This window comes from Molothrus ater, chromosome 6 (genome assembly GCF_012460135.2).
Source record: "Molothrus ater isolate BHLD 08-10-18 breed brown headed cowbird chromosome 6, BPBGC_Mater_1.1, whole genome shotgun sequence".
In the NCBI taxonomy this organism is placed as follows: Eukaryota; Metazoa; Chordata; class Aves; order Passeriformes; family Icteridae; genus Molothrus; species Molothrus ater.
In genome coordinates, this window is record NC_050483.2 from 55,530,958 (window position 1) to 55,672,384 (window position 141,427).

Genomic DNA, 141,427 nt, shown 5'->3' on the forward strand with positions numbered 1-141,427 from the left:
CAAAGCAGATTCAGGTGCACTTTTTCCCCTGCAGAGTTGTGGTTTCCCTAAAGGTCTGCAGTGCTCCACTGCCCACCATTGCAGAGTCACACACACCACAGGGACATCACTCCATGGACCCCACCTGGGGACACCTGGGGTGGCATTTGGCCCTCGCATCCAGCACGGCTGCCCCAGGGTGTGGGGCACATTTCTGACACACAACACACAATTTTAGCTGTCCCTCTGCAGTTCAGCTTGAAAGAAATATGGAGTAAATGTGTATTTCTCCTTTACTCCATTAACATGATGTAAGAATTTGTCCTGCAGTTGATGCTTGGGTAAAAAAAATACTGGACTGAATTTACTTGGAACTTCTGTATTTATCAAGGCCTAAAGCTGCATAGTTTGAAACCAAACATCATTATTTTACCTTCCAGATTCAAGGGTGTTAGTATCAGCCTTTCAGTACCACACACCTCAAGACAATTTTATCCTCTGCAAGGAAGCAGTGTATAGAGTGCATGTCATAAATCTATGTTCAAGTTCTCAGACCAACAAAGTATCTGTAATGTAAATTCTGTGCATATTGGGCACTTTCCATCAGTCTTAAGCCTGCTTTTCCCCCAGATATTGTTTGTGTGTGAGTTATTTCAATAGAAGATCTCAAAGGCTGCCAGTGTAAGAAAGAAAAATGTGTATTTGTTCTTTTTTTGTCTTTCAGATTATGAATAACTAATGGGAAATTTGCTGAAGGAATCTGTTCTTTGCCAGTGAATCTGAAAAGACTGAGAAATCGAATGACACCAGACTTTAAATAGCACATTGCTTTGGGGGTTTTTAATAATATTCATGTAATTGTAGAATCTAAGTATCAGGAGAAAAGAAAACTTTGCTAAAAGATGGAATATACTATGCATACTCCTGATATTCTGAGAACTTTAAATAAACACCAGACAGACTGTTCAGGGAACACTGGACAAAACTACTAGTAACAGCATTTTACAGCATCTATGTATTTCTAAGAATTCCAAACAAAAATATCCCCTGGAAATAAATGAGGTCTATTACTCCTTTCTTAATTAACAAAAGAGACTTGCAAACCCTTAACTATTATTTGCAGGTCACCTTTAAAGCAAAATGACTCTTATTGCTGAAATCCCTCTGCCTACAAATTTAAACTGAGTGAAACTTTATGCTTTCCTGTGACTTTTTGCCAGGTACTATTCAGCCAGGCAGCCACAAGGCTCTCAGAGATTCTTACTCAATCTAATTTGGTAGTAGAGGCTGGATCTGGGACAACAGAATAATTTCAAGTCAGCAGCCCACAGCCCATGTGGTGGTTAGACCACAGAGATGAATATGAGGAAATCATGGCTCTAATCCTTTGACAAAAAGTGGTTATTTCAGCTTGCCTCTTCTAGTCTTCAGTTCCAGCTTTCTAATAGTGTTTTGCCACTCTTGGATGAAAAGGCCCACGCAAACGCTGCACCTTTATGTTACACAGAAGAGATTATGAGCCATGAAAGAAAAATAGAAAAGGTGGTAATCCAGTACAGCAAGACCTACCAGCACACCACAGGAAGGAGAAAATTCCACCCCTGTGTCTTCAAAATGCATCCCAGCCACTTCTCACTGATGCAAATGGCTGAATGACTGTCCCAGCCACTGTGCTGGGGCAGCAGGACAGGTCCTGCCCACCCGTGGGACCTCCTGTGGCCCCTGGGATCTGCTGCAGAGGCAAACACAAACAGCACCAACAGGATGGAGCTGGGAGGGCTCACAGATGGCACAGTGCTGCCAGGACACCGTCAGGAGGGAAGGGGTGACCATCTGCTGTCCCCTAGGAACTGCAGATCCCAGCACAGACCCTCCCCTGCAGCCTGCTCTGGCCACCAGGACTCATGGCCAACATGCTTTGCTCCTCCCAGCTCTGCTAAGCAGCTTCCCTGGGTAACATTTTAGTCCAAACAGGGAAAGGAGTTTTTTCATTTGAAAACATCTCCATAGCCATTTATTTATGCTCACTATGGCATTGTTGGTCAGGAGCTGCAGAGATTTTCCTGGTTTTCCCAGGACTGGCAGCAGTGAGGGCAGCTGGTCCTGGTCCTTCTGTTATGGGTAGTGACAGTGTTCTAAATGTTGAACACACTTCAGCTTTGGGCTTTACAAGATTTCAAACTATATCAGGTCACAAATATGAGGCACAACCTAGGTCCTCATGTGAGCAATAAGCTCAAGATTTGGAAGCTGCACCTGGAAATAATTCCCATATACTAAGGCAGGTCACTTTAGGGCATGATTTTGAGGTTTAGAATCTTTGGGATATTGTGAAACATTTGGTTTTTCAAGCAGAGAATCTCTCACACATCATTCACAGCGGGTCAGTGTTGTGTATAACTGGTATTGCTTAGTTCACACCCAAAATTGGTACAAGTTATGCTGACAAAAGCACTTTTTGCCAATAGAAGTCAAGTCTCCATCAAGGGTGAGGTTTCACATTACAGCTAAACCAGCCTAAGAGCCAGTTGTTAATGGAAGAAGCATTCTTGATCCCATCAAAATTTTCCCATCATTTACCTGTGTGATGATTCTTTATCTTTGACCCCACAGCAAGGCGGCTCCCTAAACTGTCAAAAGTAGTCATCCAGCAAAAATAAATGAGAAGCTTTCTGTTTAGTTAGCATTTTCTATCAGTTCATGGTGGAGTCAGACAGGGGCCAGTGGAGATACAGATAAACACAAGGGGACAAGGGAAGGATCACACCTTGCAGCAGACCAGGTCAGCTACAACCTAAGAAAATGTTGCTGCACTACTGTATACTTTGAAGGACTAAAATACTTAACCTAGGACAGGTCAAGTCAGTAAGACAGAAGGAACATTTCCTGTGCTTCCATCTCTTAAAAATGGCATCAACAATTTTTGCAGTAGTTGCTAATTAGGGAAGATAGTCCTGAAAGTATCACAGGTGTTCATAACCATGTGGAAGAACAAATGGACAACACAATGTGGGGAAAGAAAATTTCCATAAAGCAACCTGTCCCTAACTTCCTTATTTCCAAAGCCTTCCAAACACTGCATCTTTTCTCTTGTGGGTACTATTTGGAGGCATATCCATGCAAACAGAATGAGTCATGGATAGGTAAGCAAAGATCTCAAAACAGCCTGAAAATGAAAATTGCTCTCTGGCTCTGCTCTCTGCAGCCATCTCTTTCCAGTTTTTTATATAATTGCATTGTGTATGTTGTGTTTCCAGTTGCTATTGCTGGCTGCCAAGTGCATATCTATGACTTGGCAGCCAAGTTACATATTTAAGAGGATGAGAGAAGCAGGTTTGGGAACAGCCTCAGATCTCATCCATGGCGGCCAGGCAGCATTCAGTGGAAAAGAGAATGGATGGAACTGATGGTCATTGGCTCATTTTTAGAGAGCAGGGCTGTCATCAGCCTCAGGAGACCACTGGCTCATCTTGACTTCAGTAAAAGCTGTGCTAAAAGCATTGGCAAAAGTAAAGGATGTGTTGCAGAGACCCAGGGCTACCTGTGTTAGTGTCTGAAGTGCAGGAGGAAGGGGAGAGAAACCTTCCTCTGTAATGGAAATCTGCTTTGAACAGTCCACAAAAAGCATAACACTAAGCTTGCTGAAAAAACTTGGCATTTCCAGTGGAAGATGCCATAATAGACACATGGCATTTGGATTTTGCTGATTTATCACCTTCTTTCTTGTGGGAATTATACACATCTGAGGGTTAAAAACTAAATAGATAATGTGAAGCAATCAAGATGTGATGGTGATGAGTTCCACAGGCAGCGTCCTAAGCAACAATTCTTCTTCAGAGCTAAATAAGGTGTATGTTGAATCAGAAACTACTACCTTCTTAGAGCTTACACTGCCCATTGTGTGCACTGGCTGAGGCAGGTGCCCTGCAGAAGAAAAAAAAAATTAAAAAACCTGTTAGTGCATAATTAAAAACTGGGTTATGAGGCATAAGCCCAAAGAAAGCAAGCAACAGGCTTGCTCCAATTGTCATAATTCTGAACAACTGACCTTGAACCCTTAATAGGCTTCTTTTAGTGTTGTTTCTTGTGGTGTTTGTGTGTCCATGAGCATCCCAGTAGCTGAGAACACTCAACAATATGTATATGTACCCATTCTTTAGGTATATCTAATGTTTAATTTGGATATCACACCCAGAAAGTAAACAAATGCATAAACTCAACAAAAATATCACTGACTCACCATCCAGTCATCCACCTCTTCTCTGCCTCTTTATTCTTGCTGTGTCAAGCCTCTGTCTCCCATACCCACTGTATTAATTTCCTCCTCTTTTCCCAGGGGCTGTTAAATGTCAGCCCTGGTTTCTCTGGGAACACTGGACTCCATGTGTGCATTACTGTTTGTATTGGACACACAAGCACAGATTTCAATTTCACAGTAGCTAATACTGTCCATGACTACACCATTTACCTGCCAAGTGCTCTGCCTGCTCATTAAAAACAGGATCATGCTGTGTGAATGGAATAAATACTGTCCCTTGGGCAAGATACCAGGAACATTGGTGCAGGTTTTCACTTCAGTTTTGTGCACATGGAAGCTCCTAATTCCCTGTTTTCAGCAATTTGAACAGTGGATAACACAAAGCAAAGGGCAGTTTGGTAGCTGCAGTGTAACTTCTGGAGGGGAACCAGAAGTTGTGTCCACTTCACATTATGCCCACCTCACACCCAGCACCAGCCTGCCCCAGAACCAGAGCCCTCAGAGCCACATCCACAGCTCCAGCCTGCCTGAAGGTGCTGACAGGCAGAGGCAGAACCAGGTCCTGAGTCCACACCAAAGGTCTGAGGGACACCCAGCAGTTCCCCTTAGTTGCAGTTTCATTTTGGAAAGCCAGAAAAACCAGCTGCACATTCTTCTAGTGAACTCCTCGTGCCATTACTCCCCCTGCATGGTTTTATCAGATGAAGTTATTGAACACAAGTAGTTGTCAGCCCTTTTCACACAGCCTTGCCCCCCAACAATCAACCTTTTGTTATAAAGTACCTCTGACAGAAAGGAAGAAGTATTAAAAGGTACCTCACACTCAAAAGCTATTTTCAAAATTTTGATTTTGATTCTGTATTCTGAGGTGGTCAGAAATCTACAAACTTTACCCAAAAATGCCATAGCCTAATTTCTAGTTCTTCTCAGGATGTAATAACCATCTCCCTGCTCCAGAAATGGGGGGGGGAAAGGTGAAAACTTAATATAGAAATGCTATAGACAAGATCTTCTCTATTCAATTCTGTGAGCTTTGAAGAAAACTTGAAGGAAATTATGGCAGACAACCTGGCTTTTAGGGGTTTTTTTTGTGGATTACAGAGACTTTTTATATTATCAGAATTTTAAAATTAGTTATCTCCCACCTGTAGTGCTGGGGGTAGGACTAAGGACTAGCTACCATCAAATGTCTTTAACCAGGCTGTGCTGGAACATTTGCAAACACAAATGCAAATGAATGAGGTCTTCAGCAGGGAAATAAGGAGTCTTCCAATTGAGCAATGTGGTTTTGAAAGAAATATGTGTACATTTTTACATACAGCCTGGCAAAAAGAAATTCTGCTTTTATCCATGACATGTGATTGCCAGACTGTCAGTGCAACTGTGCAGCAGCTCTTACAAGGATTGACAGAAAGTATTTCATGGTGCTTGGCAGTGAACATAGAAAGGCAACCAAGACCTCCTAAACCCATAGAAGTTTCTAGAGTGCTGCCAAAGTACACAGCATCACCACTTCTGCAAGTGATTTTGTCTCCTTAATCTAGCCAACATAGATTTTTAACTGCTGACCTGCAAATAAATTTGGAGCAGTTGCATTTTTAACTGCTCCAGCAGGTAAGGTACAGGTGCTGCCAACTGGCTACCTAAGCATGGGCAAGAACAACCTCACACTGCTTGGTCCAGGATGCAACAGAAATCTGTCAACTTTTGCAAAGGCCAATACAAAAAAAAAACAATTCCTGAATGGTGGAAGAGAATATCTTCAGCAGTGGAAAAGGGGCAAAAATTTCCTGTGCTCTCAGTTTTCTTTAAGACTACAAAAAAAGTGTTGGCTCTTAGAGGGAAATTTCTCCCCTCTCTGAAATTCCTGGCTGGTGCTGTTACTGGGATGACAAGGTGAGCCAGCTTGTCTCTGTCTCCACCCTCTCGATGCAGGAGAGAGTAAAGGCAAATGGGTCATGCAAGGGTGGATCAGGGGGTTTTAATACTGCCATTTCATATGTGGAAGTGAAATATGTTGTTGCATCTGGAAATGCTGGCCTGCCCAACTCTATAATCACCACGCTGCTGCAAGCAAGATCTGCTCCAGAGGCAGGTCTGTGCTATAGGCTCCTGCCTGCATAAATACACGGAGGAGAGCAGCAGAGAGATGTGATACCTGACCCACATAGGTGTGCTAAAGAGGCTTTACTAGCATAACTTGTTTCGCTGTGGGGTAGGGAGGGGTGATAACTTTCCTGTGATGAACAACTAGAGAAGGTAATTTTGCTGCTGTAAGAGCATCCACATGCTTTGCTGCTTTAACATCCCAGGACTCCCGAGTGCCAAGGCGCAGCAGCAGAGATCAGACCACCATGTGCTTCCTGAAGGGACACAGTAAGGGAAACTCATGCCAGGCACAGGGCCAAGGAGGAGAAACAAGGAATACCTTTGAGATAAGTCGAGTTCAAAGTGCTGTTACCCTGCACTGCACTAACAAGACTGAAAAAAAGGAGCTTTAAGTTTGCGTGCTGGGTGTAAGGCCATGTTTTTTTATGTGATGCCTCGCATTTAATGTGAGTGCCAAGACTGGAAATGTGAATTTCCTGAATATTTTTTCTCTTTCTTCCTGTTCCTCATATGTATCTATACAAGTGCCTCACGATGGGGAAGACAGAATTTATGGTGCAGTCCTGAGATCCTTCGTGTCCTACCTTGGCTGCACCAAACCTTCAAGGCGAACCTAAATGACAGGCAGCTCCCAAGAGAAATGCTCCGCAGCCTGCAGGGCTGCACACAGCGCCTGCCGAGAGATAAAAGGCAGGCTGCTGGGATGTATTCATTCCTGCCTTGAAGATGGTATCACAAGGGATGAGCAGGGCTGCAGCCTGTCTGTGCGCACAACTTCAAACAGACGCTCCGGAGCGGCGGGGCCGGGCTGACTCACCCGGCCGGCTGGGTGGACACCGCCTGTCCGAGCACGTCCCGGCTCCCATGGGCTGCCCTCACACCCCTCTCCTGTCCTCAGCTCCTTCCGAGGGCTCTCACACTGCACGGGATTTTAGCAATGCTTTTGGCTTGGTCTTTTTTTTTTTTGGCTCTTTCCCCTGCCAAGTTATGGTAGGGAATTGCAGCGTGACACGGCTTGGCTGGAGGGGTTTAATTTGGGTGATTAAATTCTCCAGTGTTAATGCCACGGGTGTTCCTCTATTTGAAATAACACCATCCAAACTCAATCAGAAAAACTTATGGAGCCATCAAAAGTTAATACAGGCGTTGCACAAGTGCTAGGACTTCCAAGCACTTTACATTCTCCCTTATGGGCTTTGTCTTTCTTGCACAGCCTTGTTGGAGCTTGGCAAAGTTCAGAAAGCCAGCCCAGGATTTTGACAGGAGCAGCTGGCTTTCCTGTGAGTCAGGACCATGCACAGGATGAGAGACGCTGAGAGCAAATGCAATGAAACTGCAGATTTTAAACAAGATTACTTTCCTGACTTTGCCAAATACATTTGAAATGCGCAACTGCTCCCCAGAAGGACATGGACACATCAAATGCACCGATCTGCAAATGAGGAGCAGCATTTGGGAAATTGACTTTATTTCTTTAAGAAACTGGGGAGGGGAGGGGGGAATAGAGACCCACTGGAGTCAGTGGCAAGTTTCCATTAATAGGATCAGAGTTCACTCTACAGTTAGTACAACATAATGAAAATCAACGTGAAGTTTTTTCTCTGTTTTATAAACTAAGTGAATGAATGCAAGGAATCTAGCTCTGAGCTCTTCAAGTTTTCTTCTTCTTGCATTTCTGGGGGTTTGTTTGTTCACATATTTGAAAGGCTACTTTGTGCCTCAAGACTATAAATCTTTTCCCAAGCACGTAAGTCAGCACAAGTTTCCAGTCCTTTACATACCCCACACATAGCCTTAGGTATATCACCCCAAAAAATCACCTCTTTTGTAGGAAAAACAAAATACAACTCTCCCAGTGTTAACCTGTTGTTGTCCTCAGCCACTTTCACCATTTAGATGGAGACCCCACATCCCTGCTCTCTTTTCTGTGACTGCCTCACTGCTGGAACAGGCACAAAGCAGCAGTGGCCGAGGTGAGAGGAAGGACAGAAAACAGCACAGGCGTGGGACAAACTGTCTGCTGTGTGCATTTAGCTCCATTAGCTCTGCAAGACACTTAAATAACAAAAAATTGTGTTTAATAACTGGGAAGCGACGCTGAGGAATGCAAACCAAGGGCTGAAAAGTAAAGGAAACTATGTGGCAAGGGCAATTACCAGTTGGTTAATAGAAAAAAAAAATAGTTCAACCTGCATTTACAATGAAAATGAGTGCTACCTATTCCTCACTGTCATCCCATAGTAGTGGGATTTTGGTTAAGAAGAGTTTATGTGACAAAGTATTACAGTTTACAGCAACAACTTTTCATTTACAGAAAATCTAGTGCCATTCATAAACATATTACCTATTCATTCCTAGGGGAAAAATAAAATTAAAAGTCACAGTACCTTCTCATTCCCAGGGGCCCTCTCTATGTCACAGCCTGGAAATCAAGAGGCAGTGTACCTGGAAACAGGCAGCAAAGTGCTGTGTACCTGAACACCAGGAGCCTGACTGCTGCCTTTGGAGATCTCACTGAAGCCCTCAGCAGGTGCTGAAGTTGCTGCAATCGACTTCTTCAATCTCACAGTGATGGCACTGACATTTACCTGCGAGCTGCTCCATAAACCTGAAGTGTTTTTGAGTCATTTGCAACAACAGCTATCAAACAAGCTTTTTACAAGCCTCACATTCTCCCCTGTGATGACTGCAGTCCTTTTCTGCAGCCATAAAGAGAAAGCCACAGTCAGTGAGTGCCCTGGGAAGCTGAGAGAAATCCATGTAGTAAACCAGAGTGTTATATCTCTGCTGGTTATTAAATACTAAACAATTTTATTGTTGCCTCCCTTCTTGACACAAAGAACTAACTATAGATTTTTGTTTTAAATATACATCACCTACAAGCTTAAGCAATCAGAGTCCTAAAAGCTGTTTGCAGTGGGGAGAGCTGGCAGGGCAGCACCCACCACGGTTCCCAAGACACCAACGCTGCTGATATCCAAACAAGCAACAAACCAAAACACGGCAGCCGATTCCCTTCAGCTGCCCACTGCTCTGCAGTTTTTTCCCTTAAAGGACAAGCCAGTCCGAAATGTGCGTGCCACCAGGCTGCTGCAGGAGAGCTCATTAACTCGCAGCGCCTCGGACTCCCAAGCTGCCTGCCAGGTTTTTTGCTTTCTTATACAAATGAAGAGCTCTGCAGACAGTTTGCAGCAAAGCCAGACGAGTTTAACTACTATGCATTTTGCCTATTCTATTAAGTTCAGCATACCAGCTCCTTACTCAGCACTCCCAGCTCTACTTTTGATTGTCTAAAGAGGAGAAAAACACACAGTAAAGTATTGAAAACTCAGCGAGCACACAAGCAACCCAAGAATAGCTCAGCACTTTACAGCTGCCCACAAGCCGGTCTCTATTTTACCGAGCCCCACCACCTGCCAAGGAGGACTATTTCTGTTGTCCTCATTTCCCCGCTGTTCTCTCCCAGCCGCACGCACACGATGCATTCCCAAGCTGGGAACTGCAGCCCCAGACACTGGTTGCGGGTAGGAGCAGGTCCTGCCCCAAAACAGCACCGGCACACAACTCCGGGGAATTTTCCCTTGCTGTGAAAATCCCAGGAGCCGCACTCCCACTGCCTCTGCCAGGAAACCGGGGGGCTGCAACACCAGGACACCCCCTCCCCAGCACCCATCCCAAGCTGGGCTCGCCTCAGGGACCCCCATGCTCTCTCCCATTGCCACTCCAGGGCATCAGCCACCCCTCCGGAGCCCAACGCCCCCTGCTCCACTGCTGTCACCCCCCAGAGCCACAGACACCAGCAGAAAGGTCTTCCTTACCCCCACCCCCCCCACCCCACTACTGCCCCTCACAGAGAGGAGAAAGAGGACAGATTTATGCTTTTAAAACATTTTATTTATTACCAAAATTTCCAGAAGCCAAATTTGGCAAATTTTTTTTTCATCTTTTGTAAAGGTTTTCATGCATAACTTGAAACTTGTCAACTGCAACAGTCAAGTGGTTACTTTAGAAGAGACAGAGACAAACATCCAGAACACAAACAGCTGTATCTGAATTAACAACATTTGTCTATTACTAACCTTATAAAGCAGGACGTGCCTTCCCTCTTATCAAAACCAAGCTGACAGATCTGCCTTTATACACACCCAACAGAATAAACTCTGTTATCGGCAAGGACGTTTTCCTTAAACGTTAGAAAAAAAAAAAACAAAGCAAAGAATGGAGTGACTGTCCATAAACCAGTCTTTACTTCAGTCCTCTTTAATCTACTTCTTCGATGGTGGGGCCACCAGAGCCACCACCGGCCCCTCCATCTCCCCGGTACAATTTTGTGACAATCGGGTTGCAGAGTTTCTCCAGCTCTTTCTGCTTGTGCTCATATTCTTCCTTCTCAGCCATCTGGTTGCGGTCGAGCCAAGACACCACCTCCTTGCACTTGTCGAGCACTTTCTGCTTGTCCTGGTCACTGATCTTTCCCTTCAGTTTATCATCCTCCACTGTCTGCTTCATGTTGTAAGTGTAGGACTCGAGGGAGTTCTTAGCTGCCACCCGATCCCGGTTAGCTTCATCCTCTGCTTTGTACTTCTCTGCTTCTTGCACCATGCGGTCAATGTCATCCTTGCTGAGGCGACCCTTGTCATTGGTGATGGTGATCTTGTTCTCCTTACCCGTGCTCTTGTCCACGGCGCTGACGTTCAGGATACCATTGGCATCGATGTCAAAAGTGACCTCGATCTGGGGGACTCCCCTGGGTGCTGGGGGGATGCCTGTTAGGTCAAACTTGCCCAGCAAGTTGTTATCCCTTGTCATAGCCCTCTCACCCTCGTACACCTGGACCAGGACGCTGCTCTGGTTGTCTGAGTAGGTGGTGAAGGTCTGAGTTTGTTTGGTGGGGATGGTGGTGTTGCGCTTGATGAGAGCAGTCATCACTCCTCCAGCCGTCTCGATGCCCAGGGACAGAGGGGTGACATCCAGCAGCAGCAGATCCTGCACATTCTCAGACTTGTCTCCCATGAGGATAGCTGCTTGTACGGCAGCACCGTAAGCCACAGCCTCATCGGGGTTGATGCTCTTGTTCAGCTCTTTGCCATTGAAGAAATCCTGTAGCAGCTTCTGGATCTTGGGGATCCGGGTAGAGCCACCCACCAGCACGATCTCCTGGATCTGGCCCTTGTCGAGCTTGGCATCACGCAGAGCCTTCTCCACCGGCTCCAGGGTGCCACGGAAAAGGTCAGCATTGAGCTCCTCAAAACGGGCACGAGTGATGGAGGTGTAGAAGTCAATGCCCTCAAACAGAGAGTCAATCTCAATGCTAGCCTGTGTGGAGGAGCTGAGGGTGCGCTTTGCCCTCTCACAAGCCGTGCGCAGCCGCCTCACCGCTCGCTTGTTGCCAGCAATGTCACGCTTGTGCTTGCGCTTGAATTCTTCCACAAAGTGGTTCACCATGCGGTTGTCAAAGTCCTCCCCACCCAAATGGGTGTCACCAGCTGTGGACTTTACCTCAAAAATCCCATCCTCGATGGTAAGGATGGAGACATCGAAGGTGCCCCCTCCCAGGTCAAAGATGAGGACATTCTTCTCTCCAGCCCGGGTTCCTTTCTTGTCCAGGCCATATGCAATAGCAGCTGCGGTGGGCTCGTTGATGATACGCATCACATTGAGGCCTGTGATGGTGCCGGCATCCTTGGTGGCCTGGCGCTGGGAGTCATTGAAGTACGCCGGCACTGTGATGACAGCATTCTGCACCTTGCACCCCAGATAGGCCTCAGCAATCTCCTTCATCTTGGTCAGCACCATGGAGCTGATCTCCTCTGGGAAGAAGGTCTTCATCTCCCCCTTGTACTCCACCTGCACCTTGGGCTTGCCTCCCTCATTCACCACACGGAAAGGCCAGTGCTTCATGTCTGACTGCACTGTGGGGTCGTCATACTTGCGGCCAATGAGGCGTTTGGCATCAAAGATGGTGTTGGTGGGGTTCATTGCTACCTGGTTCTTGGCAGCATCCCCGATGAGCCGCTCCGTATCGGTAAACGCCACATAGCTGGGTGTGGTGCGGTTCCCCTGATCGTTGGCGATGATCTCCACCTTGCCGTGCTGAAAGACACCCACGCAGGAGTACGTGGTGCCCAGGTCGATGCCGATCGCCGGCCCCTTGGCAGACATGGTGTCGGCTGTTTGTGGTGCTGCTCGCCCGTGTCCACCCCGCCCGCTCCAGCTGCCGCCGCGGCGCGATATGACCAGCTCGCGCCGCCGCCGCTCGTTTTATACCCGCCGCTGCCGCTTCTGGAACCTGCCAGAACCCTGACGGCCAATCCCGACGCCCCTCGAAAAGCCGTTTGGCCAATCGCCCCCGCGAGCCGCCGGGGAGTGCCCGCCCCCAAAGCTCTGGCCAATCAGAACCGCTAGCGCCTACCCGCCAGCCCGCCCCTCGGGGGCCGCGATTCTTCCGGGTTTTTCTCGTGCGCCGTCGCGCTCAGCCAATCCGCGGCCGTGCTGTCCCCTCGCCCCGCCCCCGGCGCGAACCTCAGCTAGAAAGTTCCAGCTGACATGACGTTATGCCGGGGATTGACAGCAGCGCTGTCCAATGGCAGGCGGGGGCGGGCCGGGGGGCGTGGGGCTGTGCGGTCGCTACGGGACGCCCCCGCGCTCCGCCCGAGCGGACCCGCGAGGTGGGGGGGGGGGTTGTGGGTTCGCAGCCGCTCGCGGCGTGCGGTGTTTGTAATTCCTGAGCGCTCAGCCCGGCACTGGGGAATTTGCCCTTATTTGGTCGCAGGGAGGCAGAAATGTCGCCCTCCCTCCCTGACATAGACACACACCTCCCTTCAGCCTCTCCCCCGATTGTCAGGGTGGAACGGCCGCCACCCCTCCCCCGCCGCGGCGACCCCCGCACTGTCATGGCGGAACGCCTCCCCTCAAACATCTCCGCGCCCTCCCGCTGAGGGAAAGTGCCTGAGGGAAAGTCCTGCCGAGCCCGTGTTTAGCCTTATTTCGCCCGAACTTGGCCGGCTGACAACACCCCCGCCCCGTGTCTGTCCCGGTACCCAAACTCGGGGAGCGACACCGGGTTGTCCCGTCCTGTCCCCCCTCGGAACTGAGGGAATGGCACCGGGCTGTCCCCTCGTGCCCCGGCACCAGAGCTCAGGGCATGGCTCCGGTCGGGGCTCTGGGGGCCCTGTTGCTGCGTGTTCCTGCGTGGTGACCATTCTTGAACCGCCTCCAAATTCTTCTCTGTTGTGCTAATGTGAAATGTCGTCACGCCTACGTTTAGCAAAAGCTATGGAGCTATTAACTCGGAGGTAGGAAAGTGCTTTGATGAAAATATATTAAACATGAAAATCCACTGTGGTTTCTCCAAATTATGCCTCCGTACTCTGAGACAAACACTTCAAAATATTCCAGTTCTAGTAAGGAGGGCAAAACATCCTGAGAATTTTTTTTTTTAATATGGAGTCTTAGTGAGTAGCTCCTTTTCAGCTCCTTTTAAAGTGTTGCTAAAAGTTTGCTATCCACAGACTTCAGGAGTTGTGTGAGAGAAGAATTAATGTCACTGTATATTTAAATCCTCTTTCATTACTTTTGTCCCCAGCCTTCAACAGTTTGCTGTCCCTGGCCTCATAGAAAACGTGTTACAGCTTTTCCCAGAGTGATTTGTAGTCACACAATTTTTACAGGCACTGTAACTCCTGTTCAAAAACATCCTTGTTTCCATTAGTGTATTTTTCAAAGTCTGTTTTACAAGACATGAGAGCTCCACCTCTTCTGTGCATTATGTATTTCATTTTGTGATGGAAGAGCCTGGATTTCTGACCATACATATTGTACATGCTTAAATAAATATTAGTCTTCCATAGATCCTGGTCTTTTTTTTTTCTTTTTTTTTTTTTTTTTCACATGGGTTCTGACCTTGGAGCAATCCAAAAGAAGTCACTGGAAAATGGGAACCATCAGCTGTCTCTGCCTACAGGAGCTGCTCTGTATATCCTGTGTGCATATTTCTTTGATGGGATGGGTGTCGGTTTCTCTTGTAGTTAGACCAGGGACTGATTCATCACTGAACCATCTCTTCCTGTAATTCACTGCCACTTCATTCAGTTGATTGTATTATGTGGGACAGGGAGAAATGCCAGGGCAATACAAAGAGAGGTGGATAATAAATTCTGTTTCAGCTGAAAAGTTGCTGTTGTTTATTATTTGTATCCTTGTGAGGACTGTCCCTTAGGAACACTAATAATGCACAAGAAACCTGTTTTAATAGCTGCAGCACAAACTCAGACCCTGTTATTCCAGAGTAAAAAGAAGACTCCTGCCTCAAAAACATATTTATAGAAACAGTAGATGGAGACAACAAGGGGAGTAGGAAATAACACGATATTGATTAACACAAGAAACAGTCTTCGCAGCAAAATTAATCTAATGTCTCATTTAACTATAGCTGTAACTGAACAAGGTTTATCCAATTTAGAAGTGACATTTCCTTTATTTGGCCCAAAGCTTTTAACCATATGTTTTATCAGCCCAAAAAATCAGGCACAAAATATATACAACAGCTTCAGACAAAACTTGTTTGGTGTTTCCTTGCCCAATAACTAGTGTGGCCCTGATATGGTTGTGCTGATACCACATGTGCTGGTAACCTGCTAAAGAGGTGTTTGCATTGCCTGGATTACTACTCACCCTGAGAGTACTCTCTCAGTCCTGTTTATTTCATCATGGGAGTTGTTTTGCTGTAGTAATTCTGGAGAAAAGATCTTGGAGGAACACATGAGCACACCATTTTAATGCTACTGGTGTAAAGAGACATCCTAAGGAAAAATCCAAAGGTCTCTGCACTGAGGCTGTTTAGCCTGTTGTTGCAGAAGTATTTCTTTTCCAGCTGGGCACACAGGTGCTGTTTTCTTCTGTGCAATGATATGTCTAGGTCTGCTTTTTAACTTTCATTCCTATTCAGTCAGAAGTTCACATGACGCTCTTGCCATCACCTCTTACTGATGTCCTCAGAGAAAGTCCAGTCTAACGAGAGGGAGCCATCCAAAACCTCATTAGACGTATTCTCTCTTCTCAGCAGAGCTATTACCAACCTGCTTTTTGTCAGCACTTTGGGAACCAACTCATGCATGTAGTCATCCTCTCATATGGGAAGAGCCACATGATTCCCTTTTATGTTGCTTCATATGCAATCATGGTACAGGTGAGCCAAACCAACTGGTTCAGAAATTAAAGAGTGAGCTTTATGGGGAGGACTTCAGCACAAGTCTGATTTTCCCTTTAACAAAACATTGGCTGTTATTCCCTCATCCTGAATCTGTAAGCCATATTTTCACAGCAACTTCCAGAGCAGCAATTTGGTACCTCTGGCAGTGGCAGGCCTCTTTCTGATCCATTTATTTGTGTTTAGGATTGATTATGCACCCATGTTTCCTGTTTAGCAGTGTTATGTAATATGCTGTAGGCTATTCTCCATTACACCACCCAGCCAGAAATGAAGATGATATTTAGATTTCTTCAGTGAAGCAAGAGCTCAGTATCTGGAGCAGAACTGAGAACTCAACTCTTATCTTTATCATGATAAAAGGAAAATTGTTTTTTCCCCACGTGTTTCATAAGGCAATGGAGTATAAAAATAGGACTGAACCCAAATTAGAGTTCAATCAGACATCAACCACTTGGATCATTAAGATAAAGTTGAAATGCAATGAATGATTTTTTCAGGTTTGGCAGTCAGAAGACCTTAGATCTTAAATTCTGGTATCCATTTCCCTAATACTCATTTCCCTTGTAAAACTATCCCAAAAATTGCATAATCAGATTGTATCAGTGAGAATGGATTATTTCATAATACAGCAATCAGTTCAGAAAAGTCTAAGCAACTGCTATTCTAAGAACTAGTAATACTTTGTCACAATACCTTTTCCCCACTGAAATTCTTCCTCTTGTTTAGATTTGTTAATGTAAGTCTGGTACTTGGAATTCAGACAAGAACTAACAGCATATAAAATGACAAGATTCTTCTAACAAGGTGTTGCATTAAAAATCATAGTGTATGTGGGGGAACTATGTAACTTACTTTGTATTTATATACCTCCAGGTTTTGTGCACAGCTGCTCCTTGTTAATTTAAAGGGCAGCCACAAGACATCATCTTACTTATGTAAGTGCTTCTTTGTTTTTGTGACTAACAAATAAAAGTTCTGCAAATTTGTATAATGTGTTTTTTGGCAAATTACACAAATGTGTGATCAGTACTATGGAAATAGTCAGAACAGCAGAATACAGGGCACTGTAATTTCATACTGCCAAACCAGGAGTGCAAAACTCGTGAGTCAGATCTCCTAAAATTATAAACCTAGTGGCTTTATTTACCTTCTGGCTTTTTCATTTTTACCATATGTTCAGATTACACTTTTAGGATTTTCCATGTAATTGGCAGGTCTAATTTTTTTTTAATAAACAAAATAGCTCATTACACCATCTTATAACTGAAATCAGGCAGCCTTAGATTGATTAGACTCAATAAAATCATGGAAGTTGTCAACACTGATTAAACTAATGCTTGATGCTTCAAGGAATAATTATTTTATAATTAAGTGGTTTTTAAGCACATTTATTTACATAGACTTCTGCCAGTTTGCTAAGGCATGATTAAAAGCTGAAGTTAGTATCACTAGTGCTAACTAGATAAACTGGTGTGCTGTGCATTTTAGGCAGTGAGTTCTTTATTCCTTTAACTGCAGCCTCCTTTTCTTGCAGCCAGTACCAGCTCTACTGAGTCCTAAGCAAGTGACTTTAAAGCAAAATATTTTCCAGCAATCACAGAATCAGATCAGAAATGACCTCAACACATAATTTAGTCTCATTTTGTGTTTAACCAAGATTTCCTTTCTTGCAATTTAAGGCAATTATTTTTATTCATATTGACTTTGGATATGAGAAACAGTTGTGCCATTTTTCTTTGCAACCAGATTTTTATATGAAAATCATTGTGTTTTCTCTCCATCTCTTCTGTAAAATTACTTAAAATTACTCAACCTGTACTCAGAAGGCTTCTTGGTTTCCAGACATTCACTGCTTTCTCCTGGATTCTCTGCATGCACCTTGTCTCTTAGTTTTCAAGTGCTATGCTCAAAACTGGAGACATTACCAGCTCTTGCCTTGGTGGTTCTGAAGAAGCAGATGACACTCCAGTTTCTACATTTCAGTTTTTACCTTTATTTGCAACATCATGATGTTGCAAATTCTCAGAATATGATCCAAAATAATGCATTGATTTTTTTTCAATTGAAATTGAAAGAGTAAATTTAGTTTAGATATAAGGAAGAAATCCTTTACTGTGAGGATGAGTGAGGCCCTGGCACAGGTTTCCCAGAGCAGCTGTGGCTGCCCCTTCCCTGGGAGTGTTCAAGGACAGGTTGGATGGGGCTTTGAGCAACCTGGTCTGGTGAAAGGTGCCCCTGCCCTTGGCAGGACACTCGAATGAGATGGTCCTTAAGGTCCCTTCCTTAACCCAAACCATTCTAGGATTCTATGAAATTAAGCAGCTGTTCCTTTACTTGTATGGTTCCAGCTTGCACTTGTTCCTATTAAATAATATCTTTTCAGATCCCATCTGCACCTTGCCAGGATTATTCTGAATTCTGATCTTATCTGTTAATGTACCTGAACTCTGCTTGGTCTTGCTTGAAGATATTAAAAGGATACTCTATTTGGTCCAGGGGGTAAATAAATGAAAACAAAGAATTTTACCTAGAACTGCTGTGATGGGGTTAAACAATATACTGCAATTATTGGCAGTAAAGCTGGAAAATTATGCTAAGTCTTAAACAAGATAAATGGTGTAGTGTAAACACAGGCAAAGACCAATACTTCTTACTCAGAGATCAGTATGTGATTAATCTCTCAGATTTACTGATATGCTTAGTGTGAGCAGTTTTCATAATAATTGAATGGTAGCATGATATGAATTCCTCATTTTCTCATTTCTGTGATTATTTGATAATTATTCATCTCTGTTTTCCCTCTTGTCATTGGCAGGTGAAAGGGAAAAACACAGGAGCCGATGAAGCAGGTGGCACCTTCACCCTGCTGCCAAGACTGTTATCAACTCAGGTATAAGATGGAATTAAATCAGAATAATAAGCAGATTTGTAAGAGCATTTTATTAAAGATACTGTTGCAAAGCACAGAGTAAGCTTTAAAGATGATGATAACTAACCTGGAATGTCTTTACTGATACTCTACATAGACTGGAAGTAATTGCTAAGTTACAGAACAGTCACAGCCTGTTCTAGATGTCCTACACTTTGTATACCGTTGAAGGCAATGCTATAAATGTATTCCCTTCTCTGCTCTGCTTTGTGGTGGTCCTGCTCTTAAGGTCCTTCATGTTGTCTCTAGAAAGCACATCCCATTTGCTCTTAGGTATCTTGTGCCTTCTCCCTGCAGAGTCCCCAGTGGTATCCAGCTTTGCCCAGATATTCACCATCCTCCCCTTTGCTCCATACAGCCACTGGGACTGAAGTGTCAGCATCCCAGTGCTGCACTGGAGGCTTTTCAAATACCTGCAATAATGTTTGAGGTGTTATGTGTTAATAGAGCTGGTACCTTCAACCTCTATATGCTGAAACATTGGGGGCTACGTAATTAGATTAAGGAATCACATTCAAAGATATCTGAACATCTTTTCTTGCATTTGTATAGTAACTTTATAAACTCAAAAAGAGTAAAGCAAGCACAGACACATGCCCTATACAAGCTGCAATACAGACAATATTGTACACACTTTGTAACAACAGTAATGAAAATGATGCCAATTATAAATAAAATTATAGACAGACTCTTCTTGAGATAACAGTTATAGTGAACAATGAAACATCCTTTTATAATCATGAGTAGAATTAGTAAAATATGTAACTACAGTAGAATATAATCAGCATGTTTAGTCTGCTTACATGTCTTAATTTGATCCACTGTTGTCTGAGGGAAGCAAAAGAAATTGATATTTTTATAATTCATGCTTGCCCTAATTTGGAACACTTACTGCCTTATTGCTTTTTTAGTTAAGGTTTTTCCCTCCCCCATTAATTTAGCTGGAAACATTACTATTCCTAAAATGTTCAAATCTGAACATGAACATCTGATTCTCTTCTTCAAGCCAGCTTTTGCAAGGCTTAGCTCCAGAACAAGGTGCACCCTGTGCCCTGTGAAGATTATTTTACATTTACTCATCTCCTTGTTGGTAAAAAATTTTCACCATTCTGTTTAAAAGACCAGAGCACCATTTCTTTACTCTCCACATACAAGCACTGTGCTCCATGGAAGGTCCTCTTCAGCTTGCAAATGATGATCATGGCAGCAGGGGAAATCATGTCAGCTGGATCTCTCTCACCATCCTGTCCTTTCTCAGGGACCCTCTGTCCTCAGTTTTTAAGATTTTTTTTCACCTCTTACTCTTTTTTTTTTTTTTTCTTTTTTAACACTTGATAGTTTAGCATTGTGCATGAATATACACTTGTAATGTTTGAACTAAAAAATCTACACAGTTTTTGACAGCAACTCTAAGAAGCCATATTTCATAAAAGGAGCACTCCAGCGTGTGGATAGAAATTTTGCAAATTCATTTCAGTGCAGCCCTTAACACCTGGCATCTGCCTCTTTTGGCTGTTTGCTCCATGAAAGACTTTGAATTTGTTTCTTACAGCTGTAATAGTCACAAAGAAGTAAGATTTATGATACATAGAAGAGTCCAAAACAACTTTTACTGCATGTTCTAATTTGACTGTTTGGTGCCTTTTGCGACTGCTGCAGTTATGTCAAAAAAGCAAAGGTGGTGCCAATTCAGATCTGGCACACGAGGTTCTGAGTTTTTATGAAATCTTTTGCCGACCAGTTCTTCCTCATGTCTTCTCCAAATCTGGTTCTCTCAGTTGTTCAGAAGCTTAGAAGTCCCTATTTCACTACTGCCATGCAGAAAAGAAATGCAAGAAAAATATTAAAAGTCAGAAGCCCGCACTGCAGTACTGTATTTGCTAGCATGATGTGGTCCCTCCCACCTCACCATGTGTGGTTTTGCTCTAAATACCCATCCTTCAGTTATATTCAGAGCACCCACCACAGTCAGGAACTCTTTTAAAAAGCCATTCATTTCCTTCAACCCCTACCCCACCAGAACACAATCTTAAACAATGTTGTCATCTTGTTTCAGAAACTTTTGCTTCTTTTTCCTTTGCCTTCTGTTTTCAAAACAGCTACAGATTTGCTGAAGAAAAACTTCACTTCCCAAACCTCCCAGAAGCAAGTTTTCATACTGTATGTGTTACTTTCCAGCAGTGGTTTATGGCTTGGCTTAGTGGATGCTCAAAAAATTGCACAAGTATTATTTCCCCATAGCCACTCACAGCTTGGAACACCCCCACTCTGGAATACTTCTTACTGCTTCATATTTGACTGTATTTTTGGTTATGGTTTTTTTTTATCCTGCCAAACTCAGAGGTAACTGTTATGTATTTACTAAACACACACACCCTCACATACCCCCCAAATTCTTATTTTAGGTTAAATGCAGATAAATTATATAAATATTTACAATTTCTGGAAGTCTCTTTCAACCACACTAGTTCATGACAAATATGAGCAGCTTTGTGTCCAAGAGGAACAATCAAGAAACTGGAAATGTATGGTTGTAACTTTTGAGGACAATCCTCAGGGTTCTTGGGTTGGTTTGTTTTTTTTTTTGCACACTGACTTCTTTCTCTGGATATGTGAATCACATTGTACACAGTATATGATTGTGCCACTTCTGGACAACTTACACTTGGTGTTTCTATGCGACTGTGGCAGTCCTGGCCCAAGTGGTTGTGTCTACACTGCAGAGGCTGCACATGAAGCCAGGTTTAGCAGCTCTTTGCATTACTTACCTGCCAAAGCATCCTCGAGGCCAGCTCAGGGCTGAATTTCCTGGCACACCTTGGAGAGGAAAGCCTCGAGTGATGCTCCACACCTCGGTGTGCAGCGTGGCCAGGCCCTCACTCACTGCATGTGCCAGGCCCAGGCTTGTCTGGTATTTCATCTGCCCTCTGCGCTATGTCACATACTTAAGGTGGGCAAAAAGGCCAGCTGGGACAAAAGGCTTTTGTTTTGTGCCATGAGGGCAGTGTGAACAGGGGAAACATGTCTTGGGCAAACTGCTACCTTCAAAGTACTGCTGGTTCTGGCAGCAAGGCCACATTCTTAAAATCTTGGAGGGGAATTCACTGGACCAGTGCTGTTATTGCAAAGTAACTCTTACACGACTAGCTCAGAAGTCAGGAAGTACTCGTTTTTTTCTTTTTTTTTTTTTTTTGTAAACTAACAAAGGAGGGAAAAAAGATGTTCTAACTACAGTATGCATGTGAGCACTGTTTTTCCCCTGGACATCGGTGTTTGCCATTGTTGTTCATTACCATGTCAGCCAGCACTTTGCAGTCCAAAATCTCTGTCATTTACAAATCATGGACAACTCACACACACAACTGAACTTCATTCCACCACCTCCCTGAAATACATCGGCTGTGCTGTGTGGGACCACCTCTGAGTGCGGGAAGGTGGGCTGCCTGTGAATATTAAATCACATTTTTCCGATGAGACAGCAGAAACACTGCTAATCAGTGCCAACTGTGGTGGGGTGGGGTGTAGCACACACGGAGCCGCCGGCACTGCCGGGAGCCTGCAGCCCACAGGAAGGGAGATCAGAGATAAAACCTTGTGCCCTCCTCGCAGACTAAAACCGCTCAGCTGCCCTAAGCACAGAATTGTTTGGGGATGCACAGCCGCGGGAGGATCTGCTTCGCCCTCTCCCAGCAGACTGGAGCATTCCAGCGCTGGGAACAGGGACAGGCGCGGTCCCAGCGAGCCACGAGATGGCGCTGGAACCCCCATCCCTGCATCCTGAGCCGCTGCAGAATTCCAGCCCTTCCCAGCGCTTACAGAGGATGCGGCCCCTTCCACTTCATCAAAGTCAGAGGAAGTCTGTGATTAGCTGGATGTTTACAAATAAAAGGAGGATCTGGAGACAGATCAAAGATGGCTCTCCAGATTTGGCTCGATACCAGGCTCCTGCGCTAACAGCATCTGCATGGGTTTCGCTCCTAGGTTCAGTGGCTGAACTTGGTCTATCTCATCATGCATTAATAATGCTTTTTCAAGGCTTAGTGCATTTATTAGAAGTCTGAAGATTCAGCCAGCTAAGGACCTGAAGAAACAAAACAATAACATGCTCAGCCCACAAGAGTTTCCAGGCTCCATCTAAGAGAAGCACCCACTGGGTTCTTCTTCACCCTGCTTCCTGCAATGTAAAGGGAACCAAGAAGCAAAGATAAGCACTGTTCCAAAATCCAAAGGATGTAGTACTTCAGTCTTAGTAAACAGGAGCAGTAGCTCCCCTAACGCTCTCTAACAATCTGAGTAGCTTGGATGGTCCAATCACACCATATATGCTTTTCATGAGGAGACTGTAGTTCATCCAGGATCTCAGTGGCCTTGTCATAGCCCAAAGGACCAGGGAGAGAAGTAGATGGGAGATAAAAGATGTGGTGTTTGAAATACACTGAGTTAATGTATATGTGTTCTAAGGGACATCTTTGTTTTGACTCTGTGTAACAAACCAACATAGCTTGTGAGGTCTGGGAGGCCACAGACTATTCATTCCTTCTCTCATAGCAGTGCTCTGTTTGAAGTTGGTATTTCTATTTGGGGTCTAAGCCACACTGAACTTGATCAAATAAACATTCTCCAAAGGAAACTGCCTTTGAACTATTTAACTCTTTGCACAACAAACTAAAGCTGAAAGAACTGCAACAATTACTGTAAAATCTCTTGCGTCTTGACTGAGTTATTTTGCAGTTTTTAAGTTACTGTACATCAGGACCTCTGTCTTTTTCTGGCAGAACTGACTGTGTCAGCAGTGGCCAGTAAAATCTAAGTGAAACACAATCCATCTGAAAGCAGACTAGGTGGGGCTAACCCTCAGACTTCCAGGCACGCAGAGTATTAAGTGTCATATTTTACAGCATATGTAAGTGTACACAACTTCTATTTAATTCACCTGATAACAATGTAGCTCAGACATCTGAGCTCTCTCCTGGGCTGTGGGGCATACTAAGACAATTTCTTCATCAGTTCCAAGAGATCCTACCCTGTATTTCTTCCTCCTAAAACATTACTGTATCTTTTCTTTTCCCAAAGGAGGGATACTTTAGATTTTGTCTCTTAAAATGTTTCTGATTTATTCTAAGTAATTCAATAACCAATGGCTAGAAACTAGAACCTCAGTAATTTGGAAGCTGGGACTCGACCAGTAGGTACCAGTAGGAAACCCACAGGCAGGGAAGAAACCAGGGCACCATCTTTAGCATCCTAAATAAAAGCCCTAACAACGACTTGTGTAAGAGGAGCGTAACCAATACCAGAAGTCTGGTGTATCTGCTGCCAAAACCAAAAGCAATTTATGGTATTCAGCAAACTCTATTTTTAGCCAGCTTATCTGCATTTCCACAAACTTTCACGGTCTTTGGGGCTTTTGCCATGGAGAGAAGGACAATATGTTATTTTTCCCTTTCATTTTCTGGGGAGTCAGAAGCAGAAGTCCCTCTGGTGACCACCCGCAATGTAGTGGGATGGTTACCGAAAAAGGAGAGAACAGGTATTACTGAGTTGTGTAGGTTCAACTGAGCATGTGAGAACTATGAAAAAAAGCAATTTCTTAGCCCTAATCATTGCTTTAAAACAGGAAGAAAGCAAATCTTCCTTTTCAAAAACCAGAAGGTAAATAAAAGAGCTGAAAGGGTGCATTTCTAAAATAGCAACCTTGTCATCAGGGGAGATGAGGGAAAAGAGAGGGGGGAAGACTGATTTCTGCATCTTTTGTGTTGGCAACACAGCTGCTGCAGAGACCTTAGCAATTGCTGACACTGGTGGCACTTTGCCTGACAGACAAATTGAGAAACTAAGGATTTACAACAGTCCTGATTTCCAGTGGATTTCCTACAAACTACACAGCTTCCAGGATTTAGAGCCCTATAAGGGATGCACTCATTCCCTGTCAGGAGTCTGGGGATGTCTACAGAACTATAAGACATATTTATCTGAAGTCATGTCTTATTTGCAAACAAAAAAAAAAGTACACCCCAAAATCTCATTGATGCACATCACACATGAGTTTGAGTGAAAACAATAAATGCAGCAGAACTTTGTCAGAGAGGGAAGTTCTTGAACCATTTCTTTGGTTTTTTCTCCCACCGGAAATTCTACATGCAGCATTGTTTTTGTGGTTGTAGCTGCAGGAAGATTTACTACGGTTTTTAGTATGCCAGAAGGCACAGGAAAGGATTAAACCTTTTCATTTTCTTGCAAGAGAATCAAAGATCCTGACCACGTCTGCACTTGAGGTTTCTGGGGTGAGGTGTGCCATGCTGGCTACACAAAGAGACAGTCAAACCTGGCCTTGGACCATCTGAGGATTTTTCATCTCACAGTTCTGTTATCTTCCCTTTAATGTATTAATAAGAAACTTCAGAAATTTCTTATTATTTCCAGCCACTCTTACACAGGGAATCTGTGTGAATTACCGACAACCATTTCTCTAAAAGCACAATGCACAACGTTGTTTTCTTATGTCGTAATAAAAAAATCCCCACCCTTCAAGATATTTGAGGGTAAAAATAACCCAAATAAAGATCTGATAGCATTTCTCCTATGAAGCTGGCACTGGCCATTCAAGTACATGAAAAGGAACATGGGCTGTTTGTTTCAGGGCTGAATATTTATAGTCATGATGAAGTGATTCCTGAGTCATGAGCTCTACTGCCCTGTTACAAATTAAGATTTGTCTTTCTGCATTAAAAAAATAAAATCAGAATTAATTCCAGAATTGTGGAAGTGACTGTAAAAGTAGCAAAAGACACTTAATTTATAAAATGTGTCCTGATTTTTGGCATCTTTCCCCTACAAAATCTCAGCCTACTCAAATATCTCAAGAATACACCGCACAGCAATATTTTAGGAGTTTTTTGGAAGAAAATACAGAAAACTGGTTTATAGTTGAGAACTACAGAAATGTCAGCTTTTGAAAACATGTTCCTAATTTCTAGCTTTCAGCAGACTTTATAAAGTCAAATTAGTCATGCTTCATCTTGTAGGTCTTTAAGTCTGCGACAAGCATCAAACCAGCTGAGAATTAGGGAAGTCAGAAGATTTGATTTTTAACCCTCTGAGATTGAGAAGCACTTAAAAGTCAGAAGCACACAGGGATAGTAACAGATACTGCCAGCATCAGTTTAACTTACACAGAGAATTACCCCAAGCTTTCAGCATTAGACCAAAATGAGACAACTGTCTCCCCTTACTGAGAAAAGCAGCAAGGGGCACAGGGCAACAGAGGAGCTCCACAGCTGCATCTGGGCCCACAGCTGGAGGGCAGGAAGGCCAGATGAAGGTGGGAGCCATTCCTGGTGTTTGGCCAGACAAGGGGCCCAGCTCATTCCTGGCCTTGGGCCAGGCCAACCACACAAACCCAGTGGTGCAGAGCACTACCCAGTCTGCTTCAAGAAACACCAAGAAAGCTCCAGAGCATATTTGTGGGATGAGCTGAATGCAGGAAGGTTTCCAGTTCTCACGAAGAGGGCAGATAGCAGAGATGTGTCTCATTTGTAAGAGGTTGGGCTGCCTTTTTCCTTATCAGGAAATAGGAGATGAATGTAAGAGTTCAGCTTCCCTGAGGATGCTGGGGGGAGACAGAGACCGAGTTAAATTCAGGACATGCTCTGAGTTCTGGTACAGCTCATTTCAGCAAAGGAGCCCCCTCCCAGCCACTCATTCCTCCCCTTGTGCCACCCCTTCTATTGTGCTTGCACAAGATCTGACACAGAGATGGAGAGGGAATCACAGCAGGGAACTGATCCAGCCAAAAACCAGCCCCAAAGGGAATAGAAAAAAAGCCTGTTGTTTGATTCAGTGCATTGTGCAGCTCCATAGGTACGTGCTCTTTGACAATGGAGAGGGTGGCACACAGGGGAGACGAGAGCTGAAACCAATGGGGAGAAGTAAAGGGCTGCCAGGGCTCAAGGTGGCACAGCCTCCAGCAGCAAATTCGTGTCCTCACCAATAGCTCTGAGCCTCTTGATGGTTTAGCACTAGAGTATTCAAATACAATCGTGTAGTCAAACTATTCACTTTTATAACAATGTATTTTTAATACATTCTCCAGGACAATATATTTTCTGTCCACAGCTTTGAATAAAAAATACGCTGAATTATATGTTTTACACCAACTGAGAAAGTATTACATAGAGAAATCCCCTAATTAAAGCATAAATTCTTAGAATTCCATGATACTCTATTTATTGAAATCAAGACTTCTCCACAGACCTGTGGGCTACAAATATCATTATACACAAATGTAAATACTCTTTGAACTAATAAGTCAGCAGGAAACATTTACAAGTATATATATATATATTAACATTTTAAACATCTCCTCTGAAACTGAAAAAGAAGCTCAATAGCTTTTGTGATATTTTAAAGCTCATACCAGGTCTTCATGAATTCCCTCTTTTTAACTTTCAGTAAATCTTGAAAGCTAAGAGCTAGGCTGGCCACTTAAAAATTCTTAGGATTGCAGCCCATAGCACTCCCAAAATGGGAAAAACAACAGAATACAGAGAGGTCCTCCAAAAATAAGAATAGCAAATCACTTTAAAATATAACTTATGGCATCCAGCAAATCTTTTTCTTTCTGGCTACGCCTTGTGCAATGCTTACACCTCCAGTTTTAAAGATCCTTAAGTGTTTTTATATGCTAATATTCACTAAGGAGATGGAAAGGAACAATGTTATGGCAACAGAAAAGCACAAATTAGAGGAAAAGAACTCTTAAACAAAATATTTTTTGCTTCCCCTTCATGATTTTTCAAGTAACAGCAAAACTAGGATAACTGCTGTTGATTTTTTTTTTCATGTCTGTTTTTGTTCTGTCTCCACATTAAATCATTTTTGTATGGCAGAAGCACTGAAACACCATCATTTCACTCTCCTGCAGATGTTGTCCCATTCTGGGGAGAACATTCAGGAGTGGCCAGCCCCAGGCTGCCTCAGCACCCAGACCTTCTCCCCTTTCACAGCAGCCAAATTCCTCCTGTCACTCCAGGCCTTTTCTGTAACAGTCCCATGCTGTTCCCCTGCACGCTTTTACATTTCATCTCAAATACTCATCTATTTCAATACCCATCTACTTGCAAGCCAGGCTGACTTGTTTATGTTCTCCTATACTCCCCCTGATCACTTCTCAGGCTACTTCAGTCATTCTAATTTTTTCTGCCTACAAGTAAGTAGATCCACTTTTAAGCTTCCCTGCAGTGCAATTCATGCTCTTTGTGAGCCTTAGCATGGACTTTCATACATGTGAACTCCAAGGCACTGGGTTTTGTTTCCCTAGAACAGGAAAAAACATCAATTCAAGTTCAGTTGGAAAGGTTTAACAAACTTTACTTTGAAAGGCTACTACAACAACACAGCTTATAATTGAAAAACAGAGGTATTCAGGGTGTTTATAAAGTTAGATAGTACACATAAATACCATCATTCCCAGTTTCTCCGTTTAACTTCTGTAGTTGACAGGTCTACTTGCACTAGGAAGTCACATTTTTTAACATTTTTGGGTCAAGTTCAGACCAATAAACTCTAAACAAGGGCTCCTGATCCTGAGCAGGAGGCTCTATAAATCACCCTTAGCCCTTCACCGAATTCAGGACTGATCCCTTACATGGCAGAGGTCACCTCCTGCCTTTCAGCAAGGTCTTTAATCAGGGCTGTGCCGTGTCCCCGCAGCGCTGGGCCAGCGGGGCCGGCCGTGCTTGGTACGCAACCGGCGCTGGTTTGTGAGCTCATGGCTCAGGCCCACGGCTCCCCAGCCAAGCTGAGTCATCCTCACTCCGCTCTCACAGCCGGGACATTTCATCCACTCCTCTAGCCACCCCCTCCATGCCACCTTTGGGATTTGCTTCCCACTGCACAGCTCTAATCCTCCCTGACTGCCTTTGCCACTCCCTCCCATTCAGGATCTCTTCTCCCACTCAGTATTTCCACTCCTCCAGTGCCACGAGACCCTGCTGCCAGCTCCCCCAGCGCTCTCCAGTTCTCCTTCAGTTCCCTTGACTGCTCTTCCCAATCCAGCTGATACTGTGAGGGATAACGGGCATGTCAGAGAATCACTGTGTGCAGTGTATGAAGCCCCCAGCTCTGGAGTGCTGGAATATTCATGCATTCATGCCTGTGCTCTTTTGGCTCCAGTGCTGTCGAGGACTCGGTTGACTTCAGCATCGTACAAGAAAACAAAGGACTGAGCAGTTAAAGCAAAACACTAAAAGCCCACTAAACTGTGCCCAAAGCAGCTGGTGCCTTGGAGCAGCTGCTGGCTCAGCACCAAGGGCTGGTGGGGGAGCCTTCTCCATCACTGCAGAAATGCACACGTCTGCCAACCAAGAGAAATCCTAATGCACATTTGAAACTGAATAAATGCAAGGCAACTCACACTACTTTTTACAGTTGAAGTGGAGATTCTGAATTGTATATTCACTCCTCTGAATAGTCTAAAATTAAAACTCGATACCCTTCATAATCCCCAAGAAACTAGGAATGAAACTCAACTCTGACAGAAACAAGCACATGAAAGCCCTGGACTAGACCGTCAGCTCTTGGCTCCTATTCTCAACTCCACCACTGGCATATGAGGTGATAGAACATTTCAGCTGGAAGGGACCTGCAATGATCATCTAATCCAACTGCCTTAACTGCTGATCTAAATTACTTTCCTCCCTCCATAGCTCAGTGGGAAATAGCATTATCATCCTCTTTGATAAAGTGAGATCTGCTGGGAGAAAGTACAACTGGGTTTTATTTTTTGTTTTCTCCACAATTGCGTATTAGGATCCTTTCCTCCACCCCATCACAAATCACACACTTAACAAACGTTTAGACAGCTGGTGCCTAAGAGTCAAAGCCAGTTGCTCTCTCAAAGGCCAAAGTGCCTCACTGAATTGGTGTCAGCTGGTACTTAGTAGGATTTTTAAATTCAATTAAATTAAGAGACAAGCTGCACAGATTAGGGCTCTGCTAGAATCAGAAAGAAATCTTAAAAAGCATAAAATATCTTTACATTTATTAAGCAAACTCTGCAGTATTTTCTTGTTATATTCTTGTTGAAAAACAGAACATTCATAAAGTATCATGAAAACAAGAAGCAAAAAAACCTTAAGGTCCCAAGTAATGGGACTATCTCCACACTCACCCTGCTTTTAACTTTCCAACACAAGCAGCAAGACACAGTTCACAGCTAGGCTGAAAATGCAGTGTTCAGTGCACATGGCCATACTGCATTCCTAGCAACCCAACCCACCACGGCCACTCCTCCCTTGTATGTTAGGATAAGCAGGTTAAATATACCCTCAGAGGTACAGACAGTGAAAGAAAGGCCAACATCAGTTGAACAGCTCTGCTAGGACTTCCCGTCTGGAAAACGACCACTGTTCTGGAACCCCTTGGTTGTCCAAAGAGTCATTAATTCCCTTCCCCCTTGTGCACAGCAGGCCGAGCCTGCAAGGGTTAACTGAGCCTGTGTGCTCTCACCCCTGGGAAGCAGCTTCCAACAAAGCCAAGAAGCAGGGGACCAGGACAGCCAGCTCTGCCCCTGCAGGAGAGTCAGAGCCCAAAGGATTATTTCTTGGCATTGTTGGTTTGGGTTTGGCTTTTTTTTTTTTTTTTCATTTTGAAAATTGATTTGGGGATTACGAACAATTATGCTCTTGCACATTAATCGCTGGCATCTAAAATTTTCACATGAAGAAACAACACATGGAAATATTAAAGCACTCATCTTATGGACATGGATCCGAGAACTGTTTAATAGCAGTCAGTGAAGGGGTAACATTGTGCTTTTAATCTACAGTTTAAAAATAATGATTTGTATATCTACGTAGTAAAACAATAAAATTAAGAACAGAAACTGGTATTAGGAAACAGTGAAAATGTAATAATTAAACACATGATGCTTTTCAAAGCTTTATACTTAATGAGCCTAAATAGACACCTATGGTTAGGAGGGTCTTAAAAAATAATAAAAAAGAGACTTATTTTCAATTTTTTTTCCTTTTCAAATTTTTTTACTATACTTATGCTTTGCTTTGGTGTTCTCTCTGCTGCCAACTTAATGCTTTAACAGTATGTTTATGCTTATGTTCTTTTCAAATGCTTGGCATTATAGTGAGATCTCATATCTTTCCTCAAATTAAATTTTGCTCCACATACTCCACATGTATACAGATGAACATCCCTGTGCTGCTCCAGTTGCTCATTATTTGGGAATATCTGAAAGCAGACCTGGCATATAGTCTCTCCAGCTGATAAGTGAGATATCATATGCCGTACATGGTCATGTTTTCGGAAGTTTCCTTGATCACAAATGGAACAGACATACCTGGCCATGCCTTTGTGCATATCATTGTGGAGCCGCAACTGGCGCTCTCTTAAGAACTGCTTCCCACATGTCTGACAAACAAACTGTTTTTCCTTGGTATGAACGGTATAGTGTTCCCGCAAGTGGCAACGCTGATAAAATCCTTTCCCGCAAAGGTTGCAGAAATGCTTACGCCTGTGATCCCTCTCATTCTCTTCCAGCATGGAGTTCTTGAACAGATCTTGCTCCAGGCAGTTTGACATATGTTCAACCACTAGGTTTTCACTATCAAAACGCTGGCCGCAATTAGGGCATCGGAAAGGACAGGCAGAATGCTTGTATAACTGGTTTTTTTGAAGGCTGTTCATTTGGAAGTGACTGTCCCTGAAGTCCTCTAGCATCTCTGCAAACATCATGTCCCTTATTTCTGACTGCTCCTCGGGGTTTTCTTCCAAGTCCATTTTCTCCTCAGAATTTCTGATCCCATTCATGGTCAGATCCTGGGGTTCTCCACAGGTCTGTGCATGCTCCTGTAGCTGCTTGCCTTTGACCAGTATTTGACCACACTTGCCACAAGCACATATATTTTCTATGTGTTTGGATAAATAATGAGAGGACAGATCTTCCTCAGTGATTGTTAGCCCACAAAGTTCACAGGGAGCATTCTCCACATCTTCCTGCACTGAAGAAGCCTTGCTGTTAAGGTGCCGTGGACTTTTCAAACACTTTCTTTCATCCTCATCCATGGATAAGCGAGGCTTTAGAGTCTTCCGAGCATTTCTCTTCTCTCTCATCTCTTCCTCAACGTAGTATCTGTAAAGCGGCTCTTCCTGTTCATCATCTAGGTCATCATTGTCAGAAGACTCATTGCAGTCTTTATCTGCCACCTTGATAATATTAAAATCCTTCAGCTCATCCGTAGGATTGTCCTCTGGCTCCACCTTGATGATAATCCTCTTCCTCTCAGAGGCTCTACTTCCTTCTTCACCTGATGTCTCAGAGGCAACAGTGCTGCTTTTTCTGCTCGTGATGTTTGACACGGGAGACGATGAATCGTCCGCAGCATGGTTCGAGTCCCCCTTGTATTTTTCTGTTTGTGTGGAAATCATTTTAGAAGTAGAGTTCTTTTCACTAAAGTCTATTTTCTCAGCACTGTAGTACCTGGCACTTTGGTAGGAATGCCTGTTGGTGCATGTTAACACATGCTCATCCAGTAGCTTTTCACAGCTAAAGCTAAACCCACAGCTGTCGCAGGTGAAGCTCCTTCCAAACCGGCGCGAGTGGGACACGCGCTCTTTCGTGTGAGAGAATTTGGACGTGGTGCTTTTTTTGCAGACATCAAACAGTTGCTCGGGGAAGCTGTTGAGGTGCAAAGTTTCTTCCTCAGGCTCTTTGTTATGGGATGTATTTACCGTTGAACTTGGTGGCTCCATGCCCCACCTGTTTGTTTCACTGCCATTTCTAGCAAGTGCGTCTTCATACATTCTCACACCAAATATCATTTTATTAGTCTGCGTGCTAGAAGCAGGAGATGAACATTTTAAACTAGATGAGTCTGTGTCCTGTATATCTTCTAGACACTCAGGTACATTATACAGCTGTAAATAGTTCATGGCCACTTTAAATTGCTCGAAATTGGCAGGGGCTGTCATAATTTTTCCTAAATACATGAACTGTAAAATAAGATCAAAGCATTCAGCGCTAATCTTCATGTTGCTTAGATTCAGCTGGGCTGTAGTGTTTTGATGGTTCATAAAAAACATCCTAAAATAGGCACTGCAGGCAGCAAGGACTGCTTTATGTGCTTGAAAATAAATATCATCGATAGCGATGCAGCAGTCGCACAGAAAGCCCCACTCTCTTTGCTTGTTTAGCTGCTGAAGGACATAGTTGCTATGGCTGGTTTTTGCCATCTTGTACTTCGATTACAGCCCTGCATAAAGAAAAAGGTATCTGTTAAATCATGAGCACAAAACCCAAAGCCTACTTCAACGTAGGGAGGAACTGCCACCTCTTTTCTCTCTAGATCTTCCTATTCTGCCAGTCTGCAGCACAGCTTCCTGTCTGGAGATCTCTGCTGGTAACTACTTCTGAATATTGATGCCAGTGAAAGCATCCATAATTCCATGTGCTCACCACTAGACTTACAAGACTAGTAAACTAATAAACATAACCAGCACACATGTCAATCAGAGCTGCTAGAATATAAATTAGCAAATATATCTCCAAGTCCTACAGCCAAGGTTTTCAGATAGGAATTCTGAATGCAGAACTTCAAAAACTTCACAGGGTAGACTTCTGTAAGATGGCCCCAGGACAACACCTATACAAGGTTGTCAGAAACCACTCTTCAGTCTCAACTTGCCTTTTTACCTGTCAGTCCAACGGGCACATGATGCAACACACACTGGAAAGCAGGCCAGGCTCAAACTGGTCTTTCCCTCCCCATTAAAGGAAATTAAGAGACAACAGAGCACCCACACAAGCTACTCCACACATTTTGCTCTTTGTGGCAGCTGAGGGACCATCTCAACCTTCTCTGCAAGGCGTCCTGCAAACCAGGAACTGCAAACTCAAACGCCTTCTCAGAAGCAGAGGGCAGCCCAGCTGCGGTGGCACGTCCCACGTTCGAGCCCAGAGCTGCAGATGGTGACCAGGCGAGCTGCGTGACAGCCACAGGGACTGCAGAGGCAGGAAGTGGTGCACGCCGTGCCTCCAACTGCTCTCAAAACCACTCGTTCAGAGCGCTGAAATGTAACCAAAACACGTAGATGGGAAACCGGACAAAGAAAAACTCAGCAATGGAGAACTGAGAGAGCCAGAGGTGGAGCCACGGTGAAATGAAGCCTCGGCAAAGACTGGAGAGAAAGGTCTGCCAGTGCTGAGGGTTGCTCTGTGTGAAAGGACTAACTCATCCTCAAGAGAAAAGAGGAATAAAACATCATGGTTTATGTTAACAAAAATATCCAGAAGAAATGCAGTGTATACAGGAGATGTGAGTTTGATTAAAGTCAAACTTCACCAAGTGTGGCCAGCACCTAATCACGACTCACGTTAGAAAACCTTTACTGATACACATAAGCTGTTCTAACTGCACAGGCTGAGGGGGTAAGGAACACGAAGAGGGTATAGAGAACACCCTAATTGAAATGAAAAACATAAAGCAGTAATAGGATTCTTAACATTTTGAAAGGTTATTGCAAACAGTACAAATAACTGAATGAGGTTTGTGCAAATAAAGACCAGGCTAGCAAATAATATCTACTAAAGGGCATTTTATGACTCAATGAAATGCATGGATTGATTTGCAACCACTCTTTCAACTGCCCAAAATTTAAACACAACACACACACAAATGCTCCATTTTTCTTCTTATTTTCCTAACAGCTTATATCTCCTAGGGGGAAAAATGGGTAGAGAAATTAAATTCCACAATTAATGTTGAATTCGCAAGTCATAGGCGTTGCCTGGCTTGTTAAGCAGCAAACCTAGAATTAAGTCCCCATTCTTCATTCCACAAAGGACTGCCACTGCAGAAAGGCTCCCAAGATCTCGAGAAAAGAACATGCTCACCCCACCCAGCAATACTCCCTGCTGCAAACTCACACAGCAGTTCCTATGGATCACCCCCAGCATAAGATCTTGTCTGGCAACAGGATCCTTGAGATTTGGGTTGAACTACCCTGACAAAGAGCATCTGAATAGCAGCTGCTCCTCTCCTCTCAACCACACCCCCCACACCCAGAACTCCAGGCTAGCACCCTGCCATAATAATTCTCAGATTGGTTTGGCCCAGTGATGTCCACTGCAGAAATGCAACTCATTGCATGGAATTAATTTCTCTTTTTTTACTAACTTGCAAGGCAATGGCTTGGAAAGTAGGAGAACCTCTGAAGCAGCTCCACATCTTTTCTACAGAAACTGATTATCGTCTGTGTCACTGGGTGATTTCAGAAGTTTCTGTGAAGAACAGCAAAGCTCTTGACATCAAGTAATAATAAAAGTGCACTTCATATTCTTCCAAGTGGTAACGTGTTTTGGATTTGAGGCAATTCATTAGATGCTTAAATGTTACTCAATCTATTGTATTAAGAATGGCAGCTGCATAATGATAAAGAATTAACTTCAACTTCCACATTCTAAGAGTGAAAACCAACGAGAAAATGAGATGATCCCATTAAGGCACCACTGGCCTCTCGATGTGAGCTGCCAACACGACAAGAAAAGGCTCAGGACAGCTCATGTTAACTTCCCCATCCTCATAAAGAGGCAAGTTCAAAATGTTTTATTTAACTGTGGTTTTTTTACACTAGATACACTCCACTGTGCCCTCCAATAGAAAACCAGCAATACAAACAGCAAGCCTGTACAAAACAGGTGGTCACAAACTATCTGCGGGCACCTGCAGATGGGGTCGTTTCCAGATGGTGGGAACAACGAGTGACAGCACACAAACTGGCCTTTTTCAAGTCTTCTTCTTTGAAAATGGTAAAAGATATTTCACCTTTTGACAGATGAACTCCTGCAAACCTTTCAGCACGTGGATCCTGATGTGCAACAATGACCCACTGGCAATGCCATCGCTCAGGGAAAAATGGGTGGAGCATGAGGCAGCTTGAGCAGGATGGCAAGGTTTTGGATTTGACACGTCCTTGGTCTCTACCACAGTAATACTACATGTAGGTATTAAAACAGAGTGTATGAGGTGATTTATGCTAATAACAGTCCTGGCATCCTGCCTCTGGATGTTGTATTAACCTGCTGGATGTAACTTCCCACCACAAGAGTCTGTGTTGGGCTATTTAAAACTTTGACACATTTCAACCAGCAACAGCAAAACTTTCCTTCTGAAACCTTGGACTGATTACTTTTTTTCCCTCCTCCACAGAAAACCTCAGCCAAAAGGGTTCCAAAAATGAGGCTGAGAAAAAGCTTTCATGTATGCAGATTATTATTTTTTCATTTAGAAATTAAAAGTTTCTCTTCCAAAATCTTTGAGGAGATGCTTTATGTGGGAGAAAGCGTTATGACCTTAGATATGTTGTCACAATATAAAAATCTGCCAGAATTTGGCCAAACTACATGCTTCAGGGGGAGAAGATACAAATTATCAGTTTATTCACACTTAAGACTTTGTTAGTTATTGAAACTTCAGATTACAGCCTTGCTGAGAACACTTCATCTTCTTGCAGCTGCTTAGTAAACAAGGGCTTGCCTGAGCCATCCACAGTGAAATCCCCTTTTGCACAGAGCTCTGCCATGGTTTTAAACTACAAAAGGGTTGATTCAGATAGAAGAAATTTTTTATTATGAGGGTGTTGAGACACTGGCACAGGTTGCCCAGAGGGGTGGTGGATGCCCCAAACCTGGAAACACTCAAGGCCAGGCTGGATTGGGCTCTGAGCAGCCTGATTTTGTTGATATCCCTGCTCATTGCAGGGGGGTTAGACTAGATGGCATTTAAAGATCCCTTCCAACCCAAACCATTCCATGATTCTATGTGCCACGTCCACAATGTCACAGCTGACACCAAAGCCTCCTGGGGACTGCTCCACAGACAGCATGACTCGCCACGGGGTCTCAGCTTCCCTTGTGGCAGCTGATGGAGAAGATGCCCAGCTCTGGCTGAGGGAGAGCCAGAGCCAGGAGGGGATGTAGGGAAAACACAGAGAGATTGGGAAATGCGAGGAGGATGTGATGGAAACCCTCTGGAAATCTGGAGAGAAGAAAAGGGCAGGCTGGGAGCACAGTGCTGAGCAAGAGAAGGGCACTGGGATTAGGAAGGAGCAATGGGAATTAAAAATGGGTTCAATAAGTGTCTAAACAAGGGAAGAAGCCATTTGGGCAAGGGGCTGGGAAGAGCAAGGCTGCAGGGCCTAGGGCAACAGGGGTAAAAACCACAGACAGGCTCTTCCTGGGGGATGGGTGGAAAACAATTAGAGCATTCATGCCTTCAGAGCAGGAACTGCACCCCAAATTCCCAATCCTGACATCCCTTTGCCATCAACAAGCAGAACAGGCTTGCTGACAAACTCCTTCCCAACAAGAGCAAGCTCTCAGAAAATGGTAATTCATCATTACTTTGTTACTTTAATTGCTAAAATGGCAGTAATCTGCATTTATCCACTCATGTGGGTGGATCCATACTGCAAACTATTTTTGAAGTTTGCTTTAGAAAAAAAACCCCAGTTATTAGAATGAAAACAGGTCTTTTTACAGAAAATTCAAGGTATACACATATATTATGTATATACCAAAGTATATTCTTCCATCCCTCTTACCAAAATTTCCCTTACTCAGCACATGCTCTGGGTCTGTCCAGGCCTGGATCTGAGCAATACAAGACAAGATCCCTGCTCATTTGGCCAGCATTTGGAGCATGTGAACTAAATGAGAAGTGGGGGACAAAAAGGACAATCTCACAGCAATATCCACTGCTTGGAGAACATCATCCCATTGCTGTCAATGCCAGGACAAGTAATTTCAACCTTTTTGTTTTGTTTTTTTTTTTTTTTTTTTGTAATAAGCCTGGATTGCATTTTTTGGATGTCCAATTTATTCACACAGGCAAACACCACTGGTGGCAACTGAGGCCAGTGGGAGCTATCCTCTGTAGGTATTAAACACTGAGTATCTTAGAAAATTAAAAATTCATGCAGGTGAGTTTGTCAATCCAAATCTTTTAATTATTTCTGATCCTCTCTTTCAAAGAGAGGAGACTCACCAGCCACTTGCCCAGTGGACTAGCACACTTTGTGAAGTATCCAAATCCTGGAGGCACCAACCTCACAAGTCCACAAGGAACCCAAGTGACTCCATCTTCAGCAGTGATTGATTTGTGTGGTAAATGCAGCAAAGGCCACGTTGGAAGCAATCCTGAATGATACAGAGGTGTTCTGAAAAAATGTGCTAGAAAAGCATCTGATATGAAAATGAAAACTGAAGGTATTTGACTTGGGCATTTTCACTCTGATTTGCAAACTCCAAGTCTCCATATGCATTTTATTTCCCTAGTAAACATTTATTTTCACACAGCCAAGCTTTGATTCAAGCTACTTGTCTGCCACCAGACTTTTCTTTTGAAGCACCACTTAGATACTATTCAGATGTGACCATGAACAAGGTTAAGTTGCACTACTACACTAACCAATTATGTTGGTTTTAAGTCTGCTAACAAGAAAAAATAGGTATTTACTACAGCTCCATGCCGTCATTTCCTCACACTCAAAAGTTTTCTGAGACATTTTAAAACAAAAGAAGCTTAAAAAGTCCTCAAGCAAAGAAGTAGTGAAGTTCTTTTGCTAACTTCTCTGTCTTTAAAACAGGCATACCACAAGGTTCAGAATTCAGGAGCCTTTCGGCTCCTAAAATTAGTAGGTGGTTTTCAAAACCCAGCATTTCCACTGCTGAGCAGGCAAAAACATAGCACTTACATGCTCAGTTACTGGCTTCTTTTCTTTGGAAACCAAGAACAGGCTGGACAAAAGTGCAATAAATGAGTGGAGAATTTGGTGCTAATAGAAAATGAGACTGAAAAACCTCAAGCAAACAACGCCCAGTTATCAAAAAAACGAGTGCACAAGGATCAGAAAGCAAATCTCCCATCTGTCTGTCTCCATACCCCACCCTGGTGTGGCTTCCCAAGAACTCTTCCCCCTAATTTTGCCATTGTGGGCCAGATCTACCAAAAAGCCTGGATTCCTAAATGACAGCATTGACATGCTGCAGAAAATCCTACAGAACATGTACAAATTCTCCACACAACACGCAAGAAGTTTTTGTGTTCTGCTACTGCACTGACCACAGAGCTGTCAACAGGCTACACCTTTTACCTAGATATTCTCAGTAGGAAGCCATAGAGATTGCTCTGGGTCCCTCAGTTTACACAAACACTGAAAAAACAGCAAAGAACTTGGGGCCAGGTGACAACTGTCCACCTCAACAGCGAGTATGCATCAGTTTGCATTGCAAGCACAGCCTTGATCATAAATTAAAACAGCTGTGGGAATTCCATGTACTGCCAGGGAAAATGTAATTAAGCTCCATTATTCAGGCTCTGAAGGACTAAAGGTATAATTTATCCTCCTCTCCCAGCCCTTCCAATCGCCTGCCTTTCAGGCATGTCAGTTGGGAAGGTGATTCCAATGAGGCAGATATTCATCTTCAGACACATCCTGATGGCTGAATCAACTCATTTCAAACAGACTCCTGGACAATGTACAGGAACAAGTTTCATGGCATTTGGGCTAGATTTGAACCAGGGGAAGGGAAGATGCTCCAAAGCCTCCAGCATGAGCTGTCAGAGCTCCTGGATGCCCTGTTCTCCACTGCTCAGCCAGCAGTTCTCTGCCGATTCAGCAGCCATGCCCACAAATGAGAAACAGACATCAAATTTTAGCAAGTTATGCTTCTCAACTGCTAAATGAAAATTAGTTAAGATACATTACATGGTCTTAGGTCAGAACACTCCTCAAAAGACAAGGAATACAGCTTGACAGAAAAAAATAAGAAAACTGAGTTTGTGCTAAAGCCCCATCTCAACTTCAAACAACTTAGGTCAGACCTAGGGAGTAGAAATCCTAGAGAGACCTTATGCAGTCCTTTAAAGTAACTTGCTAGCCACAAAGGTTGACTCTAGAAAGTCACAGTTATCTTTTATCTGGCACCTTTACAGTTGTCAGGCAACACGGTAATGATATGTTTAAAAGAAACTATTAGTGGGGAAAAAACTATGACACCCAACTAATGCTTTGCAGCAGAAAGATGAGCCTTTTCAACTCAGCTCTCCAAGTTACACCAACTTTCAACTCCTGGAGGCATCTTGGTGGTTTAACCACATCTTGAGACCCTCAAATGAAGTCCCAGGTGCCTTCCAGGAAAGGATCCTTGGCTAAATGCAGATTGCACTTCGGTGTAACAAGTTGCTGGATGCACTCGAATGAAGCATGGTAACTTGTGACACACAGATCAGACTACAGGTTTTCTTGACTCTTCCTCATCTTAAATGTTCCACATTTTACTTTCAGCATACTAAAAATAAAAATAAAGCTACTAGAGTCTCCATCCAATGAAACAGGTCTAATATGGGGGAGAAAAAGCGACAGCCAGTGAATTCTGGAGTTTTGTGCACTGTGTGCACAAATTAAAAATTACCAGACCAATATGAGGATATAAATGGTCCTCATGCAAATTATGTCAGCTGCTGTGCCCACACACTGTGTCCGCAGCAGAACTCTTTGGGTGAGGGTGTTTACCATTCCCAAGCAAAAGCAGGGCTGAATAACCCAGCTGCTGGAGAACCACTGCCCAAACTGAAAAATGAACACATGGCTTCTCACTCTAGATGTGTGTAGGTCCAGGACAACTGTAGTGAGAGGCCCAGCTGTAACAACTAAGAGAAAGGACACCGGGCTTGTATCAGGGAACTTTCACTATCTCGTTTCTGAGCAGCTATTCTATTTCCATCCAGCAGGTAAATAGCTATTGCAGCTTTGTCCATCCTGGATTTTCAGGGCTTTCCACTGTCAGCAAGAACAGGAATCTGTGAAAGAAGCAGCCACTAACATTCAAGTAAGAAAGCATCTAAAAACCCAAATCCCTGGTTGGCATGAGCACTCTCAATGTAATCGCTGCTAATTCCTGTGCCAGTGACAACAGTGGTTGAGTCTCATGAAGGGAAAGACTTGTGCAAGCAGAGCTGAAGCATCTGTTAAGTCTGTGATCTTATTCCACACAAAACTTTCTGGCTACTAGGAAGAAGTGTCTTCTATTACTTCTCTGAGCTTCCCACACAGCACCAACCCACATCTTCATTACCTGCATCCAACCGCCCCAGTGGCTGCTGGTTCCCTGCTACCTCAAACATCAGCAGAGTGCAGCTAATACTACTTGTTACTCCTTAGGTTTTCTGGCCAGTCATCCAAAAATCTCTCCACAATCTTGTCAACTCGCTTTGCTGTTGCTGCCTAGGAAAATCTCTGCAACCGCTCGCGTTTGGCCGGTTTTCCCCACGGCCATATGGTCCCAACGCCTCTCCCGCCTCTCCTCCGCTCGCCATGAAAGCTTAACTTGTAATTCGGCAAAAACGAGAAGCCCGCATCCCCCTGCTCCCGGCTGCTCTGTGGGTTTTTCCAAGAGCTGTAATGAGGAATGTTAAACAAACACCTTTAATTAAAGGAATGTTTGTTTAGTGTAATTAAATGCCTAAGGAACACCGCACTGTTGCAACCCCGGATAGTTTTGCAGTGCGTGCTGTACCTTGCGATACTCGAGTGCGAGGGAAATAATGCAAGCAAGCGACAACCTGGCAGTAAACACCCAAATATTAAGCAGCGTCCAAGCCATGCTACCCGTTTACCAACGCCTACGTGTCAAGAGGAACCGGCACTCCTGTATCAGCTGAAACAGGGGGTAAACTTGAGAAACTGAGTTACAAAAAATCCCGAGAGAGGAATAAAAGCCCAGCCCCAAACTCACACCGCGTTTTCAGTCCCATTTCCTCTATTCTCTTCAACTACCTTTCTATCCGAGCAGAAAAGAGGAGTCCTTTGAAGAACGAGACTTTCGACACCGCTCCCAGAGCGGCACAGGGTTTGTTTTTTATGTGACAAAAGTATTCCCCTTCCTTTCCAGCCGCCTCCACGGCGATCCAGCGCACTGCCAGCCCCGAGTGAAACCCAAGTCTCCCGCCTGGCAGGGTGGAGCATTCCCTCCGGGCTGCAGCTCCGCTCCGTTTTTCGCTAAACTACCGCAACTCGCTCGAAGTTTTGGGGCGTTTATTTTGTGAAGACAAAAGGAAGAGAAGCGGCGGCACCCACGGCGGGGGCCAGGGCCAGGCGCGATAGCGGCACTCGAGATGTTTACCGCGACTTCGAGCCCCGAGCCACGCGGGCGGCGCGGTGCCCTTCCCTTCCCTTCCCCGCCTCTCGCCCCTGCACCTCCCTAGGCCGCTTCTCGCTCTCCAGCGCGGCATCCCCCGACCCCCGCCCCGCAGGTGGAGCGCGCCCGCCGCGACCCCCGGAGAGAAGGAGGGAGGGCAGGAGGGAGAGCAGGAGCGAGCCGTAGCCGGACCCGCCGCCGCGGCGCCGCCGCTCAGCCCCCGCGCGGTCCCCGCGGCGCCGCTCCGCTCCGCGCCGTGCCCTGCCCGGCCGCCGGGCGCAAGGTCACCGCTCCGGCCGCCGGCCAGGGACCGGCCGCGGCTGGAAAGCCCCTACCTGGCAGCGCCGCCGCCACTATGGCGGGCCGCGCCGGGCCACGCCGCCGCTCGGCACTTCCCACCTCCCGCCGCCGGCGGAGCTGCGGCCGCCTCCCGCCTCCTCCTCCCCGGGTCCCGGCGGCGGCCCCCGGGCCCCGCTTACCGCGGCTCGGGGAGAGGCGGCGGCCGCCGACGGGGAGCTGTGTCCGCGCCGCTCCCGCCGCTGCTGCTGCTGCCGCTGCCGCCGCGGCTGCAACAAAGGACTTCCGCCCCGCCGCGCTGCCGCTGCCGCAGCGCCGGCTCCGCCGCGACCGCACGGAGCCGGACCCCTCCCCTCGGCGGCCGCGGCTCCCGGCGCCGCCGCTGCCAGCGCTGCTGCGCCGCCGCCAATGCCGGGGCCCGGCGGGCGGCTCCCTGCCGCGCTCCGCTCTCCTCCCATGCCGCCGGGGACGCGGCGCGGCGCGGGCTGGCGCTGCCGGAGCCCCCTCAGCCCGGCTCCTCCCCGTCCTCCGGCGGAGCCCCCCGGACCCGCGGCGGGGCAGCGTTCGCCGGCGGGCGCCCACCGGGACCCCTCGCTGCTCTCCCGGCCCCCCGCAGTCCGCCCCTTCCCCGCGCACCCGGGCTCGCCGCAGGGAACGGGCAGTCTCTGCTTTGCCCCCGAAGCGGCCGTGGCCGGTGCTAACGGGGAGGCTCCGGTCACCCGTGTGGGTGTCCGGCGATGGAGTGTCGTACCGCAGCCCCACGGCCCCCGCGTGGGACAGTTCAACTGCGAGAAAACCACTGCGAGCTGCGTGAGCAAGTATTTCCTTCTCGCTGCAATTTCACACGTTAATACCTCCGCCCTCCCTCCTGGAGCTTCACGGTGATGCAGGAGCACAGGGCTGGCAGCCACCGCCACGCTCTGTCACAGATCCCGAGAACAGCGCTTTTTTTCATCCTTCCAGGAGCTGTTCCAGGCCCTCTTCCCACCAGTGTCTGGACCTCTCCTGTGTGACAACATCCAGCTTCTCCGGAACTATCCCATGTGAGTAAGTGGGATTTCCGGCCCCCCTGCCATCTGCCGCAGATCTGAGAGAAAACATAAGCCAGGTCAGGCTTTCCTCCAGGTCTTACCACTTGACTTTTCCACCCCCAAAGTGACATTTGTCCTTCAGCACAAGCATTGTAAGTGCTTAATCCGCACAGCTCCATCATTCAATTCTGGAGATACCGTTGTTTTTATGTTGCTGCAACTGAGATCCCTCTAAGTATCTGACAAGCCAAAGGGGCAAACTTAATATTAGCAAAACTAAGAGATTTTATTACAAATTTGAAAATGGCAAAAGTAACAAAAAAAGGCAACAAAATAAAATGCCACAATGTTAAAATGTACCGGCATCCATCCCTGCTTCCGTGACCCTGAAGGTTTTCCTGAGGCATCCCTCCTCTGTCTAAGCAAACAGGACAAACACAACTAACACAATCCTAGTTTCCAAATGGAGGATCAGCCCTTCCTCCTGGGTCTGTCTGGGGATTTTCTAACCACTACAGAATAAAAGCAGAGCTTTCAAAATATGTCTTTCAGAATGTGTCTAAAAAATCCCCGTTTCCCCTCTCACTCTCCTTCAGCCTTGCCTCAGGGATCTGTAGCAGTCCAAGGGAAAAAAACCTCTGTGGCTGTAAGACACCAACTCCCACAGAAGGTGGAGGGACCCCCACATTACAGCTGCTTTGTAGGTTTTCCTGTTTTATAGGAAGTTAAATAAACGGCCTTCACAAGCCAACATAGTCGTGGTTTTCAAATCACACTGAAAAGTTGCTTTTCTTATGGTTCAAGAGTCTTTTTCTCCCCACCTCTTTACACACCCCAGGGCAGCACAAGCCAAGAGCACCCATGAGGGGCTTGTGCAGCCTCTTGCTCTGTCCCATGTGCATCACACTGGGAGCTCCTGCCACCTCTGGTAAGGTGGGGCACAGGGCAGTCCCCCTTCCTCACCACCTCCGCTCTCTTACTGCCTTCCCACCACACTTACATTTGCAATTTACTTTTTCTTTAATTATTATTTTCTGACCACAGAGGAGGAGGGAGTAGAAACACGCATGGAGAGAGCTGTGATTATGTCCTGATGTCTTTCTGACCCACCAGCATAGGCTGTGTCGCTTTGTACTGGCTGTGAGTGATATCATTGCCTGTGTTTTACAGCAAAACACCAAATTCAATCCTCACCACCGCTTTCATCAGTTTGGCTCTGGTTTCTCTGGAGCTCTTCAAAGTCCTCTTTGGACCAGAGTCAACCTAAATAACATGTAAATAATTAATCATTTAAATAAATAACATGCCATCTGCAAATAGTGACTCGCTCCACACACAGGTTAATAAATATGTTAAATAACCCAAAACAGAGTACAAAACCTTGAGCCACCTACTGCCAACCTCTTTTGGGGTTGAAAAGTGGGTACTAATATTTATAGGAGCAGCAGGATTATAGCTCCATGGTCTCTCAATACTGCTGCTGTGCAAACACAGGAGGGAAAGATGGTCCCTGAGTCCTGTGAGCTTTATATTTAAAATAGAATAAATAAAACATAAGGCAATGGAAAATATAAAGCTGTGCTGGTCAGTGGGATAAGCAGCAAACACATGGATGAAAATGCTTTGGAGCCTACAGTCTGTCATCTCTCAGCCCATCTTCATCACCCACCCAGGCTCAGGATGCCTGGAAACAGCCCCATAAGCTGATGCATTCTGGTGGCCAGGAGCATTATTTGCCTTTAATATTCATGAATTGCATTTATAGGGATGCAAAAGGAAAATGGACTACAAACTATCAAGTGCTGAGAGGAAACCAAGAGGGCTGATCTGAGGCACTGAGTATCTTCTGCAGAGGCCCCGAGTCAGCAGAGATGGTATGGAGGAGGTGGGTGTGATAGATCTTGGAAACTGCACCAAAATCATGACAAAAGCACACAAATAGTGATTTTCACTGCCTTTTCCAGCTGGAAAAACAACGTGTGAACATCAAATGAACCTGGTGGCAGTGGGACACTGTATGGACTGGACGTTTGAACAGGTTCAGAACGCAATTCGGTAACATTCATCGGAAAGACACCTCAGAGGTGGTACTGAGTGCCGGAGCGGAGGGTGGGGCTGGCCGGGGCGCGCAGGGGCCGCGCTGGCGTTTCCCGGGAGAAGCCCATCCCTGCCCATCCCTGCCCGGGAGGGGCTGCTGGTGGCCGGGCAATCGCGGTCAAGGGTGGGAGTGCCGCCTGTGCCTCCTCCTCTGCCTGGCACCCCACCCGGCACAGCTGCTCTCGCCCAAAATAACCCCTGGTTGAACATCGGTGAGCGACCGGAGGGGGCCTGACAGAGAAACGCTGCGTCCTCGGGACTTGCGGTGCTTAAAGCAGCGCAGAGGCCGCAGACACTGGCGACGAAGCCAGATCGTATCTTCTCATCCATTCCCGGCCAGACCGGGGAAGCTCCTTTACTTTTTTTTTTTTTCTGTAAAAAACAAAACAAAACAAAAAAAAAAACAACCCAAAACCAAACAAAAAATCAACCCAACCCAAACAGCACGCCCTTTATGCCGAGAGCGGAGGCGCTCAGCAGACCACACTCCACCACCGGGCGATCAAGAAGCCGAGCCCCCCGCCCAGGCTGATGCCTTTGGCAACCCACGGGAAAACACGCACCCTCCCAGAAATCCCCCACGGGCGTGCACACGCTCCTTCCCTCCCTCGCTCCGGAGCCGCGGGCGAGCAGCGCGGGCAGTGCCGCCCGCAGCCGCGCAGGGGCCGCGCCCACCGCAGCGCCGAGGCCGCGCTCAGGGCCGCGCTCGCGTTTCCCGGGAGAAGCCCATCCCTGCTCGTCCCTGCCCGGCCCGGCGGGGCCCGGCCCGCCCGGCAGGAAGCGCGGGGGGGCAGCGCCCACCCCATCCGCCGGGCGGGCAGCGGGGGCGGGCGGTGGCGGCGCTTCCGCGGGTAAGCGGCTGCGCGGGCGCGGGGGAGCCGCGGGGCCGGGCCGGGAGGGAAGGAGGGCGCTGGGCCCGCGCCACGGGCAGGCTGCGCTCGCCGCCTCCTGATGAGCGTCGTGTTTCTCTCTCGCACCCCCCCCCCCCCCCCCCCCCCATAATTTTCTGCGGAAACAATAGCAAATATCAGCGTTTATTTGCGCAGGGGCCGCTGGCGGGGCGGGGCGAGGGCGGCTCAGCCCGCACAATGGGGGCTTTGTTGGGCGCACAGGGCTCCTCTGTGCCGCAGCCGCCGGGCTCAGCCCCGCTCCCCCGTGCCTCCGCCGCGGCTCCGGGGCAGCAGAAAGCACCGTCAGATCGCAGGGAAAACGCCAGCCAGGTTTAAAGTTAGCGCTGACACCCCGCAGAGCGTGGTTAATCAGCGGGAGAAGCGTCTCTGAGTGTAGCAGGCAGATGGGAAAGTCCCCGAGAGGTCTTGAGCTCACTGGTCGTGGGTTTGAGCATCAGCGGTGGTATCGGAAGGAGAAACTGTTAAATTGGGGTGCAGGGACTATCTGGAGGAGGGAAGAGGCTCCATGCCAGGCGTCCATCTCGTTTCGGTGGTGAGAAGTCAACATGTGAGCCTTTGGGAGCTCTCCGATTTCTTAATGAGATGAACATCTTGTTCCCTTGCTCCCAGGCACACCATGGATACCACCGGCCACAGCGTCCTCCTCCTCCAGCAGCTGAACATGCAGCGGGAGTTTGGCTTTCTGTGTGACTGCACAGTTGCCATTGGAGATGTTTACTTCAAAGCCCACAGAGCGGTGCTCGCTGCTTTTTCAAACTATTTTAAGATGATATTTATTCATCAGACGAGGTAAGAACACACAGCTCTCCTCCTATCCTTTTACCACCCTCAGCATTCTGCTTTTTCTTCTTTCTAAAGGTATAAAAGTCTAAGAGAGTATAAATAGGGACGTTAGGTGGCCTGAGATTATTTTCCTAACCCAGCACAGGCCTTGGCTCTCTAAACAATCCCAGACCAGAAAGCACTGCCCTTTAAAACCATTTTCTTAGTCAGCATATGGCAACATCAGACCCTGCATTTTGGAGATGAGGCATTTGTGTGACCGGATAAATAAAGCATATAAGTACCACCATGTTCCTGCAGTGAGAGGCTTGCAGATTTGGAATCCAGGGATATCCTGGTACCTCCTGCCCCTGTGAAATATGTCCAGTACTTTGCCTTAGGTAGTAGTCAAGCTTGCTGGTTGAGACTCATTTCTGGCAGGATCCACAGGCTTGAAACAATCAAGAAGCTGTGGCCTTATCACAGTGCTGTGCTTCAGACTCTTGGAGATAAGGGCCGAGACTGAGATCATCAATTCATTTCAAGCTGTTGTTCACATGCTTCTCCTGGCCAGGTCAGGAGTGGTTCTGCAGGTATAACAAGAGCAGTGCCAAGGTCTGGCCTCTGACCTGGGGCTGGCTGTTTGTGATGGATTAAATGTTCTTCATTCCCCTTCCTTTCTGAGGGTCGTGGCCTCCAGCACCTCTGCAAGATAATCTTTAGGATCAGCTGCATCGCCCCTTGGCTGGAAGTGAGATGAGTTAACTGCCCTTCCCTGTGGATGTTGTTTGCTGACACTTAAGTACAATACTCATAAAGATTACACAGTACTGGCAGCTGAGCTTATTACTCAGATAGATGGAGTGGCACACACTGGTGATGCACAGCTTGCATGGCATTGCTGCGGTGCCGTGTGGCTGCAGCTGACTCTGCATAGGAGGGATGGGGTGGCCAGGGCTGGTCACTTGCACCAGCCTCAGCTGCAGTTGTGCACGTGGCCTTCAGAATCACAGGGATAAACGCAGACGCAGGCACTTGGCTTTGCAAACAAAGCTTCTGCACTTCTGCAGGGTTTGGCAGGGAGTGCTGCTTGTAAAAGCGCTCTCACAGCAAATGGGCAGGTAATGGATCAGGATTTGGATCCCTATATGTACTTAATCATCTGTTTTGTTTCAGCGAGTGCATAAAAATTCAGCCTACAGACATCCAGCCTGACATATTTAGTTACTTGTTACATATCATGTACACTGGGAAAGGGCCAAAGCAGACTGTCAGCCAGAGCCGGCTGGAGGAGGGCATCCGCTTTCTGCACGCAGACCACCTGTCCCACATCGCCATCGAGATGAACCAGGCCTTCTCCCCAGAGCCTGTCCAGTCCTCCAACTTGTACGGGATCCAGATCTCCACGGCACACAAGCTGGCAAAGGAGCGCCTGGGAGCGAAGGAGAGCCTGCCCAAGGCGGGCAGGTCTGCGGCCCAGGGCGATCCCCCCCAGCTGCAGCTGTCCCTGGCCATCGGCCTGGACGAGGGTCCCCTGGACCAGCAGCCCGCCCGCCCCCCGGCCCAGCCCGCGGCTCTGGCCAAGCCGCCCGAGGAGCGCCCGAAGCTCTCGGTTTCCATAAAGCAAGAGCGGTGTGACTCGGAGCCCGTGGTGTCCCAGAGCTGCACCCCTCCTTCTCCGGGGGTAGCGAGCCCCATCCTGGCCAAGGGTGGCCTCAAGGTGCACCTGTGCCACTACTGCGGGGAGCGCTTCGACTCGCGCGAGGGGCTGCGGCAGCACCTGCACACCCACGTCTCGGGCTCGCTGCCCTTCGGAGTGCCCGCCTCCATCCTGGAGAGCGGCGACCTGGGCGAGGTGCAGCCCCTGGCTGAGGACAGGGAGCCCGGGGATGGCCATCGCCTCGGCGCCTTCCTCCTCAAGGAGGATGAGCATCAGCTGGAGCATCCGAGCTGCAGCGAGCTGGAGCCTCTGCAGATCGGGCAGCTCTCCCTCATCTCCAAGGACCACGAGCCGGTGGAGTTGAACTGTAACTTTTCTTTCTCGAGGAAGAGAAAGATCAGCTGCACCGTCTGCGGCCGCGCGTTCTTCCGGAAGAGCCAGCTGCTGGAGCACATGTACACGCACCGAGGGAAGCAGCACAAGTACGGCCGCTGCCAGCGGCTGGAGAGCCCCAGCACCCCCAGGTTTCACCCCTACTGTGACAGTGAGAGTGTGGGAAAGAGCTCCAGTTTGTCCCAAGAGCACTTGGATGAATGTATACTGGAGTCAGACCTCATCCAAGAAAGTGTCGATACGATCCTGGTCGAGTAATTCTCCCCCTTCAGATCTGAAATTGGATGTTTTGGCATTCTCCACCTAGGGAGTGGCTGCTCTGTGCAGCTGATTTTCTTGAGCCACCGTTCCCCTCACTGCTGAGATAACTGTGAAGGACTGTGTACTTTGACTTGTGTACTTGCTTTTTTTACTTCTCTAACTTTTAAACTTGAGTTAATTCCCATCTAAGTCCTTGGAAGCCTCCATGTAACTCAGTTATGCTTTTCCTGAATGTGAACTTACTCCTACTGTGCTTTACTGGAGTAAAGGCTGTATTGCTGGGTGTGAGGTTTAAACATTGTCTAGTACTCTGTGTGGTGCCTAGGACTGTTTGTATCCCATAGAATTGCTCTTCTGAAACCAGATGGATGGAAGTGTAGAGGGAAATACTTACTGTGTTTCCCAAACAGTTTGTTTTTAATGAAAATAAATATCTCAAGGAGATGAATCCTGAAGTTCATGTTGTTCATGTAACTGCAGTTAATAAATCTCTGCATAAATATTTGCAGGAGCCATAAGGCTGCTCTTTTCAAGGGAATTGGCAGTGTTGATGTAGGGGTGGCAACCTTCATTTTGACAAGCCCTGGAGTCCTCATCTGTCTTCTAAATTTACTTTTAAACTCTAGGGATTTGCATGTGTTTTTCCTCCTTCCTACTCCTCCCTCATTCACCACTACTGCATAAGCAAGGACAGATTTTGATGCTCCTCCAGGACCATGTTTCATTTTTGGACTGTCTTCTCTGCAGGGAGGAAGGAAAGCTGCAAAGGAGTGTTCTCTCTTCTTTGAGAGGAGACCTACCCTGGCTTAAGTCTTTACAGGATTAAATGCCAGACACGTATTTTCTGAGTGAAAATGATTTCTGACTTTATAAACAGCTTGGAGTAAACACATTTTTAAATATTACAATCTGTATATTTGCTCAGAGCAAATACACAGCGTGTTATTTTTTTCTCTGTTTGCAGAGCCAGTGTTAGATGATAACATGCAAGTTTTTTGCCTATCATATAATCATAGAATGGTTTGGTGTGGAAGGGACATTAAAGATGATCTAGTTGCAACCCCCCTACCACAGGCAGGGACACCTTCCACTAGATTGCTCAAAGCCCCATCCAGCTTTTCATTTATCATTACTTGTTATCTGAAGAGCAATATCCAAGAAGGGGTTAAAATTATACACATGCCTCTTGAATTCAGTTCGTCCCTCTCTAGTTCTCATCCCAGGCTGCAGCCCACCCCTCAGAGATGCTGTTACTCAGAAGGCCCCAGGGAGACTCACCGAGTTCTTAGAGAGCAGAGCTCTCTCCTGCAGCTCAGAGCAAAAGCCTCGTGAGCTGCTCCCGTAATCTCTTTACCCAGATTTTGAGAAGCTGGAGGCTTCCTGCCAGTCCTGGTGGAGCCTTTGGGAAGGGGGAGCCTGAACAATGGTGTGAGAACAGTTTGCTGTCAGAATGGCTGCTCCAAAGCTCGGGGCTCTTGGGCTGTCTTTGGTATTGTCCTGGAGCAAGAGCTGCAATTAAATCACTGCCGAATTAAAAGAACATCTGAGTTCTTTGTAAGGGCGATTGCCGCTTTTCCTGGGCAGGGAGCTGCTCACTCCAGGGGCAGGATTGGCCACTGAGAGCTGCCAAATTGTGTTTAAAGACAAAGGGGCAAAACAACCAGTCCCTGAGCCTGCCGAGAAGATGTTGCAAAATGCAGGCTGTGGTTTGGAGTGTGCTTCCCTGCAAGCCCCAGTGCTCCTTTTGCTGCTTGTACCCATTAAAGCTGCTCTGGTGTGAACACATTTGAACCCTGTTTAAAAAGCCCTTCTTTAGAACAAGCAAACAAACAGAGCCCAGCCGACACCCAGGCCTGTGAATGCTGCATCTGAGCACGGAGCCATTCACACAGAGCATTTCCTAGAAGAGAAATGCTTCTGCTTCTCTCCCAGCCTAATAGCATCAGCTAAATCACATCCAGCACAGGCTGCTCATAACTGGGCAAATGCCTTCCGGCTTCCATTGACCTCTATTTCTACATGATAGGTAAAAAAAAAAGAAAAAAAAAATAGGTATTTTATGGTCATTCCTTATTTGTACGTGACACTTTACTGAGTGGGCTGGCTTCTCTGGGTGCTGCTTGCTTCCCTCGGCTTCCTGCATTTAATTTAAAAACAGAGAGAAGCGTTTGCCGGGGTGGCTAGAGCTGTAGAAATGAGCTGTAGAGGGACTGAATATCAGCTATTCAGTCAGTAGATGAGCACCTCGGATTGTCAAATAGGTGCCTAACTTGCCTGAAGTAATTGGTATTGAAAGTCAAAGGGCTCTTGATGTCTCTGCAGAGGTAACAGGGTAGTGGTAATAGAGGTCAGCAGCAGGGACAGCAGCAGGGACAGCAAGCAGCACTGCCAAGGCATCTCTGGGACACGCTGCTCATCCTCAGGTGCGTGGGCTGGACTGTTTTGTTCTGTTCTTGCCCATTAGAAAGGGAGCTTTTATAAAAGCTATGATCTCGGGTGAAAGAGCCAAATGTCACTCAGCTGTGTGCGCTGTAGGAGTGACTCCATGGCACTGACTGCAAAGATACCAGCAAAGCTGAAATGAGACATAAACCAGGGCTGTGTCCCGTGTATCCTTGATGATACAACTGCAGAGAATTGTTTCTGTTATCCTCACACCCCCTTTTAAAGGTGTACTTTGGTTAACCTTTGTGGGACTGAACATCTGTGACATCAAACATCTGCCAAAGGCTTTTTTTTTTCATCATTTGCAATACAAAAAATGCATTTTCAGCAGTTTTCTACTGCAAGTGTTAAAGCACTGTTATAATTAAAGCAGCAGGAAAAGCTGGAGACAGAAGTCATCAGCTCCGAGTTATGTTAACATAAAAACATAATTCTCTCCAAGTCTTATGAATAGAAAATAATTTTACAGGGCAGTTACATTTGCTAAGCATGGGCAGCAGCTGCTCCTGGATAAATCATGAGAAGTTTTATTACTGTATGTGGAAGACACTTGAATTACTGAGTGCTTAACCTTTATGCCGGTGCATGCTTGGAAATCTGCCTGACTTGCACAGCTGGGTTTGACAAATACTCATTTCTTGTTGTGGTTTGATTTTTTTTTTTTAATAAAAACATTAAAAAAAAGTCACAGTCTGCAGAATAATTATACTAGAGATTCCTTCCAGATATCTGTGATTAGTTAATTGATGCACACGGGCTTGGGCAAAGAAAGCCCTGGGGTGGGAATACTTGAAGGCTGAAAGTCCCAAAACTCCAGGGGATCCTTGGAGATTTGCCATGTGCTCTGGAGAGGTCCCATCATTAGGGGTACTGAGCTGATGAACCACAGTCATTGAAGTGCCTTCTCTTTGGGCTCTGCAGCTCATATTTTATGTAAAGATGGGAAGACTGGGGCTCAGATCCCCCCTGCCAAAGCCCCTGAGCATGAGCAGACTTTTCAGCCAGCTCAAGTGAACCTCTGCAATGCCACAAAGTGCAGCAGTGGCTGTCATCATGTATCTGGGTGCTGGCCCCAAAATACTGACTGTACATTGGCTGGCTCAACCACCAGAGCATGAGAAACAATTTCAAGATAGGTAATTTGAAATATTTTGAGTGCTCTGATGCTGCTGGATCCAACAGGGTCTGTGATTCTCAGGCTTCTTAAGATGCACTAAAATGTGTGGACAAAAGTGTATTTATCTCCCCTTGCAGTGTGGGGTCTGGAGAATGTTGCTTTTTTGCCCACTAGGAAGGTTGAACAGGGAAATGAAATTTCCTGTTGGGATGTAAACCTGAAGCAGTGAGCATTACAGTTAAAAATAAGGCCATGAAATACTGCTATCATGAGATTTCATTTCTTCAGTGTAATGCTGATACTGAATAGTTTTCTGGTATTTTGGAGGCAGAAAATATTTATCCTGTGTAAGTGAAGCCTTCAGAACTGCAGTGAAAAGTGACCTCAGCATATGCAATTCAGCATCAGTGAAGGGGACCATGGGCTCTCAGTGGCCAAACTTCATGGCTTAAGGAAGGCCTCCCACAGCAATCAGCCAAGAGGTCATGCCATACCTCTGCCATGATCCTCAGATTCCCTGTTTAATAAAACTCAGTCTCTTCCCTTCTTGTCCAGGATTGCCAAAACAGCTGCAACAGAGTGGGCTTCCCAGCAGTCCAGCACTAAGAAAATATATTCTGAGCAATAAGAAATCATGAGGGAAAAGCTAATGAGGATGGATGTGCCCTAAATTACATGCTGTTTAAATATTTGCAACCAGAGCTGTGTCAAGACTGAGCTCCCTGAGATGCAATCGCGGCATCTACGGGATTTGCATGTTTCATTAAGAAAAAGTAATGACACAACTTCAAAAGCAGCCTAGGAGAGGAAATGTTCTCCACCAACTATTCTAAACCAGAGGCTGCACCCTCAGAACAAAGGCAGGACAAAGCTCTCAGCCTTCTCTGGGTTTCACCTGGGTGGAGGTGGCCCTGGGAAGCTTCGGGGGGTTCCAGCAGCCCGTGCCTCGGGGGTACCTCCCGGGATGCACAGGGCAGCGCAGCAATGTTTAGTCCGGGTGAATCCTCCTGTCACTGGCACAAACGCTGTAGGAAAACACTGTCTAAAGCCCTCTGTCCCTCCTGGCAATCACTGGGATTTGCAACCCATTGGTTTTAGGACCTATAGGCGCCAGGGCAGGGAGAGCAGGGCGGCGAGCCATGGAGGGGTGATGGATGCTGGAGAAGCACCTCGTGGCAGGCAGACAGTGGTGTCAGCCACCCAGACAGGATCCAGCGGTGGGCGTGAGCCTCGCCGAGCTCCGGCCCAAGCGGCGGCAGCGGCGGCCGATGCTCCGCGTCACTTCTGCCCGCAGCCATCCCTCCGGGAGGGACCCGCTCCCGCAGCGCTCGCCTCCGCCACCCGCAGCACCGCCGGAGCCAGCAGGGCGGGCGGCCCAGCCTGTCATTAGGGCCGAGCATCCCCCACCAGGCTGTTTTCCCCATTCGCTTACTCATCGCGCTAATGGCCGGGGTGCGGGCGCGCCTTCCTGTCGTGCCTGTTGCTCTGGCCCCAGCCGCCCGCTCCTTGCCCCACGCACGGCTGGGAGCTTCGGGCCTCCCAGTGCCTCGGCCTCCCGTGCCTTGCTCCAGCTGGGAAATGGAATGCAAATTGGGTTTCAGGCTGTCTGGGCTGCGCCTTGGTGCAGCGCAGTCTGGGAGCTTTGGCAGGCGGGGAGCGGCGGGGGCCGCCGGCGGCAGCGGGACCGGAGCCGCTCCCCCTTGCCGGGGATGCTCCGCAGGAGCCGCGGTCCCTGCCCTTCCCGCCCAGCTGCCATCTCAGCAGGCTCCCGTCACGCCGAGCTGTCACCCTGACACACCGCGGCCTCGAGTCTTCATTAACGTGGCAAATGGTGAGAGCAAATGTGACACGAGTGACGGGCGCTGGGGCGCAGAGATGACATCCATCCCTCTCCAGATGGAAATCTTCTCTCAGGGACAAGGGCAAAGCGGTGCTTGGTGTGTCCGTGCACCGATAAGGACCTGGCATTGGAAAGGCACCTCCCGAAAGGACAGCGGTGCCTGCAGAAGAGACCCTGCTGGAGCATCTTGATGGGGGGGGTGTCACCTCTTCCACATTAAAGAGGTTTGGAAGGCAGATCTCTGCGAGGTCTAACTTGAGGACTGACAGGGTGACTGCCAGCTCAAGATGCAGATGATACTTTCATCTGAACAATCTGAATTGCAAAACATGTTTTCTTACCGTCTCCCTCCCTTTTGTATCCAGCCTGTTTGTCAGTTTTTATATAACGAAACCTACTTTAAAATGCTGGGGTTGGGTATTTTTTGCTGAAATCCACTTTTTGGCTAAGTGGACTTTAACCCCACAGCAGAAAAATCCCATCATTTGGCACAGAACTGCACTCTTCACAATTCTCTGCAAAAAGAAAGACGTGAAAGCTGTGCCTCCTAAAAAACATTAACCTATATTTTATAAGAAATAACATCCTCTGATTAGGTGTTTTTTAAAGTCACATTTAATGTTAAGATTTTGTCCGTTTGCAAATGAAAAGTATTTCATTATTTTAGTACTACCCAACAAGAGCTGACAAGAACCATTTCTCTGGGAAATAAAACTGCAGAGGTAAAATCATATTAAAGCAATTATTTAAATCAATCTGTTTCCTTGGAGCAGTTCATTTTGAGTTACTCATGTTGAAAGGTTCTATCTATAACACAGGAAACATTAGGGCTTCAGTGCCTGTACATGTGGGTCTGGCTTCCATCCATCCATCCATCATCCATCCATCCATCCATCCATCCATCCATCCATCCATCCATCCACCCATCCATCCCAAGTGCAAACCAGGATTCCCGTGTATTTTGTGAATTTACTCAATTTCTTACATACATTTGTGAAAAAAACCAAAACCAAACAACCCAAACTCCACAAAAACAACAACAAACCCCCCCACAACTGCATCTTCACTTTTATACATGTTGCATATGAGAATATCCATGATTTGTGCAGGGATTTATGCAGGAATTGCACCTTGGATTCAACCACCAGACTCCTGGCTGCTGTAGAGTCAGTCCTTTGAAACCTATGGAGCTGCCATGACCTTCAGCAGCTGGAGATCTGCCCCTGTGCATTTCTAATCCATTTCTGGTGTCCCAGGGCAGGAAAGAAAATGCAGTATTTGTTTGTGCCATCATTGTCTACTGGCAGTTTCCACAAGGAACTTTTCAATGGATACACTTGTTTTCTGCCGGGCTCAGTGTTGACTTAACAGAAAAGCTTTCTATCCCCCTGGAAGCCTTTCTGGGTATGAGTTATACTATTTAAACACCCTTTTCTTTGCTGCTAACATAAAAAAGCTGTGGGAGATGAAAATATTCAAAATGACACAGCAAAGCAGGGACAGGGAACTTGTTGGATATATAACTGAATTGTCCCCACTGAGGAGAGCACAGGAAACATCTGGGACAAAAGCAGCAGCACAGGCTGTGGGGTGAGCAGAAGAACCACTTCCATAATTCAGAGGGCAGCAAGCAATGAATTTCTGGGTAAGGAGCCAGACAGCTCAGAAGCAAGCTGAATAGGGCCATAAAAATGATTGGCTATCAGGAAAAAATTCTTCCCTGAGAGGAGTGTCCAGCATTGGAACAGGCTGCCCAGGGCAGTGATGGAGTCACCATCCCTGGAGGGATTTAAAAAATATGTAGTTGTGGCACCTGGGGACACAGTTTAGTGGTGGCCTTGGCAGTGCTTGGTGATCTTAGAGGTCTTTTCCAACCTGAATGATCCTGGGATTTGATGATAATTCCAGATTATTTTAGCTGTTGGTGAGGATGATGGTCCTAAAGACAGGCCACCCTTTGGTGCTCTGGCACAGCCACGCAGCCACATCCTCACAGATTCCCTGGTTCCCTTTCACAATAGCAAATTTATCATTCCTTCTATGAAAGAATAAATGTTTTATTAATGTTCTACTCTCTAATCATAAGGAAGGAGTAGAGAGTCTTAATTAAGTCATTAGCAGTTGTTATGAGCCTATATTTTGTTCTGTAAACCTGAAAGGATAGTATTAATACTATTAAAAATTTATAACTCCTTTCCATTGTATTTTGTGTATGTTTTAAACTGTCTCAAGAAATTACATGAAGGACATTATGCAAAAAAAAACCCAAAACAATTAGAGTGTGGGACTGATTTGATCTGCCCCAGAAAGTGCCAAAGCACCAAATGTGCTACTCCCCTTCCCAAAATTCCAGCCCCAATCTGAACACTGTCAGCACCACCCTTGTCAGTCTGCAGAGCCTCAAACATTTTCCTCTGGTGCCACGGGGTATCTAACAGGGAATTTAACCATGGGGCAGCAGGATGGTTTTTCTTAGCTGCCAGAGATTTGTGATCCTTCACAAATTCCTTATAGCAGTCCCTGGGCAGCCAGGACTCCATAGTAGAAATGATTGACCGGCAACCAAAAGGAAATGTCATAGAAAGGGCAGAGGAGGAGCAAACCTCCAAAGAATTCGGATCTGCCACCAATATTAAGATTTCTCTCTGCTCAATGTATGACTGCCTGAAAAAGCTGGACACAATGGAGCACCCCTGTGAGTTAATCCTTTCACATCTAAAATCTCTCCATAGCTGCCCACTCAATCACAAGGCAAGAAAACAACAGGTACATTCAGCTTTAATGAAATAATCATCAGTTCTATGTACAGCTATAACAGAGGGAAAACCAGATACAAGAGAGGATGCAAACCCAACCCCTGATACGGAGCAAGTCACAGGGCAAGGGCTGGACTAGGCATTTTTGCCATTCTCCTCCCTTTTTGAAGACGTGTTTCACCTAAAAGGCAGTACTGAAATAACACCAAATCCTCCCAAAACAGCTGAGCAGGCTGACAGCCTGGCCCTGGGGGGTAGTTTTGTGTTTATGTACTAAAGCTTGGACATCCTCCTCTGCAGCTGACTCCAGTGGGACCCCACAGCAATGCTGCAGCCCTTTGCTCAGCACCAGCCTGCCACAGTGCCCCGTGTAATCCCGTGAGCCCCTCCCAGCATCGGGATGGCTTTTCCTGGGGTGAGCTGTGGCAGCTCCAAAGGTATGTCTAAAAGTCCTTTAAAAGTCCCTTTTTCAAAACTATGGCAAAATACCTGGAAGGACCAGTATGAAGTACAAAGCCATTAAAATTGTACACACTGAATTATCAATAGCTGATAACTTAATAAACAAATTCACAGGAAGAAAAAGACACTTTTTTCTTTACCACCCTCTGGGTTTTTTTAAGTTTTACTCGCACAGAGATGAGCTGTGGCTCTTGCTGCTCGCAGTCCTCTTGTGACATCAAGGAGATGTTTTATCAAGGTTTAAAACATGTTTGTGCACCAGATAGGAGGGACAGGTACAGCCCTTGTATTTTAGCAGGAATCCAAAGCCTGTGCTGGGCAGGGAAATCTCAGTGCACGGTCAGTGAGCAATCACCAAGCACAGCTGCTATTTCTGTGCCAGCTGAGGAACACGCAGGAGAATTTTCTCAGAGGAACACACTGCCTTGCCCACAGCTGGACACAAATCCCAGCCACGCAGATGCAATCCCATATTATTAAAAAGCCCCTTTCTTCTGGGGTGCTGGTAGCTGGAGGTGATGCTCACACACACACACACGGTGCAAACCCCTCGGACAGGGCAGTTCTGGGGTTTGACAGCAGTAGGCTTGTCCAGGCATTTTCCAGCCATGTCCTCATGTCAGGATTTTTTTTCCCTGAGGACTTGGGTAAGATTGCTCCAGCATTTCCCTGCATGTTTCAGAGCGAGCTCCATGGCGTGCCAGAGCCTGGTGGCAGCGAGCCGGGCACAACGCACGATTCCCAAGGGATGCCTGGGCTGGATGAAGGCGGGAGGGCTTTGAGGGGGGAGCGGTGCGGGACAGGCTCCGCCAGCAGCCGGGGATGCCAGCGGCACTCAGACCAAATCAAAGCAATCCCAGCGCCGGCAGCACATTGCAGCTTCCCAAACTCTGCTGACTGCTAACACGCATGCAGCTCACTGCTATTTATATCGCATGCCATGGATAAAAAAATATGCTACATCCGAGGAGAGCTTCAGCACGACACCGGGATGGGGACGGAGGAAGGCGAGGGAGGAGAGGGGCTGCCGGCGGCAGGGCTGCTCCTGCCCAGCCAAGCCCGTGATCCCGCAGGGATTTTGCCCGTCGAGTTCAATGGTGCGAGAAAGGCTCCCCCAGCAGATGAGGCGCTGTCGCTTTCAGCCCGGGGTCAGCAAGGCGAGGCTGATGCTGAGCTTTAGCGTGTCTGGAGATGCACAGGCTGCTCCTGACAGGGGGAGAGGCCGAGGGAAGGAAGGAGAGAGCTCGCTGCAACCCGCCGGCTTCGTGCCACAGCACTGACCGCGGCTCCTGGCGCCTGGGGCCGGTTCACAGCACAAAGCACAGCCTGGCATTGATGTTTTCTTGTGAATATTGCAGACACTTTGCTCTTCCTCGTCTGCAATAAAGGCCCAGCAAGGCTCCAGCTGTTTCAGCATGCCCCGAATCCAGCCCAGCAGCAGGTTGGGCACTCGCTGCCTCTCAGGGCCTTTCTTCCAACACATGGTATGTACAGATCTACAGCGTGGACAGCGGGGAAACAGGGCATGGGGGACAGCAGAAATGTGGCCATGACAGAAATGTGCCAATAAGTGAAAATACAGTCACTGTAACACCTTAATTTTTCCGCAGCTGTGGTCAGTGGTGCTGTCTGAAGGCCCAGGGGACACGCTGCCCTCAGCAGGGCCTGCCCACGTCCCGGGATCCGTTTCACATGGACACAACTGAACGGGCATGCAGAATTAACCACACCACGGCGGCCCCGGGAGCTCTCCCAGTTCTCCACACACCCTGCAGGCCAAATGGAGCTTGAAATCACTCCCTCTGCCCTTTCTCTCTGGGGCAAGGCTGCCATCACAGAAAGCTGTTGTGCTTATTCTGTTCCAGGGCCATTTCGTTGACCAGCTGCTCTATGGATGACTGAATGGCCGCCTTCACCAGGGAGGAGGCGGTTTCTATGAGGAGCAGCTCGTACTGCTCTCCAGTTCTGTGCCCCTGGTCACCCAGACCTTTCTCCTCTGCCTGGGGACCACCACCAGCCTCAGGGCCCTCTTTTTGACCAACATCAGTGTTCCTGTTAGACTTTTTATTCCCCTTTTGCTTTTTTTGGTGCAAAACTGGGGACGGCTCATAGGCCTGGTCAGAGTCGGTGTTGTCAGAGTCCTCAGCTTCGGTGATGGTGATGACGATGCTGACACCAGCGCCTGCATTTGCTTCTAGTATCTGACGGCTGGAGCATTCCTGCACACTTGCTGCCTCTTGCACACCTGCTGCATCCTCCACACTTGCTGCCTCTTGCACACCTGCTGCATCCTTCACGCTTGCTGCATCCTGGGCACTCGCTGTCTCCTGCACACTTGCTGCATCCTGCAGGCTTGCTGTATCTTGCACACTCTCTGCATCCTTCACACTCTCTGCCTCCTGCACACTCACTGCTTCCTGCACACTTGCTGCCTCCTGTGCACTCTCTGCATCCTGCACACTTGTGGCATCCTTCATGCTTGCTGCATCCTGCACATTTGCTGTGTCCTTCACCCTCTCTGCATCCTGCACACTTGCTGCATCCTGTACACTTGCTGCCTCCTGCACACTCACCGCATCCTTCACACTCACTGCATCCTTCACACTTACTGCCTCCTGCACATTTGCTGCCTCCTGCACATTTGCTGCCTCCTGCACATTTGCTGCCTCCTGCACACTCACTGCATCCTTCACACTCACTGCATCCTTCACACTTACTGCATCCTGCACACTTGCTGCCTCTTGCACATTTGCTGCCTCCTGCACATTTGCTGCCTCCTGCACACTCACTGCATCCTTCACACTCACTGCATCCTTCACACTTACTGCATCCTGCACACTTACTGCCTCCTGCACATTTGCTGCCTCCTGCACATTTGCTGCCTCCTGCACATTTGCTGCCTCCTGCACACTCACTGCATCCTTCACACTTACTGCATCCTGCACACTTGCTGCCTCTTGCACATTTGCTGCCTCCGGCACACTCACTGCATCCTTCACACTCACTGCATCCTTCACACTTACTGCCTCCTGCACACTTGCTGCCTCCTGCACACTCACTGCATCCTTCACACTTACTGCCTCCTGCACACTTGCTGCCTCTTGCACACTCGCTGCATCCTTCACACTTGTGGCATCCTGTACATTTGCTGCCTCTTGCACACTCGCTGCATCCTTCACACTTACTGCATCCTGCACATTTGCTGCCTCTTGCACACTCGCTGAATCCTGCACACTTGTGGCATCCTTCACACTTGCTGCATCCTGCACACTTGCTGCCTCCTGTACACTCGCTGCATCACCTCTGGATGCCAACTCACTGAAAGCAGTTACAGTCTCCTCAGCTTTGCACTCCTGAGAAAGATTTATGCTCTTTTCCAATTCATCCCTTTCAGGCATCTCTTTGCAGACACTGGGGATTTCCTGGCACTCTGTGATTTCAGGGGCAGTGTCAGGTTGATCTTTAGAAGCAGGCGCTTCGGGAGCAACTTCCCTGCCCTCCACATCGTCAGTGGTTGGGGGCAGACTCCCTTCCTGCAGTTTGTCATGGGCTGTTTCATCAAATGTCTCTGAACTGGTTATCTCCAGCTGAACAGTGCACTCTGAATGTTCTGCATCCCGTGTGGGCTCTGTCAAGGGCTCACTCTTCCCAACAGAGGTGTCGCTTTCCTTTGCTGTATGGTTGTCCTCTTTCACTGAATCCTGGTCCTTTTTTATTGTATCCTGGTCCTTCTTCCTTGTACCCTGGTCCTCCTTTATTCTATGCTGCTCCTGCTTCACTGTATCCTGCTCCTCCTGTGCAGAGACTGGGCTGAGGGATTCAGATTTGTCTGTCGGGGCCAAATCCTCTGGCTCTTCAATAGCCTTATTCACAACACCCATCACTTCATTTGCTTGAACACTGCCCTCTGACTCCTCCACTGCTTCTGAGGGGCTGGGTTTTTTCTTACCTCTGGAGAACCTCACACAGGGCATCTTCACCCCAGAGCTCGCCCGTTTCTTTGGGAGGTCTTGTGCACAGCTCTCCTCAGCATCCACCTCCAGCTGCACTTGGGAATCAGAGGGCACCTTCTTCCGTGAGGAGGACTTCTGCCTTCTCTGAGGCCTGGCGAGGTTTTTGATGGCTGCCCAGGTTCCTTTGGAGGATCGTGATGGATTGGAAGTTTTGGCCTCCTCTTGCTCAGTGCTGACACATTGGCTTTTCTCCTCTGAGGCTCCTTCACATGCATCCTTCACAGTCAGCCCCTTCTTACAAGACTTCTTCCGTTTCTTAAAACAGAGCATGGAGGGTTTTTTTGCTTGTTCCTCTGGTGGGGAACATGTGGCCCCTGTGCTGGGAGTCTCTGCCTCTCTTGGGTTCTCCATTTCAATTTCCTTGGCTGCCTTCACCATATTCTCTTCTCCTTTGCTGGCGCTGTGCTGCCGATTTTCCTGATCAATGCTTCAGACACAAGAACTGCAGAGATGCTCAAAGTGCATTTTTTTCCCCAAACAGATTTCCAAATAACGTTTGCTGCTTTGTAACGAGCCTATGTGGCAGTGAGAGAAGTTCTGCTGGAGCTGTCGCATCCACTTTGTAACTCCCACTTTGCCTTATTACTCACTTTATCACCTCTCCAAGGAATCCCGGGGAGATGTGCAGCTGAACAGGCTTCTCCTTGGCTTTGCTGGCCTCAGTCACTCTCATCTCTGGAGCAACCCACTTCAGTTGTGCTTGGTCTAACTGTATAATGGCCAGTCTGACATACCTTTTTTTTTCCCCCAAAGGATGACAAATCAAGCCAAGAATTAACAATTTTTATTCACCCCACGGACCTGGAAGGAACTTGCACTTTGTGAGCTCTCTGCAATTCCACATTGCCCAGGGAGCTTGATGGAAGCACCAGTGGAAGCAGCGGCTGTTTTCTGCCCCCCAGTGACAAGGTCAGATGCTGCTTTGCCTTGGCTTTGGTTTCTGCTTCAGTTCCCCTCGCGTGTTACATGAAATTTGCTGCAAAGCACGACCAAGGCTTTCATCTTTTTATCTGGAACACAATAAATGAGTGATAAGACCCGTAGAGAAATTTTTAAACAGTACTAAAAAGTTTTTTCTCCCTAAACATTTCATTTTGGGAGGCAGACCAGGGCTGGATGAACTATAGCGCATTTTTTTCACTAATTAGCATGAATACCCAAAGGCAAAATAAGGCCATAAGATGTCAACACAGTGATGTTCCATCACAGAAAGTACTATTTTGCTATTTTATGTGGTAAAAAAGGACTTTTTTTATATAACTGCCCATATCATGGCGAATACTTATTACACAGGCACACACATATTTCCTTCTCCTACGGTTTGCTAAATCCTTTCCCCACTGCTCCATATGCAGTTATAGTTCCAGCTAGGGAAATTACACCCTGAGACAGCAGATATTTTTATCTTTAATGCACCATATGACAATATGCAAAAACAGAGAATACAAAAAGGAGGCTTGAGGAATACAAAAGCGAAATCACATGGCAAGAAGGGAGCTTATTTATACTACGTGCATGCCTCCCATGGCAACCTCAATTAACACCGTGTGTGCTCATCAAAGACATGATGTTGTAAGATGTGTGTCAACCTTAGCAAAAAAAAAAAAAGAAAAAAAAAGGAAAAAAGCTCTGCCTCAAAATATCATCAGAACCTTTTGGATAGAACGATGCAAAAAGGCGTTACCACAAACAGACCAACTTCTGCAGGACGGGCTCGGGGGCTCCGGGCAGGGCTTTACGCGGCATTTCGTGCGCTGCTTTTCAGGAGTAGGGTGATTAAAAGGGGGTTCCGGGGCACGCTTCCCCCGCAGCACATCTGGGTTTTTAAAAAATTATTATGATTTTAATGAGGCTATTTTAAGGGGAACCGAGCGGAGCTGTCAGAGCCGCGCGGGCGCAGCAGCCGCTGCCCCGAGCGCATCCCGCATCCCGGCTCCGCCACCCCCGCGCCCGGGAAGTTTTGGGGGCGGTCGCGGGGGCGCAGCAGGACCCGCCCGGCAGCGCCGCTCCCCCGCCGGCCACGGGGAGCCCCCCACGGCCGGACCCCTCCGAGGCCACGCGGGGCTCCCAGGGCAGCGACCGCCGAGGCGGCCCCGGGACCCCGCTGCTGTCGCCGCCCCCGCGGGTCCCCCCGAGGCGGAGCCGCCCCCAGCCCCGGCCCCGCGCCCCCCGCGCCCTCACCTGCAGCACGGCCCGGCCCGGCCCCGCTCCGCTCCGCGCCGCTGCGCTGCCGCCGCCGCCTCCGCCGCAGCCGCGCCCCCCGGGCCGGCGGGGAGGGCGCTCCCGCAGCCCCCCGCCCCCCGCCAGCCCCCGGCCCGCCCCCCGCCCCGGCCGGCACCTGCTCGCCGCCTCCTGCCGCCGGGGGAAGCGTCGCTGCCTGCTCGCCGATCAGCGTCCCTTCCCCTGGCGGGGCAGCACCGCTCTCCTGGCGGGGCGGGATCCCTCGCCCGCTGGCAGAGGAACCTTCCGTCCTCTCCCAGGCTGTGCACAGCAGCTGCAGACCCGAAAACCACCGACTTCAGCTCGAGGGGAAGGTCCTCCCAGCAATCGGGCTGCGGTTTGTAGTTTGGATTCCAGCGGCAAGGGAGCCCGGAGCACACCCCGCGGGGAGGAGGGACCGCTGGGGGGCTCCTGGCTTGGTGGCAAGGGAAGGGGTCCTGCTCTTGGCAGCTGTTTTTTGTGTCCCACCTAAAATCTTCACAGCTTTCACCGCTCACTGTTGGAGGTGCTGCAAGAGCTACACCTTTGGAGGTGGAGATAAAGACAGCCAGCTCTTGGCTTCAAACTAATCCATGCCCAAAACACCAGAGAAAGTGCCTCTTTCATCGGAGCCTTTCTTCTCTCCAAAGCAGCTGAGATCTGACTTAAAAAAATCACGTCTCCAGCTGTGATGATTGATGGGCGATCCTCTAGAAAAAGGACTTCCCAGTGCAGCTGATGAACTACAGGAAACTGCAGTTGAGATGCCCGAACGTCCCCATTCATCTCCACGGGGAGCTGACGCCCACAAAGGCTTTACAGACATTAACTGCTTCGCAGCGTGTTTGCACACGAGAAACCGAGCAAAGCAGCACTCTGAACTTGCAAGTGGCTTCCAGTGTAGGCCAGGCTTAGAAAAACACACATGGCCACCCCCCTCCTCAGCTTCTTCATGGGAAAAAAGGTACAAAATGGATTAGTTGGGCTGAAACGCCAGCCAGGAGGGCTGAAAAAGTGCATTGAGCATCACAAGGAATTGCCTTTTTAAAAGCTCCCCTCTGAGATGTGTTTGCTCGCATTCACTCAGGATAATAAACTTCATTTGGAAACAGCTTCTCTCCTGAGGTGGGTGGTGGGTTCTAATTATGATCCACTGCTTTATTAAAGCCAAGTGAGGCCCTTCAATGCAAGGAGCTTTTCCCTCGTTGCAGTTGGAGGCAGGAGGGAGGGAAGCAGACAATGAGGATGGTAATGTGAGGCTGGGGAATGTGGTGGTGTGATGGAGGCAAGCTGCCATGAATCCCCTCGGGAGCACTTTGCATGGAATCCAATTATTGCTGACTCTCCAGGGGCAGATGGCAGCACCAATGGCTGTGGTGAAAGGGAAATAAAAGCCAAACAAAGCATCAGGTCAGAAGTTGGGTAAGCTGGACAAGAGATCCTGGCCCAGCTGGATCCTGTTTTCTTTCTGTGGTGCTGGTGACACACAACAAGCCAACCAAGCAACACCTTCTCCCCTTTCTTGTCCCCAGTACTACCCAAAACTATAAATCTGTGTTACTTCTTACAGGATGTGATGCAGTGCTCTCACAACAGCACAGCACGGGGATGGATGGCCATAACACCAGCTAAGGACCAGGCCCACAAATAGCCCACAGAGAAGAAATTTGTACATAATTAGTTTTTTCTCTAAGCAACAGGAGTAGAAGAGAACTGCTGAGTACTTAGCTAGGAGAAATTAGGTGTCCCCTGTGTCCTATATGATAGGACAAGACCTAGCTGGCACCCTTAGCTGCAAAGGAGAGTATTAAAAAAATAACCTATTTATGTATCCATCCTGCAAGAGAAAAGAGAGGTTGGAAGTGCAGGTTAGAAAACATTCCCCATTGATCTCTGGAGATGCTTGGGGCTGTTTTTTTGGCCCTTGTGCTTTGTTGTTGTGCAGCAAACCCTTCAAAAGCTCGTGCCTGATCCGGCGCTGTGCCTCACTGCAGGAGGGGGACTAGCAACCTCTTGAGCCATCTCTCTCAAGCACATGGCTATGATCTCATGCTAAACTAAAAGGAGGCTAATCTTAGCATAAATTTGCACTTATCCCATCTTTCATAAGCATAAAATGAAGGTGGAACACAGAGCACTTGCAGGAAAGCAGTGTAGCAGGGAAGATTAAATGTAGGAACTGACAGCAGACTTGGCAGCATCCGCTCTGGCACCCTGCTCCAGGGAAGGCAGGGCCCAGGAGCTGCAGGTACCCTCAGCCAGGCTGGGGGGCTGGGCAGCAGTGGGGGAGCCCCTCCTGACCCCCTGCAAGGGCACTGAGCCTGCTCTCCCGGCTGCCAGGAAATCCTTGGCTGGATAACATCAAAAGGAACATTTTAGGAGGCTGTGAATGCATCTCAAATGCTCTCATAACCATTTTAAGTGTTCTGTCTGCTTGTGTCACATCCAGGTAACTTTTATGTAATTATTCTCCCCTCCTGAATAACTGAGGAGATAGAGATCTTTCTCTCCATATCCATATATATATATATATACTCAAACACAGTATCTGTGTACTACAAATGCTCTCCTACGTTGGTGCACACCTACATCCTGATCCTCCCAGTTCTCACCAAATTTGGAATGTTTTTAGATTCAGTTCTGATACAAGCAGATGGGCCTCATGACTGTTAATTCAGATATTCTGCAGTCAGATGCAAGTATCTCACATTCACAGAATAATTCAGGTAGTTTATTTCCTACAGACAACATACATCATCTAGGGAAGGAAACCAGATTAAAACACACACACCCTGGTGCATTGCAGGCTACTTATTACTGCAATAATCACTCCTACTTGTCAATACAGTGATTGCTGTTGTGTGTAGTTAATCACAGAAATAAATCCTAATTCAGTAATCTCAGTGCATACATTAAAACCCAAAAAGCACTTGAAGTATTTGCCAGTTTATTTGTATTAGTTAAAAAATTGGCAGCAATGCTATCTTCATGTTACAAAATGATTTTTGGCCTGCTGACAAAACCTGCTACAAATCACTTGATCACTATTCACGTTGTCTCTATTGATCAATAAGGTAGCAGGTGAAACAAGGCCTGTCAATGGTGTAACTGCACTTATGGTTGAGCAGAAAATGGTTCAAAGGACACATTTGGTAGAAGCCACAGATATGGGCCATTCCCTCCAGATCTGCTCTGCAGAGCTTTCATTCCATGGACAGAAGAACACAGCAGTCACAGCTGGGCTTGGGCCATCTGAAGTGGTTCAGGTGCCTGCAGGAGAAACTCCCAGCAGAAGGCAGGGGAAGCACTTGTGGAGAGCTCTGGGAAGCAAAGGGGATCCTCCCTGCTCCTTTGAAATGACACTGGAGCAGTGCCAGGGCACAGCAGCTCTCCCGTGGTACGAGAAGGGGAACAGAGGATTCCACAAAGGGGAAACTGCAGCCAGCAAGACTTCTAAAGATAATACATGCTGCAAAACCCTGATGGTTAGGACAATTAAAGTCCCAAGATTGTTTCAAACAGCTCCAGCTTTAGGATTTTTAATTATTAAAATCATGTCTCTGAATCAAAAGAGGTCATTAAAGCCAAGCTTCTGTATTCTGCTTCAGCTACAATCATGAAGAGGGAGGTCTGCAGAGGAAGTTTGCTTTATATGGTCAGTGTCAACTAGCTTGGAAGGCAGGAGTTTAAAAATTATTACAGATTAAAAGTTACTGGTTGATTCTTCAGTACTTCTCCTTCCAGTCACTTCTTGCACTATATTCTCACTGATGTCTTATTCTGACTTTAAAAAAAGATCAGAGCACAGTTCCATTTACATGACTCATCAGGTGTTCTTCTGGGAGCTAAAAACAAAAATAAAATTTAATTACTATTATATAGTACTGCAGGCAACTTTCAGGCTGAATTATAATAAAATGTCATTTGGAAACATATGGCATAATATGGGATTGGCTTAACTCCATTATCTCAAGATCTTTGCAAAAATAAAGCCAGATATTGAAGGCTTTCAAGAAGGCACTAACCTTAATCATTCCTTTCAGAAGAGCCCGTTTACTTCTCCTGACACTGGGTCCAGGTCTATATCATAGAAGCAGGGTCTTGTAGGAAGCCCTGGCATAGTGCTCATCTGGACAACAAGAGACAGAATGTTAAAGTGGCAGGGGCAGCATTTTTGGGCACAAGATCCAACACTGAAGACTTGGATGGCAATAGCTCACTGAACACCAACAGACCAGAGAATGATGGTCATGGGACTGTTTTGAAGCACCCCATGAGAACCAGAAACTCCTGGCTCAGTAGACAGATATGAAGTTTTTGCTTTTTATGAGGATTAAATTTGGTTTCTGCAGCTGCAAGTAACTGAGCCCAAGATTTGGCAAACTACTTGGCTATGCAGCTGACCAGTTCACTGTTGGAGGAGTGTTTATGGACTTTGCTGTGATGAGACAATTACTTCTGAAGTTTTCTGAGTACTAAAGTGAAGATACAAATTTTAATACAACTTTGCCAGCTGTAAAGTCTCAGTTGATTACAATTCTTTGAGAATCTAGAACTAGACATGTTAAATAATTAGGAATAATTACTGGAGCACACTCAGAAGGGCTGTTCAGAGGCAGAACTGAAGCTCACAAAGCAGCTGCCAGCACTTCTGCCTCAGGCCAGTCCTCTGCACTTGTCCCACAGCTGAGTACCCAGTTTCAGGGATGCAGAACAAGGCTGGCAGGAACTACACCTGGCCTGATTTATCCTTGCAGCTGACAGCATTTCCCCTCCCCTAAGGCAGCATTTAGCCCAGCAGCACACACACAGGCTGAACATGGACTCTACAAAGGTCTGTGACCATGTTTGGTAGCTGGTGCCAGTGGTCATTAAGTGCTTTTATAAAAAGGGAGAACTTGAAAGGTCTCATTTTCTATCTGCATCACCCTGCCTCAGCTCTCACAGTCAGTATTGTTATGCCTGTCTCCATTAGATTAAACATCTCTTTGGCAACCTGGTATTTTCTCCCTGAGCAAGTATTTTGCACGCTAATCAAATTACCTCCCCATCTTCCTTTTGATAATAAGCTAAGCAGCAAGAAGGCAAAGCTCTGTTGGTGAGGTCTTTCCTTCAGCTCTCAAAACTGGTCAGGGAGCTTTTGGAGTCCCAGCCCATTTTCCTCAGCCATTTACAAGTGCTAAAACACCAGTCCCACATGTACTGTACCACTGCAAGTCTTTCATGGGTTATGCAAAGGTAAAAATCACTAAAGTCCCCTCTTTGTGATGAATTCTGGGGCTGCATTAGCTTTTGATGAGAGCCACTGCCTTCCCAGACAGAGAAGAGGAGGGTCACAGAGAGGACCCCCATTCCTAGTCTTTGTGCTCAGCTGTATAAATATTTTGCTCTCAAGAACATCTCACAGAAGTTTTAAGAGGTTCAAAGTGCCCAGAGGGGTTTTCCTGTTCTCAGCTCCTAGTCTCTGGCCATGAAGAGCAAGAAACTTCCTATTTATTTATGTACCACTGGAGAATCATGGAGCTTTGCAGATCTCCACCTCCAGATTCAGAGGGCCACAGCAGGAGCTCAGAGGGTGCCATTCAATAGAGTAGGAGGTGCTGAAAATGTGCCTGACTTTGCCATTTCTTGCACTTTCTATTTTGAAATGAACAGTCAATTTTTCCTCCTTTCCTATCCAGAGGGCAGCCCACAGTGGCTACTCTGTTATCTATTACTTTAAGGCAGTCTGCTTAAACCCCAAATTTCCATGCAGTGCAGAATAATTTCCATCCAGGCTACTAATTTTCTGTACAAGTGTCTACAATGCTTCATGCAGTTATTTTCAGAGCTGAAGGAATGAACTTTTTCTCATTTATCCTCCTCCCCTTTAAATACCACATGTGCTCAAAAAGAACACAGGGCAATTCACACTATTTACTTACAAGAAAAACTTAGACCACCTGGCTATAATCAAACCCCTTGCAAGATTTCAAATAAAACCAATACCAACCAAACATATATTTGTTGCTCTTGTGGATCTCTCAAAATAAATGCCATTTAGGATCTAAAAAACCAGAGCTGAATAACAGAATTGTTTTCAATTCAGCAGCAGCACCAGAAAGGAAACCAAATCAATCTGAGTCCAATGATTTATTTCATTTAAATCTAGATAACCTTTGAAATTATATTTCCTTAAAAATTTCACAGAATTTCATGGAGGTACAACAGTTTCAACTTTAAGCCAGAAAGGAAAATTCCAAACCTCAGAAGCTGAGAAAAAAATAAAGCATGATGTGCCTTTGTGATTAACTTCAGATAAAAAGAATAGGCACACACCAGTGATTAATTTCACCTCACATTTATCCTAAAAGCTTTTGCATAGAGCTACATATTTGTTGCATTTTCAGCTCACACTTCAATGGCTGCTGCTTAAAATTTATTCTGAGGCTAACACATCCCCGGCTGAATGGGTTTAAAATAGTGATCTGATTCAAAATGCCCCAGATTGTTTCTCAAAAGGACATCCATTCCCTGGGCTTTAGACACCACAGCAGAGTGATCACGTCCCAGCCAGAAGACTTATTGTTAACTGGCAGAATTAACACCATGATTTGCTACATAGCCAAGAAAACATCAGGAAATGGGTACAGGAGCAGAAAGGAAAAAGTCCAACTCCATAGAAACTGAAGACATCAGAAAAAGAGCCAAAATGTTAGTTTTAATGTCTGAAAACATCTCCCTCTTGTTTACTCATTAATGCAGTGTACCCTTTCCTTCTCCAATGCTTATGGAATAAATAATAAGATAAATCATTGTTTGGACTAAATCTTGGCTTGCAAAAAATGCCATTTATAACAGGAACAGACATGCTATCTTTCATTCTATCCCAAAACTCACATTAGTCTTTAGAACATGGATGAGCCAGACTTTAATCAGGGATGTGATTACCTTATTTATGCTGGATAATCTGGAAACCTTAACTACCTTTTTTTTGTTTAAAAAAAGAATTAAAATAAAAAGGCAGCAAATATTTGGCTCTAGCTAGCATTTGAAGGAGAGAGGATCCAACTCTTAAATCAGTAAACTTCATCAACTGAGTCATGCACCCCTAATGTTTCTGAAACTTTATGTATAACAAACATGTTGCCATGAAGACCTCAGGAAAAGGTTCAGGGCTAGTAAACATGAAGAAGAGCTGCTTGCTCCAACTGCCTCATGCCCTAAGGTAATCTAACTAGTTGCTCAACATTTGCCCAGAAGAGATTCCCCAGGTAAGATTTCCAGTGGATCCTTTCGTCCTAGTGTTGCTTCTACAGATGCAAAGCTGAATGTGGGTTCATTTTGCAGATAGCTTCTCTTTCTGCCAGGCAATTCACAACAAAGCTGCTCCAGGATCCTGTTTCCATTGTTGCTACTCTCTCCCCTCTCAGCTGACAATATGCCAATCATATCAAAGAACAGAAACTAAAAACTGAAGGGCACAGTGAAATGAGTTGTTGGAATTGTTGCAGGCTGAACAGCAAACAGATGGCCAGCAAAACCGCGAGAACCAAAGAGGAGGGGAGCCTGATAAATGATTGATAGCACAGCTCAGCTTTGCTTTGGAGGGGTCTCACCCAGAGACATCTGCTCTGTAAGCTTAGGAGGGGTTGCCTTGCTCTGCCCTGATCCACAGCTGTACACAGAGGTCACCTCCAAAATGCTTCACCAGGAATGCAAAGTCTCAACAGCAACCAGGTGGGCCAAGGATTTCTCCCTCTACCAGCCTGCTGTTCCTACAACTCACAAACTACAGAGCTCACCCTTTCCTCAAAATTAAGGAAAAGAGATGTGGGACCTGAGGAATACAGCAGGGGCTTGCTAATTATTCAAATGTGAAATGGTCTATTTCAGCCTCCCTCCTCCCTCTGAGAAAAACCCCTATTAAGGCATCTGATACACTGGACTGCTAAAACACCATCTGTAAATGACAAGGACTCTCCTAATTTAAGACACTGAACAGTAAGTGACTCCTGGAATGCACAAGAAGGTTTTTTCCTCACCCCACAGCTACCACATACCGTTCCCACCAGGGGATACAAGAACCCAGCCCCAACGCTGGCCCGAATGTCTCGGATTGGCAGAACAAAACCTGTAGGTGCTCCTTTTTGTTCAGGGTCATGAGACAATGACAAATGAGTTTTAGCCATGCAGATTGGCAGGTTTCCAAATCCCTGGGAAAAGAGAAAGAAAATGAATGACATAAGTGGAAAAACCAGTAATTTTTCCAGTACAAAAATCTAATTGCTCTATTGTGCCACTCTCTGCAGACATCAGGCATTTTATTCCCCAACAAGTGCTTCATCCTCAGCCTGTCAGATCCACTGATCATTCTACAGCCCCACTGCTTCTCTCTCAAATTCTCTCCCCACTCCCCATTAAGTACTAAAGAAAGAACCACCATGTCCCTTGGCACATCCAGCTGAGGAAAAAATTAATGGTATGGAAGTGTCTGATGTACAACCTTGACAGCCAACTCTCTTCAGCCTACTCTCTTCCCAAAATGTTGAGCAGCTCAGAGTTAAAGTTTTGTTCAGATGAAGTCAGTTAATTAGAAGTGTTTGATCAATACAATTGCAGGTTGTGAGGAAGTGGCAATTGCATGCCTTTGGGATTTTGAAGGAATATATAAGAAGCACAAAAGTGAAAAGCTCTATATGCCAGTAGTAAGTGGACTGCAAAAGGAAAATTGGTTACAGCACCCTGAAGCCAATGAATTGCCAGTCCTCACATTGCTTTTCTCTTCAAAGACCTTCAATAATGCAGAAGCAGGAAAATTGACAACAATTTCACATTTAAGAAGAGCAAAAGCAACACAGCAACCTGAAAACATTGAATTCAACAACCAGATGGCAGGTTCAAAACTTAAAAAACTTTCCACATTAAGTCTTGTATAACCCACAGAACTCTTTCCCCAGAGTAATTGTGACTGAGAAAAATCCACATGGACTCAAAAACTGATTAGTGGAGCTTGATCTCAATGGAACAAGACAGAAAAATAATCAGAAACTATTTAAAACCAGCGTAATTAGTTGTAATTCCCTAATTCTCTAAATACTATACTCTCCAATCTTTCAGCAAGGAAAGATTTCTAAATCCTCCTAGCCCTTCTCCCCAAAACTATCACAGATGGGTGGTACTGGGCCACATCAGTGAGTTCTGTCTTCTTCACTAGAAGACAAAGTCAGTTTCTCCTTTCCCACATCCTTTTCTTTGTCTGCCATAGCAGCCATTTAATGAGTCCTGGATAAGGACACAATTTGAGTGAGGATTCCCTTGCAATACAGCTTGAATACCCCTGTTCAGTATGATAATTTTGAATCAAAAGCACCACTGCTACCAGGTGGTGTGGAAAACTCACCTGCTTGGTGTACAGGGCAACTTTCTCCTGTGCTTCTGGAAGTAGCTCAATGTCTCTTGCCCCATAGACCTGCTGGGCAATAAGCCTGATCTTGTCTACAATAGGTAGCTAGAAAAACAAAAAAGACAGGCAAGTCAGCATGGCCAAGGCACAAAGCCCTGCAGCATCACAGCAGTTTCAGGTCCCCACATGTGTCATCAAGTGCGCTTCTACAGACATAAGGCTTAATTCCATTTGCTGTAGAACAAAATACAGAGTAATCTGAGAGCTTTCAAAACATGTTTCAGTATTTCAATGGGTAGCCAAAACAGTAAGAACTGACTAACTAGGTCTGTGAGACTTGTGGAATCAATGTTTCAATTCTAACACCACATTTCTTCTCAATTTCTCAGGCAGCCTTTTAGCCCTAAACAACTTAAGCTAGTGAAACCAACTGATACAAACAAAACATCTCTGTAATAGTGCAAGTTCCTACCTCCACATTATAGAGGAACCTGAAGTTGTTGGGTGCCTGGGATGCTCTCTGAACAGCTCGGGCCAGGGCCAGGGCCCCTTTCCCTCCCTCTGCCCAGTGAGTGCACTCCACAGCATCGAATGCTCCTGCCTCCTTTGCATGTTGTACTACCAGGGCCAGCTCAGCCTTTGTATCTGTCCTGCAAGGAGAAATTTGCATGTTTTTACCAGGATGCATACACAGTAAATTAATGTTTGTTCTTGACAAGATCCAAAATGTGTCCCAAGAAATCACAGCAGCAGAAAGCTGCTCAGGGGTTATCAACCACAGCCTCCTCCTTGGCTGGCTTCAGCTTCAACACCACAGCTCAAAGTACTTCTGCTGAATAAAAAGTCCACACAGTGGTTGTCTGCTGTGCAGTACAACATGCAGAGCCCAATTCATTCATTTTCCAACAATGCAAAACTGTGACCTTCTAGTATCTGAAGGGAGCTTAAAAGAGAGCTGGAGAAAAACTTCTTACAAGAGCATGTAGTAACAGGAACAAGGGGGAATGGTTTCAAACTGACAGAGTAGGTTTAGATTGGATACTAGGAAAAAATTCTTTACTGTGAGGGTGCTGAGGCACTGGAGCAGCTTGCCCAAGTGTTGAAATTGCTCCTGAAAGTGTTCAAGGCCAGGCTGGACGGGGCTCTGAGCAGCCTTCTCTTGTGAAAGGTATCCCTACTCATGCCAAGGGAGTGGAACTGGATGATCTTTAAGGTTCTTTCCAACCCAGGCCATCCTATGGTTTTATGACTCTATGGAAATGCTGCTAACAACACATCAACAGGACTGAGAACAAGAGTTTGTGTTAAACACAGTATTTGAAGTGGCACAGTGTTACACCCTGCACCTCCCCATGCCAGCTCACTCACTTGAAAGCATTGACAGCCACGACCACCGGGACACCAAACATCCGCGCGTTCTGGATTTGCTTGTTGAGGTTGCTGCAGCCTTTTGCCACCAGCTGAAGATTCTGCAGAGAAGGCAGCAGGCAGGAAGCATATTTTATCAAAGGCAGGGAAACTTTTTTTCCAAACCCACTAAACCAGAAGCTAACGGTAAAAATGTCAAAATGGGAATGAAACCACAAAGGCAAATCCCCAATGCTGCTTTTGGAACAGTCCAGACCACTGCAAACTCTTGGACAGGAGACAGGAAAATGAGTAACTACTTCTAATGATCACTGGTTTCAGCTCCCAAGTCAAGGTAAGAGAAACCATTTTTTATAACCTTTTGTTATGCTTAAAAAGTTAATACCTGTTCTCATTAACTCCCCACAGTAAAACCTCAGTTTCCTCTCTGACACATTTCTCTTTATATATTAAATATCACCAGCAGTGAATTTCATGAAATCCATTTGAAGTCTGTGGCAACAGCTTTTAGTTTACATATATTTACATTTTGCAGCATCAGAGACTATTCCTGGAAATTCAGACATTTCATCCCTTCCTATGCAAAGATAACATATACAGAAGCTCCATGAGTGAAAGAGCTGCAGCAATGTAAAGAGCCTGATCAATTATCCAAAGGGTACACAACCATTCAAGGCATAAGGATGGAAGGTGAGACTTTAGTTCACTTTCCTTGCTTGCAAATGAGGGGGGGATAAAAACAAAATCTGCTGCTAAGAAGAGAGTAATTAGAGAGGCACTCTAGATATTTTCAGTGACAATATTTCAGCTAAGCAATTACTCTGCATTGAGAGGGTTGGGGAAACAGAATAGATACTACTATGAAAAACCAAGCATACAGACAACTGCATGAGTTAAGGAGAAATAAAGGCTCTGAACACTGGCTAGGTCAAGGACGATAAATGTTTGAAAGAGCAGAGCCAAAGTAACATCATTTAAAAAAAAAAGGAACATTACAGCTTGCATGAAGAAGCCTTTCTGTGGCAGCTAAATAAGTGACACACTAGTAATCCAGGCATGCACTGCATGACACCATCATGTCATGACCACAGTTAGCTGGTCCACTGTCACAACAGCTTAAAGATTACCTCTTCTGTGTATTCCTTTGGCAAAGGTACCCCAGCAGTGACCTGTGGAAAAAGGGAAAGAAATGGAGTCCCATAAAACTTTTATCCATGACAGCAATCCCTGCTTGATTCTTATTAAACAGTAGCAAGATACAACATTCTATTCCATGCTGATCCTTTTTATTTCTAAGAAAAAAAAAATAAAAGGAAGGAAAAAAGACTGCATGATAAAATACATGACTCACTCTGGAACTGTTACAAGTGGCCCAGCATGCAGGCACTTCACTAGGGCAATAAAACAAGCAGGTATGAACCTGGAACATACTACAATGAAGCTGTTGACAAACAGGGAAATATCAGTTCCTTTTACAACTCTGAATTTCAAGACAACTTCAAGCTGCTCAAATGCTACAAGGCTGTAAGTGACTGGAACAGAACTACAGGAACAGCCCCTCAGACCCACTGAAAACCTTCCCCAGTACTTACTGCAGGTCCTCCCCCATGCATTTTCAGAGCTCGGACAGTAGCAACCAACACCACCACATGGGGCCGGAGACCAGAATAGCGGCACTTAATGTTGAAGAATTTCTCCATGCCTATGTCTGCACCAAATCCTGCTTCTGTAACTAGAGTAGGAAATAAAAGAAGTTTGTGAAAGATTTCTGGGTGCAGAAATAATATCCTGATTATATAAATCAGTAACTTCTTCCAAGAAAAAAAAAAAAATTAAAAAAGCCCAAAGACAGTCATGATAAAAAAAGACAGATCCCTCCAAAACAAAAAGCAAACAAAAATACCCCACACTCCACACACTTACCAACAAAACCGTCTTTACCCACAAGCTTCAATGCTATTTTGTCTGCCAACACAGAGGAATTCCCATGTGCAATATTGGCAAAAGGTCCAGCATGAACAAACACTGGTGTACCCTAGAACAAGGGGGATGCAGGAGGGAGAGAAAGAGGAAATCAGAAAGTGCAATTTTGCAAATATGCAGCATGTCAGGAGCTAAGTACTGTGGTATTTGAAAGCAAAGAAAAACACTTTTAGAAGACAGATCTTAAAGCCTTCTGATCAGACATTTGTTATCAGCAATAAGGACTACAGGGCAAACAGGATTATAATAATCTCCACAAGTGGAGGTATTAATCCGCTTAGGAAAAGGATGGCTAAACCCAGCAACTCTTTGTCATTCTCCTTCATCCACACCATTTAAATTCCCAAAACACTTCTTGACATTAAAGACAACAGACCAAAGACACAGCAAATTTTAGTGCATTTGCTCAGGGTCATCCCACATGCCAGTGGCAGACCTAGGAGGAACCCAGCCCTCTCCCCTAGCCTGAGCACAAAACCACAGTAAACCCCCAACTCTGAGCTGAGCAGAGCCACACTGACTGTGATGAATTAACTAAATCAGTTGCTCTAAGTGCCTTCTCAGAGCCAAGAACCAAATAACCTGTGCTCACCTCTAGTGTCTGCATGAGGTTTGGTTTAACAGTATCTTTCATCAAGACAGCCAGAGCTCCAGTTACTCCCTAAAAGAAAAAAGGACAATCAGTTTCCAGATGTACCAAGACCTTGAGATGGTTCCTATGCAGCGTAAAGGCTCCGATTTTGTCCTCGAGGGCTTTTGGTACCAGAAGTTGCTCAACATACAACTAACTCTAGTCAGGGCAAAGCAGAAAAATGACCTTTACAGTCCTGTAGGAGGGAGGAGCTGTGATTTCTGGTGGGAGCAGCCTCTTGGTTGTGACCTTGCTGGACCATCACTTTGTAGCAAAGGCATAAAGAACAATTAATTCATGTTTCAATGCTATGGCAGGGTTAGCAGCTAAGAGCAGCAAGGCAGTAACCTCTCAGTAAGTACAGTTTACTGCAGCCCATGCAGCAGCAGAAAGCAATATTCTTAGGTTTTGTAGGTCCTTTTATCCCAGATTTTTCCTCCTTCTTTTCAGCAACTTTGTCTACATACTGGCCCTTAAAATGTCATAACAACCTGCTACATCCTGCTCAAGTCTCTTGTGCAGTAATAACTTTTAAAGTGAACCTCTGTGCTGATGAGAACAACCAGACTGACATGAAAGCAAACACTGGAGCCCACATTTCCTCCCAGGTGCAGCCATGTACCCTGCTGAATTCTGCTTCCTGAGCAACAAAAGCTTATGATTTCATCCCTATATGCTTTGGGAAGAGAAGATGTGGGTTTGGCCATTTTTGTGACTGACAGTCCAGTGGAAACCAAACCAGCTGTTATCCAGCACTTGAAAAAGTAACTAAAATTGCTGTCATGAGTCCTGAGCCAAATGTTCACAGCAGTTATGAAAACCTTGACCCATAATCTCTTTCTTCCCTTTCAATTTCAACTGAATTGCAGCACTCACAGACATGAAAGACTATTTCTTTCTAAGACATTCACTGCTTTGTTTCATTAGTTTCAATCTTGCCACATGAAAGCCTATTTAACATTTAATGGAAAATCTTTAAACTTCACTCATCTCCACAATAATGAAAACTGCAGAGCAAGATTTCCATGGTGACATTTCAGACCCGTGTCGCTCAGCACACTTCCATACATCTCATCCCTAAAACCTGAAGTCAGTTTTTGATTCCTTCCCAGATTTTTTTTGCATTTCCTGGTAGCACACCCATGACATTGGTTGCATCACAGCAGCAGGACCCAGCCTGGTCTCTGCAATCACATTTCTGCCTGCATGAGGAGAAGGTAACACGGTCCTAACAACATCAGCCACTGGCTGCCATCAAGTGCAAACATAACAGACTGTTGGATGTCTGATACCATCCTCCATTCTGCAATTGGAATAGGCAGAATTAAATATAATTAGATTTTTTTAAAAGTTTAAAAAATTCAGATGAAAGACTTCTATCACCTGGACTCTACAGAAAAGTCAAAGAAACTCCCAAGTCAAGCACCATCTGCCTACAAGGCTGATGGGCAGTAAGAAACACTCCTGTTTTCCAGAAAAAGGGTTTAACTCAGTTACTTAAGTTAAACTGGCAGCATGCTAGGTGTAGGAATTAAAATCTCAAAGCTGCCTACAGAACTTTGGCTCATGCTCTTTCTCATTCCCAACAAATGTCTCACATAGGGATTTACAGATAAATTGTTCCAGCCAGGCAGTTTTCCTGCAAGGCCAGAGTCAGGCCATCAATCTACTGTTTCTTAGCCTTATCCTGGGAGGAAGTAAAACAAATAAACCACACTCCCACATCCCCCCAGCACATAAGGGAACAAAAAACCTGCAGCAAGATAGCAAGAGCTGAGTAAGCCTTAATGCCCTGTCCCACCTAGCTGGAAACACAGGCCAGGAAGAACTGCCTGGGACACAGGGCATTGCCCTGAAACCATGCTGAAGTACCATCTGGGAAAATGCTATTTGACACACTCCACAGACCTGCCAAGAACTAACAATTATTGGAGGGAGAGCTGCAAAGCAGTGCTGCAGCTTGCAACTGCTGCTTAGGGCTGCTTTACACACTGGTAACAGGCATCACCAGCACTATGACATTCAGCATTTCATGAAAGGAAATTAAACATTTGTGTCCCTCATCAAAGGCTGCCTTACAGAGAACACACCCTTTTTGCAAATGCTTTGGCTTTTATAGCATTCACAGACTCCCAGAAGAAGATATTTCATTGTCTCTAATTGAATTTCCAAACGCTTTGCTCCTGCTCAATGTTTTCCTCACTCCAGGGAGCCTAAGAAACAGGATGGCCAGCAGGATGCATTTTGAGTTCTGATTCATAAACATGCTTTTTACGTAGAAGCCACCACGTATTTCCCCTGTAACTCCTATGGTGCCAGCTGCAACTTGACACACAGCACATCCCAACGGACCCTTGTCCCTGCCCAGGTCACACACACACCCTCTCTGGATAAGGTGTGAAGGTGCCTCACTGAAGGAAAATAACTGCATTAACTGCATCATTAACTGCAGGGGCCAGGATTTTATCTTTACTCTTCTATGCGTTAATTTCTTTTTTTTCATACAACTGTCTCTCTGCTTTTTAATCCAAGGACTTTCAGAAATAATAGAGAAAAGCATTTAATGGCATTGACTCTTACAAGGTCATCAGCTGTAACTGGTTGTCCTTTTTTGCTGGAAGCTACCACCATTCTGCCAAATCGCTTTTTCATATCATCCAACCCATCAGCCAGGGCTAGGACTGCCATGATTTCACTGCTCACTGTGATGTCAAACTGAGCCTGCAAGAGATGAATGAAGGACGTGAACTCATTAAGATTCCCTCCCAGCAATTCTTGCCTCTGTTCAATTCTTGAAACAAGGCAAATCATCACCATTGTAATGAAGAAAAGAAAGAAAAAAGTACAGACACAGAATATACAAGAAATCCACAGCATTGCTCTCAGAACACTTCATTTATTTTGGCCATTCAAACTGGATTTTTTTCCTGCAAAATTAAACAAAACCTACTCATTCTGTTGCTATTACGTGTCTCTCCTGGCACGAACATTAGTGATTCATGTAAGAACACGTAACGCTAACAAATTATATTTTTCAAGACTGAGCTCACTAACTCATCTGATCATTGTTAAACAATACAGTAAAAGACAAAAAGCCCACCAGCAGAAAAACCAGATTCTATAGGAAATGTAGGGCAAAATTCATCTGACATAATGCAGACATTTCCACCTTAGAGAAGCAAAGCACCCTAAGGACATTTCAAGTCAAAAGAAAGAGGCTTTTCTGAGCACAATTCATTTGAACTATAAATTTGACAGTTACTTAAGGGATAAGGGGAGTCACAGCCCAATTTCCTCTTTCACTCTATTGATTATACAATAAATCGAGACAAGCTCAGATTCTGTGTCTAGTTTTGGCTGGATAAACCCCACCCAAAACATCTGCAGTGGTGAAGATGAACCACTGTCATGACCAGCTTTACAAAGGGCACTCCTGTACCACTGTTATGCCACACACATCCCAGTTTGGGAAGCCAATATTCAGGAGACAACAGGGAAGGAGGGACGAGACAATTGAAACTAAACACAGCCCTGGTAGCAAATTTCACTGCTCAGTTGAGAAGACTTTCTGCTTTCTATTTAACAAGATAATGGTCAAAGATGAAAATAACTGGAGCTACAGCTAAACTTCCTCCAGGAACACCTTTTTCAAAGTACTTTTTAAGACATGTGAGAAAAGGGAACAATTACCGTCCGTGAGAAGCCTTTCTCTGTTGCAGACTGTCCAATAGTGATTTTCCTAAGGAATCTGTCATTTGTATCCAGTACTGCAAGGAATGCAGAGAGGTGAGATGCCACACTGCCAAGTCATAAATTCACATCTTTGCCCTGTGACAAACACCCAGCCAGGTCACCAATGAAGAGAAGATGGCAGTTTGAGAAACCATCCTCTCCTGAAGAATGGCAAGTGCTTCTCAGCATGATTCTTACACAAAACTGCAATGAAATTAAGATACCCAGAGATACACCAGAGCCTGCACTACATTCAGAGGGAGTCTGCATCCCTTTGTGTGCATTAACGACCAGACCAAAGCTTCTCTGAAAAGCAGAACTGATAATATTATTCCAATTGATTTTTCACCATCATTAACCAATATGAATCCAGGAAACTACTGCAGTCAAAAAGAAATAAAATTAACACTTTATAAGTTAAGTGATAAAATGGTCAGATACTATCATTTACAGAGAATTGTTTTATATAGCTCCATTAAGTCAAATTACCTTGGAAACACAAACTATGAAACACTGGCTTAAATTTGCTGTTTCCTTCTATATGCTTGAAATATTCCAAGTGTTTTATGAAGTATTTCCCATGAGGCAGACTACTTTAGTCTCATTACAGGTTATGAAGCAAATTCTGGAGAATACATTTCATACTGTATTTCAAAAGAAAGAAGAAAAAGCAATACACTTGGAGCCTAACTCAGGATAAAAGTCATCTTTTACAATTCTTTTGATAGTGAAGTATTACATCTGCCAGACCAGAGAATGATTCTACCTTCAACTACCCTTAAAAACCTTTAAAAAAAAAAATCTTGTCTTCATTTGCTGTCAGTCCCCAACAGAGCAAGTGGGCAGATTAGAAAAGAGTTTAATTCCAGAGCAGAACCCTCTCCTTACTCACAGAGCAGAAAGGTAAAAAGGCTGTTGGCTACAGTTGCCAAATTCAACTCTCTCAGTGACTGACAAATCCAGAAACACAAACTGTCACCTATTAGCAGACTCAATGTTTGTGAATTCAGAGCAGACTCAAGCCCCTGTGTTAGACCCTTCAGAAATGGGATCCCAGCTGCAGGCAACTATCCCACCAAACTTAAGGAGGGAGGAACCAGCTCTGCCCTCTTTCCCATTTTCCCAGGAAACACAGTTTCAGCTGCAACTACAAATGTCTCTTTTGACATATTTTCTTTTATTTAATGTCTCTAGTACCTCTTTGCCATGTTATGGTGCCTGGGTCAATGTCCAGTCTCACAAATGCATTTACTTCTTCCTTTGTCAGAGCCATAGGATCCGTTTTGTTAATGCCCAGTTTCTATGGGAAGAAAAGACAAATTAGAGGTGTATAGTAAAAATATCCACAGGAATGAACCTTTTACTGCAGCATTGAGGATTTGGCATCAGCATTTGCACATTCAGAAATAAGGAGGAGCTGCCTTTTTGTGAGCCTTTCTTCCAGACCCCACAACAACATAAGATGATCCATATCAGCATATACTGGACAGAGCTTGCTGCTGCCCAGCTTGGAAAGGACAAGGCACACAAAGGAGCTCATTAGGGCAGGGTGTCACCAAGCTTTGTGCAAGGCACCTACAGAAGGAGTAAGAGACAGCTCTGCACTTCCTTCCACGCCTTGTCCTCATCATTAGCCTCACATGCTTACATCCATTTCTCCTTAGTTTGCCTGGGGTCACTGCACACAGCCACACGGATTAAAGCCACTGTTTTCAGCATGCTGGTTAAAGCAGCACAAAGGAGGAATTAAACAATTCAGTCACAAGGCTGTCAGCATCCCAGAAAGCTGATCTTGAACACACTGAGAGGATGGGCACTTTGCCAAGTTGCTTAATTGAGAGAAGAATTATCTCAAGAAGCCTGATAGAAGCACAAGCTTAGGCATGAGGGAAACGATACAGTTGATTTATGAACAAGCAAGGTTTTTTAATTAACCAGACAGTTAAGTCGTATTTTTCTTCTGAAGAACAGCAGGGAAGAAGAAAGTCTGTTCTTTTCCTCTTCAAGCATATCATTTAGAAAAGGAAATAAACAACAACAATGACAGAGATACCATCTTTCTGGAGTATTAGCATTCTGTTCACATCTTGACATTTAATAATCAGAAGAGTGGTTAGGGTAGAGTTCCTCAGCAGTCCATCAGGAACACCAAGCAGTATGACATCATTTCTTGCTCAGCAATGGAAGCAAACCACACATTCTCTAATGGTTTAAGACATTATAGCCAATTAATATGTCAGGGTTTTACCTTCCCAAGTAGTCCTGACTTCCAAATGGGCAACTGATCCAGCCTGAACACTCTAGAAAACAGGCTTGTACCTTGAATGAGCTCAGCAGGGCTCAGTGTGTCCTCCCTCCTAGCTGCAAGGTTCAAAAGCCCAGTGCAAAACTATTCATCTGCTAATCCTAATTTCTGCAGAAGCCAATGTGAAATTGCACATGCCCTTAAGTTTTGAGGATCAGAGGAGCTGTGGGCTGCTCAGGGACTGCCATTCAATGACAGGGCTACTTATCTAACCAGGAATTTTATTTTTTTTTTTCAGAGGAGAAATTTGCCAGGTAGGTAACAGGTATTTTTTTCATTTTTCTTTGTTTTCTGACTATGGGTAAAACAAAGAGAATTCTGTATGTTCTCTTTTTGCTGAATTTTATGAATTGTTTTTTTTTTTGTGCTGCTATTGACACAGCTGTCACATGGGAACCACTAATCTCTAGCTGTACTGTGTGTTAGGTAGAGACTGACTCTGGTCCTTTCTTAAACTGTATTAAGGACACCGAACTGACACCACTAACAAAGGACACTAAGCTCTATTTCTTCCCATTGTGTTAATCATGGAGTATTTGACAGAGTTATAGCAGTGATTCCTCCCCTTCCTACATCTGTTTTCTGTGCTGTATGAAGGGTTACCACACTTCTGCACACTTTGTGCAAAAAAACAAATGCCAGAAGAATGACCTAAGGGACAACACAGGGGTTTCTGTAACATAGCTCTGCCTACCTAAAGAATAAGTAAATGGAACAGAACCAGAAACCAAGGAGAAAGCAGCGAGCTCACCTGTAGCCTTCGGATCTGAATGTCTGAGAACTTCCTGACACCATTGACAGATGGCACCAAACGGTTGTAGAGAGCCTTGCAAAATAAAACAAGCATTGAATCAGCACTGATTAACAAGCACATCCAAAACAGCCTGGCCAAAGTGGGCTGGGGTCAGACACATGGTAAGGAAGGACTGTACCTGGTCAGACTGAGTCAGCTCGTGGAACATGCGTGCATCAATAGCGGCAGCGACCAGGTTGTTGGCTGCAGTGATGGCATGGATGTCACCAGTGAGGTGAAGGTTAAACTAGAGGACATGGAACATATCAGTTACCTCATCCTGCTGCAATTTTCATTTATTCCAACTCACCGTAGACAGATGGAAAGAGGAGTATTAATAGTAATGTTAAAGTGGGTGAGGGTGGAGGGGGAGAGATTGCTCAGTGCAGTATGTGGAAGAGAGGAAAGAATTTCTTTAAAACATAAAAATGCCTCCCCCACACTCATGTCATTTTACAAACTTCTAAAACAAAGCTCCCAAATAAAAGGTTGTTTGTTTTTTTCTTTTCCCCTCCACCAGAACACCTCTCACAGGGTCCTTGGCACTTAAAAGACCCCACTCAGAACACACTGTGTTCTGCATTGCTCCTCCTTCACCCTCCTACTGACCCCCTCATTTGCACAGCAGGTTTCACACATACATTAGCTGAAGTGGCTGCTGCTCCCACAGGGGAGTCTGAGCTAAACTGGAACGAGCAACCTTGTGCAGCACTAGCAGTGGAGCTCTGTGGTTGCACAGAGCTCTGCTTAAGGTAACCACCCAAACATAGAATCACAGGCAGAGCTTGTAGACCACGTACTACACAGTGACACTGCTAGTAGTTTTCTTAGTTCTATCTCATTAAAACATAGTTTGAGTGGGTTTGCCTACATGAGTTATCTGGCTGCACTGTAGCTGTGAAGCTGGTGAAGGATTTAGATTGGCTATGAGGGAAAATTTCTTCATGGAAAGGGTTGTCAAGCACGAGAACAGGCTGCCCAGGAAAGTGGTGGGGTCACCATTCCTGGAGGTACTTCAGAAATATGCAGTGGCACTTGAGGACATGATTTAGTGGTGGGCTTGGCAGTGCTGGAGGAATGGTTGGACTTGCTTAAAGGTCTTTTCCAACCTAAATGATCCAAAGGTTATGGCAGGTGAAGAAAGGTGTGGGTAAAACAATCCTCTTAATCTCTAGCCAAACAGCAAAGGCAGAAGATGAAAAGGGGATATTAGAAAAGGTGATATGACAGAATACCTTACAACACCATTTTACTGAAGTCTTGTTACCGTGGTCTCAAAACTCACAAAGCTAAAACAGAATGCAGCTAGTCACACACCAATTATAAATTCTAATTAGTAAATGATAATTGTTGTCTCATTCTGCATACGTGCAACAAGAAGCAACTATTATTACCTTTGTTCTGCAGTATGAACTCAAAAGTTTTTCACTTGCTATTTTTTTTCATAGGATGAAAACTGCATACAGAATTATTAAATGATGTATCAAGGTCATTATTTTAACTAGTGACTCCAGATACTTTTAATTTTACCAAACATGCATTGACTAAAACATCTCCACAAAACTCTATGTATTTGTATCACGTGGGTCATACTTAAGAAAAGTCATTCCAGCCAGTTTGGTTCCTAGAGTGTGGCTGTTTCCCACGGCAGCACACAGTCGGGTATTTTGGCTTGTCTTACTAACACTCCCAAAGAGGAGGAGGTTATTTTTCCTGTCACATTTATTCTTCACACATGCTCTTGGCACGTGACTAAATCAATATTCTGCCTCCTGAACATCTTTATCTTTTATGGACTTGCTGCATCAATTAGAACAAACAGCCCTTTTGATTGTTTTTACTTTTCTTCCTGAAATTGTCCTGTGTCAATCTACAATGCATGAGACAAAGGCAGAATTCTACAGGCAATTACTCTGAGAGCTGAGAGAGGCACGAGAGCACATGCTACACGTGCTTCTTAATTCCCTGCCTCCAAACACAGAATTTTACTTGTTGCCAAGTCACACCAGAAATATGCTCCAGTGCCAGCCCCCCACAGGCTGAGGTCTTGGCATTGCTGATTCCCAAATTCCTTTTTCCCTGTTCACGTTAGTAATCTAAAACACAAGTACTCCAAAATAGCTCACGGAAAGAGTCGGTGGTCACCAAAGCTGACAGAACTATGCAATATTCTTCCAAAATTCATTAAGCCATTATCATCTTCATTTCAGCACTGGAAAACGAGGCACAGGATGTACTTTGCTCCAGGGTACACAGCAATTCAAGGCAGAGAAGGGGAGGGAAGAGAGGAACTGGGAATTCCTAGCTCTATCAAGTTCCCTGACCATGAAGGCACACTTTTGAAACAACATAGGGATGGTTGTTTGCTAAAAAAACCCAGGCTTTACTGAAATCAAGCACCCAGTTCTATCAAGTGCTACACTAGGTCATAAACTCATACATTTGCTAAGTTATCTGACTGCAGTATCTCTTCAGGGTCTGTGAGCTGTGAGAGCAATGAGGCTTTGTATAAAGAATTACCTCTTCCATTGGGACAACTTGACAATAGCCACCACCTGCAGCTCCACCTGCAGAGAGACAACAGTCAGACCACACCAATCCAGGTGTCTCCAGCCCAGTGCTATTTCATCTGTTTGCTTAATGGCTCCAAGAGAGCAGCTACCACTGAGCAGCTGAGTTTAAGTCCCAACACAGTACCTTGAAGACAAAACTGAAGAACTTACCCAAAGCTATTTTTTTCTTAAAATAAATGCACTTGTAACTAGAAATAATGTAAAACTACACTGCAGAATAGTATTTCTGAATGCCATCTTTGTCCATTTAGGCCAGCTGCAAGCAACAGAACAATCATACCTTTTATGCCAAAAGTTGGCCCCTGAGAAGGCTGCCGAACACAGGCAAAGACATTCTGGTGAAGGTGTGCTCCTAAGGCTTGGACAAGGCCAACAGTGGTGGTGCTCTTCCCCTCTCCCAGGGGAGTGGGAGTTATTCTGCAGCAACAAAGCAGAAAAGACACAATTACACCCTTGCAGTGGGTGAGAATCAAATCCCAGGGATAAAACAGTCACCCAGTGATTGCAGTTAATGAGAATTCAAATTCTGAACTGGCTTATACTTCAGCTAATCTTCATCAATTCAAAACTGGAATGAATTGGCAAATCATCACATAACTGCTGACAACTTTGCTCTGAAACAATTTCTTAGTTCCTACTGAAGGCAGACTACTGGACCAGGGGAAGTTTGGCTAGGAACCAGTCTACCCTTCATAACCCTGACCTGTAGACCAAAACAATTCATCTGCTGGAGAGAAATGTTAAGCTACGTCCCCGCTGTTTGCCACATCCATCTACTTGCCCAACTACTACATTTTCACAGTGTGATTTACTAAAACCCAGAGCACCCCATACAGTCACCCCACCAAAAGACAATTCAACAACAAGCCACGCTAATAAAATTTCATCTTGTAAGTGATGTGTCAGTTCAGGAGGCACCTACCCAGTAACAACGACATATTTGCCATCTGGCTGGTTCTGCAGACGTTTCAGCACTGAGAGCTGAACCTTGGCTTTAGTTTGGCCATAGAGCTCCACCTCATCAGGAAAAAGGCCAACTTCTTTTGCAACTTGTTCAATGGGCTTGGGCATGTAGGACTTGGAGATTTCAATATCACTTAAAGAAAAAGAGCAAGATGAGTTTGTAAGTCAAAGACTCCCACAAGTTCCCTGCTTCTGGAGGGAATAAACCACAAACACTTAATCTATGTTTTAGAAGTCAATCTTTAAACCCCCCTAATTAAACTAATCAGATACATTACAACAGACACATTCTCAGAGTTGCCTTCCTAAAAATAAAAGCCAAACCCAAAACAAACAACCCCTTTCCTCAACCTCCCCACTTTCCTGAATGCCTTTTGTAGGCAATGTGTTATGATCCCATATGGTATTTTGCATATTTTCAGCTGCTCCTTGGGGATTTGAGCAACTCCTATTTGAAGATACTACTGTCTTGGCATGCCAGACTGAAAATTTTCCAAAATACAAGTTTTTCACTATTTCCTGAATCAGCAATCATCTAGCTGGCCTGAAGTCTGTGAAAGTCCAAGAAGACTTTAAGACACTTCAAGAGATATCACAGCACCACTGCAGCTTAGCTCTGCTTCCTCAGGAAGACCTTAGAGTGCCTTAATTTGACAGCATTACCTTGGAACAGGCGTCTTTAGGGTAAGCTGGTTGTATTGGATGGTCCATTTTCCAGGCTGGAACTTCTCCAGAAAACGCTGTGCACTCTCCACAGTGCTCTAAAACAAACAAGTGAATGCATTAAAGGAACCATCATTGCACAAACTGCACTGGTTAACAAAGAGACCAGAAAGGTTTGCCCCTCCTATCTGTCTCAGTTTGGGTTTAAACCAAAGTGCTTTTATTAAAGCATTTGCTAATAATCCAAAATGAGATTCTGCTTGTTGTTTTCTTAAAAAGAAAAAAATCGCACCATATCTATCTCTCTACTGATCTTCCAGTGTGCTGGATTTTTTGGGGTGCTCTGTGCCAGGAGGGTTTCTTAAGCAAAGCATGGAAACAGAGGGAGCTGGTTTATACTGTTACTCTCCTTTTTATCCAATCACCCTAAGGATGATTTCAGAATTACAGCCAGAGCATTATAAGACAGGCCCATTTCTTATGGTTTTGAGTGACCATGCTCAAAAACCCCTAAAAAACCTCCCAAAACTGACCAACCAGAAACCTCTGTTCTAACATTTCCTTGAAGTCCATCTTCTTTTTCAGTTAACTGTATCCACATTATCTGGACTAGAAACTGGAAATCCTAACTAGATTTTTCAAGAGCAAGAAGGGAGCACAGCAGCTTTGGCAGTGTGCTGATGGCCAGCAGCAACACCCCCCAAAGCAAACACAGAGGAGACGACCACAGTCTGCTCAGTACCTGCATTAACATGGCCACAGTCATGGGCCCAACACCACCAGGAACTGGGGTGATGAAGGAAGCCTTTTCCTTTGCTGAATTGTATGCCACATCTCCCACAACTCTTTTTCCACTGGCCTTTGTGCTGTCTGGGGATTTAAGAAGAAAAGTAAGTTACACATCACATTTCAGCACAACAGAGGAGACAGCACTGACTGAAGCTGAAGTCTTTAATTCTGCTGGAGCAAACAAAATAGAAGCTGAGTACCCAGAAAGCTGCAAAGAAAGATAAAACAGCTAAGACAACATCACAAGATGAAGCTGTTATCATCATACTTCACTTGCAGAGTGTCAACAGCTCATGCAACACATCCTCCCATTAAGCACCATTTATCCTCAGCCAGACAGATCTCCCTTTCCTGGAGGATGCAAGTCTTTTCTCAGTGGCTCATTGCCCACAGGGCAGTTTGAATGAGACATAAACCAACAGTCATGAAGAGGTGAGAGATGAAACATGGCTGACTTGTTCCAAAACCCCCAGGTTTACATTTGCTCTGTTCCATTTTGGAGGGCATCTGGGCCTTTCTACGGAATAAAATCACCTGGTTTTACAGAAACTGAAGGCAGAAAGTGCTGAGCTTTTCAGTTATCACTGCAAGTTTAATGATGGACCAGTAAATACTGCAGTTCACAGAGATCAGACTTGTCAAAACAAACTTCACAGGTGCCTTAAGAAAGCTTCAGTAGGATAATCTTTCTCTCAGGCAATGTATTTTGCTATATCCTGCTGCACTCTATGACCTGACAGCTCAGAAGCAGACATAGTCCTTTTTTCCAGTGGTGACCTTTAAACTCACCCAATAAAGAGAGGAAGAGACAAAATGAATTAGTAAACTAGCACAGTCACCTAAGGAAGCCACTGATTACAGCACATAAAACTAGGAAATTGAAGCTGCTCCTGGAATAGCAGATTCTCACTTCAGATAAAGGACTCTAGGGAGCTTCTAACCAGTGTGAAAATCTGAAAATAGATTCTAATGTTGTTGTATTGATATGTTATATTGCATACAATAAGTGTGTATTTGAACAGAACACAATCACTAACTTTCATATACATCTGGTGAGGGGGAGGAGTGGAGCAGAAACCAAACTCCCCAACAGCAGATTATGCTAAAACCAAGGAGAGAACAAAAGCCAACATTATTTTTTAGCTGCATTGTTACTGACAATTAGCAGCTTGGATGCTTTGCTGTGTGTTTTAAGCAACACTACTTCTCCCTAAAGCTCAAAGCCTGAACATCATCACAGCTGGTAACCAGTGTTTCTGCAGCCTGCTGTCACAGTTTGCTGCCTGAACTGCAGACCAGCCTGGCCTTCCCCCCTAGAGACCAATTTAATTAAGGCTGCAAACAGTAAATAATGTAATTTTATTTTCTTCCAAGGATGCCAAGCAGGCTCATCAGCCATCCTGGCCAGGAAGGCTCTCAGCCCAAGAACAAGGCAAACAAGCTGGCACTCCAAACTGCCTCATCTGTTCCACAGACAGAGATGAGCACAGGCCAAACAACCCCTCAGTCCCTGCTTCTGCATCTGCACCTCACTCCAGGCACTGCTGAGCACAGTCTAGGAGCTATTCAATTACCTGAAAATATTCTTTTGAGAGAAAGCTCACACACAATACTTGCCATCTCTCCCCATAATTTCACCTTTTCAATATTCATCATCCCACTCTTAAAAAATACAAACTAATTGCAGGGAGTATCAGTGACACTATAACCATGTTGCAAAAAAGCTGCTCTCATATTCCACTCTCATGGCTTCTTGTTAGCAAGTGTTGCAAAATCCCATAGCAGGCAACTTTGAGGAGAGTTACTTCCTCCCTCAGGACTCAGAGAGGGACATTCCAGGGACTGCCATTTCTGGGAATATCCTCTACCTGCACTGCTTTCCCTTTCTGTAGCAAAGCATATTCTACAGGCCTGGAACAAGGCATCCAGATATTTGCTGGATCAGCAGTGGGAAGAGACAAATACAACCCAGTTTGGAAAGTAAGAGGCACTTGCCTGCTCTAGTAGAGGTTTCAGGAGATTGATTGTTCCTCTCTGCCTACCTGAAGGCAATCCTGTTAACTGCAGCACACCAAACCAGATGTGGCTGAAGTGTCTCTTCCAGCCTCCAAACCAGCACCCTCCATTCAAAAGCACAACAGCTGCATTTGGATGGTGCTACATGGCTGTAACTTGTCCTAACTCCAGCTTGGCAAGACAGCATGAGGATACGTCCTGATATATCAAACAGTTTGGGATCTGCATGCATGGGGTACCCTGACTAGCAAACCAAAGGCATATGCAGAGATTGCCATGTCCTCCAGCTGCACCTGGGAGGCTCCCAGCTGGGTGCACTTACACCTGTGGTAAGATCCATGTGCTCTCACCACACCACATTCAAAGCACCATCACAGCCAGCAGCAATATTCTATCTGCACAGTGACTTAGCTGGAGAAGGCCACAGCTGGGCTGTTGTTCTTTCTGTAGCGCTGCAATTCCCACAATTCTGCTACTAATTTCCCAAAAGATTCATCTGAAAACCTTTTCACAACCTAACAGAGGGGAAAAAAGTCAGGAAAACTCAGCAGCTTCAGAAAACCACAGGGAAAAAAAAACCAAACCAGAGCCTATAATACCCATCATTTAAAAATGTGACAGTTTCCATGATACTCTATCAAGTCTCAATTATCAAATCTCAATGCCATTAAGTGTACTCCACGTGACACTGACTGGGCTGGGTGCACAAGAAGCTCAAGGCAGGCTAATTGCAAAGGAACAGGGATGTGTCCTCAGAGATGCAGTTCAAATAAAGCCTGAGAAAAGGTCATATCATCATATATCAGAAGCACAATGGGGGTTTTACTTGCAACATGTCAGCTGGGGAGACTCCAGCCCATTCTGTTTCATGCACATCAGCAGTGACCTTGTGGGTTTTGGCAAATGGCCTAAGTTTGGGTTGTTTGGAACAAAACCATCAAGCAACAAACAGAACAGCAGATGACTTTTTAGTTTTAATTAGATACAGGACTAATGTTTTTAAAAGCAGCCTAATGTCAACTTTGAGTAACAAGACCACTGAACAGAAATTTCTTTACATTCTGTTAAATAATGGCAACAAAATGACTGATTAATTATGAAAACTACCTTTTAAAAGCCTTGTGGGTGTAGCACAGTAAGAGTGACTAATTTTCCATATCATTCAATATCTGTAATTTGGATTTAAAATGAGATGAAAACAGAAATTGCCAGACTGTCGGTAGCATCTTTATAAGGAAGGTGCAGCTAAGTGAAACCCTACCCTAAAATCCATTATGTTAAAGCACTTTATTCTCTGCCCGAGCCATTGTCACCAATACTCTTGCACAATCTGCTTTGTTTCAAGACAACAGCCATTCAAGCCTAAGAAGTTAATGCTGTGATTCAACAAATCCACAGCTACTTTAAGAGACTGCTTGTCATTTCTGTACTTCAAAGGGAACTGCTTCAACAGATCCAAGCACGAAGTAATGACAGCAAAGCCCTGAGCTCCAGAGTGACAACAGTGACAAGACTTCACCATGTAGCTGGAGCAAATTAAATGGATATTCTGTTGCAATATTTCCAAGGCCTCCTCTTTCCTCTATTAATCATCAGCCTCGTTGAAGGCTGAATCAAAACTGCCACTGATCTGCTTTAGGAGAGTGCTTCAGACCAGTGGTCTCTTTACTCTGGCATTGTCAGAGGTTGTCATCACTACTTAAGACAGACTTACAGGAGAAAGAAGTCCATGTGGACCAGAGACACCAAGGAAACAGTAATCACGAGCTTAGCAACTGCATTTATACACAAACAAACACATCCCCACTTGTTATACATTGCCCACGCACCTGGCACATGGTTAATTCCACAATCTATTACGATTGCACCAGGCTTGATCCATTCACCTTTTACCATTTCAGCTCTCCCAGCTGCAACCACCAGGATGTCAGCTTTGCCAACCTATAAAGAAATTAAAAAACAACAAACAATCGTGTATCACACTGGCAGGGGAGAAAATGCAGAGCTGCTTCTGCAGCAAGTTAAATCAGCTTGAGCTGCAGTGAAACTGTGCTCACCCATTGCCATTGGAGGCATGGAAGGGCGCTCTCAGCATTTAAAGGTTGCTGCCAGTTCCTTGGCAAGGACAGATTCCTGCAGCTAGAAATAATGGCCTATTTTCACACTCCTACCCTGAACTATTGCTAGTCAACACTTCACAACCTCCTCTGAACTCCTCCATGATTCCCAAGTGGATCATACAGGCTACATTTAGATAAAATTAAAGCCTTCTGAATATTCTTCTCTTCCTTCAAATATCCCTGCACATTCAGTGCTAGAAATATACCCAGCACTCATCAGACAGCAAGAACTCATCTTGTTCAGCCAAGAACAACCCCTGCACAGAACTAAGCAGCACTTCACTGGTGACAGCACTGTCTTGTGCTTTTCATGTCCAGGACTGCATAACACACAACTCCAGCGGAAGCTGACTGTATTTCAGCACTAATATTCACTCAGGGACTATTCAGTAAATTTGACAGATCCAGTCATGAAGCTGGTGTTAAAGACTCCAACTAAAGCTCGTTGTCAGTTCCTGCACTGCTTCATTCACATTTGCTGAGAAAGCTGCTATCCCTTGATTTATTTTCCTTTAATCTTCAAGGGAGATAAACTATTTTTAAGATATCATTAAGTATGAGCACTTCAATTTTTAATCAACCTAATGATGGTCTTACTGAACAGCAACTTAACGGCGTGAAGCATTGCAGTGTTTCTGATCTACTTTGTGAGTTATATTCAAACACTCCTACTCCCTTTTTCAGCTTTAATACTTGCCTACAGAGCCTGGCAGTGCTGATGGCTCTACGAAATCCAAGTAGGTGGCAGCACAGCAAAACACTATTTCTGTCACTCTCACTGCTGAAGTGGAAAATGGTACCGACTCCCTGTCATAGAAAATCGACTGAAAAAAATAAACCAACTGAGAAATCATTTGGCCTAACGTTTCTCAGCCATTAGAGCAGAAGACCACCTGGTCTTTTTGGTAAAAAAACTAATCAAAACAACAAAAACATATGCTGTTTTGCTAACCCCTACATGGAGATTAGGAAGGGATGATTAAATTCTCAGCACTTGCTCAAAGACAACAAAAATAATAATTTTATTGTTATAATTAAACCCCTCTAATTAAGTGCCAAAAATAATCAAGATCCTATTCCAGCAGAAGTATTTACACAACCATGCAATGAGCAGGACCAGGAAACCAATTCAGATGAAAGACACCCCAGACCTAATGACTCACAGCAGCAGCACACTGAGCATGGAGCAGAGTGGCCTGGGACAAATAACTACAGCCTGCCCTTACCTCCTCAGCCAGGGTGGAGGTCTTGGAATGGCAGGTGGTGACTGTTGCGTTATTCCAGAGCAGCAGGTCGTGCATGGGAGCCCCCACGATCTTACTGCGGCCGATCACCACGGCTCTCTTGCCTGCCACCTGGACACCTGCACCACACAGAGTCACAGAGAGCACAAAAAGGTCACTGTGCAGCCTGGTACACACTAACTGAAGCTGCTCTGGAGTCTTGGTCAGTTTAACTCTGGTTCTGGTACTTCAGAATTCTGTTCTTCTTTGTTGTGTGGGGTAGGGAATTGCAGTTGGGAGAGAGGAAGGAAAGACCATTTTAACCTAGTTCTTTTACTATCTAGGGCAGCAGAGATGAAATGTGATATCTCAGCAAAAGCTGTGAAGCAGAGCCTCACAATATGTGTGATTTCTACACTTATTGAAGATTACTGCACTCATGAATAGTGTATGGAAACCTCCTTACCTGTCTGCCTGATAAGTTCCATGCATCCCTTTGGCGTACATGGAATAAAGCAGTCTCCAAGGTCCCCTCTAGAGAGTTTCCCAGCATTGATGCTACTTAAGCTGTATTTTGAAATAAAAAAGGCCAAGTAAGTTAACCCAGCCTCACTGTTGAAGAGAAAATAAAGAAAAAAATTTCTTTCTGGAGTAGCTGTCATGCTCTCCAGAGGTGAAGCCAGCTTACCCATCCACGTCCTTCTCAGGTGCAACAGCATTGGTTATTTTTTCTGTGTTGATGGGATTATCAGAGTCAAGTGGCAGCTGCACTATAAAGCCATGAACAGCTGGGTCTGCATTCAAAGAGGCAATGCACTTGAGCACCTACAACAGCAAACACCAAAAAACTAATGGCTGATGAACTGAAATACGACTGATGCAAAAGAAAAAACAATCTTATCTGGATTAAAATATACAAACTTTATGTTTAGTTTTTCCACCCACAAGTATAAACCAATTACATTCTTTATTTAAAAAAAAAGCTCCTAAAATCTCTAAATTTTACATTGTAATGTTTTAGTTTTCTTTAAAAAAACCACAAAAACACCTCACCAGGTTCCAATTCTTTTTTCATTAGTTAGTAGCAATAGGCAAGTAGTCCTTTTTATACAATGACAGAGCAAAGATATCTTCAGCACAACACTGAAGTTATGTATTTTTTCATCACTGGCTGTATTACTTACATCAGCTTCTGTTGCTGTGTTTGGCAATTTTATGTGATTGGCACTGATCCCAATCTGCAAATGAGAATAACAACAAATTATCTGATTTCTGAATTGACATCCAATTGATCTGGCTAATCTCTCTATCCAGCTAAATCACAGCTGCATTCTGTCACATTTCCCAAGTCTCTCTCCTGTTCCTGAGGCTCCAAGTCCTATGATTTAAAAATACCATCAAAGAAAGATTAGTGCTTTGCCTACTGAGTCTGTCCTTTAACTGTCCTATTCACCTTTTGACATGAACAACATCAGCTTTGCTTGACAGCACACTGCCTTAAAATACCAGCAGAAATGCCAGGTATCACTTAGGGAAAAATGCACTCATCTGTGTCCCTGCCCTGTTGTAGCATGTAATGTTCTACCTGTGACAAGCACAAAGCAACTGCAGGTACCTTGTTCTTATCTTCCTACAGGCAGGGAAGATAAGAACAACGCCATGGGTCAGGAAAGACACAGCACTTGAGAAAAATGTAATCTGTGATGATCACACATAAAGTGGCACCAAGGCACATTGCTGTGACCAGAGCACCCGACTTGGCTCTGAGGTTACACACCTACACCACATTCTTGTAACTGAGAACTCAGGCCAACACTGCTTTCTCTAATACAGGAAAAACTTAGACAAAACTATTGACTTGCATCTGGTTTTTCATATTCAGATCTGACCAACTGTAGGAAGGTAAAGAGTAGTCCTAAAAGTCCAGGATTACCTCAGCAGCAGCCTTCAGCTTCATGTGAATGTAGAGGTTTGAATCATCCCGATTTCCAACCTAAGGACGAAAAGACAATTGAATTACAGCACAGAATAGACCTAGACACAGGCTGAGATGGGCTTAACCCTCAGCTTCCTTGGATCTACATCAAGGAGACAGAGGTATTCCTGAATTACTGTAAAACACACTGATAGAGGATGTAAACAGCTGGAGCTAACAAGAAAGTTCTTTCAAGTACAAGGCAGTTAAAGACAAGTTGTCTGATCTTCTGCACAAACTATTTGCACCTGTTGAAAAACCTTAAAAACACAGTGGTCTCCAAAGCAGAAAATACTGCCTGCCATCTGATCTGAGAAAGTTAAATCCTTAGCTAATTAATATCAGCAGCAGGTGCTGATAACATTCAATTATCTGATTAAGGCTTTCAAAAACGTTGGGCCTCTTTGATATTCGGGAATCTTAATTTTATGTACATGTGTGCTTTGATAGAGACATTTCTTCCCTGCAGTTTTGGACCTTGGGAATTTTCCTGCCAAACAAAAACCAAAACAAGGACAAAGTGGTGCACAAAGAAAAAGCAGCAAGTGGAACAAATGCCTGCAGTTTTTGGCAGTACTAGATGCTCACAGTACAACTGCATTTCAGGAGACCACTTGCATCATCCAGTATGTTTTGTTAAAGGTAATATGCCTTCTAACCTTAAGAAAATAGGAGTGAAATAAGGAAAAGCTGATAAGCAAGCTCTTGAAATTCTGTTCCCTGGCACTTGGGAGCCATCCCTGGTTCTCACATGGACTACAAGCTGCAGGGGTGACCTGATCACCCAGAGCACATTGGTTCTTCCTCCTAGGTAAGATAAAGGGGCTGTCTCCCTGCAAAGTCTGCTGGATTTAGGAAAAGGTTTGCTTCTACAGGGCAGAGAAGCAGGAGATGTCAGCAAACATTATGTTTTGTGAATAAGGAATTACTGACTACAGGACAAAAAAATAAAGATTAACTGACTTATTCTTTGAGCTCAGAGGACACCAGATACCTCCCAAGAACAGAGCACATAATGTATGGTGTGCTGCAAATAAAAAACAGCTCATTGTCCTGAGTTCACTGAAAAACAGACAGCTGCAAATATCAATATTAGGAGATGAACTCCAAGACCAGATTGTTTGACAGCTTACAAAAGTCTCAGACAGCCAAAGAGCAAACAGGTTGTAAAGGACTCTGAGACAATCCAGGACTGAATACAAAGCCCACCAGGAAAACAACCCAATAGTGCCACAAGACAGCAATTTTTCAACACAGTTTATGAGGTGAACAGTTCAGCAGCTTTCATCAAAGCACTACTAAATGTTTACACCCTCCTTCCTTCCTTCTAAGCATCTGCAGACAAAGCTTCTGTAGAGACAATCTGCTTAAAGCTAATAGAAAGGAAAACCAGGGAAAAAAAAAAACCCAAAACAAAACACAAGCACAAATTTGTTCCTGGCATCGAAGAGGAGCATGGCCTTTGTGTGCTATGGTGGTATTAGCACTGTAATCTACAGACAGGCACCAAAGGCTCTGCAGGAGCTCAAAATACTGAATAAGGACACAAGTCACTGCTCTAAGCAGCCACTTACATTCCCTCTAGCTTTTGTGGACACACAGGTCCTTCCTGTAGCATGACACTTGCTACTGCTAGTCACCTTCTGACCTAAGCACAGTTTCCATCTTTTTATAGCTGCAAAGGAAAGGCAGCTAAGGAAAGGAAAAATTGATGCCAAACACAGGTCAAACCCCTGTACCTGTTATGTGCTTTTACCTCTGCAAGCCTTTTTCTGTAAGCTCTAAAACTTGCTCACTTCTGAGGGATATCCAATTCAGCAAAAGGATGCTGTTCCATCCCTTCTACTCAAAGTCATCTTGGCCAAAGGTAGTTTTAGTTTCATTTGGGTTCCCTTCCCTCCTCTACCCATCTTTTTTCTCTATGCTTTGACATAACAGCAGACCAGATCACTTAATAAACATCCCATTTGGAGGATTTCTGGTACAAACACATCTCTGAAAGCTGCCAAACTTCAGGGCTCACTCAAGTGCAGAGATTTCAAATGGAGTCTACAAGCACTGCTTGCTCTTAACAGGCAAACAGCTTGATTTTACCATTTCACAAAAACAATACTCCAACAGAGGACAGAGTCTGAAGAAAGAAATAAAACAACTTAACCCAAAAATTGTTGGGCTCTGATACTTGGCAAAAAGACATAACAGGACTGTGTCACCATTTCACAGAGAACACTGTTCCTAACAAAATGCTACCAACTACAAGGCAGCTTTGATGAAGCTCATCAGCTGTGCCCTTACCACTGCAAAGCAACTCATATTTTCTCTAGTTGGCATTAAAGAAAACAATACCTGTAAAATGGCAAGTCCTGGTCTGAAGCCTGGAAATTTCTCAGTCATCTCAATAACTTGCTGCTTTAGTCTCTCTCTCACTTGTCTGAAAAGGGGAAAAAATGAAGACAAATACAAGGCAGAAGTTAATCACAGGGCTGAATCCTGATACAGTGATGGAGTTGTTCTGATACAGTCAGGAGTTGTAAAAGTGACAGATGGGCAGACTGGCAAACATGCACTTATGCCTCGAGTACACAGCTCTCAGCAATCTCCAAATAAAACTGATGTCCACAAATTACTGAGACACTCTGGAACCAGGTTAATTCAAATTTATTTAAATAACTTTATTTTTTCGAAGTCCACATTGTGCTTCTTCACGCTGTCAGAGATACAAGGGTAAAAAAAAAAGGTTCAAAATTTGGCATGGAAACTCTCGGGATTTCAAACTCCTTTCTCAAAAGGAAATCCTCTTTCCACCTATGCTGTACTAAAATTACCTGAATCCCAGAGGCACCAGTTGTCACTGTCACACAAGCTGTCCTGGTAAGGGATTATGAATCTACAATGGTAAAATTCTGGGAAATAACTAAACAAGCAGGAGGTATCCAAAGATAAAGCAGGGAGGAGAATGGGAGGTGGACGGAGGTGAGGAAAAGTCACCAAACCCTGGTACACAGGTCAACTCTTCAGTAAAGGAAGGTTTAAGGACACAGTTGTAAAAAACCCACAACTTTGAAACTGAGCACTGATTGGTTGTTCTAGCTCAGATGTGAACTCACACCCCATTTACCATGGAACATTTTAATAATGAGTACCCAGCACTGAAATTAGCCACAGACAGCTCAGAAGTCACTGTTATCACCTCTTCACAGCACAGCACTCCTCTCTAATTTCTCAACCACCTTCTGGCCCCACAGGCATAATCCTTCACCAGGGAAGGTGGAGGCCCAACTGCTCCATCTCCTCACTAGAGGCAGTCAGGATTCTGAAAGAACTGATCAGTTCTGTCCATCTCATGGGCTCATGGCACTGCACTGCAAATTTAAGAGACACTCAGAAGCAAAAGCCAGGTAAGCAAAACCTCACAGGACATGAGGGGCTCAACAGGTCTGTCCATGTGAACGCCATCCTGTGTCCCATCCCCATTCTCAGAGATGAGAAGGTGCCACCACCACACTCAGCAAATCCACCCTGCACCAAACAGCCTTTTGTATAAAACACAGGTCTCCTTGTGCTCATTTAGCCTCAGATCAGTATCACCAGGTCTGCTACTGCCCAAGTGGGACCAGACTTCCCAGACTGGAGCAGGTGCTGTTGGTGCCAGTTCATTAAAAAGGTGAATGGCAAGGGTACAGGGACAGGGTACATAGCTGATGCCAGCTGGGAGACTGTGATTCCTGCATAGAGGAAAACTCCAGGAAAACAAATAACCAGGCCACTCTACCCTGCAACTGTGAGCTCCAAATTAGACCTGCCAGAGGCAGGAAGACAGGGAAATGGGAGCAGCACACAGCTCTCTCAACCCAGCAGCACTGATCCCAGGGGACAGTACAGCTGGCCCAGCTAGAAGCAGCCCTAAGGCTGTTTAAAGGCTCATCTCAGAGGGAGTCACAGCCTCCAGCTACATCCCAAATCATGCCTTTCTCCTGCTGCATCCTGAATCACACAGAGCTCTGCTGCACCTGAGGAGTGAGTTCAGAGTATGCACAGGTGCTTGCATCTGGCCAAGTAGTTCAAAGTCTCAGTGGAAGCAACTGTTTTCAGCCTTATTTAAGAAACCATAGTTCTGAGCCTTCCTTCAGCTGTCGCCTCAGTAGAACACTTGACATCAGGACACAGCAAACCTTATCCTAGCAATTCTTTGTGCTTAAGTGACAGAAATTCATCTGCTGGGCAGCAAAATCCCCAACTGCCTCTCCTTACACTGCAGCTGTAAGCCCCTAGGGAGCACCTGAGCTGGCTCATGAGCAGCTTCTAACAACACAACAATGTCAAGGAGCATCAGAAACCCCCTGCACATGGCCAGTGAGTGGGGGCTGTGGGCAACTCTCCAAGGGAACTATTTCTGAGGTCTCTGGTGTTCCAGTAAGTTCCAGCACTGGTTCGTGGCCAGCAAACAAAAAGAAATACAAACAAACATGAAATATTAGAAAGGGCCCCAGGTTTAGGTATTACTTTTATTGCAGTCTTCTCAGTTGAAATGAGCCCACCCAACTTCCTCCTGGAAGCAGGGCTGTGGTGTGCTTTCACCCCCAGCAGCCACAGCTGTTCACACATTGCATCGCTGTCATTCTCTGTAATTAGCTGCTAGGTCACCTCCCCTTCAGCTCCCGGAGAAAGGCAACACACACAAACACACAAACGTGGTGCTGTCAGTGTGATTTTCTTTAGGAGCCTTGAATCAAGAAATCACTTGTTAGACAGCCACCTAGCGTTGGGTACCACGGCTCTCCAGTGCTCACAAAAACCACATGGGCAAAGGTTTAAGAGAAAATTCAAGAAAAAAAGAAGAAATAATTGTTTTTACCCATAGACTTACAAAAGCCATAAAATAATCTTTGCAAACCAGCAGCTATTTAGTTATACAGTCTACAAAATTCTGTTGTGGACCTCAGGCCTTCCCAAAGATAAAAGTTCATATTGATAAATCAACACTACTTTTTACTAGCTGTATGAAGAGTCTTTTAAGTCTTCAAATAGAAAATTTGCAATTCTATGTGTCTGCTTCCCCAAAAGCCTTCTCTCTGACTCTAAGCCCCCTCCTGTGCCCACGTGCCCTTCCACAAACAAATTCATGCAGCAAACAAAAGTCCAGGGTCCACACAGGTCAAGGACAGCACATGGTTCTAAGCATACAATGCAACAGCCAGCTCCAAAGATTAAAGAACTTGCTGGCATTTCTTTCTGTGGACTGCAACAGCGAGCTGAATTTAAATTCATTAAGTGAATTTCCCAGAAATTCAGACAAAGGACAAACCACACTCCATTAGCTCTGCTGGAAATGGAGAGAACATGGTTCCCATGTTCTAGCAGAACCCCACACCCTCCCGTGGGATTATGGACTCAGTGCTCAGCTGGAGAGGACACACAGCACCATACTGAAGATGACACCAGGTTACCAGGTTGTGTTTCTGTCCCTCCTGTGAGTAACAGGGTCAAAAGTCTATGTAAAGAGTGCCAAACATAGGACTTGGCAAACACCTCCTCAGAGACAGTGATGCTCCAGAAGAAGCCTGTCCCCAAAGGGGAGGGTCTGGCTTTATTGCCTGGATCACAGATCCCTCAAGGGACTCATAAACATGCAGCAGAAATGCTCCTGCTGCAGCCCTGCAGAAACAGCTGCATGAGGCTGATGGTCCTCCCCAGGTCCTGCATCATCCTGGTCAGAGCTGTTGTCCCTGCAGCCATTCCTCCTTACAGCCTGCAGCACTGCCACTGCTCACCTCCTGCTGCTCCCATGAGCAACACCATAATGTGGAAAAACAAACTTTCCCATCTCCAAACCACCATGGCACCATGTCCAAGGTCAGGACAACTGCATTGTCTTAAAATGCTGTGAGGGGACTGCAGAGAAGAACGTCACAGAACATTCCACATGCACCCAAAGAAGGCACAGAGGAGTCTCTCCTCAGGGAAGTCACAGGTTGGCTCAATGAGTGGCACTGGGATAGGAAATACCTGGGAAAGACCACCTGAACACTGCTGGCAATTCAACAGCTGGCTCCAGCTGCAGGAAAACAACATTTAGAGCTGGAATGAGTTCACATGTCTCCACCCTTTTGTCTCATGCTCCACAACTGCATGCTCCTGGCACACTGTCATTATCTCCTAGGAAAAAAGCCTGCTACTTTCTACCACTTCCACACTCACAAGGTTTTTTAACCACCTTATTGGCTGTGTCAGCACAAATACACACATGAGCTCTCTTCAGACAGACCAGATAAACACACAAAGACATTAATTCTGATTTTTAGATGCTTTTTCATCATGTCCAAGGTGGGTCTGAGAGATGGGCAGCAATTGAGGTACTTTGCAAATGTGGATGACTGACAACAGAACAACAGAGTTTAACACAAAGCTGAGTCTTTATAACTTAGAAGAGTTTGTCCCATACCACTTTCCCATGCAGCAACACACATGCAGGCCTGCTTCCCAAAATGGGTACTGCATATAATACCCTACTATCAGGTGATTTAACCAGCAGAAAACACAAGAACAATAGGTAAGGACTTTGGACTGAGTGGCTGCCAGCACTTCAGACAATATTCTAGGCCTTATCTACAAAGGTTTGCCTTCTGAAGGAACAATACTGAGATTTCACTCATTCCACAAAGGGGGACACAGCAGTCCCCAGATGTTCTTTGCCCTCCCTGTAAGCTGGTGCTGATGTGCACAGATCACAGATCTGTGGCCCTGTTGTCCACCAGACAATGTTTTCTCCTCTCTTATGAACTCTTTAGAGCAGGGTCCCATTTTTTTAAACTGAGTCTGCACAGCACTGAACACAAGGGTTCTTGCTCATATTTGGGGCCACCCAATAGCACTGGCAGTTCACTTTAACTCAGCCCATCCACAGTGTGGGACCCTTCAGTGCAAGCCTGAAACACTGTGGGTAGGATCTGGTAAAAGAAAGATCAGGGATCAGGGAATTTTTTTCCACTTCAGACTAGATTTACCTGGAGTTACAGTAGGAACTAAAAAAATAAAAAAATTAGGCCCAGACTGAAAAGGCTGAGGAATTGTTTACTGCACTGTTACCCCCAGCTGTAAGTTCAGCCTGATAACCACTTAATTGAGCACTCTAAACCCAAAGCACTACCTGGCCCACCCCCAGGAGCTGTGAGGGGTGCTAAGTCTTCCCTGCCATCACAACTCATCAGCCACTCCTCCAGAGCAGAAATGTTGGTCCACTCCTGGTCCTACCAACCAATTTGGGCCAAGCCAGAGTTTTCCAAACTTGGGCTCTTTCAGATGGTAAAGCCTGAACTCACAGCTCACTGCAGGGCACATAAACTGTAAAGAAGAGCCACTACAATGTTTTGCACTGATTATCTCTTTAGACACAGAAACAGAGATTGTTTTTTCTTCTGGGAATACCAGCAATAAAAGGTGGAGAATACTGTATTTTTATTACCTTCAACCCACCATATCCTGCACACTTAAAGCACTGCTTTTCTTCCTCCCATCAGTCATTTGTTTACTGTGCTGTTATACAATAACTCATCTTTCGTAACTCATTTGCCAATGAGGCAAATTTAACTTGTAGCAAGATCTCAGACAGAATTACTGAACAGCCACTCAGAGAAGTAGAGCAAAACCATCCTGAGGTAACCAGCCAACTCAGATTGATGCAGAACCCATCCAATATTTAATATATTTCACAGACTGTGCAAGCTTCTTGTTTGTACTGACAGAAGCAGACTAGATGCATTTTGATGTTGATGCATTAAAATCAACACCAAAATCCTACAGAGAAAACAGTGCCTGCTGTGTTCTCCTTCTCATGCCCAGCCTAAACACATTTTCCATCCTCACAGGTAATACTCAAAGCCACTGAAAATGTCAATTTTCCTTCCTAACTCTTCTGAGCCTTCCAAAGGTGTGAACTACCTTTATCACTTCATTAAGTTTTCCTTATTTATAGAGGCAAGGAAACTCTCTCAAAGTACTTATTCTCTTTACATGTTTCACAAGAATAAGAATGCCAGTATCCACCTGATTTTTGTTTAAATAGCTGGCATGATTGTGAATTAGGTATTTTTTCATCTATTTTGAGGAAGGGGTGCTTGATGGCTGGAGGAGAAAGTTCACAATACTTACGAGCTTTGATTTAAAACACACACAGAAGCCCAGCATTACATAGCTGAACACTACTTGTTTGATTCAACTCATTTGTCAATATTTGACTGGCTTACAAATAAACATTTTTCTTGATTAAAGGGTAAAGTCACAAAATCCACCCCCTACAAGACAGTGAAAACGTTTTGCAGCTGATGTAAAGTCAGGGACATTCCCTTTCTACAACAGGCAGTTCAGTTGAAAATTCCTAGAAAAACCACATGCCTATCACTTCTGCTGCTGCCAGACTCTTGGTCTGGAGGTGAACTCTGAACAGTGAGAATCCCTTGGACCAGCACTTCTCCAGGGGTCTGGAAGAAAGGCACAGCTGTCTCCAGGCTGGACAGCCCAATTCCTCATGACTCCTTCAAGAACTCCACCAGAAAAAGGCAGAACTACCTAAGGCCCACAGGGAGCAGGTGATGCTTTTGCTATATTGAACATAAACACAGCATAAATAAAGGAACTGAAGGACAGCTGAACAACTGCAATTATTTTTCCATTTTGTGGTGTCTTCAGGTCAAGATTTGATGACTCTGGAAGAAGACTTCGGCCAAACACATTAAGAGATGTGCTGGAAGTTAATGAAACCTTTCTCCTGCATGTGCCTATTAAAAGTTCATGCCTCTGCCCAGGTATTTGCACATCATGAGTGTCCTCTGAGAATTGGCAGTTTATAGCTGCTACTATAACACAGGAAACAGAAATAAAAAATTTCACCCCTATATCTTTAAAATTAAGTAAATAATGCAACATGCCATGCCAAGGAAGCTAGAAGTTTTAATGTGAATTATCATTGTACCCCACCTAGCATCTTTCCAGGACCTATTGCACTTCAGGGTGACTTTCTATGACAGGAAAGAAACCTACAACAGGCAAATCATGAAGTCCCACCAGCAGCAAGCACAGGCATTACAGAGTGTGCTGGCCCCAGCACTGCCAAAAGGATCAGGTGGTATGAAGCATGTTAGTCTGAGAGACTGCAAAACACAGGTGGTACTGGCTCCAAAAATACCAGGTAAAAAACATGCAAGCAGCCTTTCCTCATGGATATTCAAATTCAAGGCACATTAGGCCTACTTTTCAGTACTGCTCCACTGTTGGTTAGATGTAGCTGTGTCATACACAGCAATACATAAGAGAAGGACTAACTGCTTTACTGAGATTACTTTATACCATTTCAAATGTAACCTTTCTATCTGAATTCCCTGATTATATCCACAGGAGATACCCAATGAACCTACCTAATCAAACCCTGTTTCCACAGGATATAACAGAACCACAGTACTGCATTTCCCCCAGGATGAGGGACATTTATTTGGCTTTTCTTACCAAATGTGTGTGTTGCGTGGCAGCAGGAAAAACAAGCAAAAGTTTTGTTTTGTTTTTTTTAAAGAAACAATGCAGGCTCACCTATACCCAGGGCTTGCCAGCTAAGTAAATCCTGAAAACTACAGGAACACTTTTTATTTCAAGGTTTCCCAAACCTTTTAAATAGCTTTGGCAGGACACCTGTGACCATTCAACTATGTGTTATCCAACATGTGGATTAACTTATTTTGCCTTAAAGAGGAACAGTCAATGCCTGTAGAGTATGAAAACAGAGCCCATACCTAAAGCACATGTTCCCAACTCCTGCTCGTAAAGCATCCCACCAACCCAGCCTGCAGGCACAGAAGCTGCAGGTCAGCCCGTGGCTTCACACCTGCCTGGGCTCTCATCTCATCCATGCTGAGCAGCACCAGGTGCGTTCTGGGGCACTTTGCACTCTCCTTGAGACCTTTAACACCGCACTTCGTCCAGTAACTCCCAGTTTACAGCCAGGAAGAAGACAGCTTTGGCTGCAACCTACTGAAAAAGCTGTAGAGTGTCTCCAAACCTGTTTCGTCCACAGTGCCAGAGTCAAGCCCCCCCAGCCCCAGCACACTGGGGGCCCCCTCAGCTCCCGGCGACTCCGAAGGGCAGAAGCCCCGCGGCTCCCGGACCTTCCCTGGCGAGGGGACGCGGCCGAGCTGCGGGCGGGCGGGTGGCCCCACTACGTACCCGGAGACAATCTTGCCGCTGAGGATCTCGGCGGGGGCCATGGCGAGGGCCGGAGGGCGGGCGAGCAGCGGGCCTGCAGAGGTGAGCGCGGCGGGGCTCCGGCGCACTCTGCGGGTCGCGCTGTGCCCGCCGCCGCCTCACTCCCGCCCCACGTGGCCCGAACTTCCCGCGGCCCCGCCGCGCAAGCGCTGCCCCCGTCCCGCCCCTCCGCGGCTCCCTCAGCGCGGGCAGCGGGGCCGGGGCCGCTCCGTGTCCCGCCCCTCAGCGAGGGCGCCGGGGCTGAGGCCGTTCCGTGTCCCGCCCGCGGCCCGGCTGCAGGGCGGGGGAGCGGCGCCGAGCGCCGCGGCGAAATGGCCGCCAAAGCGGCCTCCAGAACGGCTCCGAGGCAGCGCTCCCGGGCGTGCCCGGTGCTGCTCCGCGGAGAGCGGGAGGGAGAGGGCAGCCCCAGCTCCCAGAGGGAGCTGAACGTTTCAGGCTGAGCTGGGCTGTGCACAGCGAATAAATAGGAAAATCTCACATCGGTGTAAGAATAATCTGTGTCTCTTGTCCTCTTGTGGTTCTTGTAACAGGTCATGCCAAGAGTAGAAGTTAGGAGCAGAATTACAGGTTCACAGAGTGGTTTGGGTTGGAGGGGACTTAAAAGATCGTCCAGTTTCACCCCAAAGCCAGGGGCGCCTCCCACCAGACCCTGCCCAGCCTGGATGGGGCAGCCACAGCTGCTCTGGGCACCCTGTGCCAGGGCCTCAGCACCCTCACAGTAAAGAATTCCCAATATCTAAATCTACCCACTTTTTGCTTTGAAGCCATTCCCCCTTGTCCCATTGCTACATGCCCTTGTAAAGCATCCCTCATTCTTATTTGTATAAAAATAAGTAATTTTAATTTTCAGGATTTCAACACATTTGTCCAACATAGAGTTGCCAAACCAGTGGCTGACCAGAAGGAGGGCAATTAAAAGGAGGTTGGGATTGTGGCCTAAATTCATAAAAGTTTTCAAGAGTGAGAAACAGGTTCCTAACAGCGGCCTTCAAGGGATGTATTTACACTAAATAATCCCATTAGAACTGGTGAAGGTGGTATTTTCCTGTCAGATCCATGCAGTTGTCCACATGTACTGTTATTTGTATAACTAATGCTTTCCCTTACTCTGCAGACCAGTGCACCTGTTTTAGGACCTTTCTTAGAGAGCTGTTGTCAGTGGTTTTCTCACACATCTGGCAAATGAGTGATTAGCATCCAGCCAGAGCTGGGGATGGAAAAAGCAGTTGAATATCACTGAGACAGACTTGCCCAGGCAAGATAATGCTGTGACCCAGAGAACTGTTAAGGAACTCATCAGTGTTCCCTGCTAATCTCTAGCACACCAAGTTAGAGAACAGATCCATGACTCAAGAAACTGCTGATAAAGAGTTTTGGGGCAGAGAACTGGCTGATGGGGATTGCTGCTGGGCTGACCCCACAGTGTTAGATTGCTGTTGGGGAGTCGTAGCACATCCTGTGCCTCCAGTAAATCTGTGCTCTTTCTGTTTTGGGACCTAGCAACATCTGCCACATGTTGGCAGTACAGCAGAGAAATGGGATAATCTCACTGCAAATCATCAAGCTATGGAAAATCAGGACTGAATGCTAGAACAGCATTTAGTGTTCCTGCTGAGAATTTGAGGTTTAAAAGGCCTGTGTGAAGTGCTTTCACATAGACTTTTGCTTTACATAGAATGCTTAGGTTTGGAGAAACAAAGTATCTGTTCCAAAGAGTTTGCTGAGAAAACTTTCAATCCTGCTACTCCGAAATGTAATCAGCTTACAAAGGGATTTGGGGAGCTCTCGGATTTTGAGATGAGAGACATGCAGGTCTTGCAGCTTCCACCTAGGGCACAGAACTGTGAGGATAGAAATATACAGGCCCTTCTGTTTTAGAAGGTCAGTCAGAGGCTTTAAAGTTGCTTCTTCGGCATTCTAGGAGGGGAATATAAACCATATATAGTTCAAAACTCAACTAAGGATAAGTTACCTTTGTGTTTCTTTTAATACACTAAAAAGTGACATATTTTCTGGTTTTTTTCTGCTTTTTCTGCTTTTTTTTTTCTGTTGAGGGTATTAAATTACCTTATTAATATTGAGGTGGTTAAATTACCTTAAGTTAACAGCATGTTGTAATTGTAGGATAAAAGGTCAGAAATTTCTCCTTAGGAGGGACTTGGAAAAGAGAGAAAACATTGTGGTTTGAGGCTTTTATATGTTAAATAGAAATAAATACAAAAAGCTATAAGAAACTTCTTTTCCCCCTTCATTATGTATTCCCTGTATTTCCTGGAATGCAGCAACAGGCACTTGCAATATTATACAGTCAAAACTCAGATTACGCAATTGGTCAAGAGGAGTGATTTTTCTAGGCTGCTTAAAATTCTGTGCCTTGGTTGTTTCTTCTGTTGCCTTTATCTAAGGCCTGAACAAACTCTTGGAGAGCAAAATGACCCAATGTTAAGGAAAAAAAACCCACAAAACATGAGCTCCTTCAGCTAAGGACTGGATAAGCTCACAAAAACAACTTTTGTCAAAAATAGACCTAACACCCAGGATTACAGTGTAAAAATATCAGGCAGGGAAAGAAAAAAAAAAAAAAAAGAAAGCCTTTTTGTTCAAAATATTCAAGTGACCTTACTTGCAGAGTGAGCGAAGACACTGTTGCCATCAGGAGCTGGAGATTCCTACCCAGTAGTGCTAATTTGCATGATTTACATGTGTGTGAGCAATAATCCTCCCTTCTTGCTTTTCTTAATGCCCCAGCTTTTCAATAATACATATGCCATGATGGCAGATAAAACTTTGAATATTACCCAAATTTATTGCAGGAAAGGAACTAAGAATACTTCCAAACAATTTCTTCTATCACTTCTTTAGTTTTGATCCAGATTCTAATTTTCAGGAAGGGACAGACTCATGAATTCTAAATATACTTATGCCAGAAAATCAGACTAACCTTCTTTTGTCAGAGCAGGAAGTCCTTTTGTATTTCTAACTTGTCTGATGTGGCAGTCAAGCTGGGATTTTTCCTCAGAAGTTATGCACATCATGTCTCTAAGTAAGAATATGTTCTTTAACATTTATTCTTAATTTTCATCCTGAGATCAAAATGCTGGAAAAGGAGGGGGAAAAAATGGAAAAGGGATTATATGATGAGAAATGGCTGAGCAGACCTTTCTGCCCAGCTCAGAGCCACATCCAGCCCTGAAATGCAGTAAAAAGTTAAAGTTGCTATTCACATCTAGGAACTCTCAGAAAAACACAGTACAAAGGAGACAAACATTGTGAAAATGTTTACAAAGTGGACAGCAAAATCAATGTTTTATGCATTCAGTATCAAAGCAGGCTTACTACTTAATGGTTGTTATGATAGGGATAAGAACAGTTACTTTGGGATAGGCTGAAGCCTCAGTCTCTGCTCTGAGTGTTGCTCCAGCACAGTCCTTCTCCCTCCCTCACCTCCCTGCCAGGATCCCTGGGTTTGATTTGGCAATTCCCACAGTGTGACTGTTTACCTTTGCATCCACCCCCTCTTACCCAACATGTCAAAAGTTATGAAGCTTGCTCTTTAAAAAAGCCCTGAGGGCTGCAAAATACATGCCAGAAAGACTTTCAATGTTATTGGTGAGCTAACAGCTGTGCCTCTGATGACACAGGGCGCCAGAACCTGTGATTTGTCATAAGAAATTGATCCCAAACCATCAAAGTGAGGAAGAACTTTAAGCTTTGCTTTACCCATTAGGTGGGATGGCTAGGATAGGACATTGTCTCTAGTAAAGGGGTGGAACAGACAAGTTAGATTAATTTTATAAACCTTGGTCAGAAAAGGGATTTTGAGAAAACCTGTTTTCAGGAACACACCAGAAAACCAGTATTAGACTTTGATATTCAAGTGTTTATGGAGAACTTTTTGTGCTTAAAGATGCCCCACTGAACAATGAATGACATTACCCAAGAATGTCCCTTTATCTACCATGGTGAGGGACACAGCTTTGTCATGGGGTAACAGTGACACATTTAATCACATGCTATTGGTCCACTCTCCCTTTGATCAGAGCGTGACTGAACTTTGACTGTAAAGCTGGAGACTGATCTCAGTGTATGCTCTTTGGAACAGCCCTTACAGCTAAGCTGTGTTAATGAGATAGTAGATGGCCTGAGCTATGATTTGTTCCATCATAAAGTGTTTCCCAAGTGTAGTTGTCTCCTATTCTGTGTAGCCTTGTCATGTGTTCCATCACTGAAATAAGAAGGTGGTGACACGGCCAGCTGTTGGACAATCACTATGGAAGTGCTCTCCTGGGTTAGGGTGGTGTTTCCACTCTGGCTTCCTTGTGGTTCCTGGTCTGATGGCTGAACCAGCAGAACAGATACTTGGAGTGGTCTTTGTCCATTTCAGTGCAAAGGCAGACAAATTAACTGAATCACTTCCAAGCACAGATTTATCTCTAACAAACTGTTATTTTTGTAAAACCTGTGAAGGGTGCTTTCATCATAGGGATTTCTGGCAAGGAGGTAAAGCTGGTTGTGCCCCACAAAGTAGCAGTAACAAACAGATCTCTCAAATGCTCTCCTGACCCCTGTCTCCAGCTTGCTGATCACTTGCCTATCATGCAGGGGTTTTGTATAGACCATTGTTTATCTGTCACTCTAAAGACAGCAATAACAGTTCAGATTCTCTCTGAATTTCCACTTGTGTTACTATGCCAATGACACAAAGTTGTACGTGATTGAGTGAATTTTCCATTGGCTGTTTTTCTTGTTCTTCCAGCTAGCTTCCTTTAGCTACATCATCTTACCTTCACACAGAAAACCCAACAGTTCCCATTGACCTCTTATGGATCCTGCATAAGATCTTGGTGACAGTTTGAAGAATTTTGTGCCACACTTGATTCCACTGAGAACAGTGCCAGAGTGCTTGATAAATGTAGGCCCAAGGTTATCCCAACTCTTTGAGGGTAAGAGAGAATTCAGATCAAAGAGACTATTTTTTAAGTAGTTCCCTCTTTCACATAGTAACCATTCCTAATGCTGCTGCAGCATGCTGGGGCACTCCATGCAGTAAACAAAAGCCTAATTCACTGTCCCAACCTGCCTGTGAGTCATGTATTACCACATTTTTCAGATAAGATAGCTGAGAAAGAAGGGAATATTGATTGCCTAAAGCAGAATACAAACTGAAGCAATGGAGCTGTGATTAACTACCTTGACATTTCCACCTCCTCCTAATTTTCTTTGGCTTAAAATTTTTAATTAACAGTGTGTGGCTACAGAGGACTTCTCCCTTCTTTTGCCTAAGAGCTGAGTGATTTGTCTGGTAGTTACACCAAGAACTGCTCCACTAATAAATGGGGCAGAGCCTGGTGAGGCCCATTGTCCAGAGACACATTGCTAATGTTTGCCCTGAAGCTGTGGAGTGTGTCCCTTCCCTTGTGCTCAGCTGCATCAGGGAAGAAGCACAGTGATTCCAGTGACTTAATCTCACAAGTCTGCAGAGCTCTAGTGCCTGTCCTGCACATCTCTGGGAGAAAGATTTCTCAAAAGAACAGCAAGGCTTGCTCATGTGTGCTACTCTGAGCTCTCTCTGAGCTTCCTGATTCATAAACCAGCTGGAGATCTCATTAGGAAGTCTGTGCCATGAAATGGTCCATCCTTTCTTCTGTCTCCAAGACCTTTACATAATCCCGCAAGGCAGTGGTGATGTTTTGTCCTGTGTCAGCCATAGCTGGCAAGAAGCACAATAAGGACCTTTCTGGTCCTCTCTGTTGTTTTGAAGCTTTGGATTTTGACATCTGTAGCCTGGGCACCCTAGTGCAGATGCTTGTATATGTAGTAATTCTGCTCTGGAACCCCACTGTTTTGCAGATAAAAATGTGATGAGCCTGTGCTCCAAACTGTTCTGAAACAGAAACAGTGGTTGGTGCTGCCTAGGCCACAGGAAGATTCAGAGCCTGTAGACTTGCAGAGGAATGGAAATGTAGTGAGCTCAGCAGGGAGAAGTCTGCTTTGCCTGTGATTCCTCTTTATGGCCTAGAAGACAGGAGAAGAAAATGAATAATCCTTCCAAGAGGAGCTGTGCCAAGCTGGGATGTTGCTGGTGTCCCTTGTACCCACCAGAGCAGCACAGGATTGGCAGACAGGTTCTGGGAAGGAGAATTGGCCAATTTGTCCACTTGTCATTGGCCAAATGACATCTCTTGAAAGCCCTGGGAGGTTGGGAATGGAGAAGTCTGGTGGGCTGCTGGTGTCCTGCCAAACTGCACTGCAGGGAACACGTGGCAGAGCCTGTGCTGAGCATCTGGATGAGCTCAGGCTTTCTTTCTAACTGTCCCAAATATCACCATGACATAAACATGTGCTCCTGAGCTTGGACTGGAAACCAGGCAGCTTGACTGCAAGATGAATTTGGGCTTAAAGCTGAACAGACTGGCTTGGAGTGAGTGAACAGCATCACACAGGTGTAGTGGGTGGGCCAGTCTGAGTGCCATACACTACCAAATCCTGTCTCACTCCCCTCCACACCTGGACAGGGGAGAGAAAATACAATAATGAAGGTTCATGAGTTGAGGTAAGGACAGAGAGAGATCACTCACCAAATACTGTCACAAGCAAACTGGACTCCAGTTAGAGATATCAATTGAACTTATTGCTGACAAAATCTGAATAGGATGATCAGATGTAGTGTAAGACCTTAAAGACACCTTCCCCCAACCTTTTTTCCTTCCCAGCTCTAACTGCTCCCCACCAGCAGTGCAGACAGATGGGAATGGGGGTTATGGTCAGTACATCACACGTTGTTTCTGTCACTGCTCAGGGAGAGGAGTTCTTCCCCTGCTCCAGCATGGGGTCCTTCTCACAGGAGACAGTTCTCCATGAACTCCTCCAACATGAGATCATCCCATAGGCAACACTTCTCTTCAGACTGCTCCATAGTGGGTCTTTCTTCCATGTGGTCAGCCCTTCAAGGATGGGCTGCTCCAGCACGGTCCCCCACAGAGTCACAAGTCCTGCCAGGACACCTGCTCCACTTGAGCTCCTCTCTCCACAAGTCTGCAGGCTTCTGCCAAGACCCTGCTCCCACGGGGTCACAGCCTGCTCTCAGACATCCCCTTGCTCTGGTTTGGGTTTCCTCCAGGGGCTGCAGGTGGATCTCTGCATCCCTGTGCTCTTTCTTCCATGGGCTGCAGGGGCATATCTGCCTCAGCATGGTCTGCACAGGCTGCAAGGGAATCCCAGCTCTGGTGCCTGGAGCAGCTCCTGCCCCTCCTTCTCCACTGACCTTGGTGTCTGCAGAGCTGTTCCCATCACATATTCTCATCCTGCTCTTCTCTGGCTGCAGCTACATCTGCACAAGAGCTTATTTCTTCTTCTTAGTTATGTTATCACAGAGGTGTTATCACCATTCCTAATTGGCCCAGCCTTGGCCAGCAGCACGTCCAGCTTGGAGCTGCCAGGGATTGCTGGACAGCCAGCCCTGTACAGCCACCCTGCTGCCAAAACCAGGCCATTCAAACCTAATACAGCAGGTCCACACCAAACTTCCCAGCCCATGGTCTCTTGTGCTGATCACTGCAGTCCTCTGGGTTAATGGAAGATGTGAGGACAATTTGCTCTAACATCTGCCAGCTTTGGCACCGTGCCTTGTTTAATCTAGAATTTAAGTTGTTGGAAGCCTTGTTAGCAGGAGTACTTTCCAGGTTTTTATGGGAACAGTTCTTGCAGGTGCCTATTGCATGTTCTTAATCAGTCAGAATACTCTGGGCTGGAAGGGCAAATCTATGAACATGAGCCAGTGTTGTGTTTCTACAGTGCTCCCTATAGCCATACTATTGGAAGAGTCTGAAGGGGGGGGTCTCCTCATGTGTGAAGACATTAGAAGATGTGGGCATAGTTCAAGTGTCCATGCCTCCATGTTACTTTCTAAGGAAGACAGGAGCTTTTAGCACTTCTTATGCTAAAAGAATGGAGTTGAACTCTGGAGCTTTTAGCGCTTCATATGTAGAGTTGGCTGCTACACGTTAGGAATTTGATTGTATGAGTGGTCCCTTCAGAAATTATCTATTCCTCATTTTGGAGCATACAAGACATTCATGTCATAGTATCTTTATAAAAATGGTTCCTGGCCTTATTTTAGCAAGCTTTGGCAATGTCTTTCTCCCTTTCAGTCCTGATCTCTGGATCCAGCTGACCTCTCTGCTGTAGTGCCAGCTCAGGATGGAAGGGACCTCTTGAGAACTGCTGGTCAAACTTGCTCTACTCAAGCAGGGTCAGCAAGATCAGTCTGTCCAGAACTTTGAAGATGGTCAAGAATGCAGAGTCCATAACTTTTGTGGGCAACCTATTCCAGAGTCCAGCCACCCTCATGTCCCCTTTATTGTTGTTGCTTTTCCCTTTCTGTCTCAGCTATTGCTTCCTTGAACCACTTATCCTGGACTGTGCTCTCTGCTCTGGCCATCTCTAACACTTGCACCTCTCCCTCCTCAGCCCAGCTCATGCTAGGAAGCTCTGAGCCAAACCAGAAGGAAACAGAATTTATTTTATAAACCCAGAGCATTGCCTATCAATAAAGCCTTTCTGAGTCAGCCTTACAGAGGAGAAGGAGCAGTTAATTAGTACATGAAAAGGACAACATAACCTCCTATCAGTTGCTCTTTGTAAAACTTCATACTTTTTCAGCACTGTATTTTAAGAAGTGCAGAATGTTATTTTGTTTTCTTTTGTCATGTTTGTTACAACAAGGTTGCTATCGTGAAGAGGCTAAGATTCAAGTCAGCCTGATTACTTTTTAATCTAGAGTTTACTGAAGACTTTATACACTCACATTAAATGCCCAGTGAGAGCTAATGTTCTGATGGGAGGAAGAGGGATTTTCCTGAAGTTACAGGCAGAAAACACTGCTCATGACAATACTGAAGTCAAAAAATTATGTCCCACTCCCCATAATTCACAGATCTCAAATACTTTATTGTGGCAGGTTAAGAAATGAACAAACAGAGTTGAGTGATGTGAAGAGTACCCACACCAAACCCCATCCTTGGGCCAACCATTCAAGCCTTGACCAAGATAACAGGCTAAAAAGCCCCTTGTTTGGTTTTGAGTGTCACTCTGCTGTGGCAGGATCCTAGGACAGTGCTGTTCCTGCTGTGGTGTTGTGATGGAACACGCTGTGACATCCCAGCCCACTGAAGTGGGTGGCAACCTTGCCATTTGTCCTGTGGCTGTCAGTGACTTCTGTTATCACAGGTGATGCAACATCTGTGGTACAATGATACAAACGTCACAATGTAGGTGCTTGACCCAGTGGGAAAAAAAAGCAAACAAACAGTAACAGTAGCTGCCAGCCAAGGCAAATAAAACTCGGAGGAAGGTAAGTTGCTTAGGATTTTTTTTTAACTTTTACATGCACACAGAATTTCTATTCTTGTTAAATATCTCTGAAGAAGAATTAGTCATCTTTTCTGAAATAGTGAGAAACAATTTGGTTATACCACAAGTTCAAAGTAAATGCTCCTCACACAGCAAGAGCAGGAATCAGTGCTTCTTTCCTGGAGAAATATGAATTCTACAGAGAACTTTAATTTTACTCTGTGAGGTCTAGTTGGAGTTACATGTCAGCTGTGTCCATAGGCTATTCCCTGTGGGCTGAGCCCTTTGAAAGTTGAGAGGTCAGCTGAAAGCAATCACTTCAAATGTGGTTTTAGACTTTCTGGATATGTCCCTGACTGCACAGGTATGGCAGATACTGCACTTGGTAATGGTGAAGGTCAGCACAAGCTGAAAATCTGCACAGATCAGAAAGGACATTTTAAGCTGTGTAACAAATGTCACAAGCTCACTCTCTCTGTGCTTTTACACAAAACACCAGCAGCTGTGTTTAAACAATCCTGAAGGACTCTTTGGTAAAAGGCAGTGCTGTTTTTTCCAGTTCTGAAGGAGTGATGGAGATGAACTGAACCTTTCCCCACCCTCTCATGACAAGTGCAGTGACAGCACTTGCTGAACACATTCAGACAGTGGCAATATTCCCAGAGAAGCACATGCTCCCCTGAGCTTCAGGAGTGGAACTGGCTGGGCCAGAGAGAATTTTGCCCAAGGCTTTTCCATGCTCCCATTTCTACTTGGAGGGAGCTAGTTATTTATAGAAAGCACTGTGAGCTCTCCTGTATCAGTCTCTTCCTTGTAAACCATTGCTCTTCAAGAAATATTTTGGCAGTGCCATGTCCTGCAAGTGGTAATATTGTCAGGCATCTCTCTTGGAACAGTCCAGATATCCTATGGTTTATTTGGAGAGTCCTCTACACCATTCAGAAAAAAAAACAAAAACGCCCAAAAAAAAGGGAAACATGTTAGACTGAATTCAACAGCCTGTGAATTAATCACAACCTGCCACTCAAACCTGCATTATGAATATTTATAGTTTCCATTAACTTGAACAAGAACTTTGTGGATCTAACTGTTTATTTTGCCATTTGCCCTAGTACCAAAACTGTTTGTGGAGTTACTCTGGTAAAATTGAAAATGTCAAAAGGCAAAGTAGTTTCCCAATGCCTGGTGTGAGATCTTTAGACTGATAACTGACAATAGAGTGTTTTTTCTTGCCACGTGACCTTTGTTTTTTTCTTGCCAGGTGCTTTGGTTTTCTCCTCAGAACCCCTCCTATAGCTGTAAGAGGAAAATATGTTACACACTTTTCTAGCAGAGTGTTTCAGTACTGAGTTTACACTCCAACATGTAATAAATATGCTCCACTGCACACTGAGTGACCACATGGCCCTTGCATGCCAGAACCTGAGGGACTGGACCCGAGGTAGATGCTCAGTAAATTGTGCAGCTAAAGCTGTTACTCAGATGTTCGACACACAGGGGAGCTCTGGTAACAGAGAAGAGAAACTTGCCCTGCATCATCTGCAGACACAGAACGGGAAAGGATGGTGTGAGGCTGCTCCCAGCGTTAGTCTGGTCCTACGGCTTTATTTGCAAAACCTAAGTGCATTTATCTCATGTGCTAATAAAGAAGGGTTTTTTTTTTGTGCAGGCAGCTAAAGCCTCTACAGCTGGTGGGATAATCGCCTGTGTCTGCGTGCTATGGAGCTCCTGCCTGTCTGGCTGAAGACAAAGGATTTCTTTTTGTCTTTCTCATCTTTTAGGTTTAGCCCCAGTTCTGCTGTCTAGAAGTTAATTCAGTCCCTATGACTCCTTGGTTTGTGCTAAGTCTGAAAAACAGGGTACATACTTTATCAAGGTCCTGTTATAAATGATCTTGTATGTATTGCCCCGTTGTTTTTCACAAGGGAAAGAAAATAGTATCATTTAATTAATTAATTATTTTCTGTTTTCCTGTGGGCAGAATAAAGGCAGAAGGAAAGTTAAAAATTGCATAAATCTTTGGGTACTGCAAAATAATTGTCAGGGAGCAGAAAGGGCTGGTTGCTCCATAAGGGAAGGTGAGCCAGGAGCAGAGGATGACTCCAGCCTGGTGAGTGTCCTTACTGATGGCTGAACTTAGAATCATGGAATGGTTTGGGTTGAAGGGACCTTAAAGACAATCTTGTTCCAAACCCCCTGCCGTGGGCAGGGACATCTTTCTCTAGACCAGGTTGTTCAAAGCCCCATCCAATCTTTGAATCTGGGGACAGGGCATGCACAGCTTCTCTGGGCAGCCTGTTCCAATGTTTCACCACCCTCTGAGTAAAGAATTCCTTCCTAACATCTAATTTAAGTCTTCTCTTTTAGTTTAAAACCATTGCCCCTTATCCTATCACTATCTGCCTGTGTAAAAAGTCACTCTTCCTTATTTTTATTACCCCCTTTGGGTACTGGAATGTGCTCTAATTTCACCCTGGAGTCTTGTCTTCTCCAGGCTGGACAATCCCAGCTCTCTCAGCCTGTCTTCGTAAGAAGAATGTCTTCATGTCCTCTCTGAATGTGGTGGACAGAGATGGATGATGATAACAGAGTTCATCAACAGTACCAGACCAGGCAAGTAATGAACCAAATCCAGGGACCAAACTCAGATCTGGAGCAAATGGAGACAGAGTTATAGACAAGGCTGGTACATGGGTCCAAAGTCCATCCAGGATACAGGGACAAAGACAGGCTGGGGACAAGCTAAATGTGCATTCTTGGGATCCATCCACCTATGGCACAGCTCCATGGCCAGCCCAGGACTCTGGGCCTGAGACTGAACTGGGGACATGTTTGAGTATAGGTCAGCTTGGGCAGGGGCTGCAGCCCCTGCTGGGGCTGGTCAGGATTTTCAGGTGTGGTGCAGGGCCAGCAGCCTCCCCTTCCCTCAGAGCTGCCACGGGGGCAGGGTCCCCAGCACAGTGTGTAATGAGCAGCCTGGCTGGCAGCTGAAAGCACACTGCCTTCAGAGGGAGATCTGTAAAATAAATATTGATATGCTGCAGTGTGCATTACAGATCCTTCAGAGACTTGGTGAAATGGGGCGGGGGGAGCAGGAAAAATCATCATTTGGGTGTTCTGTAAAATTAGTTTAAGTCATGATAGTGAAAAATGAGTATTAATCATGGCTCTTCTGGATTTTTGTCATTGGGCTTTTAAAGCACTGCAATCTGCATTGCAGGCTTTCCCTAGCAGCAGCCTGAATACCAGAAATTGTTTCCTCATTTACACCCAAGTGGTAACTTGCTTAATACTTCTCATTCGTTTTTCACCCAAAGAGCACAATTCATGAGAAACAAACTCTTATGCTCTTTAAAGGAGTAGGACTTAGTTCTTTTACAGAACTAACTGCACACTTCCTGCAGCATCTGGAGGGGTTTGAGCAGGATATTAAGCAGTTTACCTCTAGGTATGGCAGATCATTTGTTGTGAACTTACACAGTTCTTGTTATCTTTTATATTATTGTACCTCAGTTAGCCCAGTAGCACTTCTCTCCTCTGACTGTCCAGCTTGTTTAAGGAAGGTACTGCTCAGTGTAAAGGTCTCACCAAAAGTTTTTATATGTGGAAGATGTTTCTAGAGCCTGTGATCAAAAGGATGTGGTGGTTTCTTGTTTATCTTCATCACTTCTAGGAGGTCTCTGACATTTTCCTGTGAGTTTCACAGTTCTCATATTTTGTCAGGTGGAACTGTGTGATTGGGCAGGTAGCAGCAGGTAGGGAGATAATGGTGTCCACATGAAAACCTGGTTAGTTCTTCTGGCAAATAAGAATTTACCTATGAATTAGGTTGCTTGTGTCCTCCCTGTTTTAGATATCCTGCATTTCCAATTACATACCTCTTATTTCTGATACTAAGCCATATTACTTGCTGCTGTTATATGGATTGCACCTGCTCACTTAGTAAATCAGATGCTTCATTTCACCTTATGATTTTAGGTTTCCTGCAATCTAATCACTCTCTTTGCAGGTATATAGCTGCATTAAGATTAGATAGACAATTTCACACCCACAATCTCCCAGATTAAACTTGTATATCATCACAGAAATCAGAATTTCACTGTTTTTCTTTCTGGCTAATTGTTTGTCTCCTCTGCTAGATGAGCTTATTGAAAAAGATCCCACAGAAAAGAACATTTGTTTTTGAAACTGGGCCAGTATTGCCTTTTGGGCCAAAAAAAAAAAAAAATGGATCATCTGCAGCTGCTTTTCTTTACACTGGCCAGTGGATATTACCAGACTGGCTGAGGCTGGTGGGACCCAGCCAGACCTGATCCAGATAGAAGTGACTTTTGGATACTCAGCAAGTGAGGAAAGCCAATCTATTATGGTATGACACTGGTGTCACTTCATCAAAAAAGCAGCAAGGAAATAACTAGGAGTGACTGATTGGATTTTGTGTTCAGTAATGTGCTAAAATAGATCTGAATTTCAAAACAATTGCAGTAGCACTAGCAGATTCATACCACATCAATTATATAAAGATATCGTAAGGACTTGTAATTTGTTACCTGGAGACTGTGCCAAGCACCTCAAACAAGCATGGATTTGAACTCATTAGCTCTCACTCCAATGAGTGCACCAAAAGTGTAGCAAATAATCAGTGGAGGGAAAACATCTATCAAAGATCATTCAAAAAAACCAGAAGAGGGGGGACACTCATACACAATTACAGTTTCTCATTTTTTTTACGTGAAACTGAGATTAGTTTAAAAGTACCTACTTCTGACACCTGTTTCCATGACAACAGGATCAGCAGCTAGAAATGGCATCCTTGGAGTTCTTGTTGGTTGCACTGGCACAGGAAACTGGAGATATCATATACAGGTATTGGGACCATTCAGCAGAGAGTTGTCAGGAGAAGAAAAAGGTTTCATGGTGTCTCAAAATCCCTTAACACACTTATAGGAACTCCCTACAGCTAATATTATGGTTATTCTTTAAAAAAATAAAATTTAAAGGTAATTTTCAATTTAAAACTAAAATTATCAATGAGAAGTACATTTTGCCTGGAAAAACTGCACCTCTCAAGCAGCTAATAACATGAGGCTTGGAAAATAAACATTTAATGGAACAACATTATTGTATTTTTCTGTGCCTCTAAAACTGCCTGATAGACACTTATTTGCCTTTTATCACATCCTTTCCTTAATGGTATTGCATTAGAATCAATTTCAATATGTGCTGGCAAAACATCTATTTGTACATTGCTGAATCATATATTTACTTGGAGTTTATTACATTGAGCAGTCTTATTTTTCTATGGGATTTGCCTAAATATGTTCTTGGACCAGAAGGGTTTTGCAGTGGAAAATTTAGGCATGAATTCCTACTTGGTTGGGCAATACTATAAAATCTAGAAAGGACCACCCCCAGCACGATGGAGTGTGGTACTTCTGAGGAAGTTGTTGTTTAGATGTCTTCCAAGTAAGATGGAGCTGTGGGTCATTTGTGCAAAATTTCTGAATTTTTGCAAAATATCAGATCTGAGCAGTCCTGAACTGAGCATGAAAGCTTTCTGCTTCTTCTACAAATTCTCTCTCTCTATCTCCTAAGAAATATAGACAATTCCTTCATCTAGAAAGTGTATTAAAAACATGATTTATGAGTCATGACACCTATGACTTAATACATGGTTTAGAATAAAGTTCTACTTAGAAAAATATCTTGTTTTTAATGTTGATCAATAACTGATGTCCAAGAAAAAGTGTGAGGAAGCATTCCTGTATGGAGTGATCCTTCCTTGCTATGACTACTTCTGGCAATCAGTAAACTGAGTTTAGTTTTTGTGTGAAGGTATAAACCCCTTTTTTCCTGTATCTGGTTACAGGTACTTAATTGTGCCATCTTTTTTTTCCAAAGCTCATTCTTCAATAAGTTTCTCCATGCCACATTTAACAGGATTGAGTTAATTGGCAACTTCTTTTTTCCCAAAGGGAAAAACCCTCAAGGAAAAAAGGACTAAAGCCTTGAGGTTGCAAGTAACTCATGTGCATGCTGCTTTTGCAGGGAGAGATTTCACGACTTGTAATTGATGCAATTCCTTGCAGTAACAAAATATTCCTGACCTTTTATTGATCATTTTTATTGCTATTACAGTTATTAACAATTCAGTTGCACCAAGTGGTGACATGTGGTACTCCAAATGAGGGGAACCATCAGAACCTGTCTGGATGCAGCCCACCCCATGATGTGTCTCTGCCAGGAGATAGGACAGAGCTCAGACCTCATTCAGCCCCAGAGCAGATGTTATGGGGCTGCAGGGAGTGGCTGAGGGATGTGCACAATAATGGGATCTGGAGTATGCTTACCCCTGGAGTGACAAGATGTGGATCATCCAAGCTTTTCCTGTGGTTAGTGCCTTAAATGCCATGAGTAATAATCATAATCAGTGACATTTTTATTCTTTTGGACAGTGTCACAGTGCCACTAGGCAGGTTTCAGTGGTGTTTCAGAGCAGATGATGAGACTCTGTCTTAGGCTGGAAATGGGGGGTGTGTTCTATTCCTGACTGTTAGAGGTGGGGCAGTTATCTTCTGTTAATTGGGCAGTTTTTCTTTATCTCTTACACAACCAATCCTCCCTCCAGGGAGACATCTGCTGTTCATGGGCCATTGAGTGTCACAGATGAAATTCCATCATCCCACTGGGAGGTGCTTCACCCGGGGGGAGGAGCCAAGCATTCCTACCTGGATATAAGCTGAGATTTGCAGCACCGTAGCCAGCCTTTCCCACTGGATTCCCAGAGGAAGATGAGGCTCATCTACACCACCACTGGATCTTCATTTGGAAAACTCCACTCTTCTACAGGATCACTGCTCCAACAGTGATCCAACCACACCTGTCACTGCAGGAGGGCTGCAGCCACCATTGAAGGGGACTGCTGACCCACAGGAGGTCAGGTTGTATTCTGACTCTGTCAGTGTTGTTTTGTATTACTGCATTGTTTATTTTATTTTTATTATCTTCCCAATAAACAACTGTTATTCCTGCTCCTATATCTTTGCCTGAGAACCCCTTAATTTCAAAATTATAACAATTTGGAGGGGAGGGGGGGGGGTCTACATTTTCCATTTCAGGGGAGGCTCCTGCCTTCCTTAGCAGACACCTGTCTTTTCAAACCAAGACACCCTCTTTCAGTAGAAGTCAGGGGCCCTTCCTGGGGACTTCATGCTGCATTGGAAGCTGCACCATAAGGTTGGACTGGGGGCAGTGGAACCCTGCCCTTCTTGATTCTCTACCTGGTCACAGCCTCTCTTACCCCCTCCCCTACCCCTGGAGTGGTACATCAACACAAATAATGCTGGCAGATACCTCTAAGAGCAAGACTTTTGAAGAGATATTATGACAGCATGGTACTGGGTAGATCCAGGCTACACCATGGAAAGCAGCACAGGAGGTATACAATAATACTCTTTCAAATATTTTCAGAGTATGGATACCTCATAATTTGATACTGAGTGGTATCATGTGCATTTAAGAACTGTTATGCTACCAAAAAATCAAGGGATTGCCTCTGACTAATAGAAGTGACTGTGAGAACAATATGTGAACAGTTTAATTTACTGTTTCCTCTAAGGAGATGAAATTTGAACAATGTTAAACTCTCAACACTAACCAAAGCAATATCTTAACTTGCAATTTCAAATATTTTAATTAAAAAATAACTACTACTACTATGGACTGTCATGTATAGTCTTATGTCCAATATATAAGAGTATTTATTATCTTCAAGAAGATCTAGGCTGCAAAGATATTCTAGCCCTCACACACAGGCTATGCTGCAGTTCATTATAAACATAAGTGATTATTCCTTGGAAAGTTTTCCCAAATTAATTCAGCTTTCTTAACCCTGAGAAGCCAAAAAATATCCAAGAGACGTGCATTTTTTTCTTTCTTCATATTTGCTTATCCCTAGATACCATTTTCAGCCAATTTTGTTCTGGAGAGTGCTCATTCATATTTTATTCTTGATATCCCTGTAGAGGGAGGAAAAGAAGAGCAGCAACAGCCTAAGAAGAGTCTGAGAAGCCAGAGGCAGGTTATCCTCTTATATGACGTTAATGACAAGAGGATCTGCTGGGATTTCTGCTAATAAAGGTGAGGGTATTCAAGTCCCTCTTTTTTTGCAGAGATTATGAGGAGAAGCATTGCAGTGACTTGCTGTGGTAGTTTTCATGGCTGTGCTCTTCTGCATTGCCAAAGGAAAGAAACTTTTATCTATTAAACAACTCTTTCCAGAGGGGACACGCTGTTGTTGTTGTCTCTGGTCAGATCCACCTCTCATTTAGTAGATAATGAGGGAACTTTTGTGCCCAGCTCAGAAACTCCAGCAGATGTGGAGCTCATTTCTGTCATTGGATGCAATTGACTTTCAGCTGAAATAATGATCCTTCAGGGTAACAAGGACTGAGCACATGCTCCCTCCTGTGGGGTTTTGAAGTCTGGAGGCTTGGCTATTGAGGTGAGTTGTGATATCCAGCTGTGAGTGATATTTGGGTAAAGCCACAGGTGAAATTAAAGCCTCATGCTCCAGCTTTGCAGTGATGCTCAGTAAACAGACCCGTGGGCAGGAAGAGCTGAATGGAACTGTGCAAACATGCTCCTCATCATCTCTCAGCTATTAGTGCCAACTGAGACAAGTGCTTCCTATGAGTCCACAAGGGGATTTAGCTGTGGGTTAGCATTCCAGATCTTCCTGTACCTGCAGTGCATCTGCAGTCATGCTGTGGCTGGGACCAAGACCTCAGTAGGTGTGATGAGAGTCAACAGCTCCTCCAAGAAACCAGTAGTATCTCCTCTGTAATTCTGAAGCAATATGTCTCACTTCCTGCCTGAGATGAACTCTAGCTGAAAAAATGACAATGCTGGTAGGGCACCCATGATGCACTTTTTCTTGTGCTGAAATAAAAGGTTCTAGGAAAACCTTTTGAAGCATTATGTGCATGGATTCCTCACTGCAGCTGACATGTTCCTGTACAGTAATTTCCATTCTGGTGAAATGTTCCTAGAAAATACATTCTCACCAGCTGCTCTAGGCCAGAGTAATCAATGGCATCTCAGAGGTACAAAATAACTCCTTTGTTGGCTTGCCACTCACTTTTTATATCCACAAGTACATTAAAGCTTTTTGTAAATAATGAAAGGAGTTTGCTGTTAAGTGACAATGGTGTTCCCATATTGCTTTATATCCTGTTCATTACTTTTATTCCCTGACTTGAGCCATAAGTAGGACAGCAAGATGTGTCACTTTCCCTGCACATCTGCCTTTTCTAGCTCTGTGATTCACAGTACCTTGAAGGAACATTGGCTGGGGAAGACCAGCACTGCACTCTTTAAAAGGCATTGACTATTCAGGAAATTAAATTTAAAGTTAGTAGAGAAGCTAAAGTGACTTTATCTTGAGAAATAAAGTGAACAAGCAGTGGCAGCTGGCTTCATTGAACAAGTGACACAATGAAATGGTAACAAATCTTCTTACTGAGCTCTCCTGATTGCCATCAGTTGGCTACCTCATTGTGAAGAGCCATGCTATCTAGCAATAAAAGGAAAGCATGATGCCCTTTTTTCCTTGTAAGAAAAATAGCATTAATGTATGATACCTTGGACTCCTATCAGTTGATGTTCAAGGAAGTACTTATCAAGGGCAAAGTACTTGCTCTTCTCAAATTCAAAAGTAGGTCACTTTCTGCTGTTGTTAGGTTTTAGTGCCCAAATACTTCCTGGTTAAAAAGTTATTGGGGTATTGGATGATGCAGGCCCTAAAACCAACCCTTCAGGAAGGAGCACAAAGAACAGATATCAGCCTTGCCACAGACAGGAGCAAACTGTTCTGATTTTCTCAAATAAAACCAAATGAAACAAACAACAAAAAAATCAAAATATTGTGAAATATAAAAGGGTTTTTATCCTCTTTGGAGTTATACAACTTGCAAGAAAAGAGAGTACCTTTATGAAAATTGCATTGTGGGAATACCAGTGTATTCAGGAGTCATAAAAAGATTGAGCAAAAATGCATAAAGTCACAATCTTTCTCTTAGCAAACACAAGTAACATGAAGTATTTAATAGGCAGGAGAAAATGATTGCTGTTTTTCTGAGTGAAGCTGATAGCTGGTGTTAGTTGATCATGACCACCTTTACAGCCTGAGAAGCAATGCCTTGATGTAGTTGACAGATATGAGGCTGTCCTGACCATGCAAAATACTGAATGGAACAGTAACATTCTTACAGAGACAGGTAAAATATTTCCCAAGGTTCAATTCCACAAAATTCCACATAAAGAGGAAAAGAAAAAGAAACCCCTAACTTAAAATTCTGATCTTACCTTGGTTGGCTACATTTGTATGCAACAGGTTATTGACAAATTAAGACAAAAAAATTTCAAGAAAAAAGATACAATAGTTCAGTGGCAATGAATATTCCAGAAATTTGCAAGATGGATCTGTCCAATTTAAATTGCCATTTCCCTTAGGATTCGTAGTAAGTCCTCAAACACAGACTTTTAATATTCCATTTGAACTCTGAGTACATAACTTTTCTGCAATTTTACAGTATAAATAATTTCCAATAGGATTTGAAGTGCTGCAGTTACATGAGTTTGAAAAATAGGGCATACAGAACCATATACCTTTTTTTAAAAAAAAACCAGTTTTTCTCCATCGTTCTTTATCATAGTTTTGGGGAAAGCTGGCCATTCCCAGAACCTGCCCTAGGAAGGACTTCTAGGGAGCAGGAGTACCTTATCCTGCAGTGAAGGCATGCCCAAAGGATTTTCAGAAGCAAACAAGCCAGGAGATTGCCAGCTGAGCTGTCAACTAATGTAAGCTCAAGCCAGTCATAAAATCAGAGAATCCTTAAGGTTGGAAAAGGCCTCCAAGATCATCAAGGCCAGCCTTAAGCCAAATACCATTATGCCCATTAAACCATTTTTTGAAGTGCCATGTCTACTCATTCTTTGAGTACTTCCAAGGATGGTGACTCAGCCATTTCCCTGGAGAGACTGTTTCAGTGCTTAATCACTCTTTCAAGTGAAGAAATTTTTTTTGTAGTATTCCACACCCCTGGAGCAGTTTTCTCAGCATTCAAAAGATTCTAAAATGCAATATTAAAAAAACAAACAAACAAACAAACAATAACAACAAAACAAAAAAACAAAAAACACACAAAAAACCAAACAAAAAACCCCAAACAAATAAAAATAACCACAAAAACCCCCAATAAAGCATAAAAGTCTTGAATATGTCTCACTGAAAAGCAGCAGGACAAGGTTTGGACACTCAGCATAAGGAAGGAGCAGACACTTTGCAGTCTCATGACACACAGGCTGTTTTCCCCTGTTTGTAGCACAAAATCTGGTGTTTGCTGTGAGGAGAATGCTGTGAGCTCCCCTTGCCAGCACAATCTTTTTGCCCCTTTTTAATTAAGCTTGAAAGGCTAAGGAGTGTATGTGAGGAATGAGAAAATGAACTGATCAGGTTTGAACGAATAATTTTTTCCTCTTCTAAATTTGCATCTGACAACCAAGCTGGAAGCCCTGGTGGCTTTTTGAGAGGTTAGAGCTTCTCCTACCCTTGTCCTGTCCACACAAGGCATCACTGTGACTCTCAGGGCAGGCTGCAAACTAGCAGGCCTGCCAGAGTTCATCTTTTCCTTTTTTTCCCCCAAAGTACCTCACCTTGTAGCCATGGCAACTTGCTGCCAGGAGCAGGCAGCATCCCTTCATGAGCAGCAGCATCCCTTCATGAGCAGCAGCATCCCTTTGTGGTCCACAGCATCCCTTTATGAGCTGCAGCATCCCTTCGTGGTCCACAGCATCCCTTCATGAGCAGCAGCATCCCTTCATGGTCCACAGCATCCCTTCATGAGCAGCAGCATCCCTTCGTGGTCCACAGCATCTCTTCATGAGCTGCAGCATCCCTTCATGGTCCACAGCATCTCTTCATGAGCTGCAGCATCCCTTCGTGGTCCACAGCATCTCTTCATGAGCTGCAGATCCCCTCCTGGGTCACAGCACCCCTTCATGGGCTGCTCCCACATCTGTTCCAGGGCTATGGAGCTGGAGATGCTAGACAAAACTCCACATTAAATCTGAGCAAGGAAATTGGTCTGTTCTCTTTGGAAAGGCCGTTATCAACATTTGAGTTTGCTGCTGTCATAAACAGCCCTGTACCCACAGTGCACATTCTGTCTCAAAACAAAAAAAAGTCTCAATTGAGATGTGTATTCTGGGGTGAAAAAGGAATCTGATCCTTTTCCAGCAGCAAGGTTAAAGCAGTTAAAGGGATGGAGTACCACAGCCTGGGATTTTTTCCTAGGTTTCTTGGTGTTTGCTATTGCAGACATTTGTTATACCCTGCACTAGTTGGGTTGTCTTTTAAGGTACCTTCTCATTGCAGCAGCACTCCCCCTTAGTGAAAATTTCTTCATGAAGATTTCCTCATGAAGATTTCTTAATGAAAACCCTTTTTTCAGGTTCCCAACAGGTGGCTCTTTATTTACATAGCAGTCCAAACCCTTTCCTTTCATTGTCTTGAGCCGTCGTCCTGCTTCTCCTGAGGGCCTGAGGAAAAAAGAGGAGGTAAGAGAAGAGCAAACCCCCACACCCTCGATTCTGACAGCACCTTCTGAGGGCTGCAGGAGGAGCTGGGGGCAGCTGCCTCGAGGCACCATTGTGAGGTGATGAGTGGAAGCCTCAGGGGGCACATCCTGACCTGAGCCAGTGTGACAGCAGCCTGGTGTCCGGCATGGCTCCGTCCTTGATGCCTCCCTCTGCAGTTCATTTCCTGCTGCCCAAAAGCATCACTGTAAACAGGAGCTGCAGCCCCACAGGTCTCCACATTGATCCCTGAAGAATCATTCTGGCTTTGCAGGAAGTGGCAATGCCATGCCTGCAGAGCAGTGTGTTCCAAAAGCCAGCAAAAAGGCTACACTGGAGTCCCAGATCTGCACTGCTCATAGTCTGCAGTGCTGATACTTCTGTGTGCCCAAGTACCCACCCCTGTGTTTCACAACAAGTGTTGTTTCTCATACAATGATATTCCTAGAAAAGTGCAAATCTCTAGATTCACACGTGCATTATGACAGCAGAGATGGGGAGACTGGACTGGCTGGATGGATTTGACACTCTGATGACACTTGTAAAAAGAGAGGAATTTGTAGTGTTGTATGTGTATATAATATTTTATATTATTCCAAAGAGAGGAGTCTGTTGGCAGATTACTACTGCCACCACATAGAAACTGGTGCCTTCTGGCTCTGCACAGATCTATTTAACTTGTGAAGGTGCACAAATGATTCAAAGGATCATAGACTAGAGGCCTTTGACAACACTTTCTTGCTTCCAGTGGAAGCATTTTGCTCACCAATTATCAGCTTGATTTCAAACGTGGAGACATCTTGTGGGACACCAGAACAGTGGGCTATGAATAACTGAGGAGGCTCATGAAGCATCCCTGGCCTGTCTGGCCAGAGGACCACAGTGACCAGGACCAGGGCTGCTAGAGCTGTCCAAAACAGACACTGCCAGCTCAGTGTGGAAAAGAGTGTGCTTTCCTCTGTGTTCTCCTCAATCTCCTGGATGAGGCGAATCATCTCCTGACGCAGATGCACCTCATGCTCCAGCATCTTTCTGGTTATGGCCACGTCTTTTTTGTTCTCCTCCTTCAGGACAGGCTGGACAGCCAGCAGAAGCAGAAACAACGTTGTCATCAAGGACATGGCCTGAAGGAGGTGAGAGGAAAGGGGGGCTCATCAGGTGGGAGGGAGTAGGGAGCTGAGGGCACACAGCTCATCCTCAGAGTCTCTCTGGGCACTCAGCTCTCTCTCTGGGTTAGAAACACCCTGGGGGTCACCCTGGTCCCCCACCCAGCTCGGCCTTTCCCCTGCATGACAACCTGCTGTTTGTCCAAGTCCAGCTGCAGTGGGGCTGAGGCTGCCTGTGGATGCCCCTGGTGATAGGTCCCATTGTGGCCTGTCCTGAATGATGTCACAACCACCAGAGCCTCATATTCTGGCTGACAAGATGATGATGGCCCTGCTGACAGCTCCCATTGTGAGCTGTCTCCAGTGGTGTCACAGCCATCAGAGTGACATCACCCAGCTGGAAGCCCCAGACTTTGTCCCACCCCGTTCAGCGGGTCCAGGGCATCATCACACCAAGTGCAAACCCTCCTAAGGAGTGAGGTCCCAGGGGCTCTGCACAAAGTAGGCAAACTCCCCACAGCTGTAAATGAAAAAAAATGCCAGTTGTCTCCCTGCTGTAGTGTAAAAGAGCCACCACTATACCATTCCCCCAAGTGCCACATGTCCTTTAAATTCCTCTAGGAATGGTGACTCCATCACTTCCCTGGACAGCCTGTTCTTCAGTGCTTGAGAACCATTCTGGGGAAGAAATTTTTCTTTGTATCCAGCTTAAACCTCTCCTGGTGCAACTTGAGGCTGTTTCCTTGTCCTATCACTTGTTACCTAGGAGAAGAGACCAACCCCCCACTTGGCTACAGCCTTCTGGCTAGACTTAGAAGCAGACCTTTAAATTAGATTTGACAGGGAAAGGGGATGTACTCCCAAGTGTCAGAGAGGAGCCAGGAAACTCCAACATTTTGGGAAGCAACAGGGAAATACCTGTAAATAGGTGCATTTACAGCGCTAGGCTGGGCAGGAGGTGTGTGTGTGTTGTGCTCTGTGTTAAGGAATGGATTGATTGTGAAGAGGAGCAGCCTCTGTTCCTCTGAGGAACAGCCAGAGCAGGCTGAGAGCTTGTGGGCACAAATCAAAGACCAGACCAACAGAGGGCACCTCATGCTCGGGATCTGCTCCAGGGGTCTGACCTGTGGGCCCTGCTGGCTCTCTTGTTTCAGCTCCAGCAGCATCTTGCTCCCAAGCTCTCATCCTGCTGGGGTTTCAATCCTCTGGGCTGTCTGCAGGGAGGGAGCACAGCTGGCTCTGAGCAATCCCCAGAGAGTGTCAGGGACCACTTTTTGGTGCAGGCACTGCCAGAGGAGAAGTGCTACTGGACCTGGTGCTCACATGCACAAAAAGCTCATCAGGAATGAAGAGTGGAGCAGCCTGGGCTCTAGTGACTGTGCCCTGGGGGTTTGTGATCCTGAGGAGCATCACCTTGGTGAGGAGCAGAGTCAGGACCCTGAACTTTGGAAGAACGAACTTCCAGCTGTTTAAATATGAGCAGCGGGCAGATTTAAACAGTTTCATAGCCCTGTGCTTTTGAGAAAAACTAAAGGCAGGATTTGAGTAGAATATGAGACATTTACTTCAGTGAAGCTTTCTTGCTTTTCAGGTTTCCTTTAGACCTGCTACAGCAGTTCTGTTATTTGCTTTTTTTCCACATGAGATTCGGATTGAACATCATGACTTTACACAGGTGTGGCAGACATCTCTGCTGCTCTTCAGCCTTTCTGATAAATCTGAAAGCAATATATCCTGCATGACACATGATTCTGTTGAAAAATGCTTAGTCTCCAAATGTCTGTCCTGCTAGTTTTTGAAATGACCTTGAGTAACAATGGGCTAAATTCATCTATAGTGAAATTTCACAGATTATGAAGAAAAGGTAAGATAGATTAATTTTTCCTGAAAACCCCTGATAAAAATATTACAGTAAATTAGTTCCTTTCATAGAAAACCATTCAGTCTTCTTGTTTCTTCCTAGAAGTCAGGAAATTTCCTTTCTTTCCCTTCCCATCATCGGTTTTTACCCCATTCTGTTGCTTTCCTATAGTGTCCTCAAAAAACTACTTTATTCCCTTTCATTGTAGTTTTTGGATTAAAAATACTTTATAGAATACAATCATTAAGTCAGTTCAGACACTGTTTGCTCTCAAATTACATATTCTTTACTTTAGGGAAGGGATAGACATTAACATGTGATGGAATCACTTTGCCTTAAATTAAGAATGTCTCTTTTAAAAATATTTTGTGAGTCTAGAATAATACTGTTCACAGTGTGTGACATGTCGCTGATTTTATTTTAGTTCTATCAGAGTGTGGAAAGATCCCTTAACTAGTTATATTTTTCCTCAAAGTACTTAAATAACATTTTTCTCAATGATTATTTGGAGTTCTTTGTCTCCTCTTCCACACTGTATTATAAAACAAACAGATGAGTAATTGTGTAATATAATTCTGATGAAACCATGCTAGAGAAAAGACATTTAAATTATTTTTGCCATTTAATCTATTGCATTTGCTGTTGTTCTCAAAAGTTTCATATTAAAAACAACTCATGGACACTTTTCTGTGAAATTTGAGAATAAAATGCACTCCTACACAAGTTAACATAAGGTCTGCTGTCCCTTAATTAAAAATAATTCTCTTCAGAAGGCACAATGTAAGTTGCTGGTAACCAGGAAGATACTGCACTGATTTAACACTACTGTAGTGTTAAATATTGGACAGCCAGCCTGAAACACTGTGAAAGGTTTTATTTTCCTTGGGGTTTGTCTGTACTGCACATGACAGGGCTCTTACAGAGCTACTGGAAACCAACTGACTGTGGCATCAGAGAGGTTGGAGCTTCTTGGTGGTGAGGGCTGTGTGAAGTACCAGGCTGCCACAGTTACACGCCCCTGGAACTTGCACTTCATAAAGCTATTTTGGATGTATAGTACAGGCAAACAATTTGTTAAAGTGATGACTGTTTTGAGGCAGAATAAATGAAATAATGGGTAATTGGTTTTCCTCGCTACAGCAGTCCACTATTCCTGAACTCCTTGACTTCTGGAGCAATATAAGAGTACTTTGGATACTCTCTAGCCCTTGTAAATGTAGATTAATAAAGACAAAGCACAGTTCTTTTATTCAGTGTTTTTGCAGGGCAGCATTCTTACTTTGCTGCTAATGAACATCAGGAATTAAATGGTCACCAAAGTGCCTCATGAAATGCAGTCTCAGGTGAGGAATTATTAGTTAGCTGGCAAGTGTCACAATCCCTCAGTCACTGAGCTGCCCAGTTTTGTGAGCCAAGCTGGATGGAGCCACACATGGACTGATCCTTCTGCAGTGCATTCTCTGCACTACCCTGGTGAAATATCATCAGTGGTGGCAAAAAGCTTCCATGATAACAATTCCTGCATGGATTTGTTTCCAAAGAACATAGCCTGTAAATGCTCCTAGAGGTGAACAGCCTGAAAGACGGAAGACATGAAGGAATCAGCATCCAGTACCAGAGGGAACTGAAGAATTGCTGCAGCCCTACACTGATCCCAGCAAATGGTCCCCAGGGTGATTAAAAGAGATGAAAAAAAGATGATTAAAAAAGATGAAAAAAAGATGATGGAGCAAATGATCACAGAATCCTGGAGGAGTTGAGTTGGAAGGGACCTTAAAGATCATCTAATTCCATCTAATGATGGGCAGGGACACCTTCCATTAGACCAGGCTGCTGAGACAGAGCCCCATCCTACCTGGTCTTGGTGCATGAGAAAAAGCCAACTGGGCAGGAATTTGTTCAGCCTGGAGAAAGGAATGATCTTTTCAATTCAAATGCATCTGTGAACACCCACTAGAAAACACAGCCAGACTCTCCATTCATGTGAGCAAAGAAAAGGATAAGAAGCAACAGAAAAAAATTGCAGCAGGACAAACTCCAATCAGATACAAAGAGAAAAATTCATCATGAGACCCAACCAGCACTGTTACAAGTATCCCAGAGGGGTTCTGGAACCTCTTTGGAGATACTCAGAATTTGACTGTGCTGAGGAACCTAATGTAACTGCTTTAAGCAGTGGAGTTGGACCAGATGACCTACATTATTCAGTTTTTCTAAAAAAATATCCATCACTAACCTGATACCTATGAGATAGCAGTGACATCCCTACCACAGGGCTCTGAGAACAACTTGTAAAGGCACAGATGTACTTCAAAAATTTGAAATGTTGGAAAAAGAAAGCTTGAAGAAGAAATTTGCATACAAGGACAAGACTGAAATGAGAGAACAAGACTGAAAATAAAGAATAGTTGGCAATGTTAAAGGCACTGTCTAATTCTGGCAGTAGCAGCCCTGACACCCTGCTGACTAATTTAGACTTTATTTAGCCTTGATGAGGCAGTGACACTGGGGATGAAGCAGGAAGGGACCAGCTCTTAAGGCTCTGGCAGCTCTCAGATTTCCTAGGGGTTTAAAAACACTCAACACTTGCAGGGAGAAGTGAAAGATTTTAACAAGGCAGAAGAAGAGCCCAGTGAGCAAATAACTTGGGAAGTTACTCTTTCCTTTCATTATGTTCTTTCCCTTAGTGCTTCTTTCAATTATTATTCATGACTCTTCTAATTTCTCTTGCTTATTAATTTTCTAATGCTTCCTCCAATCACATATATCCATTTCTTCTAGGATGTTACACATGGTCTGTAAGAAGGCAAGAAATAGATACATTTGGTACTTCTGTTGATTTCAGAATTCTTCTGGCAGGATCCATCTTCTCTGGTTGCTTTGCTGCTGTACAGAGTATAAAGAAACATCCAATTATATTCTTTATGCCTAGGTACAGCTCTTACCTCAATTTAACTGAATAATCAAATAGAATTGAGGTATTTCTGTTTCTTGTGTGCTGCTTTGGGATTAGAGCTGTGATGACATTCCTTATAGATATAGAAGACACCATCTGTGTCTTTGTACATGGAATCTGAGACAACGTGCCTTAAAGGCAAGGGGAGTCTAAATTGATTTCTAAAATATAGATTCTAAGAAAAAAAAAGGTAGATTCTAAACAGATTTTGAAAGATAGCTGATTTCTTAGCAACCTCAGCTACAACAATGCAAAAATTATGCTGTTTAGTGTTATGACTTCTGCACAACACAAAGTAGAAGAATGGTGGATGCTGAAGGTAAGGAAATTGAGTTTATCAGTGCTCTGAGTTCTTCTGGTGTTTTTGAAAAAGTGGAACTTCTTCATGAACAAGACCAGACTGTGCCTGCCACTACTAATTGCACATCTAACCTACAGGGAAAGTCAGTGTAAATTTTCAACTTCACATGCAAAATTCAGTGTGATGGATTCCTCCTATCTTAGGATGATGAATTCTGGTATCAGGAGGCTGCAATGTTGTCTCAGTTGCTGTGATTCTGTGGGATGCCATGCAAGAACTGAATGAGCTGAACATAATCCAGTGAGATGAATACTCATTAATTAACATTAAAAATACAAATATGTATTCCCCTTTCCACTACAAACTGTTGCAGTAAGGTAGAAAAATTATAAAAGAAAGGCTTCATAAAATCAGGCCTGCTCTGATTATATACATATATATATGATTATACATATTCTATTCTATTCTATTCTATTCTATTCTATTCTATTCTATTCTATCTATTCTATTCTATTCCATATATATCAGTGTCTGGCCTTGTCAAGCTAGCACTTTGCAAGTTCCCATGTGAAAGCAATCCTGTTGTGAGCAGTTCCTTAACATAAAAATCTATTCCTGGGTGAAAAACAACTAACACCTGCATAAACATTAAACCTATGCCATGAGAACCAGTGAAGAAAATATGTAAAGAATTTAAGAGTAGAGAGATTTGATGGACAAGTGAAATACTTATTTTACTAGCCAATAAAGTAATTGGCAAGAAAAGTGCTAACCAATTGGAGTCACACACGAGGTCTGTAAAACTGTATAAACATGAGTTGTGTGAATAAAGAATGGGCTTTTTCCACCATGAAGAAAATGGATTCTTGTGTGATTTATTCCAATAGCAAACTCTTCCTACAGGGTACAGAAATCTGTAAATTTAATCTGCAAGTACTTCAGATACAATATTGGGCCACAGAGTACTAGTAAAGGCAACAATATGTTCCATGTATTAATGCAAGTTTTCTTGAAGCAAACTTCAGATGAAAAATCTGGTGAGTAGATTTGAAAAAGACACCCATCTTTGATAGACTCATCTGAGAGCAGGGAAGGAGCACAGCACACATGGATGTCATACAGGTCTCTGGCAATATTTTCCTGGTGAGCCTCATCATGGGGGACTTGGGACTTCCTCCTGCTTTACAAGAGCAACAGCCTGCTTTTGTCATTTGGAGATTGATGGAGCACTAGGACGTTTTCAGTACTCAGAAACAATTCCACTGATGTTTACTTCCCAAACGTCATGTAAGTCATTAACTGTTGCTGAAACAGTCAATTCATACATTCAGGAAAGCACTTTGGAATAATAATATTGGTGTGTTGAGGAGTAACTGTGCCACCCTTCCCTTGCATTCAAATCTGCTCATCAGTCTTTGTTTGCATGGGCATGTAAACAGGAGGAATTCAAGCTTTTCAGGGGACATGCTCTGTAAAATTGATTATTGTAATATGGATACGGTTTCCTTTGGAGGAAAGGGAATAAGTGTGCAGAACAGCATATAAACAAATACCAGAGGAATTTAATCAGCCTGAGAGAGGCAAACAAGTTTGTTTCAATGCTGAAAGTTTCTCAGAACCTCAAAACTCTCCATGGTGCTGAGAAACTTCAGGAACAGCTCAGTGAAAGGATGGTGTCAACAGCCTCAATTTCCAATCTGAACAGTAAGTACAGCAATCCTATTTTACTGACCAGGTAGAGCATATTGCTGCAGATTGCTAGCACAGTGGCATCAAGGCAATTTTTTACAGTTCTTTTCAAGTCAGATGGCTGAGCACAATGTTACCCAAGTTAGGCCAGTGCACAAAAGTTAGCAGCTGATGCAGTTTTAACATTTTAACCGAAAAATTGTAATTTGTATTAGCTGGAACAAGATGTTTCCATTTGACCACAGATGCTTCAAGCAAATCAGTAGGTAGAGCTATTTCTTCCAGCACCTACATATTCCACAAAATTTAGATAATCATTTGCAGATTTGCCCCATCCCATTCTTTCCACAATAAACATCTTATTTGATTAATTACACCACATATCTGTCTGACAAAACCACTAGCTTGGGGAACTTAGCTCCTTGTTCACAATTAGAACGTTTGAATGCAATTTCTGATTTATTTCCTTTATTTAGTAAATGTATTTTGCAGAAAAAAGAATCACAGCAGAATCCTAAGTGTTTTGGAAGGATTTTAAAGGGCTAGAGAAAAAGAAGTATCTGGAAAGGTGGTCAGTTTGAAAACAGATCAAGGCTCCACAGGCTATGAAATAGAAAAAGATGAAGAAAGCATATGTTGGAAGCAGTCACTGATGAGCTGCACTTGGCCAAAAGAGCACTTGAAGAAATAGCAAGACGAGGGAAAAAAAAAGAGCCAGGTACTTTTTTCCTCTGTATTGCTATTACAGTGAATCATTATGGTCTCTTAAGACACTCTTTAAAACCTTATTAAACAGGTTTTTGGTCTTCCAGTTAATGCAAGCTGGCTCTCTGTTCGAGTGATGGTAACTTAAGGAGTTTTTGAGAGACTGCCTCAGCAACCTGAAAGAATGAGTTTTGCTACAAAAAGAGATAGAATACATTGCAGGAACTGAACAAAAGGACTGTTTGTAAGAGAGGAGTCACAAGAACTGTATTGTTCCTTTAAAAAGCAACCAGGAGTTGGTTTACTGCGAGTTTAAAAAAACTGAACGAAGAACAATTTTAGAGGTTTAATTAAAAACAATTTTGATCTTTTTATTAAATATGATTTTAGTGACAGTCTCATTGCTTTCATACCACTGCTATTATTATTGCTGGGAAAGAAACCATGTTCAGTGGTTCACTACAGCATGCTGGCATCACAGAACATGTTATGAGGAAAATGTGCTTTAATAGCAATGCATTGCTGGTAGCAGATGCAAACATTAGATGCATAGAGTAATATAGAGTTGCAGTTGTTTGAAGAATTAATTACAACTTGTCATCTTTGGTTTCTTTAGCATCAGAACAACTAGGAAATACATTCAAAAAAATCAGAATTGTGATGATTTGGGCACTAGTTTCAAGAGATCAAAATAGGAGCCCATATTCTATGTATGGCTCTGCTCATATTTGCAATACACAGAGTAGCTCTCATATGTAAAAGCCCCTAGTGGATTTCTTTTGTTTTGTTCTGCAGAACTATATATTTAAATATATCCAGAAGCAAGTAAAAAATACATGTAAATGTGTGTGTAAATATGTATGTTTAATTTTATGTTTCAAACAGCATTTTTGTTAAGATGGTGGCACCTTCAGGTTCAGGTGGATAATGATGATTGTAAGAGATGCAAAGTTGTTTCCCAAGAGAGAAACCTGGGGATTTCAAACTATGTGGAATATTTTAGGATCACCTATAAAGCAGCAAGGAAAGACTCACAGTTTAGAAACTTGTATATAGATTAACATCTCACTTCCAGTACATGGAAAATATTTACAGTGTAGTTTTCCCATTAATGGTTTTATAAATTTTTAATCTACTTTTCACAGTATGGGAAATTGGAAGGAAATAAAAATCAAAATGAGTACAAGGTACAGGCAGGAGGTAATAGGTCTATTACATGTGGGTCTAACACATGTATTTTTTCTTCCCAAAAATGTAACTGAAGGAGTGGTAGGCAAGTCCAGCCCTACTGGATGCTATGTTATTGTAAAACAGTCTATTTCCACAGAGCCATGTACTGTGACTTGTAGGGAAAATTACTTTTGCTGCCTTTGGACCACCTTTAAGATGATATACTTCAGGTTATATGTGTTAGTAGTGCATCCCAGTTCTGGACAATGAGTTTAAGCAAGGCTGTTTCCCTCATGAGAGCGGAGCTTGGCATGAAAGTGCTCTGGATGCCCTCACCCTGTGACACAAGGGGGTCTTGGTGAGTGGGTGCAGTCAAGGCAAAAGATGGTTGGCACTGCTGGGGCTGCTCTTGGCAGCCCTCTGGCACCCCTGGGCTGGGTTTAGTTTCCCTGAAGCACAGAACCTGTCTACAGGCAGCCTTCCAATCCAAACCTCAGGTGTTTTGGTGAGCTCAGTTATCTGGCTCCAGGATGTTCAGGTCCTGGGAACCTGAGTGTGCTGTTTGTCTTTGCTCTTCTTTGGTTAATTTTGGCATAGAATGCAAGAAAAGCTTAGTCAGTGGAGCCTTGGGATGATTCTGGATTTTGAATGCTGGTTTTTCTGCATTTTAATCTCATATGAAAGTAGTGATCCTGGCCTTGGTGAGTTTAATGGCAAGAATTCCACTGACTTGAGCAAGAACATGAATTCTCAGAAAGTCCATGCCCTTCCACCAGTAACAGCTTCATGTTACTAAGAATTTAGAGGCAGGTCATAAAAATACATAGAAAGGAGGTTACATTCCCAGAAAAGAATCACTGAAATAGTTCTGAAAATTATTTTTCCAACACTAATAAAGAAAATGTAATAGACCATTTTATGCTCCTGTCCTTAGGCTATGCCTTATACCATGATCAATATAAAAGAAAATTATATTTCCTTGATTACTCATTCAAGCAGAAAATGAGTTCTGTTACCTGAAAATTTAGAAGTTTCCCACGTAATTGGATAGCCTTTGTACATCTTCAATTTTTGATGTTATTGGGTAGTTCATGTTATTTACTAAGATGTTTTAGTCTAATCATTTCTTTGACAGGTTAAAATATCACTATTACAGTGGGAACATTCTCCTGATAGTGGAAATCATTTAACAAATTAGATGGTGAATGCAATTTGCTGGTGAGTGATGCAGAATATACAGTGCATGTGCAAGAAATAGTTTAAATATCAACTAGAAACTAACTATGCAAATTACACAAAAGGATCCTGCATTGTGCTGCCTCTTTCCCCTTCTTCCAAGAGTGCAGAAGACACTGGCAGGAATAATTTGAGCAAATAAATTGTATAGAAATCTGTCTGCTTCAGAATTGCAGGCTCTCCTTTCAGTGCTGAGCACACTCAAAAAAAATAGACTTTAGGATTTGAAGGAGAGTGGATTAAACAGGAGTATCCATCATTTCTCTCTGGTACTCATGCAACAGTCATCAGTCTTGAGGGGTGTCTGCCAAAGACAGGCTGGCACCTTTCAAAGTGTTTGTAGGGAAGATCTGCCACCCTGGCTTGCAAGAGTGTCCCTGAGCCCCCTTAGCCCTGCTGTGGGTCCTGTTTGGATTTGTGACTCTTGCACAGCAACAACAGCAGCGACAAAGAGAGATCTCCCAGCTCCTGCACCTGCTGGAGTTTCAGCAGAGCTGAGGTTTAACTTCAGCCAGAACATCCCCCTCCTTGCTCACTCTTTCTTCCACCCAGCTGGTGGGAAGGGGAGAGAATCAGAAAAGCAATGGTGAGCAAACCTGTGGGTTCAGATAAAGACAGTTTGATAGGGAAAGCAAGAGACACCCACACAAGCAAAGCTAAACAAGGAATTAATTCACTGCTCACATAGTCTGGCAGGTGTTCAGCCATCCCCAGCAGAGCAGGGCCCCATCACACCTCACAGGGAGTTGGGAAAACAGAGTTTTGTTTTCTGGTTCATGCACAGAATCACCAAAAAGAAAATCTGTGCCTTTCATCCTCATTTCTCCCCTAATCCATTTCTGATGTCTTCAGGCTCTGGTGTTGTCTGCTTGGCAATTTCCCCACTAGCCCCAGACTGCATGTATTTTATCTTCTTTCTTGTGACTGTGTCTCTGTACATGCACACTTCTGGGGATTTTTCTCCTCTACATTTCTCAAAAGAGGTGTATTAGCCAGATGGTTTTAGTTTGCATGTTACAAAGATTTCTCTGTATAGAATAATTTTATGTGTAAAATTTGTTCAGACATGGGCCTCTCTTGAGAGCCCTATTCCATTTCTTCCTAATTCCTACCATCACTATTACTACATCTCTTCACAAAACAGGAAATTAATTAGTGAGATATCGCTAATGTTTCATTATTTTTTTGGCTATTCAAGATAAAATAGCTTTGAGAGATAAGTAGGAATGCTGTTTGCATTCAACTGCACCCACCATTTCTAGTTTTTGACACCTTTTTTATTACATTTGTGACTGGTGCAGCAGAAGTAAGTGACTGCAGCTTCTGCTGTGTTCAGTATTCACAATCCTGTGGATTCTGTGAATATCCTTTCCCAGTTTCCTTCCTGCCCCCTTGTTCCATGTGAGGATCTCTCAGAGCTTTGCTCTTCATCTCGTTCATGAGGAAAGTGTCAGAAAAAGATTAAGGTTAAAATGTCAGGTTTCTCTCATTTTTAGGTGTTGATTTTATGTGTCCAGACCCCAATCCTTTCAAGTGCACTCTGCATTATTGGACTCTCAGATGGAAGCTGCTGTTTGAAAACCAGCCATTGTTGCTTCTTGCTTTCCACATTCTCCTTGTTAAAAATCTCTTTAAGCTGATGGGTATGCCAGTTTCTTTGCATTCTAGCAGAAAGTGGGAACAACAGTGAGCCCCTCTGTTTAACAG

At 44.7% G+C, this 141,427-nt stretch overlaps 5 protein-coding genes across 16 annotated transcripts; 1 reads left to right on the top strand and 4 right to left on the bottom strand.

Annotated features, from left to right (window-relative positions):
- Positions 1–10,218: 10,218 nt before the first annotated feature.
- HSPA2 (heat shock protein family A (Hsp70) member 2) lies at positions 10,219–12,590 on the bottom strand. Its single transcript, XM_036384415.2, has one exon. The coding sequence runs from the start codon at positions 12,506–12,508 to the stop codon at positions 10,607–10,609; it is 1,902 nt and encodes a 633-aa protein (XP_036240308.1). The 5' UTR covers positions 12,509–12,590; the 3' UTR covers positions 10,219–10,606.
- A 4,339-nt stretch (positions 12,591–16,929) lies between these two features.
- On the bottom strand, positions 16,930–45,821 carry ZBTB1 (zinc finger and BTB domain containing 1). 5 transcript variants are annotated; one of them, XM_036383336.2, is made up of 4 exons: positions 45,687–45,821; positions 44,221–44,289; positions 42,850–43,082; positions 26,540–32,753 (listed from the first exon to the last, which is right to left on the bottom strand). In XM_036383336.2, exon 4 carries the CDS (start codon positions 32,731–32,733, stop codon positions 30,598–30,600), a length of 2,136 nt encoding a protein of 711 aa, XP_036239229.1. In that variant the 5' UTR covers positions 32,734–32,753; positions 42,850–43,082; positions 44,221–44,289; positions 45,687–45,821; the 3' UTR covers positions 26,540–30,597. The 5 variants fall into 5 exon arrangements, with proteins under 5 accessions (XP_036239232.1, XP_036239229.1, XP_036239231.1 ...); XM_036383339.2 differs by lacking the exons at positions 42,850–43,082; positions 44,221–44,289; positions 45,687–45,821 and adding exons at positions 16,930–20,297; positions 42,178–42,440 and having other exon boundaries at positions 30,842–32,753; XM_036383338.2 differs by lacking the exons at positions 42,850–43,082; positions 44,221–44,289; positions 45,687–45,821 and adding an exon at positions 42,632–42,665.
- ZBTB25 (zinc finger and BTB domain containing 25) lies at positions 45,728–49,612 on the top strand. 3 transcript variants are annotated; one of them, XM_036383340.2, is made up of 3 exons: positions 45,728–45,974; positions 46,644–46,823; positions 47,973–49,612. In XM_036383340.2, the coding sequence occupies exons 2-3, from the start codon at positions 46,651–46,653 to the stop codon at positions 49,105–49,107; spliced, it is 1,308 nt and encodes a 435-aa protein (XP_036239233.1). In that variant the 5' UTR covers positions 45,728–45,974; positions 46,644–46,650; the 3' UTR covers positions 49,108–49,612. The 3 variants fall into 3 exon arrangements, with proteins under 3 accessions (XP_036239233.1, XP_036239234.1, XP_036239235.1); XM_036383341.1 differs by lacking the exon at positions 45,728–45,974 and adding an exon at positions 46,123–46,566; XM_036383342.1 differs by lacking the exon at positions 45,728–45,974 and adding an exon at positions 46,123–46,350.
- A 5,497-nt stretch (positions 49,613–55,109) lies between these two features.
- Positions 55,110–64,652, bottom strand: AKAP5 (A-kinase anchoring protein 5). Of its 6 annotated transcripts, none has more exons than XM_054515037.1 (3): positions 64,082–64,652; positions 63,439–63,559; positions 55,110–62,753 (listed from the first exon to the last, which is right to left on the bottom strand). In XM_054515037.1, the coding sequence occupies exon 3, from the start codon at positions 62,119–62,121 to the stop codon at positions 59,563–59,565; it is 2,559 nt and encodes an 852-aa protein (XP_054371012.1). In that variant the 5' UTR covers positions 62,122–62,753; positions 63,439–63,559; positions 64,082–64,652; the 3' UTR covers positions 55,110–59,562. The 6 variants fall into 6 exon arrangements, with proteins under 6 accessions (XP_054371012.1, XP_036239217.1, XP_036239220.1 ...); XM_036383324.2 differs by having other exon boundaries at positions 63,428–63,559; XM_036383327.2 differs by having other exon boundaries at positions 63,396–63,559.
- A 1,999-nt stretch (positions 64,653–66,651) lies between these two features.
- On the bottom strand, positions 66,652–106,822 carry MTHFD1 (methylenetetrahydrofolate dehydrogenase, cyclohydrolase and formyltetrahydrofolate synthetase 1). Its single transcript, XM_036384630.2, has 28 exons — positions 106,671–106,822; positions 98,808–98,892; positions 96,420–96,479; positions 95,671–95,724; positions 95,175–95,311; positions 94,953–95,053; positions 94,490–94,626; positions 92,973–93,084; positions 89,081–89,208; positions 88,339–88,436; positions 87,635–87,808; positions 86,993–87,129; positions 86,660–86,706; positions 84,279–84,386; positions 84,098–84,172; positions 82,239–82,341; positions 81,000–81,076; positions 79,890–80,030; positions 77,271–77,339; positions 76,619–76,730; positions 76,288–76,427; positions 75,823–75,864; positions 74,696–74,796; positions 73,800–73,977; positions 73,325–73,432; positions 71,985–72,137; positions 67,968–68,071; positions 66,652–67,787 (listed from the first exon to the last, which is right to left on the bottom strand). The coding sequence occupies exons 1-27, from the start codon at positions 106,709–106,711 to the stop codon at positions 67,982–67,984; spliced, it is 2,808 nt and encodes a 935-aa protein (XP_036240523.1). The 5' UTR covers positions 106,712–106,822; the 3' UTR covers positions 66,652–67,787; positions 67,968–67,981.
- Between the last annotated feature and the right edge of the window lie 34,605 nt (positions 106,823–141,427).

Excerpts from the sequence above, each read along its gene's own strand:
- HSPA2 (XM_036384415.2), bottom strand. The coding sequence starts at position 12,508 with ATGTCTGCCAAGGGGCCGGCGATCGGCATCGACCTGGGCACCACGTAC.
- ZBTB1 (XM_036383336.2), bottom strand. The coding sequence starts at position 32,733 with ATGGCAAAAACCAGCCATAGCAACTATGTCCTTCAGCAGCTAAACAAG.
- ZBTB25 (XM_036383341.1), top strand. The coding sequence starts at position 46,418 with ATGGGAAAGTCCCCGAGAGGTCTTGAGCTCACTGGTCGTGGGTTTGAG. Across the intron at positions 46,567-46,643 it reads GCGTCCATCTCGTTTCGGTG|GCACACCATGGATACCACCG; the intron begins GTGAGAAGTCAA and ends CCTTGCTCCCAG. Across the intron at positions 46,824-47,972 it reads ATATTTATTCATCAGACGAG|CGAGTGCATAAAAATTCAGC; the intron begins GTAAGAACACAC and ends GTTTTGTTTCAG.
- AKAP5 (XM_036383330.2), bottom strand. The coding sequence starts at position 62,121 with ATGGTGAAGGCAGCCAAGGAAATTGAAATGGAGAACCCAAGAGAGGCA.
- MTHFD1 (XM_036384630.2), bottom strand. The coding sequence starts at position 106,711 with ATGGCCCCCGCCGAGATCCTCAGCGGCAAGATTGTCTCCGG. Across the intron at positions 80,031-80,999 it reads AGAAAGGCTTCTCACGGACG|GCTCAGTTTGACATCACAGT; the intron begins GTAATTGTTCCC and ends CATCTCTTGCAG. Across the intron at positions 68,072-71,984 it reads TGTATCCCCTGGTGGGAACG|ATGAGCACTATGCCAGGGCT; the intron begins GTATGTGGTAGC and ends CTTGTTGTCCAG.